General features: G+C 34.6%; 1 protein-coding gene across 1 annotated transcript; it reads right to left on the bottom strand.

The window, feature by feature from the left end:
• Positions 1 to 1,772: 1,772 nt before the first annotated feature.
• On the bottom strand, positions 1,773 to 61,841 carry LOC132941993 (zinc finger SWIM domain-containing protein 5-like). Its single transcript, XM_061010274.1, has 16 exons — positions 60,791 to 61,841; positions 38,457 to 38,562; positions 36,953 to 37,080; positions 31,347 to 31,490; positions 18,063 to 18,511; positions 16,905 to 17,056; positions 15,485 to 16,488; positions 14,655 to 14,821; positions 7,902 to 8,146; positions 7,301 to 7,452; positions 7,040 to 7,203; positions 6,626 to 6,773; positions 6,343 to 6,461; positions 5,702 to 5,920; positions 5,116 to 5,314; positions 1,773 to 3,624 (listed from the first exon to the last, which is right to left on the bottom strand). The coding sequence occupies exons 1-16, from the start codon at positions 61,197 to 61,199 to the stop codon at positions 3,263 to 3,265; spliced, it is 4,167 nt and encodes a 1,388-aa protein (XP_060866257.1). The 5' UTR covers positions 61,200 to 61,841; the 3' UTR covers positions 1,773 to 3,262.
• Positions 61,842 to 108,877: the final 47,036 nt, after the last annotated feature.

Genomic DNA, 108,877 nt, shown 5'->3' on the forward strand with positions numbered 1-108,877 from the left:
ATTAAAGTAATATTGGTCTTTTTATCTTTTCTACAAAATATTTGGACAGGAATTTGATTTAATAGGTTGTATAAATTTTGGAAAATTGAATAACACTTTTACAATTGATACACATTTTATATTTGTTTTTGTTTTTATTTTATATTTTACTTTCACCTAAAACTAGATACACAGGATTATTTCACAAAAAAAAAAAAATAATTATAATAATGATAATAAAGAATAAGGAAAAAGAGAATCCATCCGCTTGTAGCATTTTCATAATTGTAAACTGAGATCTTAATAATAATAATTATTATGTAGAAATGAAAAAAAAAAATATAATGAATATGTTTGTATACAGACTTAATTATTGTAATCATAAAATATATCAAATACAATACAATATTATTGAGTTGCTACAAAATTAAAAACTAAGTCACTGAAATAATGGGATGGGTGAACACCATTCTGGTTTAATACATTTTTAAAGCGCAATTACATTAGCTATGGTACCTAATTGATAATGGGTCATAAAATACAATTCTTTTTAGTAAAAAAAAAATATATATATATATATATATTAATATTTGTATTTATATAGGTATTTACCATAATATTATAATATATTTAAAATTATTTAGGTACTTTTTCTACTAAAGTACCTAAAACATACATCAGTCATAAAAATATCATATTTTTTTTTTCTTCTCCTTTAAATAGGTAATACACAATATCTTACAACTAACGCTATGATTTACTTAAACTATTTATTGATTTTTCATAAATTAGTATTGTATATATTAATATGGGTACCATAGCAACAACTATCTTAAAAAATAATATTTTATGTATAGGTGGGCATAGTTCATTTAGTGTAATGATTGGAAGTTAATTTATTTCATCAATACAATGATATATCGTAATTCATATAACGAAACGCATATATTATTATAGTTATATGCGTAATTGTAACATTTTTCAATCACTCCATAGATTAAATATAAATGATATATAACCTATGGTCGATTAATTTCTTTTCTAATTGAGCAAAACCAAAAAAATATAAATTTATATTAAAATTAATATTTTAATACATATATATATATATAAATATATATACATTTAAAATAACATAAGTTACAAAATAGAAACAATAAGTCGATTTTTCCAATACAAAATTAGGCCTAAAATTATTAGGTAACCTATTTTTGTACAATTGATTTTATTTTTTTTTATTTTTTTTCTTACCTTTTGATAATACATTTATTTTAAAACTAAAATATATTATTAAATACTTGGTCTTAAAAAATATACACAAGTATTCATAATATGATGCTTATATACTAACATCCTATACATTATTTTACATTTATCATTTTAATTACACATTATTAAAAAAATGTATTTCTATGCCTAATAAGTAGCCTATGATTTATAAATAATAATAATAATAATAATAAAAGAAAAAATAACTTAGCGGACTATTTACGGAAAAAAACACTCTTATAGTAGTTTAAAACTTTATAATATTATAAACAAATTCAAAATATTTAAAGCTTAAAAAAAAATACAACACAACAGTCTTAAGTTACAAAATAAATAAAAATAAAAATCATTTTTTCTTTAATTAAAAAATATTATATTGCTTTGTAGAACATTCGGGACCAATTCATCATTGTTTAATGATCTCAGAGATGAGAATTTATTTTTATTTTGTAACTACAACTGTTAAATCTAAGACTTAGGATATTTCATATATTTAAAAAATATAATATTCTAGTGTTGGTTCAGTATAATTTGTAAAATAACACACTGAATAAAAATCACACAAAAATAATTTTGAAAACAAAAAAAATAACAAAAAAGTAATAGATTCTGATTGCACAAATACATGGGTAACATACACTTAATATGCATACTTAACTGTAAATTGTAAATGCAAATGTAAAAAGTAAAATAATAATAAATTTAATTTTAAATAAAACTTATACAAGAATGTACATTTATTTATTATTGTATTCGAAGCTTGAGAAAATGTAGGTCTTTGTTTCTATAACGCGTGTAGTTTCTCGGTATTTAAATAAACAAAACAAGTTTTAATGGCAAATGATATCGTTGGAACTTATATATTTGTCAATTAAAAAATAAATAAACATAGAGATAAGTATGCGAGACTAAAATTGCTAGGAATTTATAAAAGTGCCAAACAAACCAACATTATACATAAAAGTTGTTATTACAAAATAAAAATAATAAAAACTTAAATGATATTGCTCGAGTTCGTTTGATCCAATCACAGTCAACAGTTACAGAAATAATTAGATACAAAAAATATGTATATTTATATATATATTATAAAAAAATCAATAGATTGTCCGAAACAAAGTGCGTGATCTTTTACTTGGTTTCGTTCCAGTGATAGTCATAATAAACTACAGCGTACCGACATCCCCTCAGTACAAATACATAATAATAAATTATAGTCATGGAGATTTGTCACTGCGCGGTAATCATTTAACTGCAGAGTGTATTACTATTATATTTCGGTATATTATAATATAATATGGTGGAAATAAATATCCATTATAGTGAGACCCATATATCGGTACGATATGCGGGAAGTCAGATGAGGGTTGAATGTTGGCGGGAGGGTGGGTCAACCATAATATGTGTTGACGGTTTGGCAAACCAACAAACGACGGAATAAAGAAATAATTACAATAATAAACACGAGAGGTAAACATAATATTACGCCGTCACAGTTTGTATAATAATTATGGTGGTAGTGATGGTGTAGTGTAGTGTAGCGTAGTGTTGGTTGGTGATGGTAGCTTTATATATTTTTTTTATTTTTTTTTTTTTTTAGTAGGTAACTTCACCGATGATGACTCTTTTCCTCCTCTAACCTCTGTTTGGAGCGCATCGCTCGTGTTTCGTCCGACCTTTTATAATGTATAGGTGTTTGGACGAGGGGCAGCGGTCCGTATGTGTAATAACAGTATAATCGAACCAGGAGGGTCGTGTCGTCATCGTCGTCGTGCGGTCTCGCGGGTTGTGCGGAGTATATGAGAAATAGTAATAACACGTCATATCATTATGAGAATACGACAAAAACAACAACAACAAAACAACAACAGCAACAACAACACCACTTCGCAATCGACGACGACGACGTACCCGCCCCGACCCGCCCACACCACAACGAAATGCGCGCGATTGCGCGAGCACGGCAACGACGACATCATCTGCGGAAGGGCGTCGTCACCGCGCCGTGCCCTAGTCACCCGAACCGCTCTTTGACGAGGAACATGAGCTTCTTCTTGCCCTTGTACGCCAGCTTCATGTTGTCGAGCAGCTGCGCAAACTGCGCGTGCCCGTCATGCGCCAACATGAACGTGTCGCGCGCCTTGCCCAGGAACTCGATGAAGTCGGCGTAGTGCCGCGGCGATATGTGCGTGAGCCGCGAGTGCGTAGTGTTGACGTACGCAGCGACGGCCGCCTCGAGCAGGATCCGGAGCGGGGCCCGTTCGTACGACAGGCCCTTCATCATGCCGCACCGGGACGATCCGCCACCGCCGCCGCCACCGTTATTCCGGTGGTGGTGGTGGTGATGGTGGTGATGATGGTGATGGTGGTGTTTGCCTGTAGACAGAGAGCAATACAGCGATTAAGTTTTATCATTCGGGTGTACAAAACGCAATTATGTAATTTAATAATGTACCTACAAGTCATGGTGGATTTAGATATTTAAGAAAAATCTAAAAAATATCGATGGTAGGTAGAGTGGGTGGAGCTTAATGGCCTGAATGGTACTAAAACTTCGTTAAAACTATGTTGGCATGACATTTTAATGAATTTCTACTTTTGTAAGGTGCACCTAAATTTTGAAGTGTGCACCTAAAATTCGTAAGGTAAAATGGAGTGTGTCTGCACCTTTAAAGGTCGGAAATCGAGTATATAGATGGATACTTTGGAAAGGTCATTATAAAAGAAGTATATGAGCAAGCGCTGTTTTAAACGACCTCTGTTCGGAATTGTTTTTTGAATTTATAATTGTTTATTCAAATGTTAATCCTAACCACTTTCTTGCGCCAAGTTTAAAAGTATCTGGTAAAGGTATACTATATAGGTATAATATTCAATAAATCTTATAATTAGATTGATTTATTATGCTTTGTACGACATGATTACAGAAATATTAATCAGTATAAAAAATAAAAATTGTACTGACTGTATAATTAAAACATTAGAATATACCTGTATTGCTGTACACAGAACACAACTGAACATTTAAAAAACTAAGAGATTTCAAGGATCACATTCAAGAAATCAAAAACAACACGCGGGAATTATCTGAATTTGTCCAGAATCCGTTCAAGCTTTGAATCTGAATATCGTATCAATTGATAATATTGTTAATTGATTACATTCTGGTCTTTTGGCTTAACTTTTTTTATTGATAGTAATACAATGGTTCAGCGAACATTTTTAAATCGATATCAAGTATAGTCAAAATCGTTAAACGAATTCTTTTCAAAATAAATAAATGTATAATGGTAGTTTAAATTGAAATCCAAGCATAATAAACAGATACATTTGAAGAAAAATGGCTGACAACTGGCCTTTTGTCAAGTAGTTATTGTGATCATTATTCATTTTAAAGATATTTTAACTGAATTATTCATAAAGAAATTAGAATAAATATATAGACATAAAAACACTTAAAACATTAAGGTACCTATTGAAAATTTTAATTCACAATTTAACATACGACGTACCTAGTATTTTAAATGAGTTATTTAAATTATTAAATCTATTGTAGGAGCAGGACGGAAAAATGTTTAGCTAAAATACGTCTTATAGTTTCATTCAGTTTTGACAAATTTATCTATTCAATAGATTCTGTTGATTGAAAATGGTCTAGTTTGAGTGCATTTAATACGGGAATATTGTAGGTTATTATTATAGCTATATTACCTATATAGGAGTGCAAATATTATATTGTAATAATTAATAATGTTACACGACAAAGTTTTTCGCGTGGGGTCGTTTGTTGTCACATCGGAGGCGCGTTAAAATGTACTAAAAGATCAAATAAAAACTACAAAAAAAACCAGCTTTTTAGGTGCTTACTGGTGTCAGGTGGAGGCAGTGCGTGGGCACAAGTCATTCCGGGTGGCGTCATCGAACATCTACGTAATATGTCAGACAGCACGGTGGCGCACTGCACGTTCTTCACCAACAACGGTATCATGGTGGCCAATTCATTTTTGCCCAGAGAGTGGCTGAGAGCGCAGGCCCAGTGTATGTCGTTAATGGCTGGATGAGTGTCCTGAAAAAAGAGTCGGTTAGGATTAATTTCATTATATAATTATTATTATAGGTATATATAATATTATGATTATTGTCGAAACGTGAAATCAAAAACTGGTGATGGTGTACGCGCGTTTTACGTTTCGTTCTAGAACTGATTGATAAATAAATTGACACTATTCGAGTCTAAAGCACTCGTATGGATATCGTACGTGGACACCCGTGTATAGTCCCTTACGACTGGATCGAACTATCGAATATATATAATATATGACGCTTATTAGAATCCTAGCGCTCGAAATAGGCGATTAATAATGTCCAAAAATCGAGAGCTATACGATTTCCACCGGGTCTAGGTGGTGGGATTATTTTCTTTTTGAAAGCTCTATCTTCCACGAAAACCAACCTGATTGTACGCCAGATGAACGTTCTTCATTGCGAGCATAGCGAGTTTGTACGCGCGGTTCGGGTACCCGCGGTGTTCCATGTAGCGGGCGATCGTAAACAGCTGAGATGAAGTCATGATATGCGCCGCGGCGTCCAACACTATCTGGTAAGCCGATTCGAACGCAGTCGCGTCGTTTTCGCACAAAGTCAGAGCGTTCAGTGCGCAGTTCGGAGGATCCTGTAATAATAATGGTAATAATCACAATAATTAATAAATAATAATAAAACACGGACAGTCAGGATATTTTAGTATATGAAATGATGAACATTAATTATTATATACAGTGGATTTTTCGCAAGATTTAATAAACATTTTATCTCATATAATGTACAGCGAACAGTGACGATAAATTTGTAAATTAAAAAAAGGTATAGGTAACTTAATTTGATTATTTTGATTTTATTATTTGGGTTCAGAATTCAAAATCAACTTGTATTTTTTTTTGATTAGACGTGTGAATTTAATTGAAGGTAGGTAATAACTTAAAGCGATTAGCATAGTTAAAATGAACTTGGATTTTTGAAAATGATAAAATAAACGACAATGCGGTAGCCTGAAAGTGCCGGTGCTCGTAATAATATAACGTATAGGATCCTTACTTTGGACGCGCATTGGAGTGCCAATGTACGTGCGTAGCTCGACAGTTTTTCTTGATGTTCAAACGACAGGTTTAATCGGAGCATTGTACTGTGAGACATTATGGTCGTGGCGACTGGTCCTGTAAACACGAAAACGCGTATGGTCAGCAAGAACGAACATATCGCGTTATAAGCGCATCCATATACACAATGAACGAGTATAATATATTATTATTATAAATATGTGTGCGCTGAATGTCACGGCGTTCAAACCGCGGCCATGTCATATTATATTCTGACGTACCTGTGGCTTCGGTGGGCGTGAATAATTGAAACCAATTTTGCATAACGGAGGTGAGAGCATCCATGCCGACTTCTGTGGCACACGTCACCAACCACCGGACCATTTCGCGTCTTCGCCAGTTCAACGAGGCCAGCGTGATGCGCATTACCTTTGGAAAACACAAAAAAACCACACGTTATAGAATAAAAACGAACGTCATCATCGATATATTATTATACGATTTCCACCACGCCACATCGTACATAAATATTTGTATAATATATTGTATACTGTGGCACTGTGCGAGTAATATGAGTATATTATTCAAATACACGCTTATAGCCAAATGAAATCGAAAACACAACCCGTCGAAATCGATGTTTCACACGCGGAAACGTTTTTCTAAAAATATACTCGACCGGTGGTTATACGCACTTGTAATCCGAGTTCGAAGGCGACGGTCAACAACGGAGGATGTCTGGGCCCGTTTTCGGGTGTCGCGAAACGAAACGCGTCTTGGGCTAATTTGAAGAGATGAGACGAACTGTGTATGTGTCGTTGTGCAGATTCCAGTACGGTTCTCAGTCGAAGTAGTTCACCTGGCGGGGGAGACATAACAGAAAATAGTAGTTATTAATTGAATAGTTAACGTAAAACTAAAAAGTATAACGACCGCTTAAACTTAGGCAAACATACCTTTGGCAGCGCTCAGCATGGTGGACGCCAACGTGCATTGTTGCGTTTCGATGTGACCCAGCGTGAACCAACGTGGATAGCGGTTCAGCATGACGGACGAAGGGTTACCGTTCGGATTGTCCGAGTCTTCGTGGTCTTCCAGGATCGGTAATCTGTACGGACACATTTTATACCCGGTTAGGTCGATAACAATATTATATAAATATATTTAATATTTATATTATAACAATGTATTATGTTTTAAAGACGATGACGTCAACGCGGCCGCACGTTTTCGTAGGGAACCTTTACTAATTAAATGTGTGCGGCCTTCATACGACCACCCCTCGCTCGCCTGACTAAAACTTTCGACTATGCGTACATTGTATAATGTATATACTGCAAGGTCGTCGAGATCTCTAGCGTTTCAAAATTGATGCACAGAATTGCGTTAAAAGTTCTCGTGTCATGCTTTGTTAATGCGAAATTCCGATGAACCTGTACATATTATACTGGACACATCACCACATTGGTAACCACAAGCCACAATAGTGGTATATACCAGCCCCGCAATGTATATATCGTTCAGCATTTACCATGAACAATATGTGTATACACTCACCTCATGGCCCGCAAGCCGACTTCGTACGCCAGATCCGGGTAGTAGTCCAGAAGGGCGACGAACAAGAAACGGGCGAACGTGTGCATGGGAATACTGTCTCTGTGCACGCCTAGGCCTAGGCCACTGGTTGGACCACCGTCTAGGAGGACGATGGCTTGTCGACGCAGAACGCCCACCAGGTTCGTGTCCATGTCCAACTCTTGTAGTTTGGCTATCAGTCTGTCTTCTTGTTTGCACGCCTTCTCCTGTTCAAAATATATTCAATCAGTAAAATGATAAATTATGCAATACAACATAACTATAATATATTATATTTTATAAACAAAGGTATACACTTTATAGCAGCTGTGTGCGTTGGTCGGTCTCGCTGGCATTCCAATTATTTTATTTGTCACTTTATTTCGTTTACGTTTTACAAACACACATCAACTACATGAAAATACCATTATTATTTGCGCAAGTATAGCGTATGTATATGAGTGTGTGTGTACATTTTTGGTTTGGACGTCGTTGACGAGTATAATAAATTATTTATAAATGTATAAATAATCTTTATTCGCATTTTTTTTCACACCGGTTTCTAACTAAACTCCGTGTACATATTTTATCACATACATTCAAAAGGCATCGTTTAAACATTGCTGGCCGCCAGACGACGTGCAGCACAATACCTCTAAACCGGTGGGGAAAAATTTTAAAATATAGAATAATACATACACAAAGAAATGATTGATTCAAACGTCGCGTACAACAATATGAATCCAACACGTTGTACGCGCATCTTACACGACGTTGAATACGAATAAAGTTTTTATTTCACGACAAAGAGCATCCGGTGTAGAATTGGTATTTTATTCGGTTTTCCAATGGAGTCTACAGTTATTGTAAACCAAAAACGCTACCCCATCGCCACTGCCCACCACAGAAGCAACAAATCCTCGGCAGCCCCTGGACATATAATTCGTCTTCAAGTCTTTTGCGACCCCCCATATTTGCACTGGTTTATTGACGTCGACATAATTTATACCTACGCTCGATATTCCCCCTCCCTCACCTCCAAGAACGAGTCGTTATTATTTATTCACCTTATACCTCACAAACGAACCCATGTATTTAATAATTCAAGTCATTTTTTTTTAAATTTATATAATTTTCCACTATTTACTACCTACGTATTATATATTTTATATAATGTATGTGAAATGAGTTTTTTGCTAACCGCTTATCTCAGAAACTATACCGAACCGATTACTGAAATGTTTAAATCGGATTTCAATAAACATTACATATAATCAATAAATTCCTCTAGACTAGGAGGGTGTTATTAGCTTTTTTTCAATCTCTTTAAGATGATATAGGGTGGCTCACGCATAAATTCCATTTTTGCTTACCAAATCGAATAATTCTTTATTAACACTTATCACATAGGGCCGTCATACGAAAAAAAAATGTTTAATTGGTATAGAAAACCCGTGTCTCGTCACGAATTGGTATAAGATATCTTTTAAATGAAAGAAATAATATTTAATTTATCGTTTGTTATTCAAATGTACAACAAAAGGCAATGTCCTTATGTATATAGCTTATAGACTCAAAAACCACTTGACTGATTTTGATGAAAGCTTCAGTGATTGTTTTTAGAGATATCCGGAAAGTTTAAAGAGTAGTTTGAAAATATACCAAGAGGTATATCCAATCATCAGCTACAAGCGGATTGCCCATCTCGGTTGAAATATTTCACAAAGCGAAGGTACACCAATGATGATTTGACCGTGAACTGAGGTACACTAGAACCGAGATATACACCAATATAGCGCCGTATTTTATGTTTGTTAATTTTTCCCCGAGTGAAGTCGGATTTTAGAGCTAGTATAAATAGTATAATATATTAATATATCTCTCTCTCTCTCTCTCACACACACACACACATACACACACACACACACACACACACACACACACACATTTATATGTATGTAAAACAGTCCGTGGTATTTGCACACGTATCCATATAATTTAGCCCAATTAATGTGCACTGTATAGTGTTTATATTATGCGTACATAATATAATACACGAATTTAATTGTTAGCGAATAAATAAGCGGACGAGATACCTAATTATATAAAAAAAAATTAAATAAAACCACCTTTGTATTATACCATACGATTCGAAACAAAATAATTGTACGTTTTGCATCTAATAGTTTAATAACTACTCCTATATAAGTAGGTAATAAATAATACTCAAGGTTGGACACACATTATACCTGCCTAGCTGTATACCTAGCTATATATTAAATAGGTAACGCGGGATATAAATTAGAGTTGGTTTAATTTTAAGTTTCACAAGCGAAATGGTATTCTCGATACGACTGTTATATGAGCTAGCGACCTCATTATTTTTTGATTCGTAAATAACGGCGCAGCCCTCACCCTTAAAATATGCATATAGGTCGTTTTTTATAAGAAGCTATTTTTTTTAATTACGTCTACCACGATGGTGTTTCTTTTTCATTTCGAGATACAAAAGTACAATCTCATAATAATAAATATTAATGTTAATGTTTGAAAATTAATTTTCATACGCACCAAACTTTTAAATAGAAAATGATAAATAAATCATAATTATGTATGGAGATTGCTGTGACCTGGATTTATTGTCTGCGCACACGTAGAACATTTAATTATGAATTTCGTATTCAACTGTATTATTAAAAACTTCACCCTTTTATATTTTATTAAAATGAATGTATTTTTTTTTCTTTTGGCGATTGTCATTAATAAATGATGAAGCGTCGTTGTTGGAAAAGGACGACTTCGAAGCAAACCTATCGCGAGGGTATGAGAATTGATTGAAAAGTTTTTTTATTGTAATTTTTTTTTTGATATTTTGAAATGGATTTAAGGTGACTCTCCAACAACAATACTCACAAACAATAATAATATAATACACGCCACGTAAAAACACATTTCCCGATGAATTTTATGTGTGAACGAGGAGTGGAGACAGGTGTTGGTGTCGTGGCCGTTGGTAGTATAGCCATATAATATTTTAGTGTATAACCTACAGGTACGAAAATGTTATTACCACGAATTAATGGGCATTATTTTTATAGGCGTTTGACGGGTTGTGAGCGATTGCGGAAAAACAGGTTAACTACACGCGACGGCGATAACGGGTTGACTTCCATTTATTCGCCATTGGTATATAGCTGGAGACGTCACGTGTGAGTATGTGTGTGTGAATAGGAATTAGGAAACTACGCGTTGCTTTGCACATACACCGTGAAGTCGTGTAAAAGACCGAAATCCAATGTGACCTTTATGATAATATAGTAACTTTATATTATAATGACTTTCACCGATTTTCAAAAATAATAATAATAATAATAATCTAGCACTCTTAAACGGTCGTGCGTCTAAACGCGACCGACACATACCTCTAAGTACACGCGTAACGTTCGTTGCGCAATGCGACTTATAATACGCGCAAACACACACATACACAAGTTTATACGTGCGGATAATATTAATCAAGCAACAAACGTACAGTCCAGGCAAATATTGTTGACCTCATAACGAAACCATAATATATATCACCCGTAAAACCGGCCTAGGGCCGTGAACTTTGAAACCTGTTCATGGGCGAGCTGCATGGCGCGCTGCTGACCGCCGTTTCGACACAGTGAACTTCTCTATTGCCAGGAATGTCGTATTACGTATACACAGTAAACTACGTATATTATAACACTTATCCGAAATCGTGTCCGTCGTCTGTCCACCCGATCGGCCGGTTCCGAATATTAGAATGTAGGTATAAAATGTACAAGCGCGCGCACAAAAATTATTTATGACATAACAGACGAGTATTGTTTTGTATCTCACCACGCACGGCGACTGTCCCCGATATAAAATAATATGTCAAAAATATTATTTTTCGCGATTGATAATTTTTTTGAAATAAAAAGGCTCGTGGAAAATCATCCGAATATCTAATGCGGTAGAGTACCGCCGTTGATTTTATAGTACGTAGGCTAACTACACTTAAAATACAAAAAAAAAATGTCCATCAACCACATTCATATTGGAATATATAGTTGTAATAACGCGTCTTTAAAATGTTTTCTGGTTGCAGGGGCTGCGGGAGACTCGTAGAGGAATGCGCATTATAAATTATTATTTATTGTATTTGAGACAGCGGGCGGGCCGGCGAGCGAGCACAAGGGCTGCAGTACACGCCCTGCATATAATGTGCATTACACCTATATATGTGTTTGTCCGAGTTTTCGCAGTATAAAATACGTAGACAGACGTCGCCGCCGCCAAGGCTCGATTATACTTCGATAATCTATATAAGAAATCTCACGAAAAAAAAATATGACATTCGTCCATTACTGCAGCGTGCGTCGTAGGTATACATATATATAATATAATAAAGGCCCCCGAGAGTGTGTGCCACTAGACCCATACGCACCGTTGACAATACGATAATGACAATAATACAATAATATATTATAATGTGTACAGTGTTATACGCACGCGCGCGACCGTACATATTTTTCACATTGTTCGGAGCACAGACACACGTTTTGTAAGGAACTGGCGAAAATCCGTACGAGTAGATCCCCCCACATGCTGTGAAAATGAATAATAATAATAATAATAGTGTACTAAATGGGATATGAAAAACTATGAAAAGAAATCGACCAGCGCGCATATTATGATCGCGTATTATTTGTGCTATACACGGATGGTTGCAGGACTGGCTCGAGCCTTTTTACTCATATTATATACATATTATTATTTTACATAAAACATAATATATATAAAAACATAATATATTATGTGCATCGAGTCTTGACATATTTTCTACGTGGTTGGATATGTAATATTTTATTCCGTTTCGAACTCTGCAGTATAAAAGTTACAGAGAAGAGGAAAATAAATACGGGCCTACCTGCGCGAATATCCACGTAAAATAACATAATATTCTACGGTATTCCAGCACACACACACACACACACACACATACACACCGGACATAATATTTATATTATAACATATGATATTAATAATTCCTGCAAACGTAACAATTGTTATTATTATGATCATTATTTTCTACTGCAAATAGGTATACGAATTTCGATTCGGCAATTTAGCATATTGGGTGTATGATGGGTACGTGAAACATATATGCTCAGCATAAAAAAAATATTAATAAAAACACGACGGAAATAATTACGTTAGGCAAATTGGACAAACACGAACAGGATATATACATTGTGTGCGTATAGCGCGTAATTAAGCGACTCGAACGGTTTAAAATATATTTAAATTTTAATGTTTGCTTTCGGGTACACACATATAGTGGGTAATTAAATATTTTAAAACTGCAAATAATATATGCTATTACGCGTGCGATTCAAACCACACATGTACGTGGAATATACATATTCTACAGGATGACTCACCAAGCACGCTCATCCCCAATTATTCCTTTAATAAAGAATTTGTTCAAATTCTGATTTTTGACATTTTTAAATATACTCAAAGGCCATCTTTTCAAATCCATGATTTTTTTTGTACTACTGTAAATTATTTAATGGAGTTTTTTTTGTTGAAAATTTTGATGTACCAACCTAATTTAAAATTTGAACGCATATTTTATTAGTTTTGAAAATTGTTGTACTAGGGATAATAGTTCTAAAATATAAAATAGATGTAATATTGAATCTACTATTTATTTAAATTATTATATAATTTATTCATACAAAAATGATTAATGTTGATAGATTAATATTAGTCACTAAAATGTTCGGATCATCATAAGCCCGAAATCTTCCAAAACCAATATCATAGACCTATTATTCTTAGTACACAAAATAAAATAACTCAAAAACTATACTCGTGCGAATTGTGATTCTGATAGTCAAAATGTTCGGGAAAAATTATCTATTAAATAATTTACAGCAAAAAGGATGGTTCTAATTTGAAAAACAGAAGTTTGTATCTCCACAGCATACTTCTTAAGTTGGTAGTACCAAATTGTTCGAGAATTTAAAATATTGTGTTCAATTATGTTTGAAAATTCAAAAAATTCAGATTTTGAAAAAAAATTATCGAAGAATGAAAGGGGGTAAGTATGCTTGGTGATTATCCCCGAATACATTGGCGAGTAACATTTTCGTCACCTTAACACCGGTCCAATAAATATAAAATAACTAGGTTAAAAAAAATAAATCAAGTTATTTTTAACGTAATAAAGGGACGAATGGCTGTACGACTGATACCGTACATACATCCAAAATAATCATGACATGCGCAGCATAAAGTAATAACAGGGTTGGCGTGCGTACATGTATATCGGTTGCCAGGAATCAGAATTCGCTCGGAGCAGACATTGTGTGATAAATGTCGCACACGGTCATAAAAAAAATCATTCTCTACAACATGCTGCTGTTAACTCTACAATTTATACTGCGCAATCAATTTTAATAAATAGTCCACATTAGTTATTATAATGTGAACATACTGCGCCCAGCGAGCATTAATAGTTAAATTATATATCTACACGGCGACCGTGCCAAGAGTTGGCGCGAAATATTTTTATATTTTATTTCCAACGAAATTATACCATAGTGAACATAATCGGTTGACCGACTACTCGACCGAATTCGGAAAACTAAAAACCGGTCACATACGACCAGCGGCAGTACTGCCATAGGTCAGTGTAAGAGAAACTTGAAAACTTACCTGAGCGTAAAGTCCGGGAGGCATGTTGCGCTGTTGGCCGAGGCCGATGAGGGCGACTTCGACCGCGAGCGACAGGTACGTTTCGGAGCGGTCCTGCGAACCGACGACGGGTATGTGGGTGAGGCGAGGAGTGGGTCGCAGGATGCCCTCTTCGGATGCGTTGGCGTCTGTGCGAACAAAAATCACAAACAATTAGCTACAGCTAGTACATATTATATATATTTATTTACTATAATTCACGGGTAAACCCATTTTTATAGGTACCCACATTATAAAACCACACAACGTATAATCTTTAAAGATAACACTAAATAATGCTTATAAACAATTAACAAAAACCAATATAATACAATATATGATAAATCAGTATACAGCAACAGATGAGTAGGTATTGGAAGTCGTAGGTCTTGTCGAGTGGATTATCATATGGCTTACAGGGGTTTTTCGGTTAACTTTAAATAAATTAAATTTGATTCCGTTTTTCTTGAAAAGCAGCTGAAGTTAATATAATATTATACACATGTGAATGATGCAAATATTTCAAAAGTAGAATGATTATTTTCAATAAAATTGAACTCGGCGGTACTTATTTGGTCATTTGGAAATTATAGATGAGCCGCCATTACTATAAAATCTCTAAACTTATAAGTGTTCAGTCAAAAATTTGAATGAAAAAAGTCAGGTTGAGGTATCTTTTTTATCTACAAACAAACGTAAATCACAAATTGATCTACAAACACCACGTTGGTGGAACGCTCCCTGGGGAAGTCTAAAAATAAAATAAAATCTGCCGCACACATAATATTATACCAGGTAGGTAAGGTACGCACCAAAAAATGACGACGGCGAATGAGGCACATTTGGATCAGGAACTATAGATGCATCAGTCAGTGTGTCGAACAGACAGCCGATCGGGTCCATCGGGTGGCCGACCCATCCTTCGGTCCAGCTGTTGTGCAGCACGGCGGTCTGTTGATTGGAGCCACCACCAACGCTGCCCCGGGAACTGCTTCCGCCGTTCCGGCTGTTCGTCCGCTCCGGGTACCGGTACCCAGAAGAGCCGCCACCGCCCATGTTTCCGCTGCCCAAGCCGCCACCACCGCCACCGGACATTGGGCCACCCGGCGTGCGCGGCGGTGGATGATTGTCGTAGTAGGTACAATAGCTGTTGCACCTAGGCGCGGTGCACAGATTGGGACGTGGAGCGTCCGCGAACGCAGTGCACCGGTAACTGGAACAGCCCGCGTTACCACCACCGGGGTAACCGGACCGCGAGTCATTGTAACCGCACCGGGACAGGCTGCAAGCGGACGACGAGGACGACACAGCGGCGGCCGACGACGAAGACGACGACGGACCGCCGCCGGACGACGAAGCGGACAGACGATCGTAACCACCGCCACCGCCACCGACCATCGGACACGACACACAGCGGGACGAGCACGGACGCGTTTGCGAGTATGTGTCGTAAGAGCACGACTGCGCGGGACGGAGTTCGTAGCACCGGGTCGGCGGGTTCGAGTGTCGGGACGGACACCGTGGCGGCGGCGGTTTCTGGCTCTCCTGCCACCGACGCTGAGCATCCAGTTGTTGCTGCTTCATCGTGCGCACCACGCACACGGCCAGCCTGAGCGCGGCCGCGTGGTGTCCGTGCGACCGGAGCGCGTCCACGCGAGATGCGCAAGTGGCCAGCGCCTCGTGCCACAGCGGCTGTCCTAGAGAGTTGAAGCTGCCCGATTGCGTGCTGTCCGGTATGTGACTACTGTATGTGTCGCTGGACAGCACGTTCTTCAGATGTATATTATCCCAGGACATGCTCACCGCATCCAAAGCTCTGCGAAAAATAAGACACGTCGAGTTAAGTCACAGTTGAAATATTTTATCGTATGGTTTGAATTTTAAAATAAAGAATATTTTTTATCCCTAAAGATTATTGCATTTTATACTCGAATAGATAATGTTGTTCATGATTGTTAAAAGTGGTTATAAAACAAAATTATGTTTTGAAAATACAAACTTTGACTATTCTTAATTTCGGTATTTTGTCAAGTGTAAGTGATGCCTGAGTAAAAACTAAATACAATTTTCTATTAAGAATAATGACAAATTAACAACACACAGATAACTAATAATATTATATAAATATGCAACTGATAATATATGTTCCTTCCTATAAATTATATTACATATAATAGTTAAAATGTATATGTCATTAAAAAAGTGAGCGACTACAGTCGTCTGTTCACATACCTGTGAAATATCGTCCGGTTGATTCGCTGGCTCGTGCTCGGATAACTGCTCCTGTACCTCGGGCTGGACCTACTAGACCGAGATGAAGGCCTATAGTTGACATTGTCCACGTCATCGTCCGAACCATTCTCGGGCGGCTGATGGTGATTTCGCTGAAATGATATAATAACGATAAGTGGTCAACATTGAAAGTATGCGAATAAATTGAATGTACATTCATAGACTGTTTTGGGGTAATTAGAATGAGTGCTTATAACTGAATTGCTCATAGAGATGTTTTCTAGCTCCATAGGAAATTCGATAAAATTAGGAATATATTTTATTTTAGGTTTAATTATTGGTTTGTAAAGTGATTTAATATATTATAAAAAATTAACATTCAATCTTTTTCAAGTTTTACCACTCAAAGGCTATTTTTATTGTATTTTCCACTCAAAAAAATTGTAACGAAATTATTTTATTTGCATTAGTTGATAATTTACCTGTTATTTATTTCAGAAAAATCAACAAGATCCCTGATGTTATACAACTTCCCTGACTAAGTAAAATCAATAAAATCCCTGATTTTACACGACTTCCATGACTCAGTAATCCCCTGAACTGCGTACTAGATATATTATATACTATATTTAAGTATATTAAAGTAGGTTTATAGGTTTAATATAACTAGGTACCATAAATTAATGTATGTATTAATATTTAATATGAATTGTATAATATTTTGCGTTCGTGGTTATATTCTAATTTTCAACGCACGCAATCTAGTTACCCTTAAATAGAATAGTATTACGATTATCATTTCATGTTTTGCCATGTTCGGGATTCAATGAAAGGTCGCACAAAAACGGTAACTTAATAAAATTAATAAAATTATTATTATGTCAAAATACCCGTATCGTTGCTGTAGTGTTATACGTACAGACCGATATGCCCGTAAGTTTGAAAGTAGATACATATATTTTTTTGTCTATTATTAGTTGATACTATGTAGATCTTTATTGTTTATTTTGGTAACGATATATCTTCTGCAAGACTTTAATTTGCCAACTTTAAAGGTGTGTAGCGGGGCACTAGGGAGGACTCTTTCCCCCCCCCCCCCCAACACCTTAGACGTGCACTCACCGGACCATTGTAATATTACTGTACAGGTATACTCACATCGTTGAAGGCGGGCGGCAGTGCCAGCATATCGGGGTCCTCGGGCGGGCATATGTCGACGTGCGTCCACTTGTCCAGCAGCGTCTTCCACTGGCCCTTGTCGATGGCCGTGCAGTGCGGGTTGAGCACGATGCACACCCACAGGGCGCCCAGCTGGTCCCACAGCTGCCGGCACTTGTCCGTGATGGGCGTGCCCTGGGACTTCCACAGTGCCAGCCGCGGGTCGCACAGGAACTGTTCGGTGATGAGCGTCAACATCCGGGCGCCGTTCGAGTCCTGGGCCCGGAGCATCTCGCGCACCTTGGCGAAAAGCGAATTGAGCTGCTTGTTGGCATTGTAATAGCTGCCGTGCGTCAGATATGACCGGACCTGTTCGCACACCTGTTCCTCGTCCAAGTGCCAAGTGTGCTCGTCGTCCGCGCTCGGACCTGCCGTCGGGTCGGGCGCTCCTGCGGAAAACATGATCGGTTAAAATACATTCGTATACGCGCTCGCGGAAGATAAATCGATATGACAGTTATCGTACGACCGTGAACAGTGATTGATTAAACGATCGTAACCGGAATGAAAAATATATTGTATAATCTGCACCGCCGGACGAAGACGCGAACGCCATAATATTACGCGTGCGTGCTCCGTCAAAAAATTATCATATTCGCAGCACGCGATTTTTCATAATAATATTTTCATCATCGTCGTCGTCGTGTTATTATTATTATCATCATCACCGTTGTTACTATATATTATATGCTATTTCCGATTACCCGATGCGAGAGCGCAACAATCGCTAGCCTGCTATCACCATTGCGCACATGATTGTGTATATGTATAATAATAATAATAATAATATTATGACCTCCCACCGAATGCCACGACGAGCTAGCTACGTGTTGTTTATTATCATTATTCACGACAACAGCAGTACGCCGGCACGCGCGTAGTATTCAGGTATATCACCTGAAATTAACAGTTCTACACCACGCAGTGTCGTGCGCGGTCGAGAGCCGCTCGAAAGTTAATGTACACATTTGATGATACAGGGTGGTTATCTGGGCGCGATACGACGACTGGTAGATTGATACATGTTGTACTACAACAGAGGTAACTAATATAATAATATCGTAGGTATAATGTAATATTGTGATAAATAATATAGCATATGCAATAGAATGTTCGGGGGAAAAAAAATAAAGAAATAGAAACTCGTTTATCGTACTATATAATATTATTATTTGATCGTTTTCACTATAAGAATGAAAAAATACCGATCGAATTTTATGCGTATTGGCACTAGACTGAAAAAAAAAACCGTATTATACTTGTCTTCGCAGGTTTTATCGAAAACATAAAACGCCAAGGAAACGGTTTTCTATTGAGATCATATAACGCGTATATTATTGTTGACAGTGAAGGGAAGGCGTTTCAATACCACGGCGGTATGATGTATATACCTAAAACGCGTGCGTGTGTAGTCGATATCAGTATACTGTATACGGTTGTGAAAGAAATTCAGAAACATAATTAGCGGCTCCGACTGAAAATACAGCGCATGATAATAAATATTACCTACCTATATATGTAACAAGAGAAATAAATCGAGTCGGAGGAGGAAAAGTAATCAGAAAAAGTAACGTTGACTGCAGCAGGGAGCGAATGATAAAAAAAAACCTACGTATCGTCAATAAATACTGAAAAAAAAATATATATAAAAATACGGAAGAATAACGTCGGAAAATTCCACCCCAATTACACGCGGAAAGAGTAGTACAGCGGTCGTTTTGTCGGCTTCCCGAATTGATATATAATAGCCCCCGAGGGCCGAGGCCTTTGGGCACATAATTAAATCTATTAAAAAAGAAAAAAAGCAGAATGAGTTTGGCTTCTATATTATACGAGGAATACACATCATTTTATAATTTATATTTATAGAGAGCAGTGTTATATATATTATTATGTGTATTGCTATATTGCCTAATATCAATTATTGTGCCTACGTTAAAAGCGGCGCTCGCCTCGTAAATACTATACACAAAATGGTTGGTTCGTCGCGGTCGGAGCACATAATAAATTATATATTTTATGATACTGCCGTGATATGATGATCTCGGTGTACAACCCCGAAACAGTCGTGTACATTAAAATACTAGGTACCACGCCTAACCGACGATACCATCATCATCTTCGTCGTCTTCGTCACACGAATTTCGTCAACCATCAAATCACAACACAACGCTGAAGCGACAATGAAACGTAGACGGAGACAATAATAATCGTGTTTGTCAATTTTCGAGTAAAAGAAAACATAAATTCGTTACACAACACGAGCGCGTCCTGTCGGGGAACCGTAACAACAACAATAATGATATTATAATAATATACAGCTTCAGATCCGTCATCTCCGCGACGACGATTACTACACAAGCGCACAACGACATCAACCTCACTTTCCTTTCATTCCATCGTTTTCGGCAGAGTGGACAGCGTTAGCATTGAACAGGTTAGGCACTAACCTAGCGCGCGGTATTGCTTGGAAATTTGTATGAGGGTAGACGATGGATGAGGTTTCCTTCCAACGACCCCCGTGATGACGACAGAACAATGGTATAAACGCACTGACGTCAAATACCAAAAATTACATTTTGAAACGTTTTTCAAAGTTTTCGGTGAGGTATGCAAGCCACGCAGGGTATAGGACGCGGAATAACAGAACGCGCAGTCTCCTATAGTTTTCGATTTTACGGAAATCCAATAGTCGCTTTCACTAGGTTATAATAAGGGACCTATAAAATAACGAGCGGTGAAACTGCAAAACCGTACCGCAGCATCTCCGGTGTACCTATGTCGTTGGCCAACGTTTACCCGATGGGAATCCCACGGGCTATACGTGAAAACGGTCACATTAAATGGCCGCAGAGGAGACGCGCGTGAGTCGACGACGCGTTTTGGTTTTCCGCACCGTCGGGAGAAACGGCGACGCGAAAACAGTGTAAACTCGCGACTCGCTGTTAACGAATCGTTGGTGAAACGTTTTCTAGGTGCCGTCGTTGAGATAGATTTCGTGAACACGTTTTCTCTGTAGCTCGCGCACGCACGCACGCACGCACACCGGAGTGGTGATAAATCAAATTCACCGAAAATTAGGCACAACCCTCTTTTCGTAATGATTTACAGACGGCGGCGGCTGCGGCGTTCTGTAATCGATTTTGAGTGAAACGATCCCACGGTACGCGAGCCCGCACACACACACTTACACACCCCACGTACGCTCAGACAAAGACAAAGTGTCCGTTTGGTTGCCTATACGCGAGTGACGGCGGTGGCGTCGTTGTTCGCTGCAAGACGGACGAAGGACGAAAAAAAAAAATATATATTATTATATTAATTGGTAAAACACTGACACTCGACGGGACGACAACCGGTTTTCGGATTTTTTTTCTCTATCACTTGTCTCCTCGCCCCCGCCAGCCATCCCCCTTATTCTCGCCGCCCCGAGAAACCGTACTCTACGACGACGACCACCACCACTGACGACTTCGCGGGGGGGGGGGGGGGCGTAAATCCGATATTTCCTATATTATTATTACATATTATGTATCGTAATAAAGTTATAACGTTACTATACTCGCGCTGTATACACGTCGTACCTATACAGCACACGCATCGCCAGAAACGGAAGAAGCTGCCTATACAATTCGTGTATGTGTGTACAAATATTACCAGACAAAACCGGTCGCTGCAGTTTTTAAAAGAAAACAATTACATGGAAACCTACCCTCGTATAATACATATTAATTAAATTATTTAAACTCCTCGAAATCCCAAATCGTTATTATTTATTCGTGTCCAAAAAAAAAAATCGTAAGACTCCAGAAACCACCACTACCGCCGCCGGACTGGTTAATGTCTTAATCGATGAGGTTTCATTACTCCTACGCTAAATTGAACGCGTGGAAACCACAACAGCGAGCAGCTTCTCCGTACTATATATGCGCAAAACGTAACGCGTGTGCGGTATTATTGCTGCAAAGCCAAACGTGAAAGTCGATTTTTCTAAGGTCTTATTTCCACGGTAAAATATAATATTCGATTCTGTCTAAACAAATATAACTCGTTTGCCCGGCTTTATAATTAGTTTACCCGCGTCGCGGTGGGACCAGAAACCCGAATATGTACGATCGCCGAACGCGACACGACATAATAATATATTATAATATGGTTATTTTTTCTCGGAAATAAAATTAAAATTGTGAATATGCCGTTACGGGGGAAACGGCCACGTAAAAATCTTCGTTTTGGCGACGGAAATACGCGACAAGCAAGAATTGACGCGGCATAAATTATTCGATAATCGTTCGGTTAGACGACGACACGGATAATAATATTAGGAACGAACGGGTTGGCCAATGTAATATTATATTATACGAGTTGGATTAGAACCGTGGTATTAAATATATTATAAACGTATACAGTGCCGGGCCGGCCGTGCCAAGATATTAATATACGTGGAAAACAATGGAAACAACACCGGAAATTACAGTTAGTGCAATTGCTTGTAGCGTGTGCGTGCGTATATTATAATATACGCGTCGTTACGTGGGTCCGGCCTAGCCCTCGTTCGCTGCAGCAGTAGCAGCGACCACCTCTCGGTGAGACATTTTATATTATACTAATAACAACAATATATTGTAGGTACACAACTAAACGCCGCCGTTCGATTTATATACAATGTATAACGCAAGTCGTGTTATTATTATTATCAATATCAATATTACACCGGTCGCCACTGCCCGTGAGGCGACGGCGGCGGCAGCGGCAGCAGCAGCTGTTGGCCTGGAACGCGCGTCGGAGGAAATGGCGTCGACGAAATAATGATAGAAAGAAAAAAAAACCGAATCACTTTTTTCCTCTCCGACGCCCCCCCCCCCCCCTCCCCCTGAGCCCCCTTCCGGGCTTTCCTCACCACCACCGGTCCGGATACTTATACACTAATCAACTAGAAAGTGTAACAAATTATGCGTACCCATAAATATATATATATATATATGTATTATAAACTATATACACACTAACACTATTTCATATACATTATATTACAGTATATATACTAACCGACCAACGGGCGGCGGCGGAGAAAAATTTACTTTTTTCATTCGTTTTTATTGTTACACGAAAACCGTGGATTCCACTTATGTACGTGTACATAATACTACTATATAATATTATATTACCACTGTTCTGTTGTTAGGTATACCTACCTACATACCACTCGGTCCGTAGCAGTACTTTAGTGCAGGTACACTACACACACACACACACACATATATATATATATATAACGAGTAATTGATGAAATATAATATATAATATCGTTTATATATTTATTTTTATGTGAGTGCATCTTTATTTGTACGCAGTGAAGTGTTAGAATATGACGTGATCAAATGTAGATATATGGGTAGATGTTAAAATTAATAAAAAAAAAATAAGATTTTCCACTTAGTGGGTAAAGTAAAATGCGAAGATAATGTCTGGTCTTTTATTTCTAGAAATTTGGCAACAAACTATAATAATACTATACACCAACCAGGTCCAACCTACTATATTACCGATACAAACAGTTCACTTTTTTTTTCTATATTTGAAATAAATAAAAAAAGGTCAGTGACGAAGGAAAGCTATTGGTCGACAAATTCGTTACACAGGTTTATGTATAGATATCGAATTATTAAACAATATAGCTAGATAGTCGTTGAAGTTTATTATATAATAATTGTTTTATTAATACAACGAAGTACTTTTTATACAAATTATTCAATTATTTTATAGTAATTAATATAGCTCTTGAGATTAATCATAAAAAGTACATAGAATTTACAAACTGTGGAAAACATTTCAAAGACTAAAATATATGATTGGATTAATTACCGTTCTAAGTTTACTTAATTTGTACGTTTTTAAATCTTATTAGTCTACACGGCGTATAGTTTACGTAAAAAACATAAATAGAACACAACTCTTCATTTAATTTCCATAAGACTTGCAATTAAATTTGGTCGAATCTTAAATCTTATTTTTCATCTAGATTCATTTCCATAGCATTTTAATTAAAAATTTTAAACAGTGTTATAAACTATGTATGTATTTGTGTATACCTTCCTATATTTTTTTTTTATTACACGGATATTTGAAAAGAGAATTGTTTGTATTAAAATAAGGTAAAACATATAATTAAAAAAGTTATATAGATGCGGATACTTTATTTTTAAATTGCGAAACTTTTTTTCATATAAACGTATTACAAAATTGAATTCTAATTAAAAACTGATCAGCTACAAGTTTTATCATGCCAGATCTACTTTTAAATTGAGCTGAATTAATTTTTAGCCAAGTCCACATATATTATAAATGAATATGATGCCATTTTTTTTTCTCGTGGCACATTAATTATACTCGTACCTACCTGCATTTATTGATACATAAGGCGCGTTCAGAAAGTGTATAATTACTAATAGGTATACAGTGCATACAAAAACTTCTAATTTTAATTCGTTGTTATTACGATATAATAACTAAATATTTACGTGTTATAAAAATTATCTAATAATCCACAAAATATATTTGAATTATGAATAGGTACAACCCGTTTTAATTGCTACAGGTATATCAGAATCAATAACGATATTATAACGTGTTCAGTGTTGATGATAATTTAAAAAAAAAAAAAAAACTATAGTTACATATTATATTATGTAAAGGGAATTCTGTCTCAAATAATAGGGTTTTGTATTTTCCAAAAACACATAAGCCACTTTTATACTTCACATATATGACGGACCTATATATTTCGGTCGGGCGGATAATGTTTGGATAACTAATGGGTGCTTTCTAAAAGGACTTGAATCCTGGCAAAATCGAGTTAATAGTAGAAATGGAGATGGCGGGGACGGCCAGTGCGAATAAATACATTATAGTCACGGGGGTTTGTTTGTTGTTGTATATAATATATGCCGCCTTCGCGTCGGAAATGCGCCGGAGCGACAGTAAAAATAGAGGCGTTATTATTTAAAAAAAAACGTTTCATATACATACACAATAATGACAGTTATACATGGTTACGATGGTACACGGTATCTATATGTGTGCAAGGCCGTACCTGTGGTGGGGATCAACCGTCCTTCCAAAATTTTCTAGGATTACGTAAAGCTAAAAATTTGACATTTGTTTTTATTTCAATAATATTTCATAACGCCGCTTTGCCCCAAAAATTTGCGCCGAATATAGTTTGTCTTGTATGTGTGTATGGTAGTAGTCATTTTGAAAATGTGTGTAATCCCCCTCCTCAAAAACTAAGTCATCTGTGTGTGGCATCAAGAATGATATTTTTAAGAATTTTTTGTTATCAGCCTATAATATACAGGTGCATACATCGTGATAATGTGATAATATGGCACTGAAAATGTTTAATATTTTTTTTTTAGCTTAGATTTTTCTATTGTTTTTACAAAAAATATCATCGACTCTCTTGTACAAACAAATAAAGTGTTTAACGCTTATATGTAATGCTGCGGGTCGCTAGTTTTTTTTAGCATATATTCGGGAGTTTGATATTTTGTCATTTCGAAATGTAGGTATATAATAATAAATAAATCGTTTGTCCTCCAACACGACGTAATTTCTACTGACGAACCTATTATAGTAATATTATGCCATTAATAGCGTGTATACAATATACATATATATATATATATAACGTAGTACCTAATACATTATACGTGATTATATTATCCTGTGAGCAATTTGAGATTATTCGTGCAATATTACATTATATTATTATATATATTATATTATATATTGTACTTTGGAGGTCAGGACTATATTATTAACACGATATAGGTAGTTATTCGTTACATTGCGAATATTATAATATACAGTATGCGTATAAGGTAGTTAGGTATAAAGTAGGTTAAACACGGAGATGACTCGCATTCGATCTATATTAAATAACAAAATTTGATACAACAAATTATTAGTAGGTATATAGTATCCCTATTATACTACAATATTATGTAAGTACTGTTTATTTGACACGAACTTTACAGGCCCGATAACCTGATGGCCGATATCGATGGAAACAATTCAAAATTAATAAATAATAAAAATTAAAAACATTTTTTCTTTATAGAATATAGTATTACATAAGAACGTGTATAGAACATAATATTAAGTATTAACCGAGATAAAAAAAAATAATTTATGTAGGTTATGTCATTATATGTTTAAGTACCATATATTGAGATAATACAGCGGATGCCAACATTACTCAATTTAATGGCATATTTTCGTTTCTATAAATTTAATACTTGTACAGTGCCTACAGTATATACTGTTAATTACCAAGTAAAAAATCAACATTATAATCTTGGGTCTTAGAGTGAAAAAAATAATAAAAACCGTATAATTATATTAACATTATGTATTAGATTATTACATAGTAGCGTGCGTCTGGTAGATAAAAGAAATAATAAATAATAATATATGGTTTTCGTTTGAGACATCTGGATCGAAGGCGCAGCCGAGGGACAACGCGTGCACTGTAGCAGTAATAATGGGCCGCTTTTCGGAATTTTGTTCATTTATCAAATTTTAAACCACCCGTCCAATGTCTACTCGATACACGACCAAAAATATTTTTTCTTTACATTTGCCCTGCAAAACGTTTAGGACACGCACTGCGGGTGGCATGAGAAGTCCAATTTGTAATATAGCCAAGAATATTTGTCCATTATTCGTACATATACAGGAACATCAAAATACTATAGATTTACCCCTTACGGTGCGACGGTTGTTTGATAATTCAAAATAAAAAAAAACCTTCAAACGTGCTATTTCTATATAGAATTACCCCCCCCCCCCTCCTTCAAAGATTTGAACGACACAAAAATGTATTTCACGTCAATTCGGTGAAAATACAGAAAAACTTCAATTTATGGTTTCTTTATAGTAATAATAATAATAATAATAATAATAACCAAGTTGTTGAAAACGACAAATTCTTGTTCGGTACCGAATTTAGTAGGTAGCATATTATAGTAGGTAGTTGCATTATTGAATAGTCGGCCCGGAACAACTTATTAGTTATTAATTATTATTATATAGACAATTTCGATGACTGCAATGGTTGTGTACTAAACACAATCGTACTTGATGCTCAAGTAAATTAGAGAAACCGCCGATTTTAATCATTAAATTGGCCGGAAGTTTAAAATTAATGTTTGGAAAATAAAAATAAATAAATTGCGCTCGCCGCTGAATGTAATCATAAATTGATGTATAATTGTAGATAGACCCCATTATTTATTTATACATGCGAATACAATAATATAGTTGGCGGCCAATAAAACGGAGTTTTATAATACCTAGGTATTATGGTCTTTGTTTCCGCTTGGAGTAATTTTTTGCTCTTTAAAAACTAGGTTTGACAGCCTTTCTGTTAGGAAATGATATGTTGATATGTCAAGTTAAAAATTAATACACTCAAAGATATATTATCTAGCTGAACCGAGAATTACATATTGTACAACAATACCTACCTAATATAAGAATGGTGGAATTGAAGACGCGGAATACTATTCTAATCGTTTGTTCGGATTGTAGTTCAAATCAATTGCGTTAAAATATAATATAATATAAAGCACTTATCGGTTATCGAATCATAAAATTATAACTCAAATTGAAAGAAAAAAAAGTGGGTAAGTGGATGTCGCTCTGCTGTACAGTAGGTTACAAGTGGGTCACTGGAATGGATTGTGTTAAATTTGAATTCAATATTATAATATTATCATTGTATAAGAAAAACTATTCTGAACGAAAACGGCCAGTCATCCTATGATATTACTAAGTATATTTAATGATATTATTGTGAATAAAGTGAATTTATATATTTACCTATTTAACGGAGAACCTTGTTTTAAAATTTCAATCATTTTAGTTATAAAAGTTGAACATTTTATACATTTTTAACTACAAAATAATTATTAAATTTGAAATTTGATACATTTTGTCAAAATTCGAACTTTAAATGCTTGTAAAAAAATTGTGCCTATGTATTTTTAATATTTTTCAACTACTATTGTAACAATATATCAGGAGCCTTGCATCTTGGTTCTTGCATCTGGTTGGCTCTTCAACCAGAAAAAAAGACTAATAATATTGGAAAGGGAAAATGTTCCTCAACAGTTCAAAACAAATGATAGTATTTTTTGAAAATTTTATCGTGTATAGAAAATGCAAATATAAACGACCAATGAAAATTTCATGTACTTATATACGTTTATTTATTTTAGAGTTACACCAAAACCAGAATCGATTCTATTGAAAACCGATTTTGCGTGAAAATTCCCGTTTTTCTTTAATTTTTATGTTGTTTTTCCTGTCGCTTTTGAAATCTATAGGGAATTATTAATTTTGACCTCCCCAATGCACCAACAATTGTCACTTTCCCATCGAACAAGATGCTGTTGAAGCAATTTTACTGCCCCAAACCGTGATGACAGACACAAAAAAAAAACACACGCCATTGTAAAATCAATACATTCATCGTTCCACTCAGAATCTAAAATAGAACCGTAAATAATAGTAGCCTTATAATATAAAATACTATTATTTTATTACAAAAGACATGAACAGTCGCGATTTCCCGTAAAACCGTCGATGCTGTAGAAAAATTGGAAAGCACTGTGGCGCCTATGTTTTGTAGGTACATCTATATAGAACTATAGGCATATTAAAGAACAACTCGATAGCAGACTATAATCTATTATTGAAGCTGCATCCACCATAATATGGATAAGCGGCAATGTTTACACTATTATAATATGATAACATTATCCTGATTCAATTATTCAAAGACGTTTTCGTCTTTATCAATTAGCATTATCATATAAAAATGTAAACATTTCCGTTTAGGCAAATTACGGTGATAACCTCAAAACATTGCATGGTTGTAGTTGTATAGTTACTACCATGAAGACTATAGAAGACCATAAGGAGACCAAACTAGTGGGGGTGCAGCCGTTTCGCTGGCATCCCATTCCCCAATCGTTATCTCTTATAACTCCTGAAGGGTTGCAGCACAAACGAAGCACAATCGAAAGCCCATGGTTTGAATCCAAAATTCAGAAATGCACCTCGCAAAAAACGTAACGAAATGAATCGCACGATTAAACGGCAACAGGCTGCGCTGCTTACGCTATGGTTGCTATTTTAACCCCTGTAGTATAGGAAATATTCATTTTTTCTGCGTTTTTTTGAAAATATATGCATTATTTTGAACCATGACGCTATTTAGATTTTATAGCTTGTACGATTACGCATTTATACATGTGCAAATGTGTAAATTTCATAAATATTATTTTTATTTTTGTGTAAAAAATTAAATTTTATAGTTTACACTATATCTAGTTATTTTATACCTCAATATCTTTGTTCACAGCAAGTCTGAGCCCGATACTATTCGATATACACCAAATATATGTTTTCTTGAACGATCGTTTTATACCAATATATATGTAACGTTACACTCAAATTTGTTTCTTAAAAATAACATGTTTACGAAATATACACTTAGGCACATGTATAAATGCAAAATCTAATTTATATTAAACTATTTAATAAAAAAAAAAACAAAATGTACATTTTAAGTTTTTTACTGTACTTTTTATGTATTTACCTTATTACCTATATATACTTAAACTTTTATATTAGTTCCATGTAATACACAAATCGCGGCCAATGACCTTTGTAGTCAAGGCCTTGTATATAAAATAAAAAAAATGCGTAATCGTATAATCTATAAGATCTAAAGAGGGTCATTGTTCAAAAAATTGCATATAATTTCCAAAAAACGCAAAAAACATGAATAATCCCTATACTACGAGGGTTAAACCCTAGCGTACGCAGCGCAGCCTGTGGCAGTTTAATCATGCGACTCGTTACGGGACGTTATCAGAAGCGGAGTTTGGTCTCCTTATTCTAGTCTTCGTGGTTACTACTGTAAATAATCTAATTGTTCTGTATGTCTATGTATAGAAAATAATATTTTTGCTCGCACCATGACTTACACCATTGAAAACATAATTTATTAAATATTCGTAATGTAGGTAGTATTAAAATCGAAATTCTTGGGATATTAAGTCAGGTATATAATAATATTAGCCTGTTATAGGTATATTATCGCATTCCAACGCTGATGTCACATTAGTCTGAATTAGGAATCTCAACGTTTATGGCACATTGCTCGTAAAAAAACAACCCAATTATAATCGGGTTCTATAGGTACACCGTGTACCTTACACCCGTGTATAAGTAAATTATGATTTCGTCGGATACACAATAAACCGGTGCCGGGAGAGTAGGGAATGATGAGATGATAACGACTGCGTCGTGTGTGCAGCATACTATATATTTTTACAACGTCAAAAACCGTTAATATTACATATATATATATATATAAATTTAATCTTTTAATTTGTTCTCCAAAAAGAAAGACGAAAAAACGTCCGTGTCCCACCCGCGTATGTTTCGGAGGCAATGACTGCAGCAACAACAACACACAAACAACATATAACGACGACGTGCGTGGAATAAAAAATCGTCAGTAGATGCGAAGGACATGAAAATAAATATGATAGTGTGCACCGGCGGTCCACAGATAGATAGATATAGTTAGATCCCGACGATCATCGCACCGCAGAACAACAATAATAATAATCGAAAAAAGAGGACCATTGTTACTGTTCTTTTTTTTTTCTGTTTGTTTAAATACATTATTCACGGCTGACAGGTGGTGTCAAACTAAATGGAACTCCCCTTTTGTGCGCTCTGCACAGTCGTCGGGCACACAACTCTCGGGCGCAGGCCATTAAAGTTCTTTTTTCGACTACACACACACACACACTTCGGTCGTCTATTCTACATTATAACACACACACGGGCGCTCGTGTAATACGAACGTAGGTACAAATAATATTCCGTGTGGTGCGTACACTCCCTCGACAGTGTTGTAAATGCGTACAGAATATAATAATGTACCTACGAACGGTACGAGCGGCGGATAGGACTATGTGTACGCGGTCCAGACCGGACGGCAAAAATGTGTGCGCTCGCCGGCTCGACGTTATATTATTATTATTATTATTATTATTATTATATGGCGTTATTAAAAATAAATAAATATTTTATACAAAACGAGTGAAACACGTTATCGTGCAAACAACGACGACTCACCCGCAATCTGATTGATCTCCGAACGTTGCTGCAGGATCTCGTCGGCCAGTTTCTGGGCCGTGGGCAACACCTCTGTGTGGTGTTCGGATATGAGGTACTGCACGAACTTCTGCAACTGTTGTCGGTCCATTTGCAACAGGGTTTCTGGAAAACGATCAAAACAACGGTGTTGTTATTATAACATTCCCAGTACCCATGGACTATAACCTACTCTAACATGACAAATCAAACTACTTGTATTTGGTTTCACGGGATTGTGTCATTCCAATAGCATAATAAATTATCAGATATTATATGCATAACGCCGACAGCGACAAAAAAATTATTATAAAATATTTGAAATGCAGGCGGACTTGCTTGCGTATTGTATATTTAATTTGAAATACAAAGCAGTTGGTTTCAAAAGTTGAAATGTCATTAAATTTGTTTCAAACTAAATATTTACAGTGACTATATTATGTTTTAAGACTTCTCTGTGCTTTCTGTCTAGTTACGATTTACGAAATAGATTAATAATTGGGCGTGGTAGATTCAATCCAATTCAACTATTATATTATTTTATTGAATTAAAAATTATATAAGCTTGATGCCTGGTAGATTAACCCATAATCACAAGTAAGGCGATTCAGACTAACCCTAATACGTAGAATAATTATTTACTATTTGCACAATATACGACAATACATTGAAGCAAAGGAAACTTTTCTTGGAAAATGGTTACCTAAACTTTAATGATGTTGTGGCCAAAAGACATTTTTCCAAGTATCTGCTGTCGTAATATATAACATCATAATGTCTTTTAGAATCAATACCATTTTTTTTTCTATTTTAAGTATGACGTGATGTGCTACGCAGGTAAATTCAAGCCCAGCAGACGGGAAAAAAAGGTTGACACGACCCTTCTTATAGGTCATGTATATTTGTAATAAAATATAGGTAGTATCCAATTTTTTTTTTTATAAATAATAAAGAAATAAAGAACTATAAAATAGTTAGTAGTTATAATAATTATAAGCAGTTTCAATGTATCATTAAAAATCATTTAGCATTTCCAATAGAATCTAAATAAGGTCGATTCATAATACATTAACAACCTAAACAAATTGGTAGAACCGATTTTTAATTTAGTTTTTTTTTTTTACTGTTCGAGTAATATTTTTATAAATGTATGCTTCGTTGTTTTTGAATTCATTGTATTTCTGTGTAAAATCACACAGAAACTAATTTTTTAATTACTATTCAGTGTAACTAGATGCAATTACGAAATTATATCGATCAAAAATATTACATAATTAATCCGAGCCGTGTTATACAATACTTCGTTGTTTTGGCTTAAAAATGAAATTGGGTTAAGTTTAAAATGTACCTTTTTATAATCGCCCGTGATACCCACTATACACTCAGTATACCATACAATTGGCATCATCCATGTCCAGTTCTGGACCATATAATAGAAGAATTAAGTTCCGGAAACCATAAATATTAACCATCAAATTAATAACAAAAAAAAAAAATTAATGGGCTGAAATGGGCTGAATCATATTAAAATAATAGTAAAATGCGTTGATAATAAGTCAATACTCAATTTCATCCACACATTTTCTGTATTTGAAATAAATTATTTTTATGAACAATAACAGGCATATTATGATGTTTAAATAACAAATAAAGCAAACAAATGAATGCATTGCAGTATATTATAATATATACCATTAACAACATGCATATCTTTTTTGTTAATGAGGTCAACACTTTTTGTTCATATATTAAATAATATAATTAATTATTATATAACGTAATGTTTTAAATAATATTAAAATAAATTTTAACGATTTTTGAAATTATTAAATTATGTTTGTATATTAATTATACAAATTGTATGATGATTGTCCTTGCCCAAACGTTAGATTAGTAAATTGTATGTAAATATCAACTAGTAATGAAAATACCAATGCAGATAATATGTAACCCAGTTGAATAAACTGTATAATATTATCTTAATAATATGTAAAAATGAACAGAGTTTTAAGTAGGTAATCGGTATAATATGTTACGTAACTACTAAACTACACAAAATAGGAAACTTCCGACTATTTTATACATAACGTTAGTATAAATACACTTCACATTTTTTTGGCCATATTTTAAAGCAGTTTTTATTATATTATCTATTAAGGGGATCGAAAAGACAATTTTTAAGGAGTTCGAAACAGGCTTTTTTTGTATTGCATGCATGAGGAGATTGGGAAAAGTGGACTGACCGATTTCAAATAGACATAATAACGAATCCAAATCAGTTTTAAAAACTATTATCGCATAATAAGTACTCTTACTCTACAACATGAGGTTCTTCCTAAGTGTAGAGAAACTTCTAGTAATATTTCTCACATATTATATACTATTATATTTTTTAGTTACTAGAAATAAATAAATAAATTACTAGGTCGATCTACTATGATAGAAGAAAGACTGGTATGTTTTGGCTAAAATAACTGTCCCCACCATCGATCTCCTTAAGAAAACTATTTATTTACAACTACATTGGTGGCTGTTATAAAATTGTTTTATAAGTTTTTGAAAAATTAAAATGTACCCTATTAAATAAATTTTTTTAACGCCATTAAACGTATACAATATCTAGGTACATTTTAATGTTTTAAAAACTTATGAAACAATTTTAAAACAGCCAACAATGTAGTTGTAAATAAATAGTTTTCTTAAGGGGGTCATTATATGATTATATTAAATTAAATAGGTGAAGAGTACATTAGAGCCAAAAGGTGATAAAAATAATATATTGCTTATTATACGATTGTCGAATATCGTAATCATACCAAGACCTTTTTTTCGTAAATCTAACTTTCAACTTCGCAGTTACACGTGCACGAATTTCAGTGTACCTATATTTATATATTATGATGGCTAAGAGACAACTACGGCTACTTTATTATTTTCATTTGTGCGCTTTTCACGTTTTTTGGCGACAACAGGTATTTTGCCTGATTATATTTATACTCACAAAAATATCTATAAATAATAAGAGAGGGAAAAAAATGTAAGATTGTTTTTATTCTATTTTCCAAAACGATGGTTCCCATTCGAAAAGGATATTGGATTCGCCAGTTTCGTTTTGGTCCCGTGACCAATCTATTTTGTTGTCGGAAAAGAATGGGGAAAAACATTGAGGTTAGAACCAATGTACCATTGACATCTCCGAGAAAAAAATATTGTCGAAAAAAAATTCATAGGTAGCGTTTTTACGGGCGTTACGCCATGTGTCCGGGTGTGTATCATAAGTTTTACGCAACCCGTCGCCGCACCGCCACGCCACGCCACGCCGCCACGAATGAGCACCGAACTGAAACGTCTTAAAAACGGAATTTTAAAGGCTTGTTTTGATGCGGTTACTTTTTTTCTATCTAATAATTTATTTATTTTTTATAACGATCGGTAAAATTCAATTACGCAACATCTATTTCATAAGTGAATCAAAAGTGTTTTGGTTGTTGTTTTTTTTCTGCAGTTCACTTTATTATCCTCCGGCAGCGTTTCGAAATGAAAAATCTAATAATTTTGCTCACTGTGTGACTTACGCTATTGGTGGAAAGAGGGGATAGGGTGGTTGAGAGCGTTTTTCAGTCGAATAAACAAGTCTCCGGGTGTCAAAAAGGAAATGTTCTATGTATAATGTATATGTATATATAAATACGTAGATATATAAGTATATAACTTATATGCGTGCGTGGGTGGGTGCGTGTACGTATATTATATAAAAGGAATCAATTGACTAGTGAAAATGTGAAATAATCAATATAAATACGCGTCAAATAACAACAAAAAAAAGATTCAATCACGTATAATATTCTATAAACGAAAAAAATACACTTCAAATTTCCCACAAAAATCTCCTTTAATATATCTGCGAAGACAACTAATAAAGTATTTATTGAGTACGCGCATTTTTAAGGTGAAATTAATTTTCATACGTACGTTTTATTTTATATTTGTGTTTACAAAGTTGTTGTCCTAAAAAAAAAGATCCTAGTCCGGTTCGGTCAACTTGTTTAGCGCTATAAGTCACTCGATAGCTTTAATCAGTCCTATGTGCGTGGGTAGATATAATATTATGGTTATAACCGTATAGGTAGGTATATTGTCAACTACGGAAGTCGATATTACATCCGTAGGTATTTAAATTAGCATTTTAATATGAAAAACTATTAGGTACTCTCCGTACCCAGGAATACCAACGTGCACAACCCGCGTAGTATTTCTAAAACATACTATGTTCGAATGAAACATTGAAAAAAAACTTTTTCGACAGATTTAAAGAAACCTACCCTTCGATACAAGAAATACAGCAATATATATATAAGAATTTTTAATTTAATTTTGAAAAAAAAAATAATAATAACTCTCTAAATAGGTTTAAACCTAACCAACTTTTACATATTGTATGGTGATTGGACGGGTATACAAACATTTCTATTTTCTGTTTAACATAATATGCCGAATCATATGAATATTATTTTTTTATGAACCGAATAAAATAAAATATGCGATCCACGACCGGGAAAATCGGACTTTCCGATGAAAAGCCGTTGTGGGGGAACAGTTATACATTTCTACGAAGTTGCCAGACTTTAAATTGAAAACCAAAAACCCACCACAGCGTAAGTATAATAAGTATAATAATGTATATAGGGGAATTATTGTATATTATATTATATAATATTATGTTCATTAAGTCTTAACCTACTCATCATTCATGTCTCCCACGCGTACAAGTTATGTCGATTATCATCCTATAGTATGCTTTGTATTGTTACATTATATTTATATACTTTTATTTGATATAATTTTTTAACCATACATATTATTTTATTTTGTTTCCTTATACTATGGTACAGTTCAAAACATGGGACTTTATAAGTCTCATTCGGACGAACATTTACGAATAGGATGAGCATGGGTTTGGTTTGGCTCATTTAAACTCGCAGTTCTCGGTGAATTGAAGCTTAGACGATTTCGTTTAATTTTCTAACCAGAAGACATCGGTTTCCCGTCCAACAATAGCTGTACCTACCTACATTCCTACTTAGCAGTCGTAACAACCGCTGGTTCGCGTATTGTTCGTATTTATAATTATTGCAAACCGACAATTTTGATATTGTCTCTGAAAACTTTCACATTTCGCGTGTGAACACCGCATCAAGATAAATATTTTAATATTATCATTATGATAATATAATATTATTAAATCATTACATTATTGTTGTTTTTGTCGTCGTTCAGAAAATCGAACGTGTCCGCAATTTTATTTATAGCATAATTTAATATATTCCTTCTCGGCGTCACAAGTATAACGTGTATTATAGAGGTATATGATATATAAGTATATAATTATTGTCGCACACATTACGGGATATTCATGTAGTAACGCAACATACAAATTCACATACACACGCCGCGAGAATAACACGAGCTTCCGCGTGGCAAAACAATAATAATATTATCATATCATTGTTATATTATATAATAAAATATTATAAAATTTACGATGGAAGTCGTCGTCGTCGAACGTAATGCATAAATATATTGTTTACCTGATATCGGGACCCTGAGCCTGACACTGTCCGCGTTCCGTATCCTGTACAAGGACAAGGCCACAACGTGGGGGCACCAGAATATGTCTTTCGTGTCGCAGCTGCATGTCACCGACGTTATCTTGCACCTGTACATGAACAGAGAAAGAAAAAATATCCATTAAATCAAATCAAACAAAGAAACGTTGTTAAATTCGCAATCGAAATTGTTGCGTAACAGAAAAAGAATAACACTGTCCACAATACCTGTATATATACCGCTCGGAGGAGTAAAAGGAGAATACGAGGTTTTCTCTCAACTTTTATAGTAGAGGAATTCGACAGAGTGAGATGATGATAATAATATAATTAATAAATGATTATTATTGGTTTTCAATAAAAAAAAATGTTTTTAAGTTTTTTTTTGTAAAATACTTTTGCACATAATAGTTGGCTTGTTGAAGTTTTAAAAATTATTTTCCTCGATAGACTTCGGGTAAAATAGTTGTACCTTGAAAATAGAATGTTCCGAACACATGCAAAACGCGTATTTATTTATGTGTATATATTATGTATAATAATATATTATACGCATTTAATAAACGACACACGGTGAAAATACAAAATGGTAAATCAACGTAATACGTGTAATACGAGCGAATACCTATAACATGCGCGCGCATTGCCGCACTGCGCACGCTTATTTTAAATTGAGTTTGAGTTCGAAACGATTGCGCTACGCGAAAATAATTAAAATTCAACTGCATGACGATGCTGATCAAAAAGATGCGTTTCAAACACAACACGAACGGACGCGGTGATCTACTACCAAACCCCACCTAGGGTTGGGTTTTGTCAGGTAGGTTAGGTTTATATGTTGTTATATAATATTTAAGTATCATCGACGAGAAAGAAAAAAAATCTATTTAGACGCAAATAACAAAACGATGGACCATAACGTCGAGCGTTTGAAAAAAAAAAATAAACGTGCCGAGGACGACGTAGGTAATTTTTTTTTTTTGCAACCATTCGGACCCTGCAGTGTCATAATAATATAATATAATATAGAGTTGTATTAAATGACGTTAATATTATATAATACGAACACGAGAGTAACATTGTACGTGACATTACACGGATGTACACAATATATTGTACGCGCGTCGTTCCCCTATATCCTTTTTGTTTTCGTAATCATGAAACGGATACATTTCTGAGCGGCAAACCTATCTGAGTGTATAATAATATAATAATATATTATAATTTATAATTTAAAAGTAGGCGTAGACAATAAAAATCAAAAAAAAATATATATATAATATTATTTTAAGTACAGGATATATTTTTAACCACAACCGACGATTGTATATACACGATGACGTTATAATATGATAAATACTAAATAGTATAATATAATTTTACATGATATACCTAATTAGGTACACGCATATATTATAATAATTTTGATATTGGGTCGTGTTCTAAAATATTTACTATGTGTCTGTGTATACTGAGTATTTTTTACCTGTCAAAGCTGACCGACACTTTGTGTGTTTTGTTCTCTTGGTCGGGATGGTTGTACGACGGTGATCCGGGTCTCTGGTTCCACACCACACCGCTCAGATGGAATCCTATAACACGACAAACGCACACTTGTTAGTCGCCTATTATACAACAATATTAAAAAGTATAAAGAATAAAAATATTATAAATCGTATATTGCAACCACGCCGCCGGGGGGAGGAGGGTGTCGCGGAAATGTGCAATTTCAAACCGTATAGAGATTTGCACGATACCGATATACGATACGAGACGCACCACAGCGCTGTAAAACACGAAATAACAATGATAATACATACAGTAAACGTACGCAAGCGTACGACGACGCGAAAAATCCTCTTTAAGCACATTACAATATATATTATATAGAAACTGTGCGTATACAATACGTAAATAATATATCGTATTATATATATATATATATATATATTGTAATAATACTTATACGCACGCGATTCTCACATGCATTTGTCTGGGGGATTTGTGACGTGCAGGGGACCCAGGAGGACTATTGATCCGGCATTGTAAATTATTCGGAACTCGGCAATAAAAGCAAAAGAAAGGAGACGGGGACATTAAATTTTCAACGTTTGTTTTAGGGCTTTAATAAAAACGAGGTGCGGCTTTATTACTTGGATTATAAAACAATACAAAGATTGACACCGACGGATTTCCAAAGCCATTTTTTTCCTTTCTTTTTACCATACCATTGCAGGGCTGTTGTATATATACAATGTACTTTACCACGCGGCACGACCCGAGGAATTTTGGAGAACCGACAGTTTACTGAAAGAGCAAATGAAAAATGACTGCGTTGTTAATCAATACATAAAAGTTTTTTTGTATATATGTATATAAAAGAAAACATTATATTATATGGAGCCGTATCCACGCCCAACAGAGTCAGATCTGTGGCAGTTCGGGGGATGAGTAGGGGAGAGGGGTTTCTATCGCTGAGGTGCAGTTCAAAGGAAAAACTATAATACGTGACCCTACAATACTACCTAAGCATTGTATACACATAATTTATATTAGGAGGCCGAGGTCTGATTTCCGCTCTCTTCGTTGTTGCAAGGAGTGATGGAATTTTCAACATAAAACCACCACTGGCATATACGAACGGTAATTATATATTTCATATTAATATAATATTATGTACATACAAGAAACGATTTACAACGGTTCATGTTTGGTATAAATATACGACAGAGGTCCTGGTAACGACGCACACGTGCGCTGGAGTTCGAAAAGTCCCCGACCGAGAAATACCTCCCCCCCACGGGCCTTCCGATCAATCCACATTCAACCACCCCTATACACTGCAACTGCCGTGACATTTGCGTCCTCCGCCGCCGGTCGAGACCACGTGCGGTGCACGAGTAATGATAACACCACGTACACGAAATACGGCCCGGAGATCTCGTCGGCGGACGGCCTTGACGCGTGCGTGTCGTGCGTGCGGCACCGGCAACGCAGCATCCCACACGCGGTGGAATGACAACGCGTCCGGTATAGATCGTCGCGCGACCGTGTACGTTTATTTATATTTTATTATATCAGACGTGTGAGCGGCGCGCACGCGCACGCACACGTATTGTCGTAACAACACGACACGTACGTGTGCGTATATGATATTAATATTATATACGGCAAAAAAAATTATAAGTGAAAAAAAAACAACAAAAGTGACGTCATTATTGTCGTGTCGGCTGCGGCGGCGGCGGACAGGTTCAGTGGCCGTGTTGCCGTGTCAAGGCCATCGTACCCCAGTCCACCCGACCACCGCCCGCCCACCCACCAACAGACCGTCGTCGTCATCCACTGCCGCGGCCGCTACTGCACCGCCGCTGCACCCGCGACCGACGACGACGACGCCACCGTCATGTTTTTATATACACGGTACACACATACAATAATAATAATATACACATTTATAATAGCGTAAAAGAGTTATGGACGAGTACAACCGGCAACGTTGCATCACCGCCGAGGAATACGGCGAGGTGGTATTTTACACACACACACACACATGTGGTCTCGACCGCGGTCGACATGGACCGTGAAAGGAATCGGGACACGGAAAACAACAAAAATCGATAAATATATACGAAAAAAATGAATTCCGACGGGTTTACCATTCTTGTTTTTTGGTGTTTGGACCCGAAAAATCCTTTTTGTGAACCTACGAAAAACATGCGTAACCGAACAGACATGATGATAATGAAATTATGTGCGTCGGCGCACAGCAGCGATGTCGCTGTGGGGACACGGAGCGATGACGAATAATAATCGTTTTTTTTTTTTTTTTTAAGTATTCAGTAATAATAGTAATAACGATGGAAAAAAAGACACCGACCGTGCACACGCGTTTTCGGTGCGTATTGATCTCTAGTCCGAGGGGCGGTGCGATACTTTACACACCACCGTCGCCACCGCCGCGCTATTGCCAGCAGGCACTTATGGGACTCTCCGGCCGCAGCGCCGCAAACGCACACACACACACACACACATCTGGGTACAGTTTTTTTTCGTATAATTTGTTTTACAATATAGATAATTTGAAAAAAAAATAAATATTTTTCTTTTCGTCAAACGTCGAATGCGCGAGACGTTATATAATATATTAATATCGTTTAGCTCTCATATAGCCCGCGTGGAATATAATATTATAACCTGCAGCTATATAGTTAGGTCAGGTGTACTGTTAACTCGGTTATAGCACAGACGATCGTCCGAAAGACTATGTGCGCATAGGTCACGGAGATATTTTAACACACGCAGCCACGCAGCCACGGAGTATATAATATACGATGAATGGGCCGAAATACGCGAGAGGGGCGATGGTATATATATACATAGAGGCACGTAAATAGTATTGTAGACACCGTAGTATGTATTCTATATATGTATAGTATATGTATAGTATATATATATATATATATATATATATATATATATACATACTATACAGTGGTGTATTTATATATACGCACACACACACAAGAGTGAATGAAAACCGTGTCAAGGTGAGTGCGGTGGAGGCGGTGGAGGGGAAGCATGGTCCGTATTACGGCGAGGTCATGCGATCCGAAGCGGAGAGAAGAGTAGGCGGCGGCGAGGGGGGAACGCGCCGTCGAACGTTGCCTGATGGGAGGGTGTGGAGAGCGCGGGGTTAGCGTAGTAAAAGTCGACGGTTTGTTGTTTTCGTTCTCTTCCGCGCGGCGGCGGTCTTTCGCCGTCTCTCTTTCCGTTTCCGGAAAACACGCGTACTTCCCCTTCCATTCCACCTCCACCGACCCACAGCACCGCGAACATTCGTCCTAGCCGATGATCGTCAGCTGACTGCTGCACCCTCCCCTACATCGTCGTATATATATATATACACGTGTAAATATGCTGTTTGTGTATAATATAAATACGGAGAAAACTCTGAAAACAACGGTAAAATTAGCGGAATCCAACTGCAACACGCGCGATTGCACCGCGGGAGACGGCCAACACGAAGATGCAGTAGGAAACACAACACGGTGTCGTCACAATATTGTATTACATTACGTACGTTCGGTCCTCGAGAGTTTGCGTTTTTTTTACTATTCTACCGACTACGCGGTATATATACACGTGTAGTTGTCGTCGTGTATAAATAAGGGGCGCCGCAACGTTCTAAACCACGGACTTTGCCAAACACACACCACGTACATATTATACGCACAGAGACTTTGGCCCCGACGACTACGATTAAGTACACGATAATACGCGGCGCGCGTTCTCCGAAAACACCTAACGCCACAGCCGCGCACCTATCCGCGCCGCGGAGTGCCAAATTTTGAGTTCTTATCTGGGAACGCGCACTCCTGGAGCTGCCAAACTTCGAAATCGTATTGCCAAACGACGATGTGACCCTCTCTCTATATACTGCCTCCGACTCAGTGCCCCTTCCTCCCCATCTGGCCACTTTTCAATAATAATCCTTGCCAGCGTTTTCTGGCCAAAATCATCCAAGCCCTCACCTCCCCGTTAGCCCACTACACCATACCCACCACTGCAGCGGCCGCCCTGGGCCAGGCCGGTCCGCATGTACGTTTTTAAACGGAAACCTCGGATATTCGGGCCAACAACGCCCGATGCCAAATATTCACAAAGTATGTCTGGAATAGGAGCCAAAAAGCTTTAAATATACGACGGTTCCGTTTGTTTTTGATCGGGAGACTTTTTGAAGGATGTGGCACGCTCGAAACGAAACTCGCCCGAAGACCTTACGACCCCCTTTCCCACCAAATTTTGTTTGCACGGTGACCCGCGGAGAAGTGCGACTACTCGTAACTCGAAAAAACACATGTATTACATATATAATATTATATAATTGTATTGGGTGTTAAATCGAGGCCACTACGACGAGTGTGTTCACACATCATGTATAAACACAAGTGTGCGTTTATTTTTGGGAAAAAACTTTTTAATTATTATTGTCGTTATATAACAACATATCGCTATGGCTGAACTAATTGCTCGTTTTTGAATGCCGTAAGTTATAACGTACTTAGTATTAGATATAGTGTTTGACTTCCAAGCACAATAGATAAACACATGCGCAGAATAATAATGCGAATTAAAGTCTTATATTATACAGAAGATGGACGATGCGAACCGGTGCGGAACGCGTTTATTTGGTAGCATCAGATAAAAAAACAACATGGCGGCCGATAAGGATTTTTAATGACCGTTGAATTTGCAAGCCGAGCCAATATTTTAAGACTGCCAAGACATATCATTCATTTTTTGGCCGAATTTCCAGCTCCGATAGCGCGGGGGCCGCGTGCAGGGGTTATAACAGCCAATATGGTTGTCTTTCGTGTGTATGCGAGACAACTAGCGTGTAATCGGATGGTAGGTTTAGAATATATACAAGGAAATAATATCACGGAACAATTTACACCGCAAACCTTTGAAACCATACTCGATAGTTATTTGTATGCATATTAGACAAACGCATATTCGCTTCGGAACGTGGTTTTTCTTTGTTTGCGTTGCAACGTGAAAATCGAGGAACTATATAAGTATACGAAATAAAATTCAAATAATTATAACGTATAGATGGGTAATGGGTTATACAGCGGTAATTTAACGCATTTTTAAATGAAATAAAATCGTATGAACATCATACAATGTTGCGGTATGAGAAGATGCTCGTTTTGATTGTGCGCGTAACACTGCAGAGTTCTTAAAATATTTCCGGACAGTGTAATTGATACATTAGTAACGCCAAAAAGAAAGTCGTAACGTACTGGGGTACAAATAATAGGTATACTGTGAATTGTCGTACCTACAATACAAAGCCACCATATATACACATAATAATATATATTATAGTACTATGATGTAGGTACATACGTGACAAATAAAACGAGTTTTTCTTATATTCTTATTTTACATTATATATTATCATAATATAATTTTCCGTTTCGTGGTGATTAAAAATTAATTTCGCTAAAATTCTGCAATAGTCGTTTCGAATATGAGGATAGGAAATATGGCGGAGAAACGCGTGTTTAGCAAATCGCAATTTAACAATTAACAGCACATTACAAATGGCGAACATAGCGTGTAGGTACCTACAAAAAATAAACTGTTTTCCACCGGAACAATATTAACACCAAAAACTTCGTCTTAACATCGATTTTGCACTTAGTGTGTGCGGTTTCAAGACGATTCAATATGTACGCAAGCGGAACGGCTGTCGCACACAGTCGTCGTATCGAAAAACTCTCGACCAAAAAAACGGTGGGGCTGTATACGGCGCGGCATCCAAACGATATTATTTATATCGTTCATAATCAACGGCCACCAATCGATAGACGGACACGCGCTTAGGATATAATATATTATTATTATTATTATAACAATAATGCCGTACGGAGCCAAGAGACCTATGACCGAGCACGTATGGGGCTCGCTCGGCGAGGGGACGAACCGTATGAATATCGTTGTTATTTTTAATATATATATATTGTTATTACAAATAAATTAATATAAAACGAGAGTGGTGGTGATGGAGTTAGTAATATATATATATATATATGTATGTATTATAGGAACGAGAACAAAAAAATAATAATATATTATATTGTCCTATACAGTATTTTTTTTTCTTTCGCTCAGTATAAATAATAACGAACAAACGACACACAACACGTGTGCCCAACACCCCCTACCCCGCCCGCACACACACATATACAAATAGTAATAAAAAAAGGTACCTCCAGCCCCCACCACGAGCACAGCACATAGTATAATAATATGATGATGACTAGAGGCCGAACGCAGCGCCGGCGATATTGTGTGTTCGGCGGCGCGCGCGATCGGCGACCGGAGAGTTCGATAAGGGTTGTGTGGATAACTTTGTGTTCGGCGTCGAGCGGGAGGGGCGGGAGGGAGGCGATAAATTAGAAATGACTATTAGGCCACGGGGAGGAAATTTACATGAAAATCGCTGGCGAGCCGCCGCGCGTCCACGTGTGCATTCGGCACGGATCGATGTGCGTTGCGCGCGCGTGTGTGCGTGAGCATATAAGCCGCGCGAGCTAGCCAACAGGGGATGAATCACCGTCGCCGAGCGCGCGGCCTGCGGACGACAGACACGACACGTCCACCGCCGCTCTGTGCGTTTTTTATGTATATATACATAATGCGCGTGTACTTTGGTACGCCGGGGGGGGGGAAGCGGCGTACGGACAGAATGGGAAAACTGATAGTTGGGGGTGTGGGGGGAAGCAGAAAAAAATCCCCTACAAACGGATAGTCGTTTAGCGAGAGAGGTCGTTGAACGCACGCGCCAAATATTGGCCGCCGCCGACCGAAATGTCAGTTGTTCCTCCTGTGTAATATACACGCGAGAGGCGACTCGGTGTCGAGGCGACGCGGCTGTATATTTTTCGCGGTCACGTGACACGGAAACGTACGCGACGGACGACGACGACCGCCGCGCCGCCCCGCTACGTAGAATGTGGCTGCGACGTCGTCATCTCTTCTTCTTTTCTCTCACTATATAATATTATAATTAATACTGTGACATTAAATATTATATTACATTATAATATATTAATATGTTATCTTTGAATGTATGTATATGTATGTATGTATGTATGTATATGTATGTATGTATGTATGTATGTGTGTGTGTATGTACCTAATAATACAATAAAAAAAACCAGTGTTTTTTTTCTCAACCGAATAGATAACGCAATAGTTTTAACTCAAAAAAATGTATTTAAATGTTTGTTTATTGTATATAGTTTGATATGTGATACACGTTGATAGCTAAACGTTGAGAATTTTTTTTAGAAAAATATTAGTTGTCGTTTTGTATAAAACGAAAAACTAATGAGAAAAAAATACTAAAATATATGGTTAAAATGAATCTACATTTTAAATTATATAAAAAAAGGTTAACTGAAAATAACGATGATTGTCTTACATTTAAAAAAAATCGTCTTATAAATATAGATATCTATTTCTTTCTTATGAGTGAACCACATCGAGTCCTTGTGAAAATGTTTTAACGCTAAACATTTCTTTTTTTTGCATTCGGCAGGTTTCCAATACGTTACATAATATTAAATATACTAGCATGGTGTGACTATAATACTATAATGTACAGATGGTCTGAAATTATAATTTATTTTGTTACAAAATAAATTCAATACTAACTGAATTTGTTTTTTGGATATACATCATAAAAGTAACCACTATTTATGCCATTTTATTTGTTTATTTTACTGATACATACTTAAATATTATACATTGAATTATCAGAATTCAATAGAAAAACGTTTCGACAACTCTTGACAGAATTGTATATAAAAGACATTAAACAGACAAACTCATTAATAAACTAATACTAATAGCGTGCAATATTATAGGCATTATTTAATTCTGCAGGACATGCTCGATAAATGTAGAAAATAAATGTCAGTATAATTATGTATACATTCTCCAATATAACATTAAAAATTGAAACTAACTACACTATGTTTGTACAAAATACCACAAGATACTATTTAAATTCATTAAAAAATAATCATAATAATGTCCGAATAATTACGTATAGCCGTGCCTTGTATTTGACATGAAAATAACAGACATAACTAAGGTTAAGCCGAATGCGAAACTGTCATAAATGTCATACAATAAAACGAGTATAATTTATGAAAATATGCTTATTGTACTATATATGGGTGGTTTCTTTATGAAGAATTTTAATATAATATCAAATTTCCAATATTCAACGATGGAATTCTACTATTGAACACTATATCTATCGCTATTCACTAAACGTATACACGGTTAAATAGTTTAGAAAAACGATGAAACTCAATATATTAGACCCTATTATTTTGATATTAAATTGAAATAATGCCATTAAGATGATAATATAATATCTCTAATATGCGCGATAGTTAAAGTGTAATTCGATTTTAATTAAAACAGACTTGGGGCATTAGAATCGATCTGCAGACTTACAAACAAAGTTTTAACGAGAAATAGTTAGAAATGAATTTGGACTACTAAATTACTTACTCTTATGCTGACATGAAAATTATGGTTTATTATAGAAATACTGACATTTATATTTCAAATATGGTAAAGAATTAACATTTCCGGAAATTTGCCTCAAAACACTTGGCCAACAACATCTTAAATACATTAATTATATTAAATACATTAATTCGAACATCAAACTTACAATGTTTGAATAGAGTAGGATTAATATTATATTATTATACAATTGAGTTTTTTTTCAATAATTTTAATAAATGGACTGTTTTTATGAGAATGATGTCAGTTAAAAAAACTTAAAAATATTATACGTTTGTTTTGTAAATAATGTTTTGTAACCGGATCGACTGGTGGCACTGAAATTTGGCTACTTCCATTGATAGTTTTATTAAAAATGATAAAGCCTTCATTTCAGTGCCACCAGTCGATCAAAGGGTTATCTACAAAAAAACAATGTATATTTTTTTTTTAAATTGTCTTAGGCCCTTCTTCATAGAAACCGACCAGTTAATTTTATTAAAGGAAATAGTGAAACACGATTATCTTTCAATTATTAAGTGTTATATTATTATATTTTTATAATATTATGCAGGTAACTTAAAAATAAATATTATTCCAAATCCCCTACATTTGTATTTGTTATCCTCATCACAATCTTCATTTCAAAGCAAATTAAAATATAGTTTATACAGTAATTATTAAAAAAATTATATAGTCGATGACATGAAATAATACAATCTTCTTATACATTTTGTGGTTATTCCAAATATATTTGCTATTTTGCATTAATTTAATTTTTAACCAAGAAAATTTATAGAATGACAATATTTTAACAAAAAAAGAGAAAAATACACCTTATTTTATTGACGCATTGTTATAATTTAACGATATTTACCTTTTTATATCCATAATTACATATTTTATGATAAAATTATGATAAGAATTCTTGAATATTAAAATGTTTATTTTGTATAGCTATTAAAGTTATACCAACATAATAGGAATTATAAGTTTATGTTGAGCACTAGTTATATACACTAAACATATTAATAAGCAACTAGATAAATTAGTTAATATATGACTCTAAATTCTAATTAAAATAAGACGTTCTTATCCAAGGTCCTATACATTTGCTAATGTGCTTAGTGCCTTAGTTAAAACAGGAGGTTAGGTGTTACAGCATTAACCTACTATATCATCTTAATATAATAAATAGACTTGTTTTCAATTACACAAAAAATTTAAGTAGTTTTAATACATAAATTATATTTAATTTAACTTTCTATGACTCAATTTCTAGAGATAAAAATTAATTTAATATGATATTAAAGAAGTTGAAATAATTTAATAGGTATACCAAATATAAACTACAAATAAATTATATTTACAAATAGTAATTAATTAATTTTAATAATCTTAAAATGTATTTAAGAATTTAAAAATGTATCTACGATTATTATATTGTTTACCATAAAATATGGATTATTATAATGTGTATTAGTCCTTAGACAGTTTAACGGTCTGAATATAATAATACATAGAAAACAATCGTTATTATTATAAAAAATAATAGATAACTATTATAAATTATTAATATAAATATAATATAATATAAATAATCACGTACATAATTTGTATTAAACTTGTAAATTGTAAACTATACGAAAGAATGCTTCAACCATAATTTCACAGCCAATAAACGCGTTGTGAGCAGGAGCGCTGATCAAGCACTCAATCCCCAATGTATTAGTTCAACACTAATGTAAATATGGATATTATAAATATAATGAAGGATAAATTAAAACGATAAAATCGTATCAACAAAAATAATCGAATGCAGTTATCATGTTTATTTTGTTAAGTAATGAGTTTAAAATCTTGCACAATATTCAAGTTGTCAAGAGCTAATAGGTATTATTTTACATATTGTGCGAATTGTAAAAACCAACTAACAAGAGCACCGAGCAGTAAATATAATTATTATTAGAATATCATAGAAGTCATTAAATAAGTAGATACTAAATAATATTTCCAATTTAAACATTTTGAGTATATTAACTATGACTATATTATAAACAATTTATTATGAACAACAAAAATAATATTTTGTTTATTTTATATTTCATTCAAATATGAAATCATATTAATGTGTATACTAAACGTTTTTTTCCTTGTGGAAAAAATGAAATCTTAAAAGAATTACACACTATAATATAAACAGGTTAAAAATCCATAAAAATAAGAAGAGTAGACTTTTAGCACATATTTAATAAAACAAAATTATATTTTTTAGGAACTATTGATTATGACTGGATTTTAGGAACATAATGTTAATCTAACTAGTAGGAATGTAACGAAAAATCATAAGGCAAAACCAGTTTCAAAAATGCTATTAAAAAAATTTTAAAATCTTGTTTTTATTAATTTATCTATTCCCTCGGACTGATGACTTTATATTTAATACATAGTAGTAAAGGAACAAAAAAAATATTTATATTTATATATATTAGGCACTTAGATATATCTTTTAAAAATTAATTCGATCGAAACGTATTTAAAATGCTAAACATGAAGCTGCAAATGAGATTTCGTCAGCGGTGGGCGTTTCAAATTATTAATTAGTTGTTTGAACAGAATTTCATTGGCACTCTAATCCCGAGAATAATATTTCAATGGCCATTTTTTATCATAAATAAATACGAAAGTATGTATAATATTAAAATATTACAGCTTTGATCTTAGCAGTGTCATATTGTGCAGCAGTGTGTTTGCTACTTTTAAACCCCATCAGGCAGGCAGGCCAACACAACACCACGCCATCGGTTCGTTTTATTAGTAGGCGATTAAATTATTGTTTTATAACATATTATTATTATTATTATAATGGATTTGAGTATAATATATGAGGACTGCGTCGCGGTAATGCAGCAGGTCTCTAAACAAAGGAAAATCGATTTTTAATGAATCACTCTGTATATTATACAATAAAAATACAGAATGACAATATCACGACATTGCGAAATAAATGTGTTTTCACAACACCCCGCGCTAACATTGTACATGTATATACATTATACACAGTAAAAGGAACCGCACACACACAATATAATAATATATTTAATACGCAGCTATAATATTATTATAATGCCGAGCTGCAGCAGTCCTCCGCCGCAAGACATGGCAACGCTGCGGTGTCGCGCAAACCCGGGTCTCTGTTCGTCGCGCATTATATAGTACCCTTTTAGTAATAAATAAGTATCGTATACTATGTATATAATAATAATAATAATATATTATAATATAGAAATTATTTCCACTGCAGTATAATAACATAAACGCGCAAACACAGCCATCGTCGTTTTTATAATGGTCTGGTTTTATGTTAATGACGTGCGTGCGCGTGCGAGTCCGTGAGTCTTTCTTAAAATATGTATAAAAAATATTGTTAAACAAAAAGAACCGGTCCCGCGCCGAATGGCATGCTATATACAAGTTCCGGTTAATGTATATATGGTGTATGTGCACATGTGTGTGTGTGTGTGTCTGTGTCTTTATGTGTGTATACACAATAATATTATAACGGATTTTTGCTCACCGCTTGTGCGCAATTTTTTTTTTCTTTCCGGAAACGGATGTACGACCATCAATTTTATAACGTTCCAATTACAGTACAAATTAAACCAGCAATGGATGTGTGTGTGTGTGTGTGTGTGATGTGTTTTTCTTAACAATGTATTAATATCAATAATCATTTTTCCTATATTGCCGCTCAAGGGCTGAAATTTGATTAATATTATAATAGATGAGACTCGAAGAAAAAAATGACACGCCCACTTCATAAACAGCTGAGCGCATTGTAGTATAATAGTTTTCGTTTTTATTTCGTCGTTTCGCAGACATTCGACGGTTTAAAATAGGTAACTGTTGGTATACGCTTAAACGCGAAAAAAAATTAAAGCACCCGAATAACGAAAAAGAAAAGTTATAAAACGCATATTATAAATAATACAGTTCCTAGATAGTTGACGATAATGAGACTATTTTAACGAGGATACCAGTTTGTTGTGTCTATACTATTGACATCTATACATAACCACGAGTTCGCGAATTTAAGTGAAAATATTACACATGTCGAACGAAGAACTCGATTTTCGAAAAAAATGTTTTCCGGCTATGTATTATACTATTATATTTCTCGGAACGGCAATATTAATAGGAAAGCAAGTTTATTTAATCAGTTGTATCTTATATACCACTGTCACTGTGCACAGTGGGACACCCAAACTTTAGCAATTTCGAGAAAATATCGAGTTTAGTCTTTCTGGAATACAAATTCCTGCGATTAACGTGTAAAAGAAATACACATACAATAAATATTATACATAATGGAAAACACTTAGTTTTGTCGTCGTCGGCGCACCGTCGCCGCTAACTGCTGTCGATTTGCTTTATGTATAATATAAAGACCGAAAAACATTTTAAATTCTGAGTACACCTTTACACGAAAACATCGAATCACTTTATCACTAGCTTTCGTACGCGTACCTATATTTCATATTTTGCAAGCAGGTGTATCTTATACAATTTCAGAATATAAATGAGTCATGTGAACAAAAAAAATTTACAAAAGTAATTAGATGTGTGCATTAGATCAAAAAATTAATTGACTACATATAGAATACTCATTATAATAGGTATATTAACAGTGGGTATTATAATATAATATTATATACGTTAAAATAAACTACCGAACGAATTGATGTGCACTGTTCAAAAATAGCACACATAAAATTGTATAATTTATTGTTTTTTTTTTTGCAATACAAAATACATTTCATAAAAAAAAAACCGTTCCATTCGTCTTGAATTATTAATTAAATCTAATTTCGAAATCTTACGTGTTCTAAGACAAAAAAAATCCATCAGAATCTTATGCAAATTATCCAATCTGCCGTTAAATATGGACAAAACGTATACGTTTAGATATATTTTATTCATTATACAGTGTTTCAAAAGGTAAATTGGACAAAGATGGAGTCCTCGTCTATATGCGTATGTTCTGAGTAAATGAATAAAACAAATTCCAATTTGAAAATGTAATTTTTGTATTATATAATTTTGATTTGGGGAACAATCGGACAATAGTAGTCCGTCGTCGTCGTCGCCATTTCAGTATTAGTCGGTATATTATTATTATTATTTTTTTTTTTTTTTTGTTTCTTTTTATATATGAATTCACAAAGAGAATAATAACAATAATACATTATGTAGTACAAAATTTGAGTAGATATTATTATTTTATTATTATTTTACGCACCATCGAGTAGAAATTTCAAAGGCAAAAAAAATCATTCTTTTTTTCATAAAATGCAGATCGCGTGCACTCTGTACGCGTAACCAACTTACATGTTTTATTGCACATACTATAGGTATATCATTGGACTGAAGGGAAAACTCAAAATACCGAGGGCATAATTTTATAATGCATCTGTTGCCATTTACATCACAGCAATAGTTGGCAGGAATGCATTGATTTTCCGCTGCTGTTGATGCTCACTCACGCACACACACCCTTCGTTAGTTTTTGACAAAATAACGGGCTCGCGCATTTCTAATAAGTTTTGGCGAGAGGGCACACTCGACTAATGTATATATAATATATACTCAAGTCCGGAAGTTACCAATTACAAGTGGCTTTTGAACGGGACGACCACCTTGCACTATACCGCGTGCGTTACACACTCGAAACATAAACCGTCACGTCGTGTATTTAAAAAATAAAACACACCAACGATCGCTATGACAACTAGTACGGGATATTATATATAACTACAACATCCATGGAAGCCTGTTATTAATTATTATCATATTATCATTGTCGCCCGGCACAGCGGCAGTCCCGAACGCGGTTTCTCTCCGCTCAAAGTGCGTTTACGATATTTTTCATATATTATACATTTTATATTAACAATGAGAATTTGAATATTTTTAATTATGTTAAGTGGCCCGCTAATACTTTCCTGATAAATATTCAACATAAATTTACATTTAATGGTAATTCGGTTTTTTTTTTTTATTATACAATATATTTATATTTTAATTCTTTGTTTCGGTCGAAACAAAAACCCAGAATAAATAATAAAGCTTAGGTTTTAGCGAATAGATTAAAATAAATATTAAAAAATAAAACCTCGCGGACAGCGACGTGTAAACCACCTAAAATAATAATATTGTGTGCGCGGCGTTCCAGAGCTCCGCCGGGAAACACGCGAATTCCGTAACATATCGGTCCGGTGACCCACACGGCAGCACACCACCCATCGTCGTCACACGGTTTTCACGCGTTGACGCTTTTTCAGTCGTTTGTTCTCTGTTCGTTCGCCTTGTACATAATATACAAGTGTAATTTCATTACGGACATTTCAATACGGTTGATGGGTGATTGGTGGTGGGGTTGATGAAGGGGTGGTGGAGAGAGAAACTGTTATAATTGAGAATTGTTTATTACACGTCGCGTGTTTTCAGCGATTGCGTATATTTATGTAGCACCATCACAATATAATGTAGTGATTAACACGAACCACGCTTTTGGTTTTTTTTTTTACAGACCCCCTTAACAGTGTTAACTTTTTCAGGGCCATTGACAGTTTTATTTCTATACAGGTTTTGAGTGTATATAATATTATTATAGTACCTATATTATTATAGTGACTGTCAACATTTATCGGCGAAAATATTATGTTTGATACGAGGAATACGTATATCTAATGTTCGTTTATTCATGCATATAGATAGGTACTTGAAGAGTAAAGAAATATACGATACTACTTAGACTAAAAATGTGTATTAGTTATAATTGAATTGTATTTATTTCAGTTCCACAAGATGATCACATATAATGCTTGATACACAATTATTGTATATATTCAATACTGTATAAGAATAAATGAAAAAAAAATATGAAATATTTTGAATTTGTCCGCCTTTGTGGAATTAGGTATTAGGTATACTTTCAGATTTAATTTCTGTGTACCTAATGTTTATTTATTGGAAAAAAATGTTTCATTATAACATATTATTACTTATTAGAGAACCTAAAGATTTAGGTCTGGTGGCAAATTACAATTACTTAAGTGATGACTTGAGCAATTATATAAGCCACGTATATCAAAAAAATGTTAAGTAGGTAAGATAGGATACATTTTTTTTGTCTTGATAGAATAATATTTTTCAAACTTCTGCACACGCAGTTTGCGGATTTGTTCTTACAAAAGTACAAAACTTTAAACTATTTCGATATATGACGTATGCTTGAACGGTATTTCGAGGATATTTGGATCGTATCGCGGCGTGGACTTCGAAGCGAAACTAATTGCGGAATTGGCCGAACAAGAACGACGACGAAATACCCAATGTAACGAACGGTCTCCCCAGTTTTATTTCGGAAATCGTCTCATCGTGTGTACTGGCGGCGATGTCGGCGTCATAATAATATATCATTTAACCTACATAAAGCGTACAATAATAAAATATACGACGTCGCCCATACGACGAGGACTGGTTATCGTCGCGAGAAAAACGAAACGAGTTTTCATTTGTTTGCGTTATTTTCGTCTGGTCTTAGTTAGCTTGCGTCGCCGTCGACGATCGTACTATAGTTCGCGTACGATAATAATATGATATTTCGTTCATAATTTATAAACGGTGCGCCGCCGTATATACACGGTGGTCGGAGGCACGTCGGAGTGGAAACAGAAACGAAATAGTCAAGACTGGTCGGTTGTCTTTCGAGGCGCTCTGTACTCACGCCCGGACATGTGTTGCCGCGACCGGTGCCGCCCGCGTGCCAGTGTGTGTGCGAGACGGTTTCGTGTGTATGTGTGCGAGAGCGTACCACCACACACCGTAATAATAATAATAATAATAATAATAAAAGAGACGAGTCCGACTGTCGGTGGCGGGGAGAGGACGGCGGCGGCGAGAGATTACGCACGCACGCGGTTAACGGGAAGAGGAGGAGCAAGCGGCGGCGGCGTCTGCTGCTGCTGCTGCCGCCCCTGAAACGCGTTCTCTGAACCGCGTGCGAGTGTGCCCGCTAATGCGTGTGTGTGTGTGTGTGCTTGTGTAATTCCAATCTCGTTTTCGTGGACGGGGTACGCCACCCGCCGGCGCGCGAGTGTGTGTTCATACGCGCGCCCCCCGGCGTCTTTACACGCGCGCGCACGCACGCAAAAGCCGACCGACCGCTGTCCGTGTAGATGTGTGGTAGTAGTAAATAGTAGTAGTAGTAGTAGTACTGTAGTAGTAGTAATAGTAATTGTAGTAGTAATAGTAGTAGTAGTAGTAGTAGTAGTAGTAGTAATAATAGTAGTGTTGTTGTAGTAGTAGTAACAGTGCGAGTGTGTGCGCGTGCGTGTGTAGTCGTCGCCGCCGCCGCCGAGTGGTTGCCACGTTGCCGATCGGAACGTTTCCGAGAGAGCGCGAGCGGTTTTGAGGAAAGGGTGGGCGGCGGCGACGAGAAGGGCTGCTTATACACGACGCGGTGGCGGCGGCGTTTTCCTTAATAGCCGTGTGCTCTTCACTCCCACCGATGGCCGACGCGATGCCCCCTTATCCACCCCGCGCCGCGGACACGACCCCTCGTACACCGCCACTCTTCTTTTCGCCGATCGACGAAATCTTTTCGACTTGTTCGACCCCGGCCCAAACGACGATTTCTATCGAATCGTTTGTTCGCGATTTTGAGCACCCCTGAGATAGAGCGATGGCCAGGTGTATGTGTGTATTGTGAGTGTACTGCAGTCAGCTGCCGCACGAAAACCACTTGGAACCCGTCGAGACCGCACCGCTCGGTGGCGGACGCCGGTATAGATTTCTCGGTTAGATTATGTCCGGCAGTCCTTAGAAAATATATCACTCGATTCTTCGGGTCTCGCAAGTTCGATCTATAACAAGCAACGACTGTTATATACATGACAGTCGCTGCCACCGCGACGGCGTTATTCCATCTGCTAAAACCGCATTTTTGAACCCATGTGGTTAATAATGACGACGACGACGCGCGGAGGACCGAGGGTCGTCTCCGAAGGAAATTGGTTTTCTTTCTCTCTCCTCTCTCTCACTCACACGGCCGTTGGCGTCGTGGCTACCTTTCGAATTTCGGGAGAAAAGAAATGTACGTAAAAACGGTTTTTGTGAGGTAAAGACTGTCGGTCTGCTACCTCGGTAAAATAAATAACAAATATTTCACACGCAGCGCCGATAAAATCGGCGTCTTCGGCAACAGCCCCCACACGATCGTCGACGAGGGTGTTGGCCATAGATCGAAAACAATGGGGTTCGTCGTCGCGTGGGGTGGCGATAGGGACGGACAATGGTGTAGTAGGCAGTGGCGTACATATGAAGGAGGAGTGAGGAAAGACGTTTGCTGCGCGAATATTGGCCCCGGCGGCGCGTTCGATTTGTTCGGCTTTTACCTCTCTTGCACTCAACTCTTCTCTCTCTGTGCGCACATTGCACATGGCGCGACTGTCAAAATCGTCGTCGACCGCCGCACCCCACACAACAATTTCGTGTTATTCGGAAACCATAGGTAAAAACTGTATATTGAAAATAATTTATTATTACGTACGAGGGCCAAGGAATGGATGACGATCAATCGTCCGCCTTTAGTACCTATGCTGTAGATATACATTTATAAAACACAACGTATTGTCGAACCGCCTGCAGCAACGAAGATGTGACAATAAATCGATTTACGTGCGTGGATCGATGTCTCGGTTTATACGAGTCGATCACCACAGCGCAAGGATACGTTTTATTTAGTTTCAATATTATGTTATACACATCCCGTCTATACAACGAACGTTAGTATGTGTGTGAGTGTACTGATAGTCCCGGCGTATTCATACCGCCTCCAAAACAATAATTACGCGTCCGACGTGAGTTATTCAACACCACCCTGTCGCGTGTATCATAAGAAACAATATAATGTAAGGTTTCGTATTTTAGTCGTATAATAGACTTCCTATACAACACACATAAGAATATACTGGCCGTATTTTATTCTTTCGTTCAGCTGCTGCTGTTGTAGCAGCACGTATGAAATCCCTTTTTGAGAAACACAAAACTGATTCTTTGTCTGACACGACGCCATCTTGTTTGCAAACGAAAAAAACACGTTTCGCGGGATGTGCAAAGATGATAAATTAATCTTTTTTTTTTTTTTAAAAATCTAACCTTTAAAATAAAGAAAGGGTTGTCGACGAAGCAAGAAATTTGTTTTTTTTCTTTCGATTACGACTAAAGCGAAAATAAATAGTAACCGCTGGTGTATTGCGCGCTGCTGCACGTAATTTGTTGTATAGTTGAATAAAAAATAATTAGGCCAATTGGAGGTAAAAATAAAATACAGATTGCAAAATTAATCTGAATGTACATTAACCAAGAAAATATACATTCATGCAAATCCAATTCATGCAAAAAAAAAATCGTACGTGTCGAATTTTACGAGTGAATATATCAACTATACAGTCATGCGAACTTGGAAGTCCGATAGTGGTACGAGTCAGATCACGTGATCGAAGTATTACGGAGCAACAGCTGCGTATGGCGACCGCCTTGCACTGTTTATCTCGTTAATTGTTATTGTTTTGTGGTCAATCACTGGCGTGTCGTTCTTTTTAAATGCCGACGACCTGGGCGGTGTCCATATGGAGGTGGTTATCAGCAACTCACAGCTGTTCTCAATTTTCGCGATTATTTCATATTTAATACACGATTTATTTTATTGATGTTGCGATCTGGATCAATACACACGAATGATGAACATACAAACTGATGGTTACGTCGCATGGCACGCATGTCGAAATAATAATAATAATAATAATAATAATAATAATGATAAAATGATAATTCAAACTTTTGTTTGTCGAGGCAGTGGCAGCATACAATACCCAAGTGAGTTACTATATATATATATATATATGTGCGTGACTATTGTTATATTGGAAACGCGATGACGCCAATTGTTTGTTTTTGGGCAAAGATAATAAAAGGAGAACCCTCTAGTGGCAGCGGTGGAGTGCTGTGCTGCATGAGAGACTATGCGCGCTGCAGGGAAAAATATTTGTTCAGGCTTAGCCGAGGAGGGCGAAAAAAAGGTCTAATATTAATCGTAATAAGAACTGTACACGTCCAGTCGTCGCGTATCAGCATTCAGCAGCAGCAGACACAGTCACGGGCTCGATACACGTTGAGAAAATTTTAAAACTGACGAGGGTGTAATATTATATTGATGAAATGGCGAAAACGTCAAACTCTTCCATTGTGTATAGCGTATGTTTCCCTTGGATTTTTCGCTAATTCATTGGTTTTAATATTGTCAATCCCGCCGGATAAGAGGAGCGATTCAGACTATACTATAGTATTGTATATGCCTTATATTAATAATAAAACTCATTATGTCGCATATACGGGCTCCTACGCGGTCATCCTACTCTATATTATACTGCTGGTACACAACTACACGATGACGGTCAGCCAAGGCCCTCTTTCTATCGCGTTATTCAAGTATGTGACAAGCGGGGGCCCCCTCAAACCTTCACAACCACAGTTCATGACGGGACAAGAGTCTTGCCAATTGGAAGTGAATAGACAGAGACGACTAATTGAAAAACATCATCCGAGACGGACTGCGGTCGATTAAAATTGTGTGTATGAAATTCTGAACGCATAATATGTATAACCTAACCATAACACAGTTATTATCAAATATCAATCAGTTTTATCGAGAATTGTTAATAGTAAAATGAAATAAGTAAAATAAAATACAATAATATAAGTATTTACAAGTAGGAGGTACCTATAATAGAGTACCTACAACGGTGGTACTTGGAAAAACACGAATATTTGGCGAGACGGCTTCCGGAAAGACAATCGGACCGGCGCGCATCTAATGGAAAACGTTACGTAACGATAGGCTACGGCGACGGTCGAGAAATCGTCATGATGCATACCGGAAATTCCTGAAATCCGTTCGCAGCCCGAGGCGGCAGCGGCCTTCGCCGTTGACCACGCGGCGCGCGGCGGGCCACGTACGTCCTGACCGTGCCGGTTAAACTCGACCGGCGGCAATCCTGCGAGATTTTTCCACGCGCATTTGGCCGACGTCCAAATAATAATACTACGCGCTCCTCCTCTATGATAGGTTGTTGCTCGTCCCTCACACGCGGTGGTAGTCGTCGAGATATTTGCCCAATTCGGCAGTTATGATAATGATAAATACATACTTTCTACACGCACACGTCACACTTGCGCCCGGAGCGGCGTGTGACGTGTGCGTGTGTGTGAAACGCGCGCCGGAGACTACTGCAGCAAAATTATTACGATGACGACGTGAGTTATAATAATAGTGATAGACCGCATTTGCACATTAGCATTTTCATGAATACACAGTCGGCGGCGGCGGCGGCCGGATCGCAGAATTAACGACGTACTTGTATAAATATTTAAAAACGAAAAATATTTTATATTAGTTATTGTAATTTATTTTAATTCGTATTCTCCGGAGGATGGGAGCGAATGAGCTGTGATCGGGGGGAAACGCGACGGCGAGCGGGAGGAGGCCCGATAATAATAATTACCGCGCGCGCCTATGTGTATCGACGTTTCCCTCCTTCCCCACCCCCCCCCCCCCCAACCGATCGAAACGCGCTTTTGAATAATGCATATCCGCCGGAACACCTGGTGGTGGTGGAAGAGCCGGCGGCGGTGGTGTGGTCGCGGCGACGGTGGCCGCGCTTCCCATCGACGACGATCGTATTATTACTATTATCATCGTGACGAATAGAAAAACGCGTGCGACAGCGACGAGCACACGTCACACGACTCACGGGCATCGCGCGCGCGTTCGCCGTTTACCGATTTTTCGTCGCTGCTGGTTGTGATTGCAGCACACAATTATATTTATTATTATTGTTTAAACGCGAGGAGGACAATCGGCCGGAGGGTAAGAGAGTAAGAAATATAAGATAGAAAAAGAGAGAGAGAGAGAGAGAGAGCGAGCGATAGAGACGCGGCTAATAAGAATTTGAAATGAGGTCCTCCACGGCGGGGTTGAATTTCCCCGGACGTGCCCCGCATGCATTTTACATAATTCCGTCGGCTATTAGATCAATATGACGCGGGTGCGTGTGTATCCCCCACACGTATAATACATATCTATGTATATAATACGTATGTGTATATATTATACGACGACGACGACGACGACGACGCGCACACACACACACACACCACCGCCTCCCTCTCGCGGCGGCCGTTTAACCCGCGCACCGCAGCCGTCGTCGACCATCCTCCTCGTCAGTCCTACTACTCCTATGTGCTACTCTATACCGTCGCTATACTATTATATACGCACCCCTTGCGAAAAACATAAAAAAAAAATATATATACCAAACGATCGCGTTACACATTGATGATTTTTTTATAATATATACTACGGACGACCGTGATCGGACACCCGTGTCTGTTTTTCCGCCCCCGCCGACGTAATAGTGCTAGACTATTTGATACGCCAAAGACGCGGGGGCGGTCTATCTGCGGCGACCACCGTGCAGGTGACTTGTGAAACAGTCGCGACGATGCGCTTGTTATCTTATAATGGATGGCTAAAGTTTTGATTTATCGACCGATCTTCGATATTTTACTACATAATATATGGACTGTCGAGTTTGTACTCACCGACTTGCAGCACCCGGTCCACGCACCCGGTCTCCAGGAGCTTGAGCCCTTTATAAAACGACAGGTTGCTCTGTTCGGAGTTTTGAGATGATGAGCTGGCCTGTGACACGCGTATCAGCGACGAGTACATGAATATGTCGCGCTCATTGCGCGGAAACGACCAGTAGATGATCTGCCGCTGCACCGGTTCCGGTATGCGGCTGTACCGTTCCTCGATCCGCTGAAACGGTATGTTCTCGGCCACAATCCGGGCGGTGATGTCCAACAGAGAGTCGGGCGACCGGAGCGTCGCCGACCCTCCGGCCGACGACGACGTTGACGCACCGTCCACGCCGCCGTCCCTGCAGCACGGACGCTTGTTGGACACGCCAGCGCCGCGGCTACAACACGGCCGTTTGCACGACGCCATCGCTACGACGCTACGACGTTACTACGACGACGGCGGTGACCGCTGCTATTGTCGCTGTTTTTGTTGGTGTCGCGGCGGCTGACGCTGTTGCTGCTGCTGCTTCTGTTGCTGACTACAACGACGGCTCCGGCGGCGATTCGGCGGACACGCATCACACGTACGCATACACAGTGGGCAAAGCGACGGCGGCGGCGAGAGAGCGCGGCGCACAGAGGATTACGACGCGGGAGGGACTCGGCGGTCCACGCGGACGACACTTATCGTCGCGAGACTAGAACCCGTCGACCGATCGCGGCACACGGTAAAACGAAAACCGGACACGCGCACGCACTCGGCGGGATGGCGACGGAAAAAAAAAATTATCGGAAAATATCGAGAAAAAATTTGCGAATCGTAATTTTTTTACGACGAAAAAATATTACTTAACGTCCACATTGCGCGCACACACAAAAACACGATACGGTACGATGGACACACACACGCGCGGCGGCGGCGACGACGACGACGACGACGGCGAAGAATAAAATAATGATATTATATTATATACATATACACGCACGCACACGCCGCACACACACACACACGCACAACCGTAACGACGAACTAGCCGCGCCCGTATCTCGTTGAACACTGAACGACTACGGCCACGGCGGCGGTGGCAGTGGCGGCGGCTCGCCGTTGACGTTCCCCTCCGCGTCGCGGTCGCAGCGCGCGCCGCGGCGATCGCGTGTGTGTGTGTGTGTGTGTGTGTGTGTGCGTGTGTAAGTGCGTGTGATCGTATGTTTATGTACGTATGTATGTTGTATGTGTGCGTGCGTGTGCGTGTGTGTGTGATTGCGTGCGGGAGTGCACACCGCGAATGGCACGCGGCCACCACTATCGATACATCGCGCCCGTCCAAGCACAATCGATATCAAAATCGATATAATAATTATTTTTTTTGCGTGTGAGACGATATTCGTCCCCGACGGCTTTTTTTCCCCTTTTTCCACGTACGCGATAATGTAATTATCATTCGCCGCCTCCACCCGGCACACACCGGCCGCCGAATGCCGAGGCGGCGTCGGCGGCATGACAACAGCGCCGCTGCTTGACTCCCGCCGACTCGGCCACCGCCGCCACCGATCAAAAATATCACCGAGTCCGAAATGAACCGATTCTTCGGTATTTCGGCGGCACCTCGGTCCCGCTGCTCTCGACCGGCCCCGTTCGGCGTTCACCGTCATCGTTGGGTTATATTGTAAAAATATCACACTTCGTTTTCATCCTATCCGTTTTGTCCGTTCGTTTCGTAGAAAGTGAAAAATTTCCTGTAACAACGTCGTCACTCGGTGCAACCGGCGTCGACGACGACAACGACAGTACGACACTATAGTTGAAAACACCTGTGAACGGGATTATAGCTTTTACGCCGTTCGCCCACCGCCGGCGCAGCTCCGGAACACCAAGACCGTGAATTTTGGCACGGAGAATTCCGTTTTACCGACCTGCGCTCGCTCGTTTGATCTGCCGAACTGTCGTTATTCCGCCCGACCGCCGGCGATAACTAAAATAATATTATATATTTTTTAACGCTAATAAAATACATTATTATTATTATTATTATTATTATTATTATTATTATTATTTGCTTTACGGGCAACGGCAGTTAAAGTATTATTAACGCGTCGGGTTTTCGCCCGAATCGTTGAAATAAGACCTTCGAGAGTTTTTCACATTATTTACGTAACTTTATGCCTAAACATTACTCGTGCAAACATTATTCAAGTTCCAACTATTATTATATTTCAAAAAAAAATTTCGGGAACCGTACACCGAATTGGTTAGTATGGTGGTTATCGCCGCACATTCGCACGTATTTCGACCGCGGCACAGCTTACATGCATTCAATTGCATTGTGCATTTATGCACATAATTTATCTCGTTTTTTTTTCGCGTCCAACATAATAAATAGTTGTTAAACTGAATTGCTATTTAAAGTTTTTTTTTTATTCCGTTGAACCGCCAATGTTGGTAATAATATTATTATTATTCGGTGTACACAGTGTACTGCACTTGTACGGCTATCTGCATAATACGAGAAACAAAAACTATGTCTTTTCCTACCGCCGAAATACCCGACCGCATATTATTATTTCTCGATAATTAATACAAAAAAGATTTGTACAACGGTTTCGAGTAACGAGTGTTATTAACACGGTATGCAACTAAATTATTATTAAGATACTGCGAAGTGCGAAGCAGAAAAATCAAGAGAGTTCATTTTTACTGTTTCTAGTACCTATTAGTGACGCGCATTTATCGATAATACTGTAAATTTTTACGATATTATATAATAATAATCGGCGTGATGCATTATTATAATAATAGATCCGCGACACGTAAGTGCACATTTCCCTCCACACCGCACTCCCACCGAACCGCGGTCACACGCCGAATTCATCTCCAAACAGTCATCGACGTTTCCTACGTGTTCGATATTTCGCAACAATACAAGACGCGTCTACCCCACTGCATTCAGCATTGTACGCTATTTTACTAATACCATTTTAAATGTATAATGTAACAATATATTATAATATTGATAAATACATAATAATATTATTTTTATTGTATTTTCCTGTAATCGCTTCAGAACGCGATTATTATTCATTCGGCCGCACTGCAGCTGAACACTGAACGGTGTAACAATAAATAATAATTACTAATTAGTGCACAATGATTTGCACACGCGTTCCGGAGCGAAACAATCTGGTGATAATTGTCGAGGAAAACGTGTAATAATATTGTGCCATCGCATTATTATCGTTGCTGTTATTTTGTGCTGCTGTAGGGTACACCTACGGATTTATAATAACACCGCGAGAGCTGCTGCTGCTGCTGCAGCACACGCTCGCCGCAATAATGCACGCGGCGCGCAACTGTTGTTATCTCTCGGCGAAATCGACAAATAAACGTAGGAAATTATTATTTAAAGCCGCGTAATTTACTTTTAAACGCACACGTCCATCATACAGGCATACAGCACACGCACGCACACGCGGACTTGTGTTACGTTCGCACAATAATCTTCTCTCGCATTACGCGTTAGTGCGCTGTGCTTTGTTGAAAGCAAATCGAACGAGTTGCGCGCGGCAGCCGAGAGCGTTCATAATATTATTATACGCACACACACATATAGGGGGAAAACGACTAAAACGAGTATTACAGTGCGACGGTAGTCGCGGGTATAATATACAGCTGAAAAACTCGATTTGCGCGGACGTCAATCTTGAGGGAAATGTGCGCGCGTGTTGCGCGCGCGAGGAAAACGACGGACGCGCGCGCGCTGCCGGGTATTTATTTATTTTTTTTACGCGTGTAGGTAAGGTACGGCGGTTGTTGCCGTTTTCGAGGACCGAACGTCGAATATCGTATAATAATAATAATAATATTATGTAATGGAATATTATTATTATATTAGAGTAGTACGCGACGGACGGACGGACGGATAAATCGTTCGATTTCCGAATAAAGCAATCGAGTTTTGTGTACCGCGGGTATAAATAGTGTAATAAAACAATAATATTGTATTACGTCGTCGTACGTGTAAGTTGCGCACGTCGGCATAATTGGACACCTGCGTGATTATTGTGCCGGTCGTTTTTTCGCATCGCGTCCACTGCCGCAGTACAGCACACTGCAGTCATTTCAGTACTTTGTACTTGTATTGCAATATGTTTTACAAAGTATCGCCGCGTATATACGTCCCCCCATACTTTGCTCCTTTGTCCGATCATTGCGTCATATTCGTTATTATATATAGGAAATACTTCGGCCGCGGTGATTTATGCGTTTCGACAATATTAAAACGAAAACAAAGCATATTATCTTCTGTCGTCGTTCAAGCGATCGGCACGATTAATGATTATCAGTACCTATACATTTTAAATTTTTCAACCCCCACAATAGTTATATTGTATACGTGCTCCCTCAATGCGGAGCCGAGGTGCGAGAAGCATTGCGTAATTATTGGACGGCAGACGTTTTGTAATTAGCCGCGAGGTTTACAGGACGTCGAGATTTACGGGCACGGACGACGACGACGACGACGGCAATGCGAAAACACAACTTTTGTCCGGAACGTTCCTTAATTTTGTTTGCTCTCTGCGCCGCCGTTGCGATAAGTCCGCCGTAGTCGTAAGTCCCCCGGCGGCGGGTCAGTTGACTTTTGCGCACCGCTTGTCTGCCGGTCCACGCACGATAATTTATGCGGTCCAGAGCGATTTATGTACCAGGAACGCATGAAACGGCGATGATGGTACACGGCAATGTTATATAAATAATGTAAAAATATTTTAACGCGCCGCAGTAAAACCATCTGGAATTATTATATATACGGGACACTTTAATGTGCATATGAAGTCAGCCCCCTGTCGCACTTTGTCCGAATACGCCTAGGACAAATTGTAAGTTGTAGTGTTGTACAGCTCAATTTGTAAGTAATTTTGAGTTGGTTCTTGGAGTTTGTATATATGTTTATCGATTCGAAGCTATGACCAAAAGTAATTGGGGGGCTAACATAATAATACCTCCTAGTCCCCCTCCCCCCACCACTGTGACCAAACTGCACCAGACAGCAACCAACTTACAATTACTGACAAACTATATTAAACTAACCTAACGAGTAACGGCTTACAATTGATACGATGTAATTGGGACAGTTTTGGGCAGTGCATGGCGTGTATCATAAAAAAGCATGGTGTTGCTAAAATAATTTTAGGAGACCTATCACCTACCCCTCATAATACTGTTATACCGACCTATAAAATGACCTATTTTTTCATCTATCAATACCCACCCATATTTAAGGTGTTGCCCGAGCAACACTTGGACCCTATATGTTACACGCCACTGGATTTGGGTATGGACAGGGCTTGTGCGAACAGCTGGCACCTCCTTTAAGGTATTTTCGGTTACAATTTAGCTCTGAGGAAATCACAAATTTCAAAGATCAATTTATGACTACTTAGTCTACTACAAATTAAGCTCAACAGCTTACTGCAATTTATCCGGTGTATTTTGGACAAAGTGGGGGTGACTAACTTTACACACGTACACTTTATCTATACAGTTATGTATACTAGTATAATACTACACGAGATTGCATGGCAGTACGCCAGTATACCTTCTAACCTTTAAGGCGCGTCCAGACGGAACAGCTTTTGCCACGCGACTCAAGTATGGCGTCACAAATTAATTTTCCGCGCGGAATTCATTTTTCATTTGATGCCGCCCGGCAAAATGTCCGAACGGCTTATAGTAGTCTATATGAAAAAGTGGATGCGACAACCAGACCTCTCCGTTTTTATCAATTTTTCAGGACAACCGAAAGAAAATTTGTCATCTGATTTATCACCGATGGCGGGAAAAAAATCATTTTGCAACGTCTTTGGAACTAATCAATAGATTTTTCTGATTTATGTACCAAAATATAGATATTTCTTCCATGAATAATATTCTACGAAAAACCAATTTTTTATAAAAATGGCGATGTCTGGTTGTTGACGTATTCATATTGTGCTGGGTGGACGTATTTTCGGAAAAGTCGTGCGGCAACAATACGTTTTGTTTTATAATTTGTTTAATTTTTAAATCTATATTAAATTTATATTCCCGATCTATTTATGTCTATACATGTTTCGACCGCAAAATAATATAATATTATATTGTTAACAGAACGCAGAAAAAATTATACTAGCATAGTGTTCATGTATTATTTATACTATATGCACTTTTGCAAAATGTGTGTAAGTACTGGTATATAGTGATATAGCCCTCATGGGGTGACTGGTATGTAATAGTTTGGGATTATAGTTCGCAACATAAACTTTTTGGGACTTCAGTGCCATAGCCCATCACTGATATAAATAGTCTATATGATTCTATTTTATGGCATAATATAATGTACTCTGTTCAAGTTAAGAAACGTAGTCGGTGTGGCAATACTACACGGCAGGTATACAAGTATACAACTAATGGGGGGAGGGGGACACTAACGGGTGTTGCCTGATTGCAACCCAACGAAAGCTGATCGCCGCCGACTACGTCCCTTAACTTGAACAGAGTATAGAATACGGTAGTGGGTACACTATACATAATTCATATAGGTAATTTATTATTAAATACGCACAACAAATTCACCAGTTTATACACATCACGCGGCGTTATCGCCGTTAGGACGGTAAATGGCGTTTATTTATTAACTTTATATTTTTTAAGGACACCACACTCGAATACGCTCCAAGGCCGCTGCTGCTTTATACTTTTGTTTCATCGACCGCCGTGCCGCGTTGTCGCCGTATGCTGCTCGGCACTCACTGCAGACCAACCGCACACCGTCGTCGAACTACTAATACAGACGACTATAATATATAATACGAGGGCACCGGTAGTCTTAATAATAATAATAATAATAATAATAAATAAATAAGAATAAACTGAGTGGACCGAAACGTTCGAATATGTTGCCGGAATCTATTGAAATACAACGACCCCAAATCTAGTAGTTTTTTTTCTGAATTAATTTTCTAGATATTTTTCCCAGCAATAGTTCAACTGTAAATTGTATACAAAGTACATAATATATGAATATCAGAATATAAATGGTACCTAGAAAATGTGACCACACTCTCCGTCGAACCTTAGGCGACGCCGAAAATTTCACCCCCCAATTATTTGTATTCGCACGGACAGTTTTTAATAATCATCGTTTTTAATAGACCTGTATTATCCTGTATAGACTGGACACAGGGAAAACTAATAAATTCAAATATTTATTAGGGGAATTTCCAAGACCTTCCAAATTGTACAGTATTGTAGTGAATATACAAATGGGAAATATACAAATAGCAAAAAACTTTAAAACACGTGAACAAATAATAGTAGGCACTCTATATATATTATATAAGTATCCGCAGATAACATTTTAATACCCTACTTTTAAAAATTGATACTCTGTACCTAGGTACATTTACATTAAATCAGTATCAAAGCTCTTTATTTAAAAAAGTTAAATAACAATTACAATGTTAGGATTATTAGTCAGCGTAAACTGTAAAGCCTAACTGTAACCTAACCTATAAATTTTTATATGAGCGTTTGAAATTTATATTTTGGCAAAATTCGATATTCAAATGTTCAATAATGATTTATCCTCAAATTTTGTAAATTACTACTACCTACTATGTGTGAATTTTTTGATGATCCATTATTACACAATTTTCGTACTTAAATAACAATATAATATACATTCTCGTAAGTGTATTTAGGAATTAAGTAAATTAGTTATGCTGCGGCTATAAATTATTTTCTATAATTATTGTCTATTTACAATTATATTTTCTAAGTATTAGGCTGATTTTAAGCTATTCACAATGCACCGTTCATTACGTAATATTTACTTATAAGTTAATAACTATAATAATATAATATGATTATGATATAATACGCTATAGTTATAATACTATAATAGTAATTTTATAATGCATCGATGTTTTTTGGCCAAAATTAGGTCGACCTACTCACTATATAGTATGTATATTATTACTAATAGAAAAATAAATAATTAATAGGTAGTAATATAAATGATAAAATATCCCTAGAAATAGAGACCGACATAGTATCCACGCCTAGCCTCTTGCAATTATTTAACATTAATTTAAATTTAACTCGTCCATTACACAGTGACCTGCTCAATGACGAACCTCGAGATACACTCAAAGCATAGAATACAGCAGAGGGTTTTATATATGTAGAAACTCAATTTAAATTAGGTATTAAACCACATCCATATTATAGGTTAAGTAGTATGTATTATAATATTACCCATATCATAATAAAAATAATTGCATAATTATAAAAAATATTTAAATATAAGTTATTCAAAATACAAATATAAATTTATATAAATATAATAAATATTATGTTAACATTTATCGGTGAATAATCAGTGTTGACGTATTATATAGTTTTGTACAAATTTGATGCACAATATTATGCTGATATACGATGTACCTAATCTCAATGTTGATCGATTTTTTGGAATAAATTATAATAATATATTGATATGGATAGTTTTGTAATTTATACAGAATTTATTTGTTAAATGTTTGATACACTTTTAGTTTTAACCAATATCGTTGCGTTCTTAGTTCTTGTTAATTTGATTACAAAACAACGTGAAATAGAAAATATTTATGATTTAAGAGTATTCTTCGTGCGATGTCTGCTGCTCGGAGGCAGAACTAATGCCACTCATTGATCAAGTTGATTCATGAGTACCAAATGAGTTTAAAACATCTTTATTTTTTTATATAATATTACACAAGGGAATGACTCGCTAAAAAAACTATTGTGATTCTAAACGACGTCCCGACAAAAATAAAACAATTGTAATTGTATGAACAATTTAAGTATTAAATTATCTCGAAGCGACTATATTTCAATTATTCTGCGAATCTTTTTCTTCCTTTCTTTTCTCTTCTTTTCTCATTTTTTTTTTTTTATTTTTATGAACCTACCCAAAATGGCCAAAATAATGAGAGACGACTCGTTGAGGTTTCGTAGGTTTTTCTGACACTGTACACCCACTTTACCTATATATATAGTCACGGTGGTAATAATAATAATATATAGGCACCTCGTACATTGAAATATTCCTGCAATTGCTTTGCCGCGGCGGATTCCAATGGCGCAGCTGACAGACGCGCGGGCGTCGTGATATCGTTGAAAAAATTATATTAAATCGGAACGTTTTCGGAGATCGATGATGTCCCGTTCGGTGGCATAATGAGATAGTTCGACGATGTTCGAGCGAGTGAAAGAGAGATAGAGACAGAGAATGAGAGTGCGACAGAAACGGTGCCGCCCGCGGGTCTATCAATTCCAGCTGTCAGGTACACCCTGGCGGTTTCGGCTGCTACTTGGATTGGCTGCCATCCAACATCCAAACGCACTTTTAGCGATTGCGATAAAGCGCTGCTGCACCGATCCGGTCTCGTTTAAACAATGCGACTTCCTCCCTCGCGCTCACGTATACCTATACACGCGGTACACGGGTCGAAGCCGGCGGTATAGTGGTATATACCACTATAAATATATACGCGCGGGAGGCATCGGATTTCCAATGGGCCACAGACAATGGCTTAAGCTCGAAGGGGGAAGTGAAGTATTTCAAAGTTTAAACGTACATACATAGGTATACTATGCTGGGCGTTGAACCGGCGAAAAATACAATTTATTGCTTAAATGTATACACACACACTCACCGCACTGCGTACCTATATAGACCTAACGAGGAAGTATATAATAATAATATAATATACATGACGTATGTACGTGTACGTATATAATATAATATGTATATATAGATGTCAACATTTGCATATTATATTATATAGCCGACGGAGAACTCGCACAAAGAACGAGATGGTGAAAAATGAAAATAGCCAAGTAAATCAACTTTAAACGCTACGCGATATTATAAGGTAGGTACCTTTATACATTGTACTACGGTTATGGAAATATCCGTTTCCATTGAAAACGGTTTAAAAAAAAAATATATATTTATGTAATTATGTTGGTTCATAATGAACTATTTGGTTGTGCTTGTGCGGGCCGTTCAATATTATATACGCCACCTACATATTATTATTCTCTTACACCCGTCACCCACTATTCATTTTTAATGAAGTTATATTATGCAGTCCATAGGGAATAATATATAATAATCCACCTTATTTCTACAAGCAGTTGTGCTTGAATGGTTGTTGAGTCTACGGTGCGCACGCCGAAGTACAGATAATAATATTATTGATAATAATTAACAAATAATAATTCACGATAATATTTAAGCATTTATGTTTTTGCTATCAGTTATCATCAATAATAAATATTAAATTCACTATTCGTATTTTACAAATGTTAGTGTAGTTAATTGTACTATAGTTTGATTTATATGAGTATAAAATATTTATTATTTTCGTGCAGTTTTCACAAAGTCAACTGTCAAGGATTTGCCATTGAATGAACGACTAAAAATTACTAATTCGTCGTATTTTATTTAATAATTAAATAGAACCACTGGTATTTGCTTTGATTAATTGTATTTCCATTATACAGAGAATCCTTTCAATTATTTTTGCAACATAAAAATGTCACATTCAACATGGAATGAACTCGAGTCTGGTACACATATTTTTTTTTAATTAAACCAATCATTATTTTATAAATTTGTATAGGGATTATATTATTAAAGTCATTAAAATAAGATTTTGTATTCCTAAAATCTGACCGGTTTTCTATCGAATTGACATTTTTTAAAACAATCAATATTTGTAAATGAGTACAAAGAATAACTTAAAAATAACATTAACGACAATACAATAATAATTACAATCAAATGTTTTTATAATGAATGTATAATTGGACCTTTCATTTTTAAAATTGCTCACGAGTAATTTATTTAATAAACGAAGTGTATATAGAAAAAACAAGTAAAATGTTGAAGCATAAAAAGTAAAGAAATATATTTATTTGAGGATAAAATGAGTATCGTTTAGAATCGTTTTATCGTTATATATAAAAAATCGAACGAACAATAAATAAACGACGGACTGTGGCAAAAGTAACAAAATCCATAATATAGAAAAAAGGTTTGAAATAAAAGTCATTTTAAATCACAAATAATGAGTACACTACCAAAAATGCCTTTGGGTAATACTGTCCTCGAAATCCGTAAAGAATAAATAAAACGAAAATGGAATTATTTTTCATCAATAATTTTCTTATAAAACAACATAACATTTTTCATTAATATATTTTTTAGAGTGAAAGGAATTCCGTTTAAATTTATATTTGAATTTTAAATCATAAATTGTATAACAAGAATTCAATCAAAAAGAGCTGATGGAGGAATAATTTAGATAGAACAACGTTCATTCGTTTCGATTTATATTCACGAGCCAATTACTATAGGTACGTCAATACTGCTTACTTCTCGAATCTACTGTTTATAAATCTCTTTTAGACTTTGTTATCGTTGAATGTCGTATATATAATTTAAATTTAAAAAAAAAAAATGCTTTTTCTTTGTTGTTGCAGTTTGTTCAATGGAATATTGAAATCTAGTTAATTTATAAAATATGTGCAATTAGTTATTTATACAAGTACCTACATTTATAATTAATGTAATAAAACATAAAATCCATATTAAAATCGTATGAATTATATTATAATATTATTGTTATTGAATCATGGTCTGTATACTGTAGATATGCAATTAAAAAATATATTATATACGAGGAATTCTAATGTCTTTATACTAATAATATTATCATAGGTTTATTGGTTTGTACATTATACCTATTATGTTTATAATTTAAAAAAGCTATAATACTGCCATTGTTTAAAATTATAAATGTGTTATATCTTGAAATTATAACAAACGTGTGAAATATGACAAAACGGGCACGTATATTAACGATGCAGCAGACATCAAAAATGAAGTTTTAATGTACTAAAATAGATCAAAACAAATTGTTTGAATACCATAATATAATTCATAAATAGGTATTTATATATATATAATACACATAATTTCTTAGGTATAGTTACCGTTTCGCTTGTCTCGTAGTTTGAAATTTGTCTAACCTTCGGCTAGGTATGAACTCGAGAATATACTTTTTAGTACAAATTATCATTACAAGGGGCGACACTGGATACAATTATCCACACGACCATTTTGTGCAAAAAGCTCCGGCTAGCTGTTTACCCGGCAGCTTGGCAATAAGACCTCGTTCATATATTATTATACTTAGATAAGCTGTAAACAGTAAACACGATGCAGTTGTGCCTTTGTCTGCACAGCAAATACACTTGGATTGTGTCCGGCACCCAAGGTAACCCTGCTGCCTACACTTCGGAGGAAATATTATATATTATCTTCTAAATTCGTCGGGTGTGGATATTATAACGACCAGAAATGAAGACAAACAACTAACAAAAGCTTGCAGTATGTAGTATTCTGTATTCCTACACAAACAACCTTATACAGTAAAACTTCCGTTAACCGTCACATCTACATAAGTCTTCTTTTTTTTTTTAGTCCCGTCAAGTGTTATGAAAAAAATGCATTATAATACCTCTAGATTCCGGGTACCCTAAATAACAGCCGTGCAATTTACATTTTAAAAATAGGAAAATGTTAAATTATTTTAACGGCGGTTAATAGTTATAGGAATTTTATCCAACGATAATACGATAACGTTACGAACACGACATGTTGGTGTATTTTATCACGTTCAATATCTGTTGGAAGCGTTTGGAAGTAAATTCTATGCAGATATGCAGATTAAACAGTAAAAAAACACACTTTACATTAACATAACAAAATTAAGATGACATTTTTAATTAGTCAGAATTTCGAGAGAGAGAAAATGTGAGCGCACGTGTCTTTATTGCAGATAATATTATAATATTATTTAACATATGGGAAAAACTCAAGCCACCGATCTCATAAAATAAAGATGCAGTACTTAAATTATTACGTAAATATCCGCCGGCAATGATGAAATGAAAACCGTAAACCGAATCGGCGAATGTCATAAACGATATTTTATATACTATTAGTATATACTATAATAAATTCATATATTATAGTATATATAGTTGTGTTGATAAATCAATATTACACTACTTTTAAAACGTATACTTTCAGTACTTTGTAAGTTTATAACATAACCGTGGTGGCGTGGTACTTCTATTGGACGTCAACCCTTAAATAGTAAAAGTTACTTCTGGTCCCTTCGGTGACCGTTATTATTATAGGGCCCGAAACTTAAATCCTCAAATCCTTTAAATATGCACGAAAAAAAAATTGACCACAACAATTAATTTATAATGACTTAACATTTTTCAAAATGTTCGTTTTATACTTTTATACAATTCATATATCATATGTATCGTAATTATTATAGGTGCTAGCTCTTAAAAAAATGTTTACTCTCGGAGGAGCCTTCAAAAATATTTTTTACAGTTTGAAATAAATTGGTCGACTTTTGGGCATTTTTTTCTGATTGACATAAAATAGTATCTGCATGAAATCCTCTAAAATTCAAAAAATGCAAAATACAAATTGTTCCACCAAATTCTATATTCCATGAATCAAATTTCTGTAAAGACTAGCCTGGAATGTAAGAATTAGAGAAAAGATGCATATCAAAAACCGGGCCCTAGTAATAATATGTCATGGAAGTTTCGATGCATTGCAAAATGTTGTCATAAAATAACGTGGTTACTCGCATGTATAACATTTTTTCGGCCGTACGCGAAGCCAATGATATTATGGTCAAATATAAATAATAAATATTAAATACCATTATGATAATATATTAGTAGGTATAACGAGCGTGATTTTTGGTATAACAAACGTAATTTCTGTGAACCGCGTAGGTGGTATGTATAAAATAGTACATAAGAAATTCGTCGATTAAAACAAAATATAATACGACGTTCGCTGAGGGAGACAAAACAAATTATTGAAAAAAAAAAATCAATAGGTCCGAGTGTTGTTTAATTTATCAGGGCGTGCGTACACACATAGTGCGGTGTATTGTTATGCTATTGATGACGATAAAAACAATAAGTAATAACGTGCACATTATATATTGTATACGGCGTGCGCGCGCGCGCCTCTTTTCACGCGCGCCGTTTGTGTCCGATTAATGATCTCGGCCGGTCGGTCGTCCGTGCATACGCATGCGACGAAATAATATTAACGAATAATATCGTTGTGTGGGGGGAGGGGGAAAGGATATCGGCGTAACCATAATTTATTGCTTTCCCGGACCGGCCGAACAAATTGTGCCAGCGGTAGCCAGCGAAATGTACTCCGTTTTTTTTTTTTTTTTTCATACAAAATTAACGCGACCCGCTTGCGACGACGATCTATAATAGCCCAATAGAGGCGAACAGGGAAATATTAATAATATAATAATATTGAAACTATTGCGTCGGCCTATACATAATTGTCTTCACTAGGGCGACTGTCACGTTATTACATCGTGTCTTAGGTATTATGATCGTCGTTACACGTCGTCGCGGTGGGTTACCGGAGATCGGTCCCGAAAATCTATACGAAAATCGATAACGGATAACGATAATGTTTGTAACACATAATCGATAGTAGCTCAGAACGATATTGTTGCGGGCGCTCTATCGTGTGTCGTGCACGCGTGTGTGTATGTGTGCGTGTGTGCGTGTGTGCTTGCGTATTATATTATACGATTTTTTCCTGTCTCGCTCGCTCGTGATTAGAGGTGGGCATGCGCACCGCGTTACGAGGCCTCTTCCGCCGCGTATACATAATAATATAATGTAAATCGCGTTTTGTTGTGTTACCCCATGCCGATGCCGACGCTGAGGCGTCCGCGGCCGCCGCCGCCGCACGACCGCGCTGGTGGCCGGTGGCGGCTGCTGCCGTCGCCCGCCACCGCTCCGTTACCATTCACGGCCGCCTTGTGGGGGAGGAGACGGAGGACTCGCAGCTGACGGCCGCCACCGCCGTCTCTTTTCGCTTGAAGACGAACCTCACACGGTCACTCACACTCGTTCGGGGTCTCCCGCACTCTGTCACACACTTGCCGGCTACAACTCGCTCGCTCGTTCGTTCGTTATCTACCCATTAAGCGTCGCCGCTCGCTCGCTCCGTCCACCGCATGAGAAACACTAACGCACGCACGCACAAACGATGCAAAGTGAGCGCCCGCACGCACATCACGCCGCGTACGACGATCGTTTTGTTTATGTTCGCCGACCCCTCTTCCGCCCCGTCAGTCGACCACCGACCCTCGACGTCGCCCCCACACCGCCGATGCAATAAGTACAAGGTGCATCGACGCCACTGCCACCGCCGTCGACGCCGCAATATGGTCCTCATCCGCGGGCCAATCACCGACGCCCGCGGTAGTATAATGTACGCGAGGAGAGATTTTTCGCCGCCAAATTATTTCTGTCGGAAAATCGTTCTCTCAAGAATCTCTCTCGGTCTCTTTCTCTCTCATTCACTCCGCCAAAAAAATAATAATATACGCGTCACGACAACAATATGTGGACATCCGATTTTCCGAGAGCACCTATAGAGTAAACCTATACTAAATTAAAAATGGGAAGTCGTTTTCATACAGTCATACAACAGACGATCGCGAGCAACAATGACGTTACATTACATAACGCGTATTGAATCGATTGTTCGTTTGCTAATTTTCTCGCTGTTCCCTCGCGGTTTACAAACCGTGCTTGGGTTTTTTACACGGTCCCTGCTTAACGAACACGAACACGAACGTGTACAACTTGTGTGCCAATTGCATGTGTAGTTTTCAATTATTGTAAAATAAATAAAAGTTCGGTTACACGCACCGACGACGTGTTTTTCGTGTAGCCAAAAAACGGTTCCATTTACTTTTGTAAGCAAACCTGACAACGACGCTTGGAAATGTTGACTCATCCGCCGTCCGTGTGCCCGCATCCACTGAGATTTTAGGGTTGCATCCACTTTTCGTGTCCCCGGGGTACACTGCACGATTGCAAAGAATTATGTTAACTAAGTTTCAACTCCCGGGATGTGTTTACATTTATTTTCAAAATGTCCCTTCTTTTATAATATGTCGGATACCGGGGGATACTTTTGAACATGCATACTCTTAGTTGCGGTTTTTATGTTTGCTGTAAACCGAATTAACGTTTTGAATTTGTATTCACACGGTTTTTATCCTTGGCAGCTGCATGTTAATATTGTATGATAATTATAAATTATATAATAGCCAGATAGGTTTAAGACGCGTATAGGAATAATATAGAATATATTACTGTAGTAGGTACTTACTTATTAATTACAGATAAAATATTACTTATTTTATAATGTATGGTATTTATATTTACAGCAGTGTTATATACCTATTATTATGAAATATATTGGCGTATATTGCGTTAAAAATATATAAGACAGTCGATATTATTTTGTTGATTTACATACTTATATTTTGTAGTGGCACGGTGAAGGGGTTTTTATTATGCCTAGACGTCATGATGGAAATATTTTTGGGTGGGTGGTAAATATAGTACCTATTATTATTAATTTTTCTTATTTTTAGTTTGTGTTTATCAAAAAATTCACGTTTGGTGACATTGAAAGCGTTAGGGGTAGGTAGGAACTTGAATATAATAGGTTGTGCATTGTGGCTTGTATAAATGTTGACCACGCCACTGCGGCTACATTATATATTTATATCTATGTACATTTTACAATCTATCGATTTAGAAATATATATATAAGTAATATAGTTTAATATAATATGTAATATTATAGCCCTAATAAACTGAATTCGGTAGTATTCAAAATATTTTATTGATTTGATATTTTCATGGATGTCAAATGTTTAAGAAAGAAACTAAACGAATTTTTTTTGTAATGATAAAAAATGTCGTGGTTGTTGGTCGTTGCTGAAGTTCTTTTGTGTAGAACCAATCTCGTATATGGCACTATAATATGTGTGTACTGTATATATGATTGTCTGAACTCTGAAGCATATATAATATAATATTAATTTATATCATACCTAATGTATAAAATGGTAGACGCGGTTTCAATATACTATATACATCAATTTATATAATTATACCCTTGGAAAATTGCGTCCATAATACCATTAGACGCCCTCTAACTTCACGATTTCATTTTATAGGTGAACACTGAACATATGATATTAAAATCTAACCAGATCCCCCCCCCCCCCCCAAAAAAAAAAAAAAACATTTGATAATAAAATATACTTTAAAACGAAATAAAAACTATTATAATAATAGTATACATATATAAGTAAATACTCGCGGTTACATATTCAGAAATAAATATAACAATATTTTAACTGGTATGCGGTGTGCACACTCTCGTCTTTTGGAGTCATGTAACACGGCCAATAACCATTATAACACAACGTTATACGTAAGACCCGGATAGGTATTGCAATTTGCAGTGTGTACTGCGTGGAAAAATAATTTTTTTTCAGTCGTCACGTGTAGGTTAGGTATAATAATATGTACCACAGCGCTGCAGCGCGGGCGTTTCGAACAAATCGGTTATAGACGACCTACGGCGCTGTGAGCGCGAATAAGAGGGCAAATTTTATCTCCCCGTTACCCCGAAGACACACGGCTGTATATCGCCGCCATGTGTTTTGGTTGGGCGATAAAATAAAAAAAAGTGCAATCCGATCCCCGAGGGGCTTTAATGCTGCACCAGAGGCAGCAGCAGCAGCTCTCTCCTCACTCCGTGTTATATATATATATATTGTACTATATTATATAGCTTACACACACAGTCGGTTCGCAACTGGCGCAGTACACTCTTATTATTATTATTATTATTATTATTATTATTATTATTATTATACACATGTGCCCATCATAGCGAGCGCGCGCGCGCGCACCCTTTTATTTTTTAATGATAAACCTCTCAGCCATTTTGGATTTTTCGTAATACATGAGTATAGCGTGCGTCAGCCACCGCTGCTGCAGCCACTACTGGATACGTGCATTTTAATCACAAGAGAGAGATTTTTAATAAAATTAAAAGTTGTTTTGTTCGTTAGCCAAGAGCCGTCCGCAACCTCGATTAGGATTGCCCATTTTTGCTCACCCAAGGGCTACTTATCGCTGGAAAAATATCAACATTTTATACTGGATACATAATTCATTAATATATATAAATAAAAAATAAATAAATACAATTTTATATATACATTTTTGTGGGACTCACATGCGAATAATAATTATTAAACGATATAATATTTCATAGTATATTATATACCTACTTATATAATTATATACGAATATATCAGCTATTAACCTATGCGTATATATGGTTTTCTACAACGACGACGACCAAAAGCAGCGAGCTTGTTGCTCAGTGGCGTACGCAGCGGTAGGGTTCTCATATCATAGTTTCAGTTTTTTTTGGCTGATTCTGAACATTGCTAAACGTCTCCCATAATCGATAGTGTATCATCGTCTATCGATTATTACAATGTTTGATACGGCCCGATGAGGCTCTAAGATGACCAAGTTGAACACAGTAAATTTAGACTAAATTGGAGACTAACTATAATTTGTTATACAAAAACTGTTTAGAAAAAAATAATGTAAATTATTTATTCAGGTAAAACCCTAACCAAACTAAAATCCTGCGTACGTTACTGCGGTGTTGCCCGACGCACTATTATCATAACATTTGAACATATATTATCTATTGTACCTATATTTAAATAATTATTATATTATACTCGTATAATAGATAGATGGTATTACTAGGGAGGAGGGTAAGAGTTGAAAGGGATCTGATTTTTTTCAGCAATATAATTAATATGGGTACATCATATTATCTATTATAATTTATAATATACGAGTTTTCTATAGGGCTGTAGGGCAAACCATATAGTATTCGTTAGATATGTATATAAGGTATATTCCATATAATATACATATTATTATACTATATAGTATAGAGATGAGTTAGTGGGTTACTTATAATATATGCAAATGTTTTTAAATTTTTTATGCTTAGTCTAAGTCCTTAGAACAGATACTGCGGTTACACCGACTATAACGTGTATATTTTGGTATCACACCCGTAAACATTTCGTTTTTCGCGACGGCTGTGACGCGACACTTTGATTCTCTCCGAATTCGCACCCTACCCAATTATAGTGTTGTCAGAAGTCGGTTAGATTATAATGCCGCCGCAAATCTAATAATATACAATCGTTAGGTGGTAGATATACAATATACAGGATAATCTGTATGACTTATGAATAATATGTAAGGTCCAATCGTACAGTGAAACCTCCCCTGGCGGAGACCTTTAATTGACAGACACCTACAACTAGTGGACGTTTATTAACAAACTGCAAAATATCTACATACTAAACCCTCTGAATAGTGGACAACATTTTGGTGACCGAGAGTGTCCGGTATTCAGAGGTTTCAGTATTTTACTGTATTTATATTATATTATATTATGTAATAGGTACCTGGTACATACCTACTATAATCGTGGTCTCACAGAGGAAATTCTGTAGCGGCAAACGTAGCAAACGTTCGATAACGGAGAAATTCGGAACGTCCGTTTGCTAAACGAAGTTGTAAACGTTTGCAAACATTATTGCAAACGCCATGATCGAGCGTTTGGTCTGTTTAGTTCTAGTAACCAGAACCGTGGTTGAATTTGTTTATACTTTTGCCGATCGTTATCACTATACAGTATTCATTGTGTTACTATCACGACTTATCACGATTTACTTTTTATGTCATACACCACGACCGCGGTTAAACAAAATACCGCATTAAACCAAGCGCTCACGAATTTTTACCTTTTCAACGTTTCAAACGTTGGAGTTTGTTCTACAAAACGTTTTCCGCTACGGAATTGCCTCACAGTGATTATTTTACAATTGTTTAAATTTGATTCAACAAACTATCGATAAGAGCAGGTTTGTCTTATCGATAAACATACACGCAGATGCAAATTATACGCCTACAATGATGTGTGAATAGAACTAATTTTAAATGGTGGTCATAAAGATGTATAATAAACTGTTAAGTTTTCCTTGGAATCTGTGAAGTATGAACGATATGGGTGAGCATAATTTTACAGTACAAAAGACAGTGCCAAAGGACACTTTCTAACATTTTTTTTTAAGAATTAATATACCGATACCCATTGTATACAATTATTAATCTATACAAAAATAAATAAATAATGTCAAATTATACCCAATAATGGAGACATCTCGGAGACAACAAACTGAGATAAATAAAATCTAATACTAACAAATATGGACACAAAGTCCATACCTTAATCGAAAACAATCAACAATATTATCAACTGGATCAGAATCGTACACACTTGGCTAACGCACAAACACTTGATAGACAATTTGGAAGTGCAATAATTTTATGTGAAACATGCATCACTAACCGTGTAAGTGTGTAACATATTCTAACAGATTATAAAAAAATATTCAGATCTCCGCACAAATATCTGTATACCAGAACGCCTCTAGAAAGCAATTAAAAATGAATAATAATAAAAAAATAATCAGATTCTTCAAGGAAGCCAATTTAGAAAAATTATTTATGGACCTAAAATTTAAATTTCAAACCAACCTGTAAATTGTATAAATAATGCCCACAACTTGATGCATACACGCATCTTTTTATCTAATGCTTACATTCAAGTCTTTACAGAAATTTGATTTATGGAATATAGAATTTAGTGGTACAATTTTTTATTCTTTATTTTTTGCATTTTTAGGGAATTTTATGCTTAATGGTAATTTTTTAGTATTTTTGGTGCATTTTATTAATCGTTGTACTTTTTTTACATTTATTAGAATTTTTCTTGTTGAAAATTACACTTTATTGTAACAAATTCAGTTTCCATTATAGCTTGTCGATTATTGGCGTTCATTATCTTTATCGTTTGTTGTCCCAATCTATGATTATTTAATAAACTGCAGGCAGATACTATTTTAGGGTCAATCAGAAAAAATGTCCCAAAAGTCGATCAACTTATTTCAAACTGCAAAAAAATATTTTTGAAGGCTTCTTCGAGAGTGCAAATTTTTAAAGAGCTTATAATAATTACGATCTACATGAATTGTATAAAATGTAAATTTTGTACAACGTAATTTTTTAAAAATGTCAAGTCATTATCAAGTCATTTTTTGGTGTTTATAAATAATTTTAACATTTTTTAAAGATTTTTAGGTCATCAAGTTCCGGGCCCTAATTATAAAATATAATGTTTATGCCAATGGGCAATGACCAAGCATTTTGGCGTAACCGTTTACTTCCCAAAAATAAAAAAATATTATACATCTACTTAGGTAATTATTACGCTAATTAATTTTACTTTTACATAAGGTTAATAGTAAAATAATATTAATTGAATATTATACATGGGCGCGTATCATATATGATGTATCGTACGCGCGCATTTTCAGTTACATTGGTAAAGTTCTTACGCACCACTACTTGAACTTAATCAAACTTCAAAGTTAACTAAAAACGCGCGCTTACGATACGTCGCTTAATAAGTATGTAAAAGTTGGTATAAGTTTAGGTACATACTATGATGTATTTTAGTATTAATATTGATGATTGAATAATAATAGTGGCCAATGCCTCAATGGTCTTATAAATAAAACCGTTGGTCCTAGATAAATAAATTCAATTTAATTTTAATAATTTATATCAAGTAAATAAAAGATTTTGTATTTTCAGAAATGTGGTTCAAAAACAGAGCCATTTGAACAAAGCCACAAGGGGACGCAGATCTCGAAATCCCTCCCCCCCCCTATGGTATGGGACATCTGGGCACACTAGATAATGATATTAGGTGGCATCTAAACAATATCCTAAACCTTGGTTTATAATCCTCGGAAAACGGACGACGCTTTTCTCCGGACCCGTGGTGATTTCGAGGTCCGAGGATTAACAGGTACAACAACTACTACTCAGTACAAGACTCGTTTCGCTGGAATGTCGTCGAACTGCGAACAATATTATCCGTATTGTTATTTCCGATTTTTTCTCGCCACTTCGATCGTGCATTTGCCTAATGCAAATAACAATATTGCGCTCGTGGCTGAGCTAAATGCTATAATATTATAATAACAATATTATAACGACCTGTTAGGCACCCATAACTGTGCATGTCGGCCGATAATAATATGTACCTACTTACTACACAATATATTATTATAATAATATTCATATACGGATATACGGCGGCGCGGCGTGGGCGACACAGCCGACAATTTGCCGATATAGTCTATAATATACGACAAAGATCTCGGCCGTTATATGAGCGTCGTTTAAACGGTTCGGAAATAATATATAATTATTATATTATTATTCACAACTCAAATAATACAGTAATTATTTATTGTTCTATTATTATTCACGGCTCAAATGATATAGTAATTTATTATTCGTCGTCAAGTGTGTAATAAGGGTTACCCACACGAGTACACAACCCGTATTTAATATAAATACATATTTATATTATATTATTATTATTATTCACAGGTGTAATCTATAATATTCAATATTGCAGAGAAATACGAACAATAGTGTATAATATTATATTATATTCGTTGTATCACTTATTTATTATTATAATTAATAACATAAACATAACTGTTTGGATCGAGGCGATTTGCGTTGAGAAAGTAAAAAAAATTAACGTTTCAAAAATCGTTTTTTTTGCAATAAATAATATAAATAATTAATATTTACAACGTAAAAGTACAAAAATGATAAAATATAATATATTTATTTTAGTTAATTGACGCATACAAAAAAACCATAATACCTACGACAGTGGATATGATATTATGATGTATATTCTATTATTTTCATATTTTTTTTTTTTATTGGGTAACCCGCGGCAACATAGGCCATTGGGTGTGGGGAGGGCACTGTAGGTTTTTATATTGGGTAGGTTTGGTAGGTTTTATATTGGGTAGGTTGGTACACGTGTGTGTTGTGTTTGGCAGAATTTCTAATGGGGCACCCGTAGGTTTCTGCCGTGCCCCGGGGTGGGGGGATGGCGGCACTTGTTCTCCGGACACCGTGACTTGCACGGAGAAAAATGCCGCCCAGTGGTCGAGGATCGAACTCGGACCGGCTGTGCCGAATCCGTCGCGTTAGACCACTCGGCCACCTTGTCCCCCTATTTTCATATTGTTAAGTATAAAGGGATGAATCTTTTTAGGCGAAATTCGTGTTAAGTTCCAGACAATAACATTTATACAATAAAACAAATTTAATATATAACTACCAACGGCTCTTACCATTTATAATATTCATATATATATATATATATATATATATATAGGTAGTATATAACCACATATTATGTGGTATATTTATTTAACGTTTCCGTGTTTCACGCCTAATTTTTTATCAAGTGTTTACAAAATCAAGTAAGGTATAGGTTGGTAGGTCAATTTTATGAATTGTTTTTAAATTTTAAATTTCATAAAGAAGTTGTAAGCAAAGGCTTGCAATCATGTATTTTTTTTTCGGTACCTACCTAAATAATAAAGTATAGTTAGCATAATATTAATTGAAAACGTTCATATTTGTTTTATCTAGTTTACATAATATTTAAACTCGCAATTAATTAGATTCTGAGCGGAGCAATAATTGTTTTGAATTTACAATTATGTCTTTTTTTTTGTCCGTCATCACCTTTTGGAGGCAGTAAAATACTTCGATTTTCTACTTCAGCATATTTTCTTAAGTGAATCTAATTGGTATTTCGGGAAATAGTTGACCAAAAATGAATAATGTTCGGCAAAACCTAAAAATTCTCAGTAGTTTTCAAATTGGTAAAAACAAAAAAAAAAAATAAGGAAAAACAGAGATTTTTACGCAAAAATAGTTTTCTAAAAAATCAATTTTGTTATTTGGTGTAACTAATAAAAACCGTACCGTAGATAAATATTAAATTTTCGCCGAATGTTTATATTCAAATTTTTATACACAATTCATTATATATATATACAATTTTCAAAATATTTTGACAAATCAATAAATTTCTTAATTTATTTATCTAGACACCTACTGTACATTGTACAACCGTTCAGTACCCACTTGCCCACTTTTTTATATATATAATATAGTGTGGGAGGGGATCACTGCCTTGTTATATGTATATAAAAACTATAAATATAATACCTCCCTCCCCCCCTCCCCAATGAAAATTCCTTATTTTGAATAATCGATAAATGTATGAAAATAAAAAATATACCTTAAAATATAATAATTAATAACATATAATATGTGATTTAACATATACGGTTAGGTTAGGTCTCCTCACCGGATACTTCCCCTATCGGAAATTTATGAGTTACGCCGTTCCTCACAACGGGTGCAGTACTGCACCTGTATTGGCTCCCCGACAGTTGGCTGGCCCTTACGGATATAGTACTGGCTAAAGTGTTAGCCAGTACTACATTAGTACTGGAAAACTAGCACTGGCGGCCAGTGTTGACTTAGTACGGACATACTACGGGCACCGAATGAATTGCGAGCGTGGGCCCGCCAGTGTTTGTCGTAGTTGTGCCAACGTTGGCAGAGCACTGGCATATTACCAGTGTACTACTGGTTCAAAATAGCTATCGTGGATTTTAGTTTAAAAGGTCCTCCTCACATTTTAAACATTTTTGATTTGGAGAAGGCCCATATAATACACGGTTGATACTCTACACTTTTGGCCAGTCTGAATTATATTATATTATAATACAATATTATGATATAAAATAATAATGGCAACTATCGCAACGATACATACGCCTTATCTCACATCCATATAGTGTGCCTGTCTACATTTTTATGTCTTAAAATACTTATTACTACCTTTATTTCAAAATAATTTGTTCAAAAGTTTTAAACACACGTCACTCGATGTATATAATATATTTTACCTCTAGACACGTATTGTTACGTTAAAATTAAAATGTTGGTCTATTTATTGTCCTTGCTATTATGCGTTCACAATTTTTCGGGAATTTTTATTTTTGTTATTAAGTGTTAACATACCAAAAATAATGTGAGCAAAACGAATGCACGTTTAACTTGTAGTTTACAGTTTACTAGTTCATTGTAGGTACACTTAATATATTAATATATTATATATTATACTTTTACTTTAGTGATTATAGTGCTATTTATTCATATTATATCTTTGTGGACTTCGAAATCTAAAATGTGAACTTATTTTATCATACACAAGTAGTTTTCATCTGCATATGAAGTCAAGTTAAATACATTTTTATCAAATATTGGGTAAGTACTTATATGTATTTTACTATAATCATTGATCATAAAATAAATGTTTTTCTAAATTAAATAATGCATTTTTACTTAGTGGTTAAAACGTGTTAGTAAATTTGGTAAGGAAAAATAATAGTTGATTTGAGTGGATATATACTGTTGTTAATTTATAATCTATGCATCTTAAGAATAACTATAATGTTTCGAAAAATATAGTGATGCTTAACGAAAATTATTCAATATTATTAATACAATATTAAACAGATATCAGAACTTAAAATAACGTATCAATTATTTTTAAACATTACACTTTGTTATTAGATATTTCATATAGAAATTATTTTCTGTATTAATCAACTGTCTGTATAATCCATTAATTAGTCACCATACATCAATATCATATTCGATATTTACTGTTAGCCGTTAGGTTTTAGGTATACTTTTACAAGTAATATTTCGACCTTAAATTGTATATTTAAATATTCGATTAGGTAATATAAAACATATTATTATCACATACTTGTTTATATAAGTAAAGGTTAGGTTATTAACTTTAATACATAATGCTTTTAAATTATTAAATATTTATTATAATTTATAATATAATAGTAATTTATCAAGCTTACCGAGAGCTGTAAATGTTATTTTGAAAAATTAATCTAGTACTATTTGTCTCTTATGCAGCCATGCAGATTGTAATGTATGTAATATGTATGCAATAATTCAAACACAATTATTAACATATTTAGTAATATAGTTAATAAAGTATAGTAGTGGGTAAATATAGCAAATACATTGTAGTAGGTATAATATAGTAGGTAGTTACATACCTACTGAAACTGTCATGATGTATATTATGTAGAAACATTTTTAATTTTAAAAACCATTTTAATTAAATTCAATAATGTAAATTGAAATATGTGAAGGTAAATGACAAATTATGTAACGTCATGCAATAATATAAATATGTATTTATTTATGATTTATTAATTTCATTTGAAAAAAAGTACATTCTGAGCCTCGTAGTACCTATTTATAAAATGTTGGCAGAATTTCTGCTTATTTGTGTACTGTAGGAAAATTCTAAGATAGGTTTATATATTATATAATATATTTGTTTGATGTGAACTATTTGGTTTGTACAATTACTTATCCATGTATAGAAATTATATAGCAGGAATAATAATAGTAAAAAAAAACATTTATCTTTTCCTCTTAAAAGAATCGTTAGTGGTTTACGTTTTTGGTTTTTACACATTTATAGTAACATACTAAATTACTAACATGGTCATGTGTACATGTTTCTGCCATCATAAACTGAAATACTTTATTGTAGTACTGAACACCTGCGCTCTGCAGCATAGTCTGTAACGCACATAGCACAGGTATATTCGTAACATACAATTATAGTACGAAAGATTATACCTATTACCTAAGTTTTAGTGCGTGACAATTGTTCACAACTCTATAGTTTTGAAGACTGCATATTTGTTGAAAATTTAAATACAGAACAGACGTACTGCAGGTGCATATTGGTGCATTTATTAAAATTGAACTGTCTATAATGACCGTTGTGTAAGAAAACCAACATTATATTATTGGTGTATCAAACAACAAGTAGGTATATTAATAATTTAATTTATTTAATCTATCTCGAATGCAGGATAATATGTAATGTTAATTTTTGAGTTGAATTTAAATTATTTTATAGCCTAATATTTGCATTCGACTTTATTCAATGGTATATAATATAATATAGCTTGCCAAAATGCTTCTAAATAATAATTTGAAAATCATTATAGAAAAATGAATTTGTTTTATCATACAAGTCTTTGAAAAATCCATGCTATGTGTACACTATACAGTGTGCACGGTGTACATTTGGTTTGGGGATTCAAAATATAAATTCTGCCATTGTAGGCACGATCGGACAATATATCTTTTGTTGCCACTTCGTCTTTATGCCTCACTGGTGAACAACATCCAGCAATGTGTACACTGTAACGACCTCGAACCCCCTACCATGTTTTTCATTTTTCCTATATATTTTAACGTACAAGCATTATATATAATATAAAAATGCAACCCTAATAAATGTTTGTACCGATCGCTGGGGGTCCCTGTATTGAAATTCGGTCAGTAGACAGAATGATATCGAACGGTATGTCTATATATGTATAGTATAGTGATACCTACAACCCTATTCAATATTTCAATGGTCAACCATCTGAGAATTGCCAACTAGGTACCAAATAAGAACCGGTTGTCCATGTACTAAAGAGTAAAGACACACAACAATAGTAAATTGATACTTTCAAAGAGATAAAATCAAAGATAAAAGTGGTATTGTATAAAAATAAATCGAAGGTATTTTAAAAGTACCTACCTACGCACTAATACAAAATATATAAGTACAATTTTTAAAGAAAAAAAAATAATAAATTACTTTTTCCTTAATATTTATTGTCAAAAAATGATGAATTATCGATTGAAGGAAATCATTATTCATTTATAAGTTGGGTTTAAATAAAATAAAATATATTTTGATGAAAGATTAGAGTAGGTATTTATAACATAATAGGTATATTATTCACCTATTATTATTTTCAATATTAGGTTTAGGTTCACATTTGTAGAAAACCCTTTGGAAATGTATTGTTACATGGTCATTAACCTAACCATTTTGGATAATGTGTTTAAGTATTATAATTTATAACACTTAACAACAAATGAAAAAAAAAGAATTAAATTTCAATGTATTTCTATTATACCTAATATTATATTATATTATACTCGTATAATATATATTTTTTTTTAAATAAGTCGTTGATGATACACTTTCGTTAATTATCATTTATAAGTATGTTTCAAATATTTACTCATTATCCGTAACTACTATATAATTTATAACTAACAATTGTATTGAATTACATTTTGTAATTTCGCATTTTTTGTGAGTAACACATTTTTATTTAGTGAATAATATTATAAATTTATTAGAATTCGAACACCACTCCGGCAACTCTCAACAGTCAAATAAGTTAATACACAGAATTGAGCTTCAATATAATATTTTTCAACATTACAAAGAAAATTATCTCACAGATTAGAAAATTAATAACATAAATATTCCAAATGGTTTTGTATTCGATTTTGTACAGTCTAAAGACGTACGTACTACGGACCATTGGCGGTTTACCAAATCGTTGAGCAATTGTAATTTGTAGGTACAGTATAAATATTCTAAATCGGATCCATAGCATTTGACCACAGTTGGATATCGCAGTTTATTCTTCAGATGTATGTTATAATATAATATAAAACACAACACCGACCGATATGAAACATGTGTGATGTGTCCATATAATAGATGTCACTGGAATGATAAATTACTATACAGAAATTCTAGAAGTTGAATAGTCTCACCGAGATAATTCAACACGTGTTGTTTCTCAGCCTCTCAGCTGCAGTAAATATTATATAGCGTTTTATAGGACAAAACATATTTTCGGAAGAAGTCTGTTTTTATATTTTTGTTTTCGTACAGAGCCGTATCGGGAGAGTGCGGTTTGGAATGGGATAGGGACCCCACAGTTGTTATTGGCACCACGTCGAGCTAGGTGGTAGATATAACTACGCTTTAGTCTGTATAATGTGTACAGCCTGCACGGTACACAATGTCGGCACCGATAAAGAAACGATTATTCCTCTGGGTACGTTTTATAGATAATATTATTCGGTATACACAACGACCTCCTCCGAAAATAAATCTAGTCATTTTTCACGCTCCGGAATGTAATCTATACGTACAAATAAAAAATAAAAACACACGAGTATAATAATAATTATAGTGATTAGTGGCACGTATTATTATTTATTATTATTACGATTTTCGTATAATATGTGGACGCCAAGTATTTCGTTTTATGGTCTGCTGAGTGTTGGCTTGTTGACGGGTGGCTGTGGGGCTGTTGAGCGCGTTTATTCGTCGTCACCGCCAACCGGTCGACCGCAAAACGTATGTATAATGATATGAATGTGGTGAGGCGATCGTACACGAGCCTAAACACTGCAGACGGCAAGAGAAGGCGTAAGGATCAAAACCGAGCTCGCTTACGAAAATAATTTCTATAATTTATCATTTATACCATACAATATTATATTACACCGAATCGACAATGGTTAGGTATGAAGCTACACAACTATAGCCTCTAAAATATACTAAATATAGTATTCGTGTTATGTATAGAGGTAGTATCATATAGAATGTATACAAATATATAAGTTGCTTAGGTGCAGCAATTTAAATGATCTGCCCTAAAAAGATAATAGTTTTGTGTCGTTATGATGGGTGCGAATATCAATGTTACATAGTATACAACAAAAAACACAGAGATTTCCAAAGGGGATGCGCCAACGTTTACCGTAGAGAACGAGTGGCTGTTGAAAATTACATTATCTTTATTTTTGTGTAAACTAAACTTCCGAACGGTTGTGGGTATGATAATAATAATATGCGCGCAAGAATATACGCACACAGTGTATGCAGGGTTACATTAGTTCATAACATTTTCGACGTGAATTCGATTCCTCACACAGTGTAATATCAGTCTTGGGTAGTATTCCAAACACAGTATTCGGAATACTTTTTGAAACGAAGTTTTTTATGGCACGATGCGGGGCTAGCCGGGAAAATTTCATCATACTCATCGATCTAGTGATGCGATAATACTTTTTAAAACTGATTTGAATTCGTTATTATGTCTACTTGAGATTGGTCAGTCCACTTTTCCCAATTTAACCCCCCCCCCCAAACTTCTAAAAATTTAGCTCGAATATTTTGAAATTTCGGAATTTTCAAACGTTGATTATTCGGGATTTATTCGAAATTTAAAGCAGAAATCTTAAAATGTGAACTGACCGATCTCAAATAGACATTCTAAGGAATTCAGATCAGTTTTCTGAAATATTATCGCATTATTGGATCGATCGGTAGGATGGAACAAAAAAAAAAGCGGGAGCGGTAAGCTGGAGGGACTGTCCGCGATGATTGGTTATAAATATCTTGCGCATATTGAGAATGTAATACAATTATTGATAATATATCACTACACTACGCATATTATGCATTTACAATTATTGATAAAATATTTAAATATATAAGTAATAAGTATATATAAGTATAATATGTAAAGTGGAAATCCACATAAGTGCTGGGCGCGCATATCGCGCGTATTCCCCGCACAACCAGACACTGAAATCTATACCACGGTCCTTACAAAACATAAACTTTTGGTTACATCTTATATATATATTATAACCTCCTTGCAGGACGCGTAAACATTTTTATTTCATGAAATCGTTTTCGTAGAATAATCTGATTGTTGCATATATCCCTGCATTACCTTTACCGTAATTACATTTTTTTGTGCGTCGCGTTTGGTATAGACTAGGTAATAGAAAACGGTATAACGCGAGAATTTAAAACAGCCTAATTAGGTCTGCATATTATGCATTTATAATTATTATAATTTAAAAAATGATATCAATTTGGATGTGACTTTAACAACAATTTTAATCATAAGAAATCGGAGACATTTAAAACTTACCTTATGGACACATTCATTTTGCATATAATATGATAAACAATCCAGCAGAATCTACAACGACAGACGACACCACTATTGATGCAGTATTTTCAATATATTTGGAAAATATTACATCAAAAACATACATATCATATTTCAGTTATCACAGGCCTGTAATTTCGATTATTGAATATGATTAATATAATAGTAATTAAATAGTTATAATAATAATTTTTATTCATTTTTCACATTTACTTAAATTCATTAAATACTTAAATACATTTACTTTTTTTTAATGGTTCCACTAAAATGTATTTGTAATCTATAATATTTGTTGGAAAAGAAACTTCGTTTCTAACGGATGTCTCACGACACCACTCACTTTTTTAAGTATATAGAATACTTTTAAAATACTTTTTCCAACAGTATTCTGAATAACTATTTAGAATATCTATTAAAAGTATTTTATTCTTATAAAAAAATACTTATTATTTACAATAATAATTGTTTTCTTGTTTCTCTGGACATTTTTACAATATTATACACGTTTTAAAATTTTAAAACAAGTATTAACAATTTAAATGATATAATTTATTATATTAACAATTTAAATTACATAATTTTATTTAGAATTACTAAATTATATATGTTGGCAAATTTTCCCGAAGAAAAGTAGCACTGGTTTAATATTTATAACAAAAATTAAAAAATATTTTAAAAGTATTTGGAATACTTTTGAAATATTTAAAATACTTTATTCGGAATACTATTTTTATGAAGTATTTGAATACATGTTCTTTAATACTATTTTCCATAAGCGTTCGAGCATTTATTCCAAATATTTTTTAAAAGTATTTTTCCCCTAGCCTGAGTAATATTTTGCGCTGTAGCACGAACATTTATTTATATTACAAATAGTATGTGGGTCATCGTAAATTTTAACAGGCACTAGGCAGGTATAACACTGTACATAATAATAATATAACATAAGTGCAGTGTGTGCCCACCTGGACGACGTTGTTTTTAAGCCGATTCGCCTCGCGCTGTCTCGGCGGGGAAGGACCCGGGCTCGATGACGACCCCATTGGATCGGCCTTCGTTTTGTATGGCACCACCCGCCTGTAAACGAATTTTAATCGAATCCATCATATCGTGTGCACACGAGGTCAGAGAGGCGTTTCGAGTCTCGACGGGCGTCTGCAGACGGGGTTGTATGTCTCGTACCCATATAGGTACGCATTCAGAAAGCGTATTTTATTTAATATAATATTATTATTATATTTTTTGCCTCTCCGCGAACGTCCCCCTGTACGCCCGCCGATGCGTTTATTTTTCACGAGACCGGCCGGGAGTCTGCCACCCTTCCCAAACAAATTCCCATAGAGCCGACATGAAACGCGATAAACAAAATTTTTTTATGAAAAAATAAAAACCTATAAGCCTTCGTGTTTACGAACGTGTATATACATATAGACGGTGCGTTTTTTTAACGCGTTCCTTTCGTTTTTATTTGTACAGCACTGTATAAATGTTAGCATTGATATAATAGAGCTCGAGGACAGTTTTTGTTTCAGATAAGCAAAAGTCAACGGGCACGACTACGACGCGACTTAATGACGGCGCAAACGTTTGTGCATAGTCGGGCGGCGACCCACCCACTTTTGTTTGTTCGGTAACATTTTTATTATTATTTACTATATATGTCTAGGGAATATTATAAAAAAAAAAACCACCTACGCAAGAACAATAATTTTTCGTTTCAGAGTAATCCCACAAGCATAAAACGACCGAACAAAACAAGTAGTCAAGTATTTGGTAAAAACTAAACTTATGTAAACTATGATGCAATAAGTATTAGGTATAGTATATCATTCGTTGTTATTTTATCTCTAAATAATCGAAATTGATGAAAACAAAATAATATTATGTTCGTAAAATGTATAAGATTGAGCAGCTAAGAAATGTCTGTCGAACCTTTTCAATGATTATTATCGCCTACCGGTAAACATCAAATAAAATCGACAAAGAGTCGTTAAATATATATGATATGTTTCAAGTATATTCATATGGCTCGCAGCCCGATATAAGTGAGAAGACCTAAGTTAACCCCGTGGAGACAAGCCTTAAGATTAATGGTAACTAGTACAATACTAAGTATTATAATTCAATCCTAAACATGTGTTGGAAAATTTGAGATTACAGAAGTGAAAAAACACGTATGTTATACTCTGTATTATATAGTTATATCTATACTGTATAAGTCACCATCATAATAATAATATATTAAATATAAACAGTATTTATTTATATTTTACACCCGAGCGTCTCAAAAAATAATACAAAATTATGCAGCAATATTTTATTTTATCAGAAAAAGCTTTTTACTTATTAGTTATTACTATTATTACATATTAGTGTAAATTCAACTAAGTATTAATTAGCACTATTTATTTAACACATTTAAGTGTTAAATTACCTAGTACTTAAAATACACACTTTTTAAGATATATTAAATTTGAATACGAATACGTTTGATATCCTAATAAGTAAAATAAGTAACAAATGCTCTGCCGCACAGTTGATGTCGAGTGTATCACGTAACTGATTGGGGTCCCTGTAATGACTAATGGATGTGTTAAATTTTAATTCAATGGTAATAAACCTATCCTCGTATACGAAAAACGATTATGAGTTGAGATGGTTTAACTTTTAAGTAACCATATAATAATAATATTAAAATTTTAATAAATGTTTGTATTTTTCTACCAATTATTTTAAAAAGTACCTACTAACCTACTAATTTCTATTTTTGACCCACCAAAGTACAAACTAGATCCAACTTTCCACCAGGTGCTTCCCGGCTCCCAAGTAGCTCCCTGAGCATTTTTCTCGTTTCTACACTTTTTCACCTTTTTCAAAGTGTACTTAAACACAAAAATAAAAACACTTCATTACAAAAAATCAATCGTGCGGAGAATTTAATATGATAAAAAAAATACAGAAATAAGTTTAATTTTGTTATAAGAAGAATTATACAATTAAGTACATTTATTAAATAATTTAATAATATGACTAATTTAGTGATTATAACTACATATTTATCTATTATAATATTATAGTTTATCATAAAGATTGAGATAAAAACAAGTTTTTTTTGATACTTCTCTAATTTAATATCTATTTAGTATTCTGATTGTTAAATTTATCAATTTTATCCTACTATTGATTTGTATATTCTTAAAACAGTAATACATAAAATGAAACAAATAGACTATATAGGATAATGATTACCAACGATGTAGTAGGTATGTATTTTTAAAAAGTTTCACCTAAATCATTTGAAGAAGGAATTTAGTGTTATTATTCTTAATTATATTAGCAGTTTTGCATATTTTAGTAATCAGTACTTAATGCCACCGTGTATGGACTACAATAATATGTATGATGTATACTTGTGTAATTGTAACTTGTTTGTGTATAAGTATAATATACCTAGTTTATAAGGTTTTAATTTTTAACTAGTATGTGTTAAAAATATGAATCATTATTTTTGTTAATGTCTTCAGAACATTAATATTTACTATTCAGATACCGTAATGTGTGAATATTTTGGTATACTCACTTCCGTTTCAAATTCATAATTACTACATATATATGTACTATATAGTGTAGCTATTAATTAAGTATGTGTTACTACTTACTTGTTTGTAAATAGTTAATTAGAATTTTTGCTCATTTCTGTATACATTTATGACACTGTTTCAAAATGTATTTTAATTAGTAGGTAACTGTATATACAAGATAAGAATTTCTACTCAATACTTTATTGACTATACCTACCTAATACTACAAGTCTAAAATAATATTGTAATAATAACAATAACAATATAATATAATATAATAACAATTATTGTTATGATAACCTAATAAAAATAATGATTGCAATAGTTCTAGGCCAATCATCTATTACTGAGTGCTAAACAGATTTTCTATTTTAGTTTTATATTTTTATCAAAGAACTTACAGTTTTTGTACAATGTTTTTCTTTGAAGTCCTCGATTAAATGATTCTAACTAATTGTTGTTTTCAATTAAAGTTAGACTTAAAACTAAATAAACTAGTAACTAGACTTACATTTTTAAAACACAAAACTATTAAAAATTAAAATGTACCTATAGATAAACTCAAAGTAAAGTTATTACTAATTATATTCATTATATTTGATAATGGATCTGTATACAGTTGTACATATGTATAGTATGTATACACTATATATATTTATATTAATTTAATATAATAGTATGCAGGTATAATGTATATAAGTAAAATATGTAAATACCTAACAGTTCTTATAATAATCTATCTAATTAATTTCACAAAATAATCTTCATTGACCTTAAATGCAATTAACTTAATAAATGATTAGTATTTTATGGTTTATTTAAAATTACAATAAAATCAAATTACATTATTTATAATTTTGTATTTAAAATATGTTTTTTTCATGGTAATATTCCTTTTTACTAGGTATTCTTCTTTGTATTGTGTTTGTATTCCGATGACATACATTTTTCATGTATACTTACTTATAACATTTTATAAATATGAAATCGTATTTTATGTGGGCCTATCGCATATCATCGGATAAAATATGTTTGACTATAAAATCAAAAAATGTATACTATAACAGACAGTAAAACACATTATATTTTAATTGTATTTATAATAATATTGTGATTTGTGGAAATATGGAATAAATAAACGAAAAATGTTGCTTTTATTTTCCGAATTATCCGCATCGCCAAACAACGACCTCTAGCGACTTTATCACAGTTAATTAAACACTCAAACTTATTACAATAGATATCAAAACCAATTACAAAATCATCAAAACCTACTAAATTCTACCTTAGTATCAAATTATAATCTCTCTGAAAATCCCCACAGCCGACTTAAATGACAATGTTGCAGAGACCTTTTAACATAATAGTTACGCAATATCTCAGTATACCGTCACTGAACGGGTTTCTTCTCTAATTCCTCTTATATATATATAGTATAATCTTTAATAATTAATACAGATATTAAGGTACTCCTCTCCACCTCTGCATATAATGCACGTTTTTGGAACAAAAAATAGCATTAATAATGATATATTTTAATAATATAAAACATTATCCAATTATGTTCTTGCATATTAATTATACTTTTATATTATATCTTCCTTTATTAAAATATTTTTTGCACTATTAGATGGTTATTAATTATCATTGGTCGTATAATCGGTATACAACACAATCGATGAAACCAAAGTTTGATGTATCATATTTTCTCAAATACAATTACAGAACATACGGTATTAGTCGTATTACATAATATGTCTTCATACATAATACCTAATCTACCTATTAATAATTTTTGTCCTTTTCTGTTGGTTTCAATTGCACAGTATTATTCAGCTAGGTAAGTTCGGATATTGTACATTGTTTTTTTTTTAAATTTTAAATAATAATAATTAATGAACAGTAAAAAATATATTCTTCAAGAGTAGTTGTATTTATAATCAAGCGTTTTTAGACGAATAGAGGGTGGGAAAATGCAACACTACAATGTTCATAGCTGTGCAGGTATATAAGTATTTTCAATCTTATAATAAAATTGAGCTCATGCACCTATGCTTCTATATGCATTTAATTGTCAGCAATTGAGCATTTTTAATAGAACGAATGAAATAGTTGGACTTTTTCTCACGTATGTCTATATTATAGTAGGTACGTGTAGGTATATACGAGTTAAGTGTGCGTACTTTAAATAGAGTGGGCACCAATTTTCTCAAATGCATTGAGAATTTCTACCAGAACGATTCGAGACAAAAGGGACTATATTGTCGTTCCTCCCTTCCTTATATAATATTATAAATTGTTAATAATATGCTTTCGTCCATCGTCCTTTGGCCGTGACTCGCGTATCTTATACATTTTTATTCGCACGCCGACGGTGGACGACGAATTTTTACACATGTAGGTTTATATAATAGTTGGCACACAATGATATATAAGTATATAACTTCGTATTGCTCTTGTGGAGTTTACACGTGGTGAATAATTGGGAAAATGGCACTTGACCGGAGTGTGTTGCAGCTGCGCGTGCGCCACTCGCCGAGACGCCGCTAATGTATAGTTCCCATGATGGAGTCGATTATGACCACCGAAAAATGTGATGCCGTTTACCGCACCAGACCCAAAATCGTTCGTCTGGCGGCGTCCTCGGGGGTGCACTGAAAAATCTAGAAAAAAAAAATCGTTCGTTTTCTATAATGATGTATTATATTATTTCATTATCGATTACACTGCAGGTAATACTTAATAATATGTTATATATTATTATTAAACGCTCCCCTTAATATAATGAAATTGCGGTAGCCAACGGAAATCTGTATTTTAACGTTTATATAATATATATATAAGTACCTACTTACTGTATAGTATATATTATGTATCGGGGGAGGTGAGCGTGGGCACCTACTATATTGCACATAATGTACACCCATATAATTTTCAATGGATATAAAATTTAAGAACGAAAATAACTAATAATTACGATCGTTATATTTTGTATCAGACGATATATTCTTGTCCTAGATTTACTGATGATCATATTATTATACCGAGTATATAAGAAAATCTATTAGAGGTACCTACCTACATAACTATATAATAGGTACATCAATTTTTTACTTCGATTTATTTTTTTCATCTCTGACCCTACCCGTGTACGCATATATCCTATAATTACTATCACGTCATAATATCCAATATTGTTTGTTATAAAAATGATTTGGACCAACAGCAATATTATTATATTATAAAATGTATTAAATATTAATTAAATAGATGAAATGAAATCTTATTTTTAAACAAGTATACCACATGTCACATGATGACTAAGCGTTATGAAAAAAACTAAACGGTACTACAAGCTTAAAAATGTGATGAAGACGTGGCGTTTATTTACTTAACTCAAGTCTAAAATTCTCAAGCCATTCTGGTTAAACGTATAAAAACTTTAACTTCTATACTATAATAAGATAACAGAAAAAAGAAAAAAACAGCGCAAAATGAACCCTTGTCATACCTACTTTATGTCTTTTTATGTCACTATGACATTTTAAATGCAATATATTTTATTATGAAGCATACAGTAAGTGACGATACAGAGTTGAAAATTATTATGGCAAATCGAATATTATAAAAAAATAAAAACTACAGACATGACCCAAGGATATACTATTTCGCATTGATTATTAAACGTATATTTATATGTTTATTTTCTCAATAGAATGAGGACTAACTATTATCAATATTAACTTGAAATTTACTTGTACGATAAACTTATTTTACAACCATTTAATTCAAAATATTGTATGAAAAACAGTTTTTTTAGATAATTAATGATTAAAACCATATGAAGTTCAGATATTAAGAACTCAGAGTCGTTAGGTTAGGTTTATCGTAAGCAATGATTTATCATTAAATTCAAATGATCTATATATTCAATGACGATATAGGTACCCTCGAAACCTACAGTACGCGGAGCGATACCTGTACTTGTCTGCTTTTGTATCTGTCTGGTAGTTTTCGACAAAAATCTAGTAACGTAACCACAGGAAGTAGCTAAATCTTTGAACAACTTAAATTAAATTTAGCCGAACTGAGTTATACTTAAAATAGGTCAAATGTGATTATTAATAATAATTAATAATACATTGATTTATCACAATCTCTTCACTATTTTAAACTACTTTAACTGTATTATATTTTTTATAACTATCGATAGGTACCTGCCATAAACGCATTATTATAATAGGTCATATTATGTAGGAATCCGTACATTTATTAAAACAAGTGTAGATTTAGGAAGATTTACGTTGGGTACGTTAGCATTGTTGATATTTATTTTTGAACACATCAAACATTTGAATCCGCACCATATTTTCCTAAACATGCATAAACAAAAGTGTATACAAAATATGCCATTTATTTATTCTATATTCGTATACACAAATGTTGGTTTGAACTGATGAAAAATACGAATACTGTATAATATTTTATAAATTGGACTAGAAATTATTAAAAATGCGCAGCATTTGTTTGAAAAAAATAGATGTTTTAAGGAATTTTATTTATCAGTGCTTTTAATTCATTAAAATTATAATAGTAATCTGCAATGCTACCATAAAGTACACGAGAACCAATAAAGAATTAAACAATAAATAATTATGATACTGAATTACTGTAATAATAAAAAATTTAATTTTATATTATTAATATTATTAATGAGAAAAAGTTATTTACAGTGTCCAACGAGGTAGTGGCACAGTGCACTAATATTCAATTGTATATATTATACTTTATAGTTTATATATAATATACAAAAGCAAAATACTTCTGATTAACGTATAATTTGGTTTAAAAATCATTAGCGTTTTATCAAATTGTACGATTTACAGTACCACAAAAAAAATGTACTTATGCAAATTCTTATAAGGTAAAAATGATGTGAGTATGTATCTACCTAATTTAGCGATCATATTTGAAATGGTAACCTTGACTCTTGATAATCTTTTAGTATTCATGTAATATTATAGATTATTGACCTTAGTTTTGATACGTACATTCCTAATACGTCATTATTTTTTTTTTATGAAATTTGATTTCTAAATAGAAACAATTAATGCTATTATACAGAAGGTATTTAAGTAATAGGCAACTAATGAGACATAATATAGATGCGGGAAACCAAGATTTTTAACAATCCATCCGAATCCGGTGCAACACCAAATCGTTAATTCGAGTACTATATTCATAAATAATAAGAATGTCCTGTAACCTAATCAAAGTTATTAATTAAGTCTTGCAATTAAAGACTTGACTTTTCATTTGTAAATACATTTTTAATTTTAATTTTATTCTAATTGAGATTGAATTTTATAATGCAATTGTCATTGGTCACAGTAGCCGAGGGTTATCAAAAATAAAAATTCAGTTTAGGTACCTAATAAATAATAACACTACAAGAAAGTAGAGGTGTGACTTGATGCACAACCACGAACTTAAAAATGATTCTTTAACTCGATTTACCAATATGTTGACAGTTTATACGAATTTGGTTTACTAATATAAGTGTTTTTTTCGTTAGGTTTTTTAAAAAATATGTAATAGGTCAACTGTACATTTTTATTATCCATCACTTCACTCAGAATTTAACATCCTCGTAATTTAGTAGAATTCTGTAATGGATGTTTTAAATTCGAATTGAATGATAAATCATTATACATGATGAAATACCCCATATTTTTAAGAATACATGAACAACATTTTGCAAAAATCCAATCGCATATTATATTATATAGTAATATTACTTATTATACTAATGTTGTTTCATATACTATTTCAAGTAGGTACCTAGTTGTTATTAGCTTTTAAGTCAATATCGATGTACCGTTAAATGGTGTGAATTGATATAAATAGTTCATGGTATAAATAGCATGAAATTAATCTAGGTATTTTGATAAATTCATTGTGTACCTGCACCTAGTAAATAATATACGTAGTGACAAAGTGCTTTAAGTCCCTACGAATACTATTTTTAAATTACAACAAAATAACTAAAATCGTTATTTTTGTTGAAATATTCAATTTTGTCGTAATTCAAGAGCATACTATAAGCAAGATATATTCTATAAAAAAAATAAATTGTGCTATTGTATCTCCAATATCTTTAATTTGCTAAAAAAAAGGATCTTGAATTACAATTTTAAGATTTTTGACTGATACAAATTTTTTTTTATTACTCATAGCAAAAACTAAATATGTTTAATTAAGAAAATATTATAAAATGAGTTTAAATATTTTGAAAATTTCACGATTTATAAAAAATGAGATTTTAAGTAATATAGTGGAATGTTTCAAGTTTCTACAATTAATACTTTTTGAATTACGCCAAAATATCAAACATAGTTTGATGAGAAATCGTTATTTTACTTCAGTTATTCATTTAAAAATGTATGTGGCTTTACAGTTTAAGCCAAACTTTTTTTTTTAAATCCAAGTGAAAAAACTTATGAGGAATCTTGTAATACATTTTTATGAATTTTCAAATACAAATTAATTCGCATATTTTTAAACGCTTAACAAAACGAGGACTATTTATTTTTGGTACCTATTTTTCAATTATATAATATATATGAGAATGTATACAAATGTTTAATTAAGAAAATATTATAAAATGAGTTTAAATATTTTGAAAATTTCACGATTTATAAAAAATGAAATTTTAAGTAATATAGTGGAATGTTTCAAGTTTCTACAATTAATACTTTTTGAATTACGCCAAAATATCAAACATAGTTTGATGAGAAATCGTTATTTTACTTCAGTTATTCATTTAAAAATGTATGTGGCTTTACAGTTTAAGCCAAACTTTTTTTTTAAATCCAAGTGAAAAAACTTATGAGGAATCTTGTAATACATTTTTATGAATTTTCAAATACAAATTAATTCGCATATTTTTAAACGCTTAACAAAACGAGGACTATTTATTTTTGGTACCTATTTTTCAATTATATAATATATATGAGAATGTATACAAAAAAAATTGAAACTATTAAACACGCATAGATATTGTAAACCAACATATTTGACGCTCCACTCAGAATCTAAAATAAGATTTATTAAAATTACATAGGTTGTATAGGTATAAATTTACTTCTTTATAACATAATTAAAAACTTATTTCAAATAATTAAAATATAAGTACACAACGCAATTAAAATGTAAAATACGTTTATACTTGACTTTAAATTATTGACCACGAAAAAGTTTGCTGTAATTAAATATAACCTCTAGAGTAATAATTTAACATATTTCTGTATTAAGTGTAATTATCGAACTATTAAACGCCTTTTAGTACCTATACGTGCCTATCATGCTAATAATGTTTAATGTCAAAAATATCATAATATTGAATCTCAGTTTTTATAAATAATTATTCGTGATGTATCAATTATTATTATTACAACTTGCGAGTTTGATTAAATATGCAATTTTTTTGTTATATTACTGTATAGTAGGTATATAATGTATAGATAGGCTGTAGCCCATTCATATTATTATTTCTAACATAATATTATCTAATTAATATTTTCAACTATATTTACGACTTTGTATTCATATAACATAATATAGACTTACCATCTACGTCATCATATATAGTATTATGCCATTTATAATATATTATGCCACTATAACAAATAACAATAATATGATTTATAAGAAGTGATTTAGTCGCTACTATTTAGCAGTCCTAACCGATCTTAGGTAGTTATTATTGTATAATTATTTATTACCCAATATAGATATTCTTGTTTAATAGTTCCTTGTCCCATTAATAAATTGGAATGAAACAAAAACTAATAAGTAGGTACAAGTGTATACAACTATATAGGTAATATTGAATTGGATAGTAAATTATGACAATATAAATTTGGACAAAATTATTGTATAATATTGACTTATTACAATGTGTATGGCTTAATTTTTAACAATCTGTGGTCAGTAAATCGATTGTGAACTATTTTTTTTCGAGATTTGTATAAATTGTGTAGTTACCTACTTGTTGATAGTATGTATTATATATTATGTAGCAAACACAAATCATGAAAAATGATACCATATTATCATTGTCGTGCAGGGAAACTTCGTATCACACGAACGAGTCAGTTTGCTTTTATACTATTATATGGTATCTATAGTATACCTATACACAATATGTCAATATATTATATAGGTACATAATATATAGCCGCATAGGTCTGTAAACCTGCAATACAACTTTATGGGTGGCCCCGTACAGTTCGTATTATCTACACGTCGTACTGGCACTGCAGTTTATGTCTTATTATGAGTATCGAATAAGTACTTATTGATTTTTTGTTTTTTTTTTAATTGATCGTAAAGCCCGGCAACTATGGCCATTAGGTAGCTGTTTTTGTTTTTATTTTGTATAGGGCAAGAAATCGTAGGTTTAAAAAACACGTGTGTTTTTGGTTTGGCAGATTTTTTAGTGGGCACCTGTAGGTATCTGCCATGCTCAAAGAAAAATGTCGCCCACGACCGAGGTTTTAAACCGGCGTCGGTGCGCGTCGTAACCGACGTCTTAGTCCGCTCGACCACTACGTCCCCAACTTATTGATTTGTTTGTTGAAAACGTTGTCCCTGTGATAATAGATGTACAAATTAAATCGTAGGTATTTAGTAAAAATTTAGTACGTCAAGAAACTAAAATATGTTTGTTTTAACAATAGGTATACTACAATATTTCTACCTAAAATTAGGTATATTTAGTTAATTTATTTTTCCGTGTAAGTAGTGTAAAAAATAACATTACCTAATATCTTGTATTGTAATACGTTTAAGTAGAATATGCTTATTGGTTAGATATTAATAAATAATCTCTCAGTAAGTCGCGTCAACGCCTAATAGAAGCATTTTGATAAAAAACACACTCGGTCCACGCAACTATTATATTTTAATTACTCAGGTAGTCGTTTTAACGTCGATGCGAAGAATTATGATGACAAAACATAGGTGATCGATTATCAAACTCATAACTTATGAGTTATGAGTCATAAGTAATAACTTACAATAGGCTACTTATGGTATTTACTATATTTTACTTACACCACAGGTTGGCCGAATGATCGCTCTACATCGTCCGCTCTTGTAAGCAGGGCCAAATTTTTCCGCTTTTGTTTTTGATTTTGCTTTTGGTTTCAGTTTTTAAACGGTTTATGCCGGTTTTGAAAATTGGTTCCAAGGCCTGGACTATTTACGTTCATTCTTAGTTAATTAATTTATTTGAATCGTCGGATCGCGCATTCGAATCACCTTTTGTGTAGAGTAAACTTTTCATATGTTCATGATACAAAGATTTTCAAAAGAAATACCGTTTTTTTAAATTATATTTTCGGTTTCAAACTATAATACCAGTATCAATTTTTTGCAGTTTTAGTTTTAAAGTTAATACCGGTATCCAATTTTTTTCGGTTTCGGTTTTTGAACGGTTTCTGAAAACAAGCCCAGCTTGTTGGTATCTCCCACTAGGAATGTAGGTACCTACTACCTAATACACTGCAGTGCTGTTCAATTTGTGTTGGTGCATAATAACGAGATTAGTTTTAAAAAAGTTTTCCAACAATTATAAACGCATATATTATGTCCATATAAATACGTCTCCGATCACAATATATCTATATTTTATTACCATCCGAAAGTATAGATGATCTAAGAAACATGATTTATGTACCTACCAAAATAATTATGTATTGATTGTCACATTTCTGATTTTTGGTACTTTTAGGTATCATTAATAGTCGAGACACCATTCATATGAATAAATATAAATTTTTTTTTTATGGCATAATTATAATATAATACACATTGTGTCAGGAATTCATATGTAAATGTTTTATCAAGGTTATTTATTTTACAAACATACCACATACCTATCTATATTATATAATTTATGTATCTTATTATACCACAGAGTGATTCACCAAGTATGTTCACTCCCTTTTTTCTTAAATTATACAGTTATTGAAAATCTGATTTTGAAATTTTAAATATACTTGCCTATTAAGACAATATTTTCAAACTGTTGAGATTTTTTGTACTACTTAGTACTTAATGAGATACCTGTGAAGAACCACACTTTTCTACTGTAAATTATTAAGTAGATAATTTTAACCGTTTGAATTTTGAATTAAGTACGTCAACATTTAAAAAAAAATATCCAAAAAGAAGTTAGTACCACCACAGGACACTCCTCAAATAAATATTCCAAGAATTTGAATAAATTCATTATTAAAGTAAAATGTATAGAGGTAGGCACGCTTGGTTAATCACCTTGTGTAAGTAAGCAACACATAATCAAGCACTAAAATGTTTAGTAATTTGGTAATATATTTTCAAGCTTATTGACCCAACGAATAGAACTTTTTGGAAATTATAAAAATATTTGAAACTGAATATGTCCCCAAACAGTTCAAAAATATTTTGAAATTTTCATCGTGTATAGAAAATGCTAATATAAACATAAACATTCAGTGAAAATGTTATGTATCTACGGTAATTTGTTTTAGAGTTACACCAAAAACTAAAATCGATTTGGTCGAAACCCAAAATTCATGTTTTTCCTTAATTTTCATTTTGTTCTTCCCTGCGCTTTTGAAAATTATTGGCAATTTTAAATTTTGACCTCCCGAATGCACCAACTAGATTCACTTTCCTATCGAACAAGATACAGTTGAAGAAAATCAATGCAGTTTTACTGCCACAAATGGTGACAACAGACACAAAAAAAAACACACACACATTGTAAAATCAATACATCAATCGGTCCGTTCTGAATCTAAAAGTAGGTATAATATTTGTTTAGTTATTTTTCAGAAACTAAAAAAAATTATAACTTTATAACTGTCTAACGTATATCTATAATCCATATAATATGCGTATAACGTCGTTTAATTATTATTTAAATATCCTGCAGGATGACTATTTAAACCTAATGTGGGTTTTATGTATTCAGATACAAATGAATATGTAATATGTGTTTTCCGTTTGGTACCTATATAAATCCGTTTTTTAGTGTCTTTCACTCACATACAATATACATAATATTATACATGCATGTATTTTTTACAGCATATAACATGTAACACGGATGTGTGTACTATCCTGCGTACTATCCTATATCCATACACTGTATAATATACCCACTGCAGCGTACATTGAAATTTGTGTCAATATTTTTTTGTTAAAACGGGTATAAAGAATAAAGTAAAAACCCAAACTAATCGAGTAAATAACGGTTTTCCACACATCCTGCAAACACGATATACATTGATATGTATAGCTGGATCAGGATTTTTGGACCCATCAATATATGTTTGCCAATTATTATTGCCATGTTTACTCGGTGGTTGAGTTACCCCGGTAACAGCTGGAGTTGCTGCGTTTGGATGTTGTTTATTCGTCGCACATTCGTCTCGAAGACAAATATTAATTTTCTCAGCTAAACACCCCCTTTTACATGTGTATGTTGAGTTCGTTTCCGAAAAAAAACACACAGAACTATTCACTTCCAAGCACCGTGTACAAATATGCATACGTCATACATATTACATGTATATAATATGTACGATTTATTATATTTTACAAACCACCTTAGTATACTATATTTTATAACTATACATATTAAGTTTAAGTATTTAGCTATTTAATCGGTGAAAAATTGTATCAAAGGATTACAAAATAAGGAAAGTATACGTACAGTAATGTATAAACGACGCATATTTGAAGTTATAAAAACATTAATATTGTAATATTGAACATAGAAAGGTGTATTAATACACATACCTATATATACAATTTTAACAAAATAAGTAATTTTATCTAATGAGTGAGTGAGACAAAAACTTTAATTGTATATAACTAGTACAAAAACAGTCAACAGACAATATATTATTTTGATATATTTAAAATTAAAGTAGTTAAACCTTAAACCATGTTCAGAATATATACCACCTAATATAAATATTTCGAGAATATGTCGAAGATTATTTAATTTTAAATTATCTACCTACAATAAAATCGATTTAATGAAAATTTGGTATTGTGTAAGTGTTATCGTTATCCAAAATATTTTTTAGCTTTTCCCGATTATTATGTAGAGAAAAGTGGAGCGAAGTATATGTATTGATTTTACAATGAAGCGTGTTTTATTTTTTATTTATTTATGTGTTTGAAAAAAACTTTTTCTAGTAGAAAAATGTCTTTAATCATCAACTTCGTGGGTAGTTTCTTGTGTAAAATTTTATCTAGTTGGTACTTTTTTTTAGGAGGTCAAAATTGAAAATTCTCAAAACTTTTAATCCAGGGGAAAAAATACGTGTAACGCGTCCAACTATACCAACTGCATAATATGTAATTACTCATTATTATTATAAAATTAATGCACAAAACAGACTATTAAACCGGTCGTAATCATATATTTTTCCGTTTCACTGTATGATTTTATTATGTGAATTTTCAATTAGCCTAATAACATGTCGCAACTACTTTTATCGGAATATCGATAACACGCCTTAACAGCCACCACGTTTTTTTTTTGTCTGTGTGTGTGTGTGTGTGTGTTGTTTTTTAGTATTTTTTTTATTGGGAATCTGCAGGTAACAACCGCCACTAGTCATCCAAAACTCCTTCCCGCGTCTACGATCGCCTGACGGGCTAATGCTGCAGAGGTCGCAATAAACAATTATTATATAGGTGCAAACTCGCAAGGTAAACCATATTCGTTATTATTTTTTCTACACGACATATCAATATAATATTATGATTATGAGGAAGGTATTTTATTATTATTACTCCCAAAAATCTTTTATTATTCATATTTTGTGCCAATCCACCACCCACGGACTAAGACATAGTCCGTATATGCTTCCACCGCAACGAGGCGTATATATCGGGATGATGATATAATTAGTGCGTACAGTTAACTAAGTGTTCCAGCCATAATATTGTTATTATATTATAATCGACGTATGTAAATGTCTCGTTGCGTCATGCCGACAGCCTATTGTTATTTATGATTATTATTCATTATACTACTGCACAGGCTGATACGGCTGGGCGATGATTAAAACAATATAAAACTTTGATAATATAATATCATTGTTTAATTTTGTTTATCACTCTATTGATTAATAATTATCATAATATTTTCCCTCCTATATTCCGTTCTCATCCTACTATTAACATTTTTACGAGTCTCATTAAAAAAAAAATACATAAACAAAAATCCCTAGTGATTCGTCACTATTGCAGGACTTTCAATATTGGACGGTAAGCCGCTGGACGCACAATCGCACTGAGAGCGAAACGTCGCAACGCTTTTTAAAGTTATAATATTAAAATAATAGCTATGGCTTACCAAAAAGTTGGACCGTTTTTGCTCAGAATCGTTTTACATCTTATAAGTGCAATGGTTTGTCACTGGATTCAAATTTAACACATCCATTGCCGTGACTTACAC

This window comes from Metopolophium dirhodum, chromosome 3 (assembly GCF_019925205.1).
Source record: "Metopolophium dirhodum isolate CAU chromosome 3, ASM1992520v1, whole genome shotgun sequence".
In the NCBI taxonomy this organism is placed as follows: Eukaryota; Metazoa; Arthropoda; class Insecta; order Hemiptera; family Aphididae; genus Metopolophium; species Metopolophium dirhodum.

What these genes read in the sequence shown, in the direction of transcription:
- LOC132941993 (XM_061010274.1), bottom strand. Translation starts at nt 61,199, where the DNA reads ATGGCGTCGTGCAAACGGCCGTGTTGTAGCCGCGGCGCTGGCGTGTCC. An exon ending in GGACCGGGTGCTGCAAGTCG is followed by an intron (nt 38,563 to 60,790) that starts GTGAGTACAAAC and finishes GTCGTGTTATAG; the next exon opens with GATTCCATCTGAGCGGTGTG. An exon ending in TTCGCCGTCGTCATTTTTTG is followed by an intron (nt 14,822 to 15,484) that starts GTGCGTACCTTA and finishes TTGTTCGCACAG; the next exon opens with ACGCCAACGCATCCGAAGAG.